The sequence below is a fragment of the Lepeophtheirus salmonis genome, chromosome 5 (genome assembly GCF_016086655.4).
Source record: "Lepeophtheirus salmonis chromosome 5, UVic_Lsal_1.4, whole genome shotgun sequence".
Classification (NCBI taxonomy): Eukaryota; Metazoa; Arthropoda; class Copepoda; order Siphonostomatoida; family Caligidae; genus Lepeophtheirus; species Lepeophtheirus salmonis.
The window spans coordinates 15,639,630-15,783,808 of NC_052135.2; the positions used below are offsets into that span (position 1 = coordinate 15,639,630).

Consider the following 144,179-nt stretch of genomic DNA (forward strand, 5'->3'; position numbering starts at 1 on the left):
ATAAAAATTGTTACAAAGGGCCAATTACTCGAAAAAACATAAATATTGATCATTATATATACGCAACATAGATACAGTGATATGGATCATCTTGTATTTTTTCAAATCAAATATGCTTTTAAAAATGTTTCTAATTAGACTTTTTGTGTAAGGGGTTTGAAAACCCCAGGTATTCTAATAGAAGAATACAAAAGGAGCGACAAACTACTTTCTGAGGGCTATGCCAACACATATATAGTGTTCTATAAAATATGACCTGGAAGGCATGGGAGATTTCTTGTTAGATGCAACCAGAAGAAGGTATTTTAATTTCTGAATTTCTGCCCATTTTTTGTACTATAATAGAGAAAATCCAATTTTAAATTAATGTTGAGAACATGTGCTCATGAATTACGAAATTTTGTACTTGTCCAAGTGACAAAAGAGTTATTTCCTTTCTTGAACTTTCATGCTTGATAAACCTGAAAACTTCGTACTCGAAAATGATCTATTATTAGAATACACTTCCCTACACTTTATCATTGTGAAAAATATACTGCAATTAATAAGTATTGGCTAATTATGATAAATAATTAAATTAAGCCCATAAAGTAGTACATAAATTGCCTTCAAGACCTTTGAAATAAACCAGAATGTACCTGACAATTTTAAGCCAAACAACATAACAAAAGAAAAAACTTGTTTTTCTTCTAATGAGTGTTCATTCTTTCCCTCAAGTCCTTTATTTTGTCTTTTTCCAAGTATACACTTCTTAAAAGAAAATAATTTATTGCTGAATGAAATACTTGATGTAAAATAAATAAGGGTGTCACTTGACACAAAATATCTTAAATTTTATATATTACGTGTATGCACCACTTTGATTTGGAAGAGGTCAAATATCACTTAAAGCTTTATTTATTTATTTTTTTTTTAATTTTAAATCATTTTTTGCTTTATTTATTTTTTTATTTTTTTGTACGTCTACTAATTTTAAATCATTTACTTATCAAAGCTTTTACTAGAAATGATAAAATTATATAGTTTATACATAAATTATCTTCAGTAGACGTATTTTCAATTAATACTATATGTAGCTGTTTGTAAAGACAAGGACAGGAAGCTTTAAAAAAAAAACATTTCCTAACTAAAGTTCAAAAAGATTAATTATAATGACATTATAATTGAAAATAGAATGGGTATTATCATTTTACCTACTTCTAAAGATATATTTGTATTTATTTTGGCATTGTAGTTTTGTTAAACTAGCTAATCACTTCCAATATAATTGGTTAAGTATATCAGTATGGAAATTTTCCAACACAAACAAAAAAAATCTAAAAATTATATACCGAGGAAGGTATAACTAAAATTTCTGTATAAATATCCTTCAAATGTATTATACATTGTTAGTTAATTGTAAAATGGTGGATATATTCTTCGAAATTAAATGTTTTTACGTTTAAAAAAAAGGATGGTTTGTTAAGAAATATCATCAGTGAATATAAAATATAATTGAAAGAATAGATTTAGCTATTAAAAAAAAATTGAAACCAATTAGTCCATTCCCAAGAATGGAAAAAAAATAAGTTTATAAAGATGAAAAAATTGTGTTTATCAATATTTATATTTAAAATAATAATTATTTTAATTTTATGGTAGAAAAATAACTATAATTTCTATTTTTACAAATTCCATAATTGTGATGTTGTAAAGAGACTCTTTATATCTGTGAGCGCTAAATGTTTGCATAGGAAGGAACCCTTCTTGAGGGATGATAATAATAAAATTTATGACAGAATATGAGTAAATTTACAAAAAATATTTTTTCAAAAAGTTCATTTGACTTCACTGTTCTCTGAAAAAAAAAATTACTTTTTAACAAGAATAACTAACTAGAAGATACATACAAAACCTTAATTATTTATACTTTTAAATAATTTTTTTAAAGCTAGGATATTTAGTAATTATGAAATAATACAATTATGATTTTATAAATATTTTCAAACTTTGAGTTGTCATCAAACTTATTGCAGATCAAACTTTTGTTTATCTAATAAAACAATGAAAGCTGTGACTGAAAGATGTGACAAAAATATCCTCAAAAATGTTCCCATAAATGTTCTTTAAACTCTCAAAATCGTTAAATATAAACATAAATTAATATGAAACAGCTTTCAAAAGTTTTGGACACGATTTCGGTTACAAAATCTTTTTTTTTATAAACGTGCAATTGTACAAAAAATATATTATCATTTAATTTTTATGGTGATGAATCAAAAATATTTGCTAACAGACTTCATAATCATTATTCAAAACATATTTATTTGATTCTCTGTGACCCATATATTCGTATGCTTCCTTTATAATTATGGCCCATCTTAGAATATGAATAATATAAGACAATTACTTGATCTATTTTTTTAAATATATTTGTGATGTACAGGGTGTCTGCAAAATGTCAGCTGGAGGTGCTGTAGCCCCAAAATTTAAGGAATTTTCACTTTTTTTCCAAAAAAATATTCAAATTTTTTTACCACAGACTAAATTTGTGTGAGCAGCTATGGATTTTTGAAATTTTCCTCCAACAAATTTAATATTAGAAATAGGTTTCCAAAAAAATTAAATTTTTGAGTACAGTAATAAATTTTCGATTTTTTTCAAAAAAATTAATTTTCTATAAATAGCTATGGATTTTCGAAATTTTTAAACAAAAAATTTAATTTTTTGAGTAAAGAGCAGCCGTTTTTGAAATTTTTTAACAAAAAGTTTAATATGTTAATTTTTTCCAAAAAAATCCCAGAAACCTAACTCCACCCATGATATAATCCTGCGGACGCCACTCACACTCTGATGTCCCCTCCTCATGAATTAAAGAATAATGACAATATGAGTGGGAAAAAAAACACCACTGTTTAGATCAATTTCAACAACTTTGCCAGGGCTTCATTTATTAAATCTATAAGGTTTAATTTTTATTTTACAAAAACTAACTTAATTTAATTGAACATGCTGACAATGTAAATGATGAATAAAATATTATATTTCAAAGGAAGGTAACAATCTTTAAAAAAATACAAAAGAAGTAAGAATGAAAATAAATTTATTCATATGAAGAGTAAAACATAATAAATTTATAGAAGAAAAAACTTTTCTTTATCCAATTTCAAATTAAATTACCAACTGATACTTTTTTTTAAATAACATTGTTTCGATGAATTTACAAATATATGTATATTATATTAGGATTTGGTTTTTTTCCTTACGAATATGTATTTGAATTTTTAATATCTCATCAGGTTGACTTTCTCACGAAATCCAATATCTTAGGAAAATTATTGTACACAAAGTTTCACAATAATATCTTTCTAAGATTGCTATTACCTTACACAAAAAAATGATCTTATGTGATATACAATTTTTTTAACACTATTTTACACTCTCTTTTGTGAATCTTAAACATTTCGGTATGTAAAAAAAAATAAAATTACATGATAACCATGACAATAAGAAGAACATTAGAAAGGAGGGCAGCTGTTTCATTAAATTACAGGGTGGGGACTCAAAAATTAGAAAATTGAAGAGACATTTTCACTTCTACATATTTCTATTTTTTGCTATTTCTATGGCAAACTTTTTAATTAAAAGTTGGTAATTCAACAATTTTCTACACTTTTTTTTACAAAAAATTTAAATATTTTTTAATAGCTGTGGATTTTTGAAGTTTTTTTGCAAAAAAAATTAACTCATCTGAACTATTGTATGTAGATTTTTGAAATTTTTTCCAAAAATTTCACTTCTCGTAAATAATTGTAAATTGCGAAAATTTTTAAATATTAAGTTGTATATTTGATTTTTTTTTTGAAAAAGTTTGGTTTTTGAGAACAACTGGCATTTTAAAACTTTATTTTCTAAAAATATAATATTTTAAATTTTTTTCAATTTTATTTTTGTGAAAATTTGTAGATTTAAGATATTTTTCTCTATAAAATTTAAGTGTTTGTGAATAGCAGTGGGTTTTTGAAAAAAATTTAAATTTTAAACTTTATATTTGAAATTTTTTAAAACATTTATTATTTGAAATCTTTCAAAAAAAAAATCGAAAACCCATTAATAAGTCATAATTAAATAACTTTCATTAAATAATTACTTTAATTAAATTCTTTATTTAATTTCATAACTATTCTGTAAGTTTAGTTAAGAATAAAAAAATAGTCCTTATTAAATAAAACAATAGGTAGGAAAAAGTGTGTGAATTCCATTTATAGAATATTCACTGATTAGATTAGTTTTTGGTATTGCTATTTAGCCTAGAGGATTTCTCCTTAGTTCATTTGTACTCATATATTTTTTACACAATACATTATTGATGTTTGTGGTCAATGTAATAAATTTTTGAAAATAATTAAATTTACCAATTCGGTATTATTGTTGAGTATAAACAAACTGTAGATTAATTATTGATATAATTATAATTATTTCCTTTAACATAAATATAAATGATGAAAGTGTTAATCTCATGTTTAAATTTTTTATTTATTGCAACATTTCAAATGTCATACAGAAGCTTCGATAATTTAATCTATTTAAACATGTTTAGATATTAAAATAAAATAAATTATCATTTGAGGAAGACATAATTTAATTCTTTTTTTTTCTGATCATGTTGTGAAAAAGCCATATGTTTATGTTAGGAGATGGGATTTCCCAGTCATATTAACAATAATTTAAGGGGGGGGAATTGTTATACTTTTATTAGAACTGTCAATTAAATACGTAAGGACACTTTGAATAGTTTTTTTATTGAACAATTTTCCAAAAAAATACAAAATTATTACTAAATATCAATAACATAAATATTTGAAAATTTATTTCAAATTACAACATTTCAGATTATAATCAAAATATCTGTTTAGAAACCCAGAGTAAGCATGTCCAATAGGATCCCTTCTAATATTTCATAAGTTTTTTTTTACTTATATTTCTTTCTATATGGGACTTAGTTATATTAACCTTGTTCCATTGATCTTTTTGTTGGCTTTGTCAAGACGGTTCATTCACATTGACTCTTATTTTATTTCAAACAAATGTTTACAGACTACTTACGAGTTGATCAAAAAGGAAATATACGAATGTATCAAAATTTATCCAAATATTTTGGCTGAAAAAATAATCTTAAAAGTATTGAAGAAACTTAAGTTAAAATATGGGGAGGCAATCCAAAGAGAATACTTGAGTGCAATAGATATATCCGTGGCATCTAGAGATGCTGATTTTTTTTTACGAATACCAAGGATGGATGGATGGTGATTTGTGTGGTTATTTAATACCATTCAATGGAAATATGGGAAGTCATTACTCGAATAGCTTATGATAAGATGTGTTGGCCTTTTTGGAGTGACTAAAGAAGATGAAATTAAAAAATCCAATCTAAGAAATGCTTATCGAAATTCGAAAGAGGTCATACGAGTAGACCAATTTATTTGTATCCCAAAGTATTACTATACATCCAGCCTTGTGAGCGATCAAGAATATAACGATCAAGGCCATTTGCGATCAGCGATCCGATCAATTTAAATGGCATAATCACATACAAATATTCAATTTCATTTAACCTATAAATGTATATGTACCCTTTTCACTTAAATAAACGATTTATACACCTTTTTCAAATGTATTTATTTACAATACTTTACTATTATACAAAAATAAAATATATATGTAAAAAAAATTGAAATATAATTTGCAGGAAAATAATAAAATATCTACATAAACTATTTCTAATGTAGCTCTTTGTTTGAGATTAACAGGATCTGCTTCTCATATTTGTCGTCTCTTTGTCTCTGTTTAGTCTTCCTTCCTCGGGTTCATCTGCTTGGCCACGGAGAACAAACATTATCTGCTGGCACTTATCCGTACGCAAATACCCTTTCCAGACCTTCAGAGTCATCAGCCACGTATTTTTCCACTCCCTGCTTGGCTGTATCCATCTATTTGGGATGTTTGGTGAAGAAATCACTCTCTTTTTGCACATCCCGAGACAATTGGCTGGTTGGCTGATCTTCAAATAAGGCGGTCCCCTCTTGAAGAAACGTTCTTGCATTTTATTATGTCTCCTCAGTAACAAAGGCTACATTGAATTGAAGGAAATATGCTGATATGTAATTTTGTACAAATAGATCGGATCGCAGTTTTGTATTATTTCTGTTACGATATAATGATATAAAGATCAGGACCGATTGCGATACTGCCATCAGCAATATAATATTGCCCTATTGCAATGGATCGCCGATCAGAAAAAAACTCTCATCAATAAGCCTGTATATATCTAACTAAATTTATACATACGCCTCACTCATTCATTCAAAAATAGTGATTGAAAGGATTTGGTATATTTTGAATGAACAAATGTATGAGGATATACCTAAAGCACTTTCAACTTGCCAAGACAGAGTGCTTAAAAGCCAAAAAAAAATCATCTCTTAAATTTCACATTCAGATAATAAAATAATTAATAAATGAATAATTTTTTATACAGATCAAAGACGGGTCTTATAAAAAAATTTATAAAATGCATGTTAAACTTTTGACATTTTTGCAGACAAAATATCTTAAATTCAGCTCTAAAACGTGCTGTCTAGTTAGGATTTATAATAAGAATTACACACCACTGCATCCAATATTCAGAGTAAAATAGTCACAATTATTCAAAAGGGAATTATACACTGCATCACCGAAAATGACTATTATAGCATTTGATATACTGGCCCGTCAAAAAGTTTTTGGAACATGACTTTAGTTGCGTTTTGAGAGATTTTTGTTCAATTTAAGTTGAGTTAACAAAAACACAAAAAAGAACAATTGATTCTTCATATTTTGAACACTTTATTTACCATGTCTATAGGATAATTATTAACGAAAATAGAACATAAACGGTAAAAAAGCTCGTTTAGTCTTCGCCAGATTTAGCAATTCTAAAATTGTAAAGACCCTTAATATCTGCAGAACTACCTTTTGGAGGGTCAAGGTTAAAATCAACATTTGCACAGACATCAGTGATCGTCATAGAAGCGGAAAGCCGATCAAAATTAATGCCTGATAGGGCAAAAAAAGCTTTTTTGATAAATAATCCAATATAACGATGACAGACTTGACAAAAACGGTGAGTGAACCGTCCCATAGTGTATAATGCCGTAAAAAGCTAGTGCCAAGTCTCCCAACATATTAAATGACCCTTTTTTACTCAACAATTACGATTTGATCGGTGCAAAAAAGGTTTACAATGATCTGAGGTATCACGTAAAGCAAATTTTGTTCCTCTCGGACGAGTAGACATTTACAGTGGATCCTAACGGATCGGATCCTATGTTTTAGAAAAGTCGACTACAACCTCTGTAAAGTGTCCACTACCAAACATCCGGCCTCAGTAATGATGCTCAGCATTGTTTCATCTGAAAGTCACAAAATGAAGCCAATTTGGTTCTCCATTGGATAAAGATTGATTAGAAAGGATTACTTGATGATTTTGCAAACAAAAGTCCTTCCCCAGTTTTGTCAGATCACAAAACAATCAAAGAAAGCCGATGATTGCATTCATCAGGATGGGACTCATGTACATATGGGAAAAATCGTGCATGATTGGAAGGTTATGTCCGAAGTACATCTGGCCACCACAAAGACCCGACTTGATTCCCCTTGAATGAAGCATCTGGTGGTAAATTTAAAACAAGACCTGTGGATAACGTCACAGCAGTATTGAGTCCCTAAAAGCAATTGGTTGAGAAGAGTGGCGATCATTGTCAAAGTGTGCAAAGCGTTTTGGGGTTGTGTAGAGCGTGTTATTGAGGATGAAGGTGCTCAAATTCATACTTAAAATTCTCTATTAAGTAATAAACAAGTTCCATTAAAAAAAAGATATATAATTTTATTTACAGCCGCTAAGTATAATTAATTGTTCAACGTTCATTATGTTCCAAAAATATTGTCAAGGCCCGATAATTCATACAAAATACATTCATAACACATTGCAGTTATCATATCTTCACTTTTAAAATATGGTAAAATGAAGAGTTTTACCAAACAAAAAAAAAAAATTGCAAAATCAAAATTTCCAACTATTGTTACACCAAAAAGTTATTAAATTCATTTTTCATGTTTTAACAGTTATTATGTTTCTAAAGGGGACGCTTTAAAAAATTACATTTTTTGATCTTTTCCCTTTTTCATATTAATATGTACATTAGGTGAGTTTAGTTTTCGTTTTCGTGTTAAAATTTTTATCCCTCTACATTAATGTCTTTTTTATGAGGCACAATAAAAAAAACTAACATTGGCAATGTTTGAGGCCTCTCTGGCCATTTTGGTTTGGAAAAATGGTATTTTTGGGTCAAAGTTGGCCATTTTAATGCCTCATGTACAGTTCCAAATATAATGCTATCTGTAACCATTAATATTTTTATATAGAATAATATTCGGTTTTTGAGTAGAAAATATTTTGCAACATGCTTTTAATAGTTTGAAGCAGAGCTGGGGAAACTTTTTTAGCGTTACCTCAAAAGAACTTGTAGTAAAGTTAATTTACCCCAAACTTGGTTAGGAGCGTCTGCAGATTATAATTTGAGGGAGGAGCTTGGTTTTGGGATTTTTTTTTAAAGATTCACTAATAAAAATTTTTTGAAATTCTTTTCAAAATCCATAATTATTAAAAAAAAAAAATTCAAAAATCCACAGCTATTCACAAATAATTAAATTTTTACACCTAATTTATAGTGAATTTTTTTTTAGCTGCATCCTTCAAGTGATCCCCTGCAGACACCCATGATCTATTTTAACCATATAAAATATTATTTTCCCCAATCTTAGATGGTTTGTAGCAAACAAAAAAGGGCTTAAGAGGCTTCAAACTTTGCCAAAGCTAGTTTTTTATTGTGCTTTGCAGAAAAGGAATTTGTGCATGGAAAGACAAATATTAGCTCGAAAACGTGACAATCTAAAGTACCTATAATTTATTATCTACGTATTTGCATACATATATATATATTTGCATTCCAGATGTCCACATTTTCTCCCTTTATGCAATCATAATATAAAAAATATGCACGATATATGTATATGGAGAGAAGTAGGCATAAATATTATCGCTTAAAAATTTGCAGTAAAAGGAATGTTTACCGATGTATATAACTATCCTTCTATTATTCATATACTAGTTATTTATGCACAGAAAAAGTTTTGTATACAAAACATATTAATACACATTATTTTGCCTGTTACATCATACGCTAATGACTTCAAATGACCGTGTGCCACATATGTTTTCTTAATGATACTCATAAATTTATATTCTCTTTTAATAAACTATATTGTAAACATAATATATGAACAATTTTTAATGTTATAAACATTCGAGGCACATATTAATGTTTCATTTGCTGTACCTACATATCCAAATATGATATAACTTATGACATTTATGTAAGGTCTTAAATGTTTGTCTTTAATAAATATACATTAGCCATCAATAAATTGTATAGAAAATTGAAACGTTTTCATTTTTCTTTTTTATTTTACTTTTTTTCATTTGTCGAATTTTTTTTCTTTTAATAAAAATATCAATATTTGTTCATCAAATGACCTAATTAGCTTACAAATCCTAAATGCAGAAGAATTACAACAAACGCTGAACATAATTCACCAGATTTTAGAGGATCAGTAAAAAAAGAATCCAGATATAAACATAAATTTGTGACATATTTTGATTTTGAATAATTAATGGTAGATAAAAGTGTTTTATAAAATATTTTTTTTACCACTCACAAATTGATAAATAAGCCAAGAAAAGATTACATTTTGAAAAATCTATTAAGTTCGATTAAACTAATACTTTACGCGTTGATCACAAATTATAAATATATATTCCTTGATCACAAATATATACATATATTAACTTTGAGCAATTTTTGCATGAAAAAAATTAAAATTAAATCATTATTGCTGCTGCATTTACAAATACTCTTTTAAAAATGAAAGGTCAATTTATATTTACACTTTAATTCATTTGTCTTCAAAACAAATTTAAAACTGAGTCTGCATTCTGTTTCACATAAACTCCATAAACAATAAACTTTTTTGACATTTTTTATAATATTACCATATAACAAATAAAAACTTCATATTTGAAGTTAACATAGAATTGTACAGTAATTAGGTTTATTTCATTTGTATTATTATTATTTGATTTATTTGTAGTTATTCATTATTACTACACCGTCCAAGTATTATAAACGTAAAATAATAAAGTTGACAATACATTTTATAAATAAAACATAACAAAAAAGAAAAAAGGTAGGCGATAGAGTGATATAATACCTCATCTAATAACCATGATCAAAAAACAAGATTTGATAAATTAGTGAAATAATCATCTAATCAAAGACTAAAAACAATAAAAAAATCATAAAACAGATTTTTTAAAAACTACATTCGTTAAGAGCAGCGTAGATAATATTTGTGTCGAGTTTAATATTTTCAAAATTGGACCTTGCAATCATGTTTTGTAATTTTTCAATAGATTTGGATCCAATTATGAACGGAACACATGATACTGACAACAATGGAATCCAACAACTTTAACCTGTCCAAACAGTGGAAAAGAATAACCGCGGTTGATTTGTGGCAGTTTTAAAGACTGTGACATTATGAAGGGTGTCGGCACGGTGAGGAACACGTGAAGACCATCAGGGAAATTTCCTGACTACAATCCCTGTGAATTCTACATGTAGACGCAGTTAAAGGGGACACTAACCGAACCTAGTGCAACACGTTGGCCGATTTAAAGCGCATCATCTTGATTTACAACAAGTTGGTCAGGGACCAGGTTGAGTGCGCCTGCAACAGGTTCAAGGCTAGGCTGGAGAACTTCATCGTCACTATGGGTCCCTACTTTGGATAGAATTTGATTCCAGAAGCCACACCTTTCAAAATGTTTTTGATTTAATAAATTAAAGATTATTTGCATTTTTTTGAAATATTTTTTAAATGTGTCAAAAATATCGCATCAGCTCTGTATGTATATATTTAATATACGTTTCACACACACACAAAAAAAAGAATGAACTAAAAATCGCTTGAGTTCAGCCTGACTTCCTTGGCGAAAGTATAAACATATGGAATTCCAAAGACTAGTTGATCTGTAATAGAAACTATGTTAAACATGTCGATATTTGGTTTTGGGAGGTAGATGGTATTATGAATAGAGAGTATCGTTGAAGACGTAGCCTTTATTAATAATCCAGGATGGGGAAGATAGGTTTGTCTTTTTGTTGGAGCGTAATAACGTGCTTAATAGCACGTCTATGATACAAAGTAAAGAGACCAAGTATAGATTGATTTTGCATTGATAGTTTTCGTTATCTCCCAATGAAGGAAAACGACTCAAATCTAGCTTGCACTATTTTTAAGGAGATAATAAGGTATTTTCTCGAAGGATTCCAAAACTTAGATCCGTACATTAAAATCGTGAGGAAATAAAGCTAATAAAGTTTTACCATGAACGAAGGGTCACGATTTTTAAAACTTCATTTAATAATACTCAAGTTTCGATTAGCCTTCCTTATAATGTAGTGTATATCCCTTTTAAATCTCAGATCACAAGGGATGTAAATTCCTATGTTTGAGTAAAATATCTGGGTGTTAAAGAAAACATCTATCTGTTGACGAAGTTTTGAATACAGATAACACATTAGAATATCAACAAGGTCTTTTGAATTTTACGATTAATTATTTATAGAAATAAAAAAGGGATTTTTTTCTAGTTTCAATCCTCAATGAGAGAGAGTTCGAAAATTGTCAAAAATTTGTTTTCTAAATTAAAAAATTACTCTTACTATTGCCGTGTCCTCCGTTAGATTACTTGTAACACCAAACTTTGAATAGTTTCAATTTTTTTCTTCATATATAACTTGGACGTTTTCCAATTAATTCATAATTAAATTATATATGAAATATCTGTTTGAATATTCTTTGTTTACAAACTTTAAAGGTTAACTTTTTTTTAAATTTATTTTTTCTTTTCTGACATTTAGGTTTTTGTCTATCATACAAAAAGCAAAAAAATACCTAAAATTAAGATTGTTTTTATGTTATTTTGTAATTTCAATTGATTAGCGGAATATGTTAACAGTCGAAAAAAACAATTTTAACATATATTAGAAAGTTATAGCCGTAATTCCAAAATATGTTAAAAGAGTTCAAAGATATTTGTTTGTTTTTTGCAGTCTTTTTTACTATACTTAAGTATATAAAAATAGATATATAGCACAATTTCAAAGCTGTTCTAATTGTTAACTTTCCTCAAGTTTTTGAAAGACACCGAGTGTCAGTAATGTGCAAAAACAAAATGAATTATTATAAACGAAAAAAGTATAAATCTATTTGTATCCTAAGATTGATAATCTGTCTTTTCAATTTTTGCAACATATTTTTCTAAGAATTAACATCTATGGTATAATAGTATGTTATATTAGAGTAAACCCAAATGACAAAAAGTCCGAAGTTATCACAGGATATTTTGATTTTTACATTTTATTCATTTAAACAAGATAGTAATCTTGCAATGTTCTAAAAAATGTCTTCTACGGAAGTATTTGAATAATAAAAATATGTAAAAATATATATATTTAATGTCTTTGTCCATTTTATGCCAAAAAGCCAACACTAATATATACAAACTCAACTCAATGAAAAATTAATAATATTACATCCTTTATCACATGTTGTGTACTAGTATTCTATAAAATTATATTTATAGGGTATTTTAACTTTAATAGCATGTATTATGGTTAGCAAAAAAATGTAAAAAATATACATTTAATTTGTTCTTTGCATGTCTTCTGCAAAATACCGGGCCGCGCAGAATTATTTACCAATTTTTGTTCAGAATATATCGCGGACAATAATGACATTTCGAATGACTTGAGAAACAATTTATTCAAACATTTTTAGAATAATAAAATAGTTTGTGATCAAATTTAATCAATGTAACCACCATTTGATTCAATGACACTGGTCAGGCGATGTCTGAAGCTGCCACAGACTTGCTGGATGTAATCGGCGTCCATGGAGGCTCAGGCCTTGTTGACAGCAACCTTTAAGGCATTTGTGTTCTTGTGTCGTTTTTTGCAGGCATTGGTCTCCACGTGCGCCTAGATAGAGAAGTCTAGTGGGTTCAGATCTGGGCTCTGAGGGGGCCAGTAGTCCTTGGGCCAAAAGTTCATGTTGTCCTTGAGCCACTCCTGAGCTTTCTTGGAAGCGTGGGCGGGTGCCCCATCTTGTTGAAACCCCCAAGGAGAGTTGCCGACTATGGATTTGATCCACGGAAGGACCTTGGACGCCAGAATCTTCACATAATCCTCTGTAGCCAGTGGGGAACCATACCGGCTTCATGGCCTTCCCATTGGACGCCACGAGACCCAACATAATCACTGAATCAGGGTGCTTTGTTGTTGCCACATAGCGGTGCTTATCTTGCACATCTCCAGAGCTCACAACACGGTCATTTTGCCTGTTGAAAACAGGATCGACCGTAAAAGTTTTCTCATCTGAAAAAATGATGATGCGTCCAGATGAGCTCTTGATATCATTCAAGATTTTCTTGGCACGCTCAAGTCTGACTTTTCGCTGACGTTCAGTTAGCAGAGGCATTCAGCACGCCTCAGGGACTTTCCTCCAGCCCTTTTCAATGCCCTTGAAACAGTTGATCTCGACGTTCCCATCTTTCTGGCCATGTCGGCAATGGACCTGTTGGGAGACATCTTGAACACTACCTTTACTTGCCTTGTTGAGACAGTGGGCCAGACCCAGGGGAATGCTTGAGATCACCCCCAGCCTCCAAGCACTTGGAAACGTCGTAAATTGTCTTCAACGAGGCCCCAACCTGTTCCTTAATGTTGCTATGAGGCACTCCCGCTCGGAGGAGGGCTACAATTTCAATCCTCTTTGTTTCCTGATTGGACATGGTCTCACGTGTGGAAGTTGTTACGCTCTCACAGGAAGGATTTTTGTTTATTTTAACAGTAAAAATACGAAAAAATCAGATTGATTGCCACAAAACCTCTTAAAAAGTATATTTACATCATTGGTAAATAATTTTGCACGGCCCGGTATATTAATTTAATATAAGGAAGGGTCTCATGGTAGTAGATATCAATTTAAATTACCAGTAAAAGAAGGTACGTTTAGTAAATCTTACAAGACAAATACTCTTTTTTTATGGTCCTTTAATTAACTAGATGGAGTTGCACTGATTAAGTATAAATAAAAATTATAATATTACAATTACTCCAACTAACCTAGGAATCTTAAGTGAAGTCCATATACATGAAGTATATTTCTTTCTCTAGGAATCATCGGGGGGGGGGCGAACCTACGCACATTGATTGAGTTGAAGAGCGGAAAAAATCCCCCGGGCGTTGTCCATAGCTACGTCGATTCCAATAGCTGTATAACTTGACATATATATACTTAATTGTCTTTCAACGTGTTAGGAAACCATGGCTTGATAATGTTAATCAAGGAATACTCCATACAAGGAACATATATTCTATTTTTTTTGGCAAACTACGTGGAATGATTTATTTATTTTTTTCTATTAACGGAATAGTATAAACTTATGAACAAGTCTGAAAGGAGATATTTTCCATGAAAACTATTTTAAAGGAGTTTTTCCCCCTTTCTCCATTTCTGTCTCTCGAGGGATTGAACATGATACGTAAGCTTATACATGTTGTCAACTTTAAATTTGATAGGGAATCAGCCTTTCTTTAAAAATGTGTTTCATATTGACTCTGCTGGTTGCTTTTTAATTAGAAAATTTGTCATGAGGTTTGTTAAATAAATAGTTTAAAAACCGTTATTTAAATGAAATTCTGCTAAATTAGCTTCTGTGTGAGTATATCATAGTTTTAATTAATCCTTTATTGTTGTAAGACGAAGATCCTTACGTTTTGAAGGTTATTGTATGAGTCGGACATTGATTGAATCAATTATGTAATTACTAATTTCTGACATCCTATAATGGAACTGAACGATCTCTTCGTATGTTTTATTTGGTTTCCCATTAAATAGTACATTTTTTGCAATATTAATGTAGGATTCTTTGCGGGGTTGAAAATAATCTTTGACCTTTGATATAAGGGGGCCCAATGGGAGTTGCAACCATGGAGTAAGTGTAATTTAATCGGAAAATCTTTAGCGTTGCATGTTGTGTTGTGTCTAATATAATACCTTTATACCTTTTTAATAATAATGACTCTTTTAGCTGATTTTTTGCCATGCCGATTGTGCAATGTGGTTTGATGAAATACAAAGATGAACCAATATATACTTTAGGAAGTCTAAGTTTTAATAAACATTATATGAAGAAAAGGATTAAGATCCAGTACATGAGTTAGTCCTGATAATTTCAATTTGATTTCATTAGAATATTCTACATTTATTTTATTTTCATTGAATTAAAAACCCATCTACAAGTTAATTATTAGATAAAAAGACGTAGTTTTTTTATTAAATGATGATGACCATGAAAAAGGAAAGCCATGAAATGGAATTTTCATGTACAGAGAAATATGTTTTTCATGCCATTAGATGATTAAAAAAAGGTACATACATATATGTATCTATGTTGTATATACAGTGTTGCTCCCAGGATACGAGCATTTGTCACACAGGTGTTACTATGTAATGTTTCTTTATTTACAATTTTGAAAATAGAAATATGTAAAAAAATATATTTCAAGTTCTGCAGAAAGAAAAATCTAGACTGTGGAACATAGTTTTGACAAATTTTTATTCTTATACAATGTCACAAAAGCTTTTACTAGAAAAGAACCGGTTTTAAACAAATGCATGCATAATTTATTATATATTGATGGGTTTTTGTCTGGAAATCCTAGACCGGTCTAAGACCATTATGATTTTTAGTGGATCGAACTAATTTGATTTAGTCAGAAGTTGGATCTGGTTTGGACATTGTCTAGATCGGTCACCAAAATATGAGCTTGACTTATTCCACATAAAATAAATTATTGATGACGTCATCTATATTTAAAAGATATGAAAATCGGTAGAATAGTGTCATAGGACGTTAAATTTGTGTCCTAAATCATATTTGTACACCTCATAAATCAGGATAGGGTAGAAAATCTATTCATGGATTCAGAGAACAAAAATATGAAATTTAAAAATGAATGAATATCAGTCTTGTCTACATATATTACGGTCTGACAAGATCCAAACGACAAATTGATTATGACATATCAAAAATAAAGTTTCTCCTTTGACTGAGACTCAAACCTCAATATTTACAAATGTTTGTATAGAAACAGATGTGTAATTGGAATAGTTATACAATACTTTTTTTTTACTTTTTGAGGATCATGGTATTACATGGATATACTCTATGTTGGTAGATCCCCTTATTTAATAATATGTATGCTTAAAAGATTAAGATAGAAAGTTCAAAAGCCACATTAATTTCTTTTTCTAATAAATAGTCTATAAATATTAATATAAGTGATTACACGATTTTTCTATCGAATTATTTATAACTGATGACTTAATCAATATTTTGGTAAATTCAATATAGTAGAAAACCATATATAATATGTATTATGACCAGCAACAATCATTAAAGACTACAGCAGTCGACTTTTAAACTATTATAGTTAGTAAAAATAAGACAAATGAGGTAAGTAAATTTAAATATTTTCAATCAAATGTAAAAATATAATAGAATGTAAATACCAGATAAATATATATGTCCCATAAAAATAATTAAGTAGAAATTGCTGGAGGGGAACCTCATTTCCGTGATGACAGTATAAAGGTATTCAGATACAAACTGTTCTATAGTAAAAACTATGTCTTTATAGGATTTTGACATGTAGATGTTGTTGAATATATTCTTTGGGAGTTTAGTTTGGTGGCAGAAGTAGAATTTAGTGTGTCACTTGGGAGGGAGAGATCTGCTTTTTGTTTTTTTGTTGTTTTTAAATTACGTATAACATAATAACATTTTCAATGACACGGATATGGTTAAAGTGATGATGACAAGTAGTTTGAGTTTGCATGGATAGTCGTACTTATCTCCCAATGAGGGAAACATCAACTAAACTGTGACATATACCTTCTCTTGAGAACTACATGCATACATATATATAACCTAGTACTATAAAATTACTTTATATTTTAAATATATTTTATTTATTACTCATGTGACTAAAAATGTATCTTGTTGAAAATATAATCTAATTTTAGACCTACTTGCTTAGCTACAATATATCATAACAATTTAAAAAATACAAATTTACCTATTAAACTTACTTTAATAAGAGAGAATCGTCTTTTCTGTGGTTTGATCAGTTTCATAATAAGACCAACTATGAACTCTGACTATGAAAATTTAAATAATGTATTCAAAAAGTCAAAAATTAAATATACGATCTTTAAGTGACATTTAATTTTGCAACATTTTTTTTAATAAAAGATTGTTTGTGAGATACATTTATAAATCAATGACCAATAGATAATACTTTATTTTTTTTTTTGACCAAAAGAGGTAATCAAAGGGTGTAACAGTTGACTTATAGTTAGTATTTATAAAATAAAAGAATTATAATTGTTAGTAAAAGTAATACATTAATGAAAAGAATATTAAAATTTTAAAAATAATGTCATAGTGGAAAGAAAAAACTAACATAATAAAATATTCCCAAATGCAAATATGAATAAATATGTCCCCAATTTTTTTAATAATTTTTTTTAATTGATAAAAATTGTTCCGGGGGATTTAATTTTTATATTAATGGTACATTATTTATGATGTCATGGTTATTAAAAGAAAGAAAGAGGCAAAAAAAACTACATTAACAAAGTATTTTCCTCCTCATTAAAGTAATATTCCTTTCAATAAAAGTTTTGAAGCCTAGAGGAAAGCCTCTGTCTTTACATCTAACAGTGTAATATTTGAGACACGCGTAATTAAAAAGTATATTTTAAAATGAGTTGTAGTAATCACATCCATGTATAATTTTTTACTCCAGGAGGGTACGGAATTTGAGGATCCTTGAGCAGTCGTAGAAGAGGTGCCTACTCGTTTCTTTTTCTTCTTTAGAAATAGAACAACTTTGCCCACCCTTTTTTGGATTCGATTTGTTAGTGAAGAGGCTCAAAGTCCCATCCTTTAGTGTAACCATTATTGTATTGAGTTTGAAAAAGGGGTTCACTTGACAGTCAACGGATTTTGGTCATTTACGTCATCCCTGGACCCGCCATACCCTAGGAGTTTTCTCTCAACTATTAATAGACTAATTTTACTTTGAATCCTACCCGACTTTTTTATCTTTTTATTTGGGATTGCCTACAGTCAGATCATTAGGAGAGTAAAGGCTTCTGAAGATAAGTTTGTCGTAATTTGAATTCTTTGAGTTTCAGAAAACTACCCTGATCTTTGTTCGACGTCTCGCCATTCTATTACACCACTTGATTTAAAAACGTAATCCACGTTATAACATCGTCAATTGAAATTAATAGGTTCGTTAGGGAATTATATCTTCTCCAAAGATATTATATCTAACTTTATAGGAAAATATTATAAGGATGATAAAGCAGGTGGTCCAGATGGAGTCTCGTGAAAAGTCTATTCGAATTTTAGCAATGAAGTCATAGGAAAGAAATAGGATGTATTTAACAAAGTTGTTATGAGGATTTTCTCATTCTGTTCGAACAAGGAAGTAATACTATTAGTGATTGAGATTGCCAATAATTTCGCTTCTTTTACGACTTCAACACTATGGAAATTTTATTCAATATATACACACTACAACAAACCCACTTTTTTTTTTTTCTTGATAAACCAAATTTATTTTTTGCATTAGTCATTACTTCCAGTATGGCGTCATTGAGTCCTTGATTTCGATTGGAGTACTTGCGAGAAAGATTGTTAAGTAATTTGCATAAATCTGAGCATTTATTCTTCCCATACCAGAACTCATTGCTTTTATTATTAGAATATCTTTTTTGTTAAGATCCAAAAAAATGAAAATAACCGTAATAAAAAATATTGTTGGAGTAAAAGAACTTTCTTGCATACATCTACGTTGAATTTTTTAATGTTATTTTTTGCCTGGGAAGTCAAGAGAACAGTATGTTTCTCAAAAGATTGTTGAGATTATGTGGACGAACTTGACGGGAAAATGGTTCAATGATATAAAATGGACCCGTATTAACCAAAAAAAGTTCGGTCAAGAACTCAGTGCTTTAGATTGGATAATATCTACGCCATCGAAATACATAGAAAAACTTAAAATTGAATTATTTCAAAAGTCCAAAATTTTGAAAAAAACTCATGCCAAGGTTGAAAGAGTATGCACTAAGGTGGGTGCATCATACACCTCCAAGTAAAAAATATTGACTTGACGGTATGATAAATTTGTTTAACCTATAATAAACACTCACTGTATGAAATATTTTTAAATTCGAATAAATTCTACGGGTTTCAAATTAAGCATGTTTAAATGAGAATATTATAGTATATGGTTATATTACTATGGCAAGCCACGCTAGATATTTTTTTTAAGAATTATGTGTTTAATATTATTATTGTTAACTTGTGCTTTCTCAAAAATATGTTGTTTTAATTTTAGTTAGAAAGAAATATACTAACCTAGAAATATGGCTTTATTGGCTTAAGAGAGGCTAGTTATGGAACTTACATCACTTCAGTTGGATTCAAAACTTATGGGTACCTAGGTGCATCAACCCCCCTATGTTCTTAAAAATATTTTTATTTCGTTATGGTGGTATAGCAAAAGTGTTTTTACCTCATAAAAAATAATTTTGTTAATTATTATTTACTGGTTCCACATAAATGCTAAAAAATGAGAATACTACAAGATTTATGTCCATAAAGTAAATAAATGATACAAAAGTAATTAAAACCATAAGTAATATATTTCCCGTTTGTTATTAGTAGAATTATTAATTTTTGATCTCCACAGCTACTAATTTTTATTCACTATTACATTAGTTTTATCTGTTTCTACTACTTGTAAAACATTCTGAAAATGCTCTTCTAATTTAGCAACACCAGTAAAGTTCGAGCTTAGTTTTAAGCCCCTTTCTGCAGAGTCATTAATGATGTTAATGGAATTGATCTTTGATTTGAAAAATATATAAGTCTACAAATTATACTATTTGACTTTTTGGTCAGGAAATTAGAATATTAGAGTCTAAGCCCAGCAGTGTAAAGATCAGCCAGGAGTCGCATGAAATTAAATATGCAAGTGTCGTAGACTGTGATATGTCAATTGGAAAACTTGGTTGCCCAAACCCTACACCAAAGCGATATGTATGTATGGCATGTCTGTCACAGAGTGCATATTTCATTACTATGAGCCTCTTAGCCAAATTGTATCGCTCACTTGATGGAGTTAAATTACTGATGAGGGCATGTAGTACCATTTCTGCGATTACATACCACAGATGACGAGATAGTGACGATTTGTCGCTCTCAGACACGGCTAGATTGATTATTATATATTGCCTGGATTTCTTGTAGAGACAAAAATCATTCTAAGGATTCTGTGGTACATATACTCCGCAATGAACTATAGATAAATATACAAAATTAACAAAGATATGTAACTTCTACCTGTTATATTCAGAATAAATAGTTTCCGTTGACAAAAATAATACATTAGGTTGTAAAATAACAATTATGATTGAAAACGGTCGTTTCAAACATCCAGCGATACTTGTGTAATGCAGAAGGAAGTTTGAAGCAAAAATCCTTGTAAAAATCAGTGCAAATCCATCTAACCAATTAAAGGAATAATTAAAAAAAAAATCTTTTAAACTGTGATTATTTTAATAAGAACTAATTCAAATTATCTCAATTAACTTACAAAACACTTATCATTGGCAAAATAGAATAGAAATTGTCCTTTGACAAAATAATGCTCTGTAAATTGAATATCGCCATAGTTAACTTAATAAAAAATAATTTTTGTATTAGATTTACTAAAATATTTATAGTGTTAAAGTGTTTCATTGTTATTTATTTAAATCTATATATATATAGAAAAAATAGTTTCTTACAAAACATCACTCATTCTTATCCTTTTTTGACACGTCACTCTAATGGAAAGACATTTAATTAGCGTATTTGAATTAATAACATGTCAAATATGATGTTTAATTTCTTAGCAAATTATTTTTAGTGACATATGTGTTTTACGAATATTACCATGAAATGTTCTATTTAAGATGATGGTATAAGTAATCCGTTAGAGATGTTCAGTGTTCGCAAGTCTTAATTATTTTACAAGCCCATGTCAAGTATCAAGTCTTTTAGCTCCAGTCCACGACATGTTGCAATTTTTTTTCATGTCGAGTCTGAAGTTTGAGTTTAATGAGACAATTTACGTGCGACTCATTCTGAGTATATAGCTTAGATTAAGTCACTTTCAATTTTAAAATTTTGTCATTAATGCTTAATCATATGATTTGAAATGAAAAATGATTTTTAGCTTGTTCTATGCATTGAATGTTATTCAAGTATGAATCTTTTAACTTTGAGTTTGAGTAAAATTGAAAGCATACTCATTTGTTTTCATAATTTATGGGATAATTAATTAAAATAAAATTAATGAATTTTTTACTAATTTGGATAAATTGGAAATACTTTATAATTACCTTAATTAGATGAATCTAAAAAAATTTGAGCTCCCCTGAAATGTAATCTTGTCTTTTACCATATATTTAAAAATAATATATATTAGAAAATTTAAAAAATCCTTTTTCCAGAAAAAAATATTTATAACTCTTTAACAATTAAGTAGAAGACTATCACTTGTATAGCATTGAAAGCACAAAAACTTTCCTTTTAATAAACTTTACTTAAAGCTTCAAACGTAAAACTTTTTATGTTGAACGAATTGAAAACATGTTTTTTTTTTCTTGTGAATATGTGTACAAAGGGAATTTTTTATGTATGTACTCAACTTTACTTATCAAAATATTTTTGTTACATGAATAGTGTCATTTTATAAGATTGTTTCTTTTTAAAAAAATATTATTCATGAAAAGAAAGGTCTATGTTTGACAAGGAAAAAATATTAAAAGTAGAAGATAACTAAAAATAAAAAGTCATAAACAATTAGTATTTTCATACTTCTATAATAAACTTCAAAAATATTTTGTCCTTTAAAAATTACAACAAAGATCATATTCATAGCCCTCATGATGGTCCTAGCAGCCACAGATAAGTTGTTGGTAATGTGATTAATCAATTTGGTAGGGTCATCCGTGATCTTCTTCCCAAGCTGGACAAGAACTTTGGATCCCTCCTTGAATTGTGCCCTACACTTCAAGCTTTCCTGGAGAGGTCTTCCCCATTATTCTTCATTTGGCCACCTTGAAACCAAGGCTCCTAGAGTACATGGCATTGTCCATAATCCTAACCACATCAACTCCAGCATCTAGGATATCTGAAATGCACTTCCTCTGGCTTTTTGTTCACTCATGATGACGAGATGACAAAGTATTAATCATAGTTTGTTTATGGACAATGGCTGAACCAGTGTAAGAAAATAATCTCTAAGCCTTCATAAATTAATGAGAAAAATTAACATTAATCAACAGTCACGTTTTACTGCCAATCCCTTTAAGAGAAATATAATTATGTTAAATGATATCAAAAAAATATAAAAGTAGATACTTATGTGCTTTTTATTGTTTTACAAAATAGATTTTACTATTTTTTGTTAAATTTAGTCTTTTTTAATACTTAAAGTTAGGTTGCTGAACTTTCAAAGTTTAAATTTTAAAGTGATGTGGTTGAAGTTTAAAAGTTTCATTAAAGTTCCTTTTGTCAAGTGATACATAAGAATATAATCTTTCTGTTTTAATTTTGAAGAAAAAAAATTGTAGGCCAACGAAATACTTGGGATACTGAAACGATCAGAATCATGTTTAATGTCGTCAAAAAAAAAGTCATATTCAAATGGCTATAGAGTTCAAAAAATGCCATTTGAAGACTAAAACTTTAGAAACATAACTTTTTTATTAAAATACAACACAGATCGAATTAACAGGTCACGCTAGTATGCACAGTTAAATAAAAATTTGGAGGAATTTGACCTTTTTTGTGGCCATTAAATTGTACTTTATAAGCATAAAATTTTATATAACTATTACTTTAAGCATAAAAAGGCTTTAATGATTTGACATTTGCGAGTTTTTTCTTATTACTTTGAAGATAGATTTAAAAAAAAGCATTCATGATGTAAAAAAGTAATTTTCGGAGTTGGGGTGTTGGGATGGATTTTCTTTTTCTTCTAGAGTGCTTATAAGATGTCTTTGCATCCAAAAAGTTGGGCTAAAATTGGATTTGATTATTACAGCCCCCATCTACTATAAGGAGATGATTCTTAAATAACAAAAAGTACAAACAGCATAAGATCTTGATTACAGTAGCTACAAACAAGTACAAAGAAAATGAGGGCAATTTATGAAGCAAACAAATGAAAGTTGATTTAACTCACTATTTTTTTTTTTTTTTGGCGTAAGCTTTTTGAAGAAGAAACGTAGGAGATGAGAGTTAGAGTAGACCTTAAATATAAATGTTTTCCTTAAACTTGACTTACCCTTCCATTTTGTTCCCTTTATAATAAAACTTCCCTGTTAAAAAAAAATGACTTTAACTAAAATTTGACATCACTATTTAATGCTTTAAACTATATAGAAAAATTACCCGATAAAAAAATTCGATATCAACTATGTATACATAAAGTTACAATACCCATTTGGTCTGTAAGCATTTAAAAAATTATTTATTTTAAAATTCTTAATCAACAAAACTGACTATTATTTTATGAACTTTTCTCAGTAGCAGGAAAATGTTACTTTATTATACGTTTCATTTGTTTTTAAAAATAAACATGTCAGCAAATGTTTTTAAATTTATAATTTTAGTGAAAATTTTATGTACTATATGTTACAATTTGTGGCACTATTAAAACCGATTAAAAGTTTTTACCACAATGATTATCTAAATTCTACTCAACCCTAAAATGTTTAATAAGTCGATACCTGATGATGATTGATATTATTGCAATGCCTATTGATGTACTTTATCATTTTTTAATCTTTATTTTGTTTTATTGATAATTTTAATAAAAGCCCAATGAAGAAGAAAAAACAATTGAGAAAGTGAGAGAATGAATATAAAACGTTGATTTTTTGAATACACAATAAGGGCCACCCTAATGAAGGTGCAGGCTATAATATAAATTTTTAGACATTCCCGAATAAATTTAAAATATAAAGAGAAAGTACTAACTGATGAGAAACAGCTTCATATGTAAATAAAAGCAAGTAATAACTAAAGTTTCTTAAGAGGAGAAAACAAGTAATCAGTTTTTAAAAGAAATGCCACAAAGTGAAGACAAGTGTTTACAAAATCAAATTTGGCCCATTTCAAAATATTTATCCGATTATGAGACTCTTGAAAAAATTGGAGAAGGTAAATACGGCAAAGTTTACAAAGTACTCGAGAAAAAAAGTACACTTCATCGTGCTGCAAAACATATTAATGCATCCAAGGCCTCACAAAAACTTCGTATACTTGAAGAGATTGAGGTTTTGAAAAAGTTGGATCATCCAAATTTGATACGATTAATTGGAGCCTATGAGGATTGTGGTAATTTTGTACAAGTGTTGGAGTATCTTCCTGGAGGAGAACTATTTGAACGGATTGTGGAGTCACCTAAGGAACTATGTGAAGGGGACATTTCAAATCTGGTTCGACAAATTTGTGAAGGTTATGGTCATACTGAAAAAGTTTATAATTGCATGAAACACGTGAGCTAACAAGATCAAAATGAGTAATTTTGTGATAAAACAATCTACATTAATTTAATAAAGATACTTGAAAATATAAAATAAAAGCATTTAAGAATAGTGATGTGCCGCGAGTTGAATTTTGATGCTCGAGTATTTTCGAATTAAAAAAAAAAACACTCAAGAAATTACAAAATACTGATTAATCGTCTCAATACTCATTACTCTCATTTGTATTAAACTTAAAAATTTTGCATAAATGATAATTTTGGGTTGATATAGACAAAAATTCATTGATTTAGGGGTACTAAAGTCCCTCCATCCCACCTGCTGCAGACGCCCCTAACACTACCTACCGCTTTTTGTACGCTAACAAATTCAAGAGACTAAAAATTATATTTTATATAGGATTATTGCAAATTCACCATAAAAAAATGTTTTTCCCTTTGTAATTATAAAGAATAAGACATAAATTCATAACCTGCTCGAATGAAGCAGCTTTCTTCCTCTTTTGGATGTAAAACATTTTGAGTCCGAATAAAAAATATATTTTGAGGATGAACATGGTTTAGTATTCTCAAGAAAGAAAAAAGGGAGTAATAAAATATATGACAAGTTACGAGTAAATTTAGACACACGAGCCGAGTTTTTGGTTTTCTTTTTTTACTTCAAAAAACTTTAGTTTTAATTTAGGAGTTTTGCTCATGATACATCACTATTTAAGAATAAAAAGTAAAAATATTATTAAAAAAACAAAACTATAGTATTTTGAATACCGTTTAAGGCATATTTAATAGTTAAAGGGTCTAAATATCTTGATGCAAGCCTAAAATATTGTGAAAAAAAGAAATACTTTAGTATCTGTGTTTGCAATTTTTCATCTTTATTTTTAGAAATTTATATTACATATTTTCAATTTTCTCTAAAATACTTTTATTATTTAAATTAAAACTTGTGCATAATTATTCATAGACATAAAAAAATAATTGTTTTTCTAATTTATCATACAATCAATATGGGTAACAAAGGCGTTGAAAAACTTTCTATTATTGTTTAACAAATAGCTCTGAGCAATTGTACACCTCCTAATATTTCTATAAAATGGTACATATAACATACATATTTTAATAAACTCAGCCCCATAAAATATAAATTACATTTTTGTATCTCACGTCTTTATAAAATTGTATTTGATATATTTACTTTTAATATGTACTTTTGATGAATGGTACCTTTATATCTAGTATTTTATTTCTAAAATAAAATTGTCTTGCCATTAGATATAACTATCATTAAATAAAAAGGATATCGGTTGTAAAATAGCATATTAATTTACGTTGAAAACATTTTGGTTGACATATCATGGCTTAAACAACTTATCCAAGGAATTATTGAATATTAAGTTTTTGTATCCCTTAGTATATAGATGTACAAATAAATTTTTGAAAGAAACAAATTATCGTCACAGTCTCAAAAAAATGTTTGTCAAATTTAAAAAGAAAGGCGAAATCTCTTTTTTAATTATACTCTCAGTAAATCCAATAAACACATAGATACCTCTTTGAAATTCAACAAAAATATTGTAAAATAATTTTTCAAAAATTTAAAAATCCAAGAAAGTATCAAAAGTCTTTTAATAGCCAAAAAAATAATGAATGAGTCAACTAACTATTTGTAACGAAAAACGAATAACTCATGAAACAATATTTACGAAAAGAAATATATTCTAACATTGTCACATTTTTTTCTCCAATTTATTATATAGGATGTCGGCATTTAGAAGAACATAGTGTGGTACACCTGGACCTCAAACCGGACAACATTGTTTGCACATCACTGAACGGATTCAATATAAAAATTGTGGACTTTGGATTAGCACGGATCATCGATGAAAATGGAAAAGGGATTCGTGTGATGGAAGGAACTCCGGAGTTTGCATCACCTGAAGTTATTAATTTTGAGCCTATCTCTCTTACTACGGACATGTGGTCCATTGGAGCAATGACCTTTGTTCTATTAACAGGCCTCTCACCTTTTCTAGGAGATAATAATCAGGTAAGTAGTACATACATTCTAATTCGTAAGCTATGAAGTCGATTTTCAAATTCCAAAAAATCTTATTAGCTTTCTTTCAAATGGGTAGAACCTTTCTAATCGATTCCTTTACAAAAACCTACATGTAAATTTATTTGCATAATGTTGTTAAGAAAACGTTTTTTTAAGGAATACAGTTTTTATATATTCATAAAAAATATTATTTAAAAGTAGCTTCATAATCAGTAGGAATATATTTTTTTAATTGTAACATGATATCTATTTACTTATGCATATATGTGGAGCTTCAACACAAAAACAATCTTGCACAAAAATTAAGAAAAATGAAACTCCTGCATTATTTTTTTTATTTCATATATACACACAAAACACAATATTTCAGATTTGCGTCAATTGTAAGCTTTATATTCAAATATATGGGATAATTTCAGATATCAAAGGATTGCCACTATGGTATAAAGCCTTTATTTAATGTACAAAAATTATATAGGCCCTGATAAGGTCATTCAAATAAAATCTATCAGTGTCTTATTATTTTATTGAGACAATCATTTTTTTTAAAGTTTAAGTGCAATTTACAGCGCTTCAGAAAGGTTTATAAAATAATTTGTTTAAAGAAATGGATGATAATTTGTCGAAGAATACAAATACAAACAACAACCAAATTTTAAAAAAAATATTTTAACTTGCCTTTGTGGAAACAGGCCAGAAAAATACTCTCAAAAAATTGGTTTTAAATAAACAAAAACCAACAACATTTAAAAAAAAACATAACAATAGTTTTAAAAAAGTTTAATTTAAAAAATTGTAATTGTTTTACGAAAAAAAAACTTTTTTTAAACTATTCATTTTTTTATTCACACAGTTTCTTGAAAACTTCAGGTATTGTTTTTTCACTGCCGAGTGTAAAAGTTACACTAACAGAAAATTATTCAAAGTTTATTATAATTGGAAAGCCATTCGTTACTTACCCCAAGAAACGACAATTTTCCTGCTCTTGAATATAACACACTATTAAAAATATGTATTACTAGCATTATAATGTGTTAGACTATCATTCTATAATTATAGTAGGAAGTTTAATCGTGCATAAGTTTTATTTATGTCAGACTTTTAATGTATTTCATATACACGCTAATTTTAAAACTCACATGCTCAACTTTAATTATAATACTTAGATACATAAATACATGGTTAGGACTCAAATATAAGAAAATTTTAAAAGCATTTTTCACTTCTCCAAATTTTTTAAAACTTTTGAAGCAAAAAATGGTAATTCACAATTTTCAACATTTTTTTTATATCTCCATTCTGAATGATGGCTTCAATACATGAACGAACAGAAGCACAGCTAGCCTTCATTAAGTCCAAGGACAAGTTGTTCCACTTCTCCTTGATCACGGCCTTTAGGGCATCAACATTCGGGTGAGAAGTTTTGCCTTCCAAGACACTCCAAACAGCGAAGTCCAGGGGGGTCATGTCAGGTGAGAACGTAAGCCAAAAGTATGCCTGTCAAAAGCCAGCCATATTCTCCCTACAGAAGTGCAGCACCTTCTTGAACATGTATGTCAGGGCGCCGTCTTGGTTGTATACACAGTTGTCTCCGAGGAATGTACTCTTCAAACATGGGAAGACCTGGTACATGAGGACCTTGCAGTAGAAGTCCGTGTTTACTTTCTCAATTTCCTCCTAGACCATGCCACAAAATCGGCATTCCTCTTCCTGTTATGGCCTCTGATTCCAGGCTTACTGGAGACCATGTCGGAGTTTCTTATCGCCTTCCTGGTGCTTTAGACGGGGACCAGGGAAACGTTGTGGAGATCGCACTCCCTCTGCCGTTTTGCTTGTTATTCAGACATTTTTGATCCAACAAAAACAAAACAAAGATCAAATTGTAGATTTTTGCCTGCTTTTTGGAATGACGCCAAGAAAAAATTGACATACTTTTAGAACTGAGGCAAGACGACCTTCAAGAGGATTCTAATTTTTTGAGTACTCACTTTGTGCATATCATAGAGCATACATTATTGAAAGGGATAATGTTTATTTTTGATAATAAAGTGGTTATATTTTCAAAAAGAACAAAACATAAAGTAGGGTAGGCCGGGGAAAATTTCCAACAGGCTAAATTTATCAAATATCAAAAAGCTTTTGAAAAAACTTGCATAACAAATGTATAATATAATGCAAATCATTATGATAAAAATCTATAACTCTACTTTTCTTTGAGATATCTACACAATACTTCTCGAAGGAAAAAACATTTAAGAATATGTCAGTGAAATCTTAGATAATATTTGGACATTTGTATGAACTAGTTACTCAAAACTTGTGATGAAAAGATTAAAAAAAACAAAAAATCCCCGATTCTGATACCAATACGATTTTTGTCAAAATTCCTGACACTGATTTTTATATATTTTAAATAATAGATAAAAATTTAATTTTTTTATCAACGATATTCACAGGACGGTGGCTTCGTTTTTGAAACTTCTTTGAAAAAAATCCAAAAACAAAAAAAAGGATAAAAATTCCAAAATCCACAGTTGCTCACAAAAAATAAAAATTTTTGGAAAAATTTCAAATATTCAAATTTTTGGTTTTTTTTTAAAAATCCTAAGGTGTTCTCAAAAAAAAGCTTCAAGAAATTAAATTTTTGGGACCAACTCTTACTGAGTGTTTATCTGATAAAGAAATTAGAACAATTATCTTAGAAGAATCAATACTTCAATTTCTGTACCTGCTAAAACATTTTTAGTCTATCGAAAGGTCAGTCAAAATGAAAAGTGCAGTATCTTATTCTAGACATTATCACGTACTCGTCAAGCAACTAAGCCGTAAGATGATAAATTGTTTTACTTATAAGTGCAATTACTATGAAAATTATAATGATATGGCGTTCTAAATCTTATACCATTAATCTAACAATAGTAGCATTCGAATCTGTTTTACATGTAGCTTTATTAGTCAAATAAATCATGGCAAATCATTAGCTAACTAATTATGAGTATAAAATCACAGGTTCTACATAGCTTGCATTTATTAGATTCATGGAACATGGGTTAGTTGATTTAGCTCATAATGAATTGAAACAGTTAATAAAATAAGTGTGTTGTATAATTTGTGTATACAAGTTCAACAGGTATTTAAAAAAGATTAAAGAAAAGTCTAGATAATTTGAGACAGTTGTCAGTTAAATTAGTAAGAAAAGTATTGATGATAATATATATTAAATTAGAAAAATAAAAAAATCTTGAAGGTATATTGCAATCAGTGATTAAGAGAGTAGTAGAACATGCTCAAAGTGAGCATCATTCTCCACAAAAAAAATTTGTGATAATTTTTACATTTTTTGAGTGTACATCTTTTTGTTTTTATTGTTTTTAATTTTTTGTCATTAAGGTACAGTCTATTTTAGTTGATTAAAGGATGTTTCCTCGAGAGAAATTCTTCTTCTAATATACAGGGTGTCCACGATCAATTGGAACTACTTTAAATTTCATCCAGATCCATAATGTGGATATTCGGGTTAAATCATACTAATATAAAAGGTTGCCTGAACAATACACTATAACTTCCACCACAATTGCTTTGACAACAAACAATAGTCATCATGGAACAAGCAAGGAGAGACGACATCCTCGAATTGGCTCGTGCGGGACACAAGCCCTCTGCTATCTACAAGCTTGTTAACTACCCCAAGACCACGGTGTATCGGGTCTTCAATGCCTGGGAGGTTGAGGGGAAGGTCTGCTGCAAGGCCCACAACATGAGAAGTTACCAAATCCGCACTCCCCGCTTTCTTGAAGGCCTCCAGAAGTCCAAGGCTTCGCCGGGGACTTCCTTGTCCAGGTTGGCCAAGAACCGTGGAGTGAGCAAGCAGCTGGTCTCCAAGGCTGTGAATGAGGACCTCGGGTACAGGTCATACCGAATGGCCAAACAACACATCCTCACGGCCTCCATGAAGACCACCAGGCTCACCAACGGTAAGCGTCTCCTCTATGACCTGAATAGCCATGGAGGAAGAATCATCATCTTCTCCGACGAGAAGAACTGGACTGTCGACAGAAGCTACAACGTCTAGAATGACAGGTGGCATGCCAAGGAGAGAGAAGAGGTCCCTGCAGTCTTCACCACAAAGTTTCCGGCCTCCGTGATGACCCATGGTGTCATCTGCAGCACCGGTGAGATAATGCCTCCTTTCTTCTTCAATCCCAAGGATAGGGTTAACGCGATAAGGTACTCCGAAGTCATGGAGGAGTTCGTCATCCCCCTGATGAAGGATACGGCCGCTGGGAGGGAGTTCATATTCCAACAAGACTCAGCGCCCACACACATTGCCATGAGGACCACTAACCTCTTCAACTCCCACGACATAACTTTCTGGGATCGCAATACCTGGCCCTCCAACTCACCCGACCTCAATCTGTGTGATTACTACTGGTAGGGGAAGTTGGAGAGGGAGGTGTGCAAGGTCAGTCACAAGAGCATCGCGGCCCTGAAGGGCTCTATTACGAGGAAGTGGAATGCTGTCGATTCCGCAGTAGTCATCAGGGCATGCAAATCCTTTAGGGGCAGGATGGAGAAGATGGAGGCTGCGGAGGGAGGACATGTTGAATAAATTTATTGCTTAATATCATGTCTAACTTTTTCATATTAACAAATACACTCCAAATTCCATATTTATCAAGCAGGTTGAATTTTAAGATAGTTCCAATTTATAGTGGACACCCTGTATATACATAAGTATACGTCTACACGCACGACAGATGCGGTAACCTGCCTCTACAAAAAAAATATGAATAAATGATATAATTTTAAAAAAAAAATGTATAATATATTTTGTGTTACTTTTATATGATAATTTTTATAGATTATTTTAAGTAAAATAACATAATCAATATTTTATTTCCTAAATTATAGCTTACTTTCGCCAAGATACAGCCTATTTATCTGAATCCAATAATATATAACTACAATATATGAGAATTGAATAAAATTCTATTATTTTCAAATTATCCTGTACTTGCTTTTATAGAACATTTTGAAAATATTCATCCAAATAGGATTTCTAACAGATTTATCTCAATTTGTGATTACGTAAATTCTACATTTTTAATGTAGAAATAAAAAATTAAATCATATTTATTTAGTTGATTGTTGTTTCTATTAATGTAGATACTAATATACTTTTTTCAATCTACTTATATTTAATAGAATATTAAATTGCTAAACAGAATAATTTTGCATTAGGTTAAGTGCAAAAATGATATAATTTTTCATTTTTTGTATATTGCAATTAGATAAAAAGCTTTTTATAAAGTAACAAAACATATATAATAATTCTTCTTTGTTGAGAAAACTTCTATCAAATGTTTTTGACAGGTAAATTGTCAGCCATGTCTGAATTGAGTAAAATCAGAAATATTTATTATTGATATGCATAAAGAAGGAAAATAACTTTTTAAAGAAAAATAGCACTATGGGGATTTATTTATATATTTAACAATATGCAAACTAATTTTTAAATACTTTTTAGGTAATTACATTAAATACAGACCTTCCCACAAGAGGTTGCATGTCTTTTTCATATAAAAAATATGTTTACATTAATACATGACAATGAAATTAACGTCATGTATATTTAAATTTACATTTTTTAAACGTTTTTGCAAAAAAATTAAAGATCAAAGGTAGCTAATAAGTTCTTGTAAGCGTTTAAATTGAAAAAAATGAGATTAATATTCCCTTAGGATTAATTTAAATTTACCTTTTTTTATATCGTTAAATACTTTTTTGCATAATCAATGGGTAAAAATACCTATAGAAAAATATATAGTAAAAAATAAAGTTGGAAAAACGTAGAAGTAATGAGTAGAAATGTGCATAATGGCTAAATGGAGGTAAAATTTAATGTTTTTCAAAAGTATGTGTCGGTTAAAGCAAAATTTAATACTCTTATTAATTACTCATCTCTATTTTAAAATTATAACATTTCAGCAAACAATGAGTAATTTATAGTGATATCTGTTTGCAGATATGTCGTTTCTCAAAATTAACATATTTTTTATGACATTATTTTTAGGCGGGGTTTGAAAGCTCACCTCAGTATACCCAATATTTACATTTCTAATAATGAGATAGATTTATATATTGAAGTGTAAATTTTGGAGATCACTAACAGTTAGATTTTTGATATTTTGAATTCAATTTATTGATTTATTTTTTTCTATTCGTAGATTTTCTTATACGTGAGTTGTTGAACAGTCGGGTTACATTGTTGTTATCCCAGCTTTGAAAATTGTGTTATGTCTACAATATTCATAATATCTATTATTTATAACTATTTTTTATAGGGAAAAAGTAGATTGATTTGATTTTAAAAGTTAATAAAGGTTAAAGTTAATAAAACCTATTTACTTATTTTCCCTCTAGAGTCTAGTTACAACAATATTTATTCAACAGTTAAAATAGTTTTATTCATTATAAATTAATTTACGCTTTAATAAGTTTCATTGTGAATAATATAGGAATGAATGATTTTGTTAAAAAATGCATGATTTATAAACAATTAAATTCAATCTAAAAAAATACACCACCATATATCACCTTAATAAATTGTTTATGATTTAAGAAGTGACAAATAAGGCAAATATAATAGTTTGTTTTTATCTTTCAAATGTTTAGTACAAATATTTAATTATCCATGAATGCCAAAAAAAATTATAATCTTATAAAAAAAACATGTTATATTTTGAGGGAGTGTTTACTATTATAACGTACATAATATTTGGAGATTAACACGAAAACAATCTAGAAAAAAATGATGGAAACAAGCTTTTATAAGAATGTTTTTAAATTCCTTGCAAAGTCCAAGAGATGGCACTACTGACGGGTATCGAGTTTATGTCTAGTTAGTAGCATCTTTTGGAAGAACATACACCAACTTTAAGCCAGATCGGTCTAATAATTTCTGCTTGGCATTCGTTTGAATAGAGGAAGTGGAGTGATTTTCAAAAAATGTACTTAAAAGAATTTCGTGTGTTGTTTAAACATTACTCTATGAAAGGAAAAACGGCTCAGGAGAATAAAAAGAGGTTTCATAATTTTTATAAGAACTCTGCACATTCAATTAGAACAGTTTATAAGTGGGTTCAAAATTATCAGAGTGGTCATATCAGCAGAAGTGACACTGAACATTCTGGATCCCCTGTCGAGGTCACTACTCCAAAAATCATTCATAAAATCCATGGTATGAGAGAAAAGCTAAGATGTGTGAGATTGTTAGTGCTGTAGACATCTCGAGTTGAACCCTATTTCCATTAATTTTGCGACCACAACTGGTGAGGCGTGAGCTGGTGCATTGTCGTGATGGAAAATGAGTTTTGTTGGCCAATCCTGGGAGTTTTTCTTGCAGCTCGGTTTTCAAACAGTCCAATAACGATGAATAATATGTATCTGCAATAGTTTTACCCTTTTTCAGATAGTCGATGAGGATCAATCCTTTTGAATCGACAAGACAGTCGTCATTATCTTTCGAGTCGATTCCTCGATTCAAACGATTGTCAAACAGTAAGAAATAGACCCATGTTGCTAAAAGTTGGTGTGTGTTCTTCCAACAGATGCTACTAATTAAGCATAACCTCGATATGCACCCGTATTGTCATCTCTCGGACTTTGCAAGGACTTTTCAAACGACCCTCGATCTGTCGATATGTCGATCTATTTCAGTAGTTAATTGTTTTATCTTAAATTTCTGGGATGAGTTGAAATAGTCAAGAATGTTGCCTATGGTGTAAACCCTACATTAGAGCAAAGATACATATTTGGGTATGATATGTAATTTCAAATAAAATGTAACCACATCTATTTTTTTATAATGACGATTGAATTTTTTTATATATAAGTACAATTTGCAAGGCCTTCAAAAGCTTAACACAAAGAGTTAGTTGATATAAATTAATATTAAATTTGTCAAAGAATACTAATATAACAAAGAGTTTATAATTTGTTGACGGGCCACATATATGGATAGAAACTCACGTATTACGTTATCACAGAAAATAAGACAACAAAGAGAGAAAATTTAAATTTAAAATGGTAGTCAGGAACTACTGAAATTCATTTATTAAGTTAGAATTTTTGTATCTTGTAAAAGCTAGGGGTAAATCAAAATTGTATGAACGGGAATCGCTAACTTTCATTTTTCAACTCTCAGAACTCTGAGTGAGTTGCATTCAAATTCAATATACAGGGCGAGGACTCAAAAATTTGAAAATTTGAAAAGCCGTTTCCACTTAAACATATTTTTATATTGTGCTATTTTTATGGCAAACTTTTGAATCAAAAGTTGGTAATTTAACAATTTTCTACACTTTTTATTAAATATGACCCCTTCCATTCTGAATGATGGCTACAATACGGGGACAAACAGAAGTACTGTTGGGCTTAATGAAGTCCGAGGACAAGTTGCTCCACTGTTCCGTGATCACTGCCTTCAGGGCATCGACATTCAGGGAGAAGTCTTGTTCGTCTAGCTTTCCAAGACACACCAAACAGTTAAATTCAGGGGGTTTAAGTCGAGTAAGGAAGAAGGCCAGAATTCTACAGACCAGAAGGCCGCCATGTTATCCCTGAATAAATGATACACCATCATGAAAGTGTGTGTCGGGTTGCCGTCTTGGATAATTTTCTAGTTGTGTCTGTGGAACGTGTGTTCTTCAACCCAATATGTAGTACCCAAGGACCTTGTTGGTGACGTCCAATTTTATCGTTGGCTTTTAAGAAGTAGAGCTACATCATGCTGCCGTTGGACGCCACGATACCGAGGACAATGACCCGAGCTGGATATTGGTCGTGAATATTCCCTCGACATAAACTATTGATTCAGCAAGGAAACAATAATTTCTCCTCTCAGAACAGCGTCCTCTTTGAAGATCTTCTTGTCAAAGATCAACATGTCCGCGAAGGAGATCGTACACCAGCTGCCGTTTTGCTTGTTGCTCGAACATGTTTGATAGTATAAAAAGAAACAAACATTAAATTGTAGCTTTTTGTCAGTTCTTTTAAACGCCGACAAGAACTAAATTGTCAGACTTTCATAAATGAGGCAAGATGGGCTCTTCGACTTATTTGTATATATTTCTAACCCTTTCCAGCCTCTAGAATATTAATAATTTCTCACAGTTAGTCATATATTTTTCTTAAATATATTTAATTTTGAAACCTGTTCACACAACCTTACATTGCTTATTTATTAAATATTCTATAAGAAAGTTAAAAGTTAAACTGAAAAAATAAATCAAAATGGAACTATTTTTTTACAGTAAATCTTTTGAAGTAGTGATACAAGTTTTACTGGAATTTGTATGATTAGACACTTTTTGCAGGAGCCGTATTCAAGATAACTTCATAAATAATCGCAACTGACACTTGTACAGTGTCAGGGAGTGCTCACTTGAATCTTAGGTGTCAAGATTTTTTAACAAAACAATTCGATGAATATTTGCGTTCAAATGACCTACAACTGACTAAAATCGGTTCTTTCCCAAAGTCAAAGTATAGCCAATTTGATTAGCCCCAGCACAACAGCAGGACTAGAAAAACTGGACTTTGAAATTATTAAGAAACTCCAGGAACAAGCGCTACCTCACGTACGAGAGAGATGAGATTCTGCCGGTCAACCACATTAAGTTCCCAGCCTCAGCGATGACGCTGGGAATCGTGGCATCAGACGGGAAGAGGATGCCCCAGTATTGGTTCCCAAAAGGCCTGAAAATTGGGACCAAGGAGTGCCAGTACGTCTTCAAGGAAGTGGTTTTGCCATGGGTTAAGTCAAACTACCCTGACGGAAACTATGGGTTCCGGCAGGACTCTGCTCCCGTATTATAAGTCTCCTCTTTTTTTACATTCACGGCCATATGATGAGCTTCGGCCACATGTTTGAAATTATTGAACTGGTCCAGTTAATATGTTCGAGTTAAGGTAGAGTAATATAAACTTTCCTATTCGATAGGAGCCTTCTAAAAGCGCCCCTCAGCCCTCCACCTGTGTCATTTTCACAAAATATGTCTCCCAAGCGTTTGTCTTTTCTTTATCAGCCCATTGAATCATATTTAAAAAAGAAAATATAAATATATATATAAACATTAATTTCTTTGCAAGAACTATAGGAACAGAAAGCGAAAATATCATTTGTAGCTTTCAACGTTCATCGTTCAAAAACATCAATTTGTTCGGCGTTCCGTTCACAAGTCAGGTTATTTCATTTCAAAATTTGCCCCTGAATAAAAAATTCACTCCAAAAGTGTGATTTCTATAAATGGCTTTAAAGACCAAACCAATTAAGATTAAAAATTTAAAGGATAATTTTCGTGTTCTATGGCTTATTAACAATAGTAAATGTAAGTTTTAGTCGGCAGGCGTTCCAAAAGCGGAATTTGGTGCATAGTGTCAGCGTTAGCAGGCTGGTGAGAATAAACAATAATGTGAATAACTGATACTGGAAGGGCCAGGAGGAATCTTTCTATGGGTTTTAATAAGACACGTTTTTTTACTTCAAGAGTCATGCAACTACTTCAGACTTTTTTTAAGTGAATTCATTTGAAAAGTTATTTTGGAACATTCCTTTTTTTTTTCTTGCTATTTTTGTTTATTTTAAAGTGTGCGTAAAATACTTGTTTAAAATATTAAGAAGATCAGAAAAAGAAAGGCATTATTAATTAAATATATTAAAGAAGCTGTGTGTATTTAATAGGTTATTTTTTAAGAGGCTATGGTTTTTTCTCTAATTTAAAATTTGTCACATTTATTACCCTGCTTTTCAACTTTTGAATCCAAAAACAAAACAAAATCAAACCACCATTAATAAGTTTGTAGTCCATATGGATAATCTTTATATTTTTCTAACAAATGTATTCGACCAGATGCTTTGAAAAAAGACTTATATGAAATATCTTTTTTTTATACACTCTGTTACAGATGATCGTTAAGTTCAAGAAATGAGAAAAAGTGTTAGAAAATAAAAGCAATACTTAATCATCCATTACTTTTTGGGGGTTTTGTGAGCTCCAGTTTTTATTTATAAAAAGTGTAAATTTTGTTATTCACACAGTGATTGTGCTCCTCCTTTAAGGGAAATTCCTGATTTATCATCATTATTCTATAAATAGTTTTTTATAAGAGTTGTATCAAATATTCTAGGAGTTATTATCGATTGGACTCAGTATTGTGTTTCTCTTTGTTCCATTACACTTCTGGAACAAGCTTATGTCATAGATTACTCTTTGTGATGCATTATTTAGGGCAAGAATTTTAAACTCATAGGTGTTTAGATGATCTTAAAATTGCATTGGTCTGGCTTAGAATAAAATCCCTGTGAAAATTGTCAGATAAAGTACAAGTGGTTAACTTCTCCAAAAATTTCAAAATATGGTCATCATAGTGATTTACTGAACTTGTACAAAAAATGTAATAAAAACGCGTATATTAAATCTTAAAACTTGCTCTTTAGTTTGGAAAAATCAATTAAGTGCAACTTTTTGAGTTATCGCGGTGTTACCTTACTCATACAAAAATCTAAAGTGTATTTTGTTGTCAGCTGTCGATGTTTCTAAAAATTAGAGTTAATTAAAATATTTATGTAATTTACATAATGCATAATGAGCATAATGCAAAGAATAGACAACTAACATCGACTTAATTTTAGGAAAAACAATTGTATGTGGTTTTCTCATAATTACCTCACATACACTAAATAATATATTAATGTAACTTTAAATTAGCAACGAGCGTGTGTAGGTAGAACACAGACAGTGAGCGCTCTAAAGACTAAAGTTCTCAAGATAACATTCCATTATATTAAAAAAACCTGCAAACAGTGATTATTATTATTATGGTTTCATTCTTGAAGAGAGAACCTCTAAGTATTCAGCAGTTACGTATGAGTGTGCCCATGAAAAATCCATGAATTTTTTCTTCTATATTGTTAAAGCAAAGTTTGTCTTTTGCCCAAGATCTAACTACTCCTGGCAACGTCACTAGTTACTTAATGAAATAAAAACTTATATAATATTGGGATCATCCTTCGTGACTCTTTTACAAATTGTCTGTTTAAAGCCATATTGGAATTTTTATTTATTGTATAAATAGTTCATCAAATGATGAACAAAAGTCAATTTATAAAACTTATTAATCAACCACAATATAGTTTTACACTTACTGAGTATATATTGAAAAAGTATAAACGAATTAAGCACAACACAAAACTTTATATCATACCTTATAGCAGGGAACTTTTTTTTTCTTTTTTCTCGTAGCGTGTCACTTTGAAATGATAAATATTTTGAAGGATGTAAGCTTTAATAGTTTAGACAATCTAGGGTTGCATCATCAATTAATATGGCATATTGATTGATAATTATATAGTTATATTCAATAAAAGGAATTCACATGTCGAAATTTATTTGGTGATAAGTTCATAAATTCTTTTGCTATTATTGTTATTATTACACAGGGCAAATTAACACCATCAGTTACACATAAAAATATAATTAATAAAAAACTAAATATGAAAGAAGAGAAAATTATCTTGATTAATATTTATTAATAATTAATTTGATTTAATGTTAGGTTATAAAGTATTGTGATAAAATAGAGACTGAGATTAACCGATTCCTCTTGTCATTATTGATGCAGTTTAGTGAAGAAAATCAATCAATCTATGCATAACTGAGGACTTATGAGCGATGAGACGGCAACAACGAGATATATACGGAGAGGTTAAGTTGCTAGCCTCAGCTTCATTTCTAACACAAGCGAGACACACTAATTTTAGTTTAATTTAATAAAATAATCGATATCCTACAATTTATTACATTCTTGGGTTAATTTTTCCACAGCATGACAACAATTTCCTATTGATTTTGTACCAGTGTGTTAGACAAAAATATTTACCAATTTGACACTAGTGGTAGGCGTGTCATAGTTTTTTCATTACTCCCTTATGCAAACAAACTAAGAAAAAAGGGAATTTTATTTGAAGAAAAGATGCTAAATTCAATTTTTGACATTTAAGTGACAATATAAATGTATATTTAAAATAGTTTTCTATATGAAATAATAAAAATATTAAAGTAGGAGGTATACGTATTGTACAGGGTTAGTTGCAATAATATATACTCATGTGAAAATGATATTTTATGAATGAAAATGATTTTTTTGGATTGATTATAGTAACAGAAATGGTTTGAAATTCTAAAAATAGTCCATAGTTACAACGCTTTCCTAAGCCTAGCAAGCATTTCATTCTCATAGATCATGCTATATGCAAATATATAACAATGTAATATAAATTATTAGCTAGCATGATTGCACAGTGTTTTTGTGGCCATATATCACCTTTACACGAGAGTTGTTTGAAAAGTCCGTGTAAAGTCCGAGAGATGGCACTACTAGTACGTATCGAGGCTATGTTTAGTGAGTAACATCTCTGTGAGGAACCCACACCAAATTTCAGTCAGATTGGTCTATTTCTTTCTGTTTGGCATATATTTAAAGTTAATACAACACTAGTGTTTTTATTTGAAGCTCAAAAATTAATTAAAATTTTGTATAAATGTGAACGAGTAATGATTTCTTGCTCGAATTTTAAGATCACTGCAAAAAAAATAAATCCCATTATCATATACCTACAAAATGAAGTCTTGTTATATTACCCTAATTAATCGTTCTAGAATTAATTATCAATACAATTGTATAGGAGTTAAACTACATTCAAACCAACAAATTGAAGACATATTTAGAAATGCCATTATGTTCTTGTTTAGGTATTTAAAAATAGACAAAAATTAATTAAGTACGACATATTTTTCATACATCAGCTATTATCTAGTACATTTATTTCGTTTTATATGTAACTAATTCATTTACAGTTCTATTGTGGTTTTTATTGCAAAGATTTTCCCTACCAATTTATCAACCATTTTCTTTGTACATAATGGTATCATTTAATGACATGCTATAATGAAGGAATATAAATATACTGCTACAAGCCTATAAATTCTACAAAGAGCTCATTTAAGTAAGGTATATATTAAGACATTTATAAATTTTTGTTTTCTAAGTCTTCATATATAGACGGGGGGGAGGTGGAATATGTCAACACAAAGTAATCAATCAAATCACTTGTTCTCTGATTGATTTCGTGGGTATCTATTTTGATATTTTTTTTTTCAGATGTCTTTGAATAAGTTGATGAGTGAAATATAAAAAAAAATATTGTTAGTAACAAAGAACGAAAAAAAATTAACAATCGAAACCAAAATCTTTCTTATAAGTATACCAAACCTCATAAATAAGGACTATGTTACAAATATAAACAATAAAAATCATAATTGAGTGCAGTAATTTTTTGACGATTTAAATTTCAACAAACAAAAGTTATTTGAGTAAAATCATCAACATTGGTTCATAATATAGTTTAATTGTTCAATATATTATTTTTCTCATTTCATGTAGGAGATCTACAGCATTATTACTTGCATTTTTTACTGTACTTACTGTCGGATAGGCCTTTAAAAAAAATTGCAATCAAATTAGTCTGATCCTGATAAATTTTGTAAGTTGTAAGACCGATCCTTATCCGTCTTTTATGATAACTACAATAGATAAAATGATGTCGTTATTGACTATGTCATTTATTCTGTGGAAATTTTATCATAAACTATTTTAAAGAGACGAGATAACTAAAAGGGGAATAAAAAAACCTTATTAGGAATGCTTAAAACCAATACAACACTAAGGGTTCATCTAATATGTAATTACTAGCTTTGAGACTTTGTCCAAAACAAAATTTTTCTTTGGTTAGATCAAAAGTGATTTTTCTAAACCGCTTTGTTCCGATATTTTAATCCAACCCATAGACATACCGGAAGGGACGTAAGGGACTTCACGTGACCTCACATGACATCCCTGGCATCGGTCTTACTTTCAAAAGAAAAAAAAGTAGGGGAAAGAGAAGAAAGAAAACAAGAAAAAAACCGAGGGAAATAAAAATAGAGAGAGAGATAATTCATTACCGGATGATTAAAAACTTGTTTCTTAATCACCCTATATATGTATTGTCGGGATTCAATTGTAGTTGGGCTTCAAATATGCTGCGACGTCACTAATGTAAGTACGTCTATGGTACAAACTATGATCTCAAACTGAAGACCGAAATTTAATCGTTTTTCAAGTAGTGTACCAATTTTTTGGTCTCAATATATACCCCCATTTTTTTTCGTTATAAATCTATTGACCATTTTGCTTTCTTATCCTGATTTATGAGTTTTACAAATATGAATCATACAACGCATTTAATATTATAAGACGTTGTTGTTCCTATGTTCACTATTTCAAACAAACATGACATCATCCATAATTTGATCTAGAATTTTAAATGAGACCTTTTTGTAAGACAGATCAAGACCAAATTTTTCTTTGAGACCGATCTAGACCGAACTTCTTTAAAGAATCGAATTAGTTCGTTACTCCCAAGATCATAGTAGTATCGGACCAAAAACTAACACTAGTTCATAACAGGGATAATTCAGTTCTTTGCTTCGTTGAAAATAACCATTTTATCAGATCTAAACCTAATCAAAGTTTCTTTTTTCTTCAAAGCCTTATTTGGACAATACATTGTCAATAAGAGAGAAATTTATGATTGCTCAAAATCATTTCTTTATCTACACAAGTTGAGGAAAATGATATTTTTAAAAAACTCTCGCAATTTAGTTAAACAGCCTCAAAGGACTGTTTCATTGACAGTTCTTTTAAATTAGCTTAAAATTGACTTCTTTGGGTCTGGAGTTATAACTTAAATTATGAAATATACATATCATGAGATCCATTGAAACTACTGATATAATATATTTCAATGATTTTTTGCAAGTATAGGAATTAGTCATAAAGTGTTTTACTCCATTTTTCTGTTGGGATGAGCAGAAAAGGACTCCTTGCAGAGTTCATATAAATTTTATAATATTTAATTTTCAAACTCATTTTTGAAAGATTTTTTATTTATCATTTTGTTATAAATCAATAATTTATAAGAATAATCATTCGTTCAACAAATTTCAAAGAATTTTCCCTAATCTAATTTTTCCCCCATTTGTTTCTTACCAAATAAAGAATTGGTGTGCTCGCACACTAAAATACCTCTAACTTTTTTATCTGACAAAAACGAATTAACAATGCAAACGTTGTAGACATGTGCATCAAGATAATTAAAAAAATTGAGAATTGAATTTGGAATTATAGAATATAGATTTATTTTTAATCCAAGTAGTAAGAATATAAAAATGAATAAAACTCATGAAATATTCAATTGAATTATCAAAAGTTTTCCTGAAGGGAAAATAATATTTATATATGTACATTGAAGTATTCTTAGGTACATTAATTATGGAGGAGCTTCAGGTTAATATTGAAATAGGTAATAAATAATATAATTGAGCTTTAGAAATGCCTAAATAGCTATAAGATATAATTTATAATCCTCTTCCTGTACACTTCATTTGACTTTGACTAAGATTAAAATTTAAAAAAAAAATAATGACATTAATATTGTCTACAACACCAAAAAATTCTTGTAAGTCACTGGGATGTCAAGAACTGCATGGCATGCAATAAAGGTGATCGTTGGAATAAGTAAGTTAAAGTTATTATTGTAGACTAAACCCATAAATAATGTGTTACTGCTGGCCAAGAATCGGCGCTCTGAAGATCCTAGGACAAAGTCAATGGAGAGGGAACCCAAGACAATTGGGTCAAGGAGGGGTGCCTAGACAGATGCTAAAAGATCACCAACTTTTTCAAGAGAAAGTTTGATCCAAAGCTTGAAAATAAATTCACTATTGTATTTGTCTTCAACCCACACAATGACTGCTTTATCATCCTTAGAAGCCAGAAGATATCCCTGCTTTTATCAAATACAAGTTAAGGATCAATAAACTGATGAAGTTATGGTGGTTTTTGACGTTATTTCCAACAATATCAAGTTTTTAATCAGTTTCTTCTATTCTTACATGATGCACAACTCGGTCAATTTTTTTTTTCATATTAAACAAAAATATAAACAATACAGTACAAACTGTTTCACATAGTACACCTAAAATTTTATCAAAATTTATTTGAATAGTATAGCCTACTGTTGTAGTAAAGATAAATACGTACAAAAAAATTAACAATCCCATTAATTATTAGTGTAGCCATATATTTTGACAATACCCATATCACGTTCTTACATTTGTTTTATCTCACTACCCTTTTTCAAAAGAAACAGGGGGGAAGGGGCCCAAAATCATTTTCTAGTATGCCCATTTTTCCTAATTATTGATCATTAAATGTTGCAATTTTTTATAGTTTAGCTGATTAGAAATGAAAAAAAAGGATAAGAGGAAAAACATCCAAAAAAGAAAAGTTATTGCTGACGACAAAATATATACTAAATTTGTATTTCTTCGATCTTAAAACTTATTTAATCAAAAAAATTCTTTTTTAGATCAAATAAAATACAATATCTCACAATCATGTATCTTACTCACAACAAATATCAAATTATAGGTACATATATCTGGTCTATTTTTTTTAAAGTGTTTTTTAGCAAGAATGCTAATGAAAATTCTTTAAAAATTTACCCATAGTGACGACAAAGGGTTTCCTCCAATAGGCTGTTTGTCATAGAAAGGCATTACTATATTTGAATCTCCTGTCCGCAGCACTGAACATCAGCCATGGCAAAGGGTAGAAACAGAGAGTTAGTAATACCTTGAGATACGAATGCTACAACAAATGATTTTTTATAAAGATAAATTTAAAACTTAATTCAATTTATACCGTAAGTGAACAGAGAAAAACTGGCCTTTCACCGAGTGTGAGTGCACCCTTGGTATATACGGTGTTAGAAAAGTCCCTGTCAACCATAACAAGCGGTTCGTCCTTAGGTGAGCCCAATTTTGATAGTAGTGTAACATTAACTATGTTGAATGATACCCTGGTACCAAATAAAGAAACGGAACGCGGAACAGGAGGCGGAGGAGCACGAGGGCGTTCAAACACCCTTGGGGGTCGCCCATCACGCAAAACACCAAGTGAGCTGGATGAGCAGATAAGAAGAAAAAAATACAAAAAATTAATCGAAATAAATAAATCAAATAATTGAAAGAGAAAGATTAAGAAAGATTTTTAGTTTCCAAATCTGTTTTTAATTATTTTTTACCTATACCTATAAAATATGATATCCCTTATAACATTTTTTTTTAAATATTAGTATTACCCTCCCACGTGTACCAAATTCCCGCAAAAGATCAATAATTTAAATAATAAAGCAAATCTATAAAAAACAGAGTTTTCTCAAGTTATTTAAAAAAACATTAAGATTCCAAAGTTATTAAAAGGATGGGATAACATACCCCTATATCAACGTAAATATAAAATTTGTCCGGTTTAAAAGTCCATTGATTCAATATATCTTGGGATTGTTTTGTTTAGACCTGCAGGAGAAGGAGTCCTTTTTGTTCTATAAGCGTAAATAATCGTGAGTGTTTTTGCAACTATTGCTTCGACTTTAAAATCATTTTCTCCACTCAATTTAATAAGTAATGAGGCAGTCTGGCGCCTTTAAAGTTATGTTAAATTTATAGGCAATTATATTCTCCACCATCAACTCGATCATAGAAGTAAATTAAGTGGAAATAAGATTCTACCGCTTCTTTACAGAAAAAAAAACATTAACATTCCGTTTTATTTTACTTGCTGGTAAACATTGAGAATGTCGCCAGCCTGTACCGAAACCACTTCTGTAACCATGTTGTAAAGGGGTTTGAGTGTATTATTCTGGTATTGATTGCTTCTTTTTCCTTGTTAAGTTTCTTCCAGCGTTTTGCCACCAACAAGCTTTCTTATGATTTTATTTTTGTTTCGATCATGATTTTTTCCCCCTTCCCACTGATCAAATTCCAATGGAAATGGGGATTGGCTGGGCTTGTTGTAAGAAATCAGCAGCGCGAGTCATGGAAGTGACCCTTGCGTGAAGAATCGAGTTTGCAATATTTCCTGAAAAAAATTCAACTCGCCTGTTGAAGTTGGGGCATGTTCTTTATAGTATTGATTAACAGTTCTAAGGCGTAGGTTAAAGTCGAGTGGTTCATTAGGACCTAAGGCAATGAGAGTACCAACGACTGAGCTTTCCTAAGCAACTGTCATTCTATACCAGTAATTACACAAGGTCTTTATCATTTTAGAAACTTCATTCGGTCCAGGAAATATTATGTCTGAGAATTTGTATCTATTTGATTTTTTGAACACGTATTTGATTATTTTTGCCCAAAAGTCAAAATTTCATAAGTTTTTTTAGCCAACTAAGGGTTACATTTTTGCAAAATACTTCTGTGTCGACTGAAATCAGTCCCCAGCCATTGAGTTAGGTAATAAGGCCGTTGTTGGAGATAAACTGTCATTTGTATCTCCAGACAAGGTATTTCTTGGAACAGTCTATTATCTTGTATGTATGTATTGTTTTTTTTTATGTTTTTTTGGAAAGATTTATTACACATAAACAGAGCAGTATAAAATGAATGGGCTTCTTGCGCAATTCGTTCTGGATCTGTGGTTATTTTTCCTGAAGTAAAACGAATGCCTTTAATTTTTATATTTATTTGTTTAAAGCTCTCCAGTTGTTTAATTTGAATTTTTCCTTTAATGTTGTACTCTACATCGAGGCAATTGAAGGAAGATACTTCTAACTTGACACCTTCCTTAGAAAATGAGATAGGATCGAAACAATAAAGTGATCCATTCAAAATAGGATCACTTAAAAAATACAAAATGGAGAGAAAAACTGAGAAACTTAGATTTTGCATTCAAAGATAAATTCCTTTTTTGGCTTGACTTCATTTAAAAAAAAATGAGTTTTCCCCTGTGTTAGTAATCAAAAACCTTTGTATTCATCTTGAATATTCATTTATGAATGTTTGTTTAAGAAAGGAGTTATTTATGGAACTAAGTGTTCTTCGCATCTCTGCATTTGAAGTCCTGATGTTATAAATCTTAATTAAAAAGGACAATAAGATTGATAAATAGTTAGAAAATGATGACTGGAATGACATACGTCAGACTGTGCAACAGTCAAGTTTCAATATTATCGTCTTTTTTCTTTTCTATTTTTTTGCTTCAAAATATTTGTTTTGTTAAAATAAAAGTTTTTCACAATTTGAAGAACAATGGCAAGAAAAACAGATTTTTCAAAGAAAAATATACTTCATACCATTTAAGAAAAAATAATTCAAAACATTTCAGCATAAAAATGTATGGATATGGATTTGGCTAGGGTGTTGAAAGTAATTTGAAACACAAAGTCTTTCTTTCCAACCCCTTGTTTTAACGGGGTTTTTGTTTCAACAAGGAGCTCAACTTTATAGAAATTTGCTCTCTTATGTGTTCATTTTGAGTTGTATTAAAAGCTAATTTACTAAAGAATAGGATTTTATTAGGCAATAAAGATCTTTTACCCATTTGGGATTATGACTTGTAAAAAAATATTAATCCAATAATAGCGTTAAGCTATATATTCCTGAATAACTAAAAGCACATTCGATCTTATAATTGGGTTTAATCATATAACATTTGAGGAATTATGCTACCATCTCTTTGTTTAGGTATACATACATACAACATTTTTTACTGAAAATATTTATGATGAAAGTAAGGAAAAAGCATGTCTCTGGGATACGCAAACGTTATTTAATTGTCTATAATAATCTTTTCTGTAATATAATTATTTGCCTTTATCCAGCATTATCTTCAAATGAATTCAGTTATAATGAAGTGAAAACTTCTCAGTGTATAGTCTTAATCTCTTTATTGGTGTCTAGCTTCTTGTATCTCTTAGAATGGGCCTCCCGAACTTGGTCAACTTTTTTTTGGGAAAATGGAAAAACTTAATAAAGATCTTTTAAAATGCTGACATCGCACAATGTTTATGGACCACACTTTTCTAACCCATAACAATAATAATGGTCAGTTATACGTTAGATGCACAAGAATTGAAAATACAAAGGGTTTATATTTATAACTTAACGTAAAACGGAAGTACTAAAAATATTATTTGAAAATAGATCCTTTATTATTTTTCTTTGCAATTTGAAATAAATTTTTCAAGTTATTTATTAAAATTTTTAAATCCATGCTTAAATTTAATCTTCGACATAATTATTTATAAATTGGCTGTAATACCAGGTTGAGTTATTGATGCATCAACAAACAGAAAAACTTTGATTTAAATATAAAGATAATTTCCCAAGAATCAGTTTTACTCTTCCTTTTTCATGAGCACACTCACGGGTAATTACTCAATACTTTTGTGTTCTCTCCTCAAGAATGAAATAATAATAACACCTTGACAATTAATTTTTTTAATAGAATGTGATGAGCCAGGTAGTACATTATCAATTCTTTAGAGTGCTGACTGGATGAGCTTTAGCCTAACACACTCTTTGCTAAGCCTCAGTCAGATTCATTATATTGTATTATGTACTTCCTTCTTCTTTTTTTTAATATGAGTATTAGGTACACACGCTCTTTGTTAAGTATGAGTCCTCATCCCATATTTTTTCTTGAGATCCAAGTTCTAAGATACACTTAAAAATGATTTTTGGAAAGCATATATGTACAAATATATATCAATGGATACAAATTAGCTTTTTTAAAATAGATATATTCGTCTGTGAACGTTTGGGTGTACGTGACTATTTTATTAGAAAAATAAAAGAGTTGCAACAAAGGGCAATTAAGCCTGAGGGCGTCATATTCAAAAGGAACAGTTTAGGGGGGAGTGTATAACGTATATCAATATTGTTCAAGCAAAGTTTGTGTTTCTTTTGGTCTTTTGGTCGGCAATTAAAAACTCCGAGTACATCTGCTAGTTGAATATAATATTAACAAATAAAAAATCAATTTCCGTTCGTAAAAAAGAATCGTCTTTATGTTTTTAACATTTTTAAGCCTCCGTTAGTGAAAATCCTGTTTTTTATCAAGTTAATGAACTTGGATTAAACATTTACCCAAATATTAAGCAAATTTTATTTCTTGATAGACAGTCGACATAGACTCAAAATTATCCTAATTAATCATAACAACATCTAATTTGAACTTCGTTAAAAACTTTTACTAATTACTTTTATCGAACTTTTGTACTTACAGCTGAAGTTCTTAACTTTGATGAAATTGAATGTGATCTATGGGATAACATCTGATATTACATTTGTAGCAACGCATATACCATAAATTCAAAAAAGGTCAATTGAAAAAGCAAAATAACGACTTGAAAGTAAAAAAATTAATCAAACTCACCAAACATTGATTAAAAATTGTAAATTGTGTCTAAAAAATATATTTATACAACAAAAACGTTGCATTTATTATAAAAGATGTTTCAAGAGCATATTAAAAATTTTCAGCATTAAAATCTATTTTAAACAGATTAAAAATAATTTTATCAAATTATAGGTACAGAAAATCCCAGTTCACTAACGAAGCGTTTATAAAAATGTTCATATCATCATATTTGATATTATTGCATATATGTTATATTCTAATAAAGCATGAATGTAAGGCCTGTTACAGCTATCGTCGGTCTTTCTTATTTAGAACTACATACTAAAACCGTCTCTAATATTATTTTTATGTTTTTGTTTTTTTGTATTCTATTTTTGAATGCATTGGATCTTCATTATTCGTTCAATATGTGAAATGATATTACATGTCAATATCATGATTTTTTTTTTATTTTTTTTTATTTTTTGCATGCATACATAATGTGAGAATCAATTTCTTTTATTATCATGAAGACAGGCAAAAAAATATTACATCATTTGCATATTCTTACTACATAGATAAATGATTATTATAGTCAATTTAAAGTGATTCGAACAATAAATCAATCATAGCATACTATAGCTGATGATTGCAAGTAACTTTTATCAAAGAATTAATATATAAAAGATAAAATCCATGCAACGAATATTTTCATAATATGATTAAAGTCTACTTAAGAATATCTTCACAGCTTATTTATGAGTAAGTTTTCATAAGGGAACATTATACACAAACCATATGGTAACTTAGAAGGAATCCTTCCAAACATTTAGTCTGTCCTCGTTGAGGAGGAGGAAAGTTTTTTTTTTAAATTGTAGATTTATGTCGGTATTAATATCGTTATAGGAAAACTTTAAACGAATTTTTTCAAAAAGAAAAAGTCATTTAATGAAATATGGAACAAATTTTAACAATAGGTCATAAGAAGGCTTAGCTTTATCTAATAGAATTTTAGTTTATGAATAAAATATAATATTATTTTTCAAAATAAAAAAAGTCTTTAAATGAAATATAGGATATATCAATATTTCTTAGGGGTGACACAAAAGAGGAGGGAGGTCAAGAGAAAAGTCTATATCAGCGTAAGAATTATGTGGAAAAATACCACGTGGTTTGTGAATTAACCGTTAGAAAGAATGTTCTATAAACCATTTTTAGCACTTCGTTAAAGAACTGGGATTCTAATTCAAATTGCTTCAAATCTGTTTATAATAAATTTTATCGCTTAAAATTTTTTAAGGTTTGATAAATTTGTTTACTTTTAAGTTGTTCTTTTGTTTTTCTTATTTCATTTTTTTTCAATTTATAGTATATGCCTTGTTACTAATGTTATATCCACTGTTACTCTCTATATCACGCTCAACCACATCAAAATTAATGAATACATTTCTAGTCACTAAAACTAGTTAAAAGTAATAAATATTTTATGGAAGTTTTTTTTCAAAAGTGAAATTATAATGTTTTGAATATAATAGTCACAAATTATATATCTTGTTGATGCCCCGATCCTGTTGTTCAGATTAATTTAAAAAAATGCCCTTGTCTTTAACTCGAGCATGTATTTTTATATGACCAAAACAAAAATTGAAATTTCCAATGCTTTTGGAAATTTTTGAGTGTAAATTGGGTGAAATAGTTAAGAAAATATTACAAATCTAAATAGAATAATTTTGAGCCTATGTTAACTGTGTATTATGTTGTAAAATTTACTTTAAAAATAGCTTGTAACCCCATTTATCTACGTAAAAAAAGATATTCACTATAGGAGAGTTACTATTGGCTATACTTTAAAAAAGATTGTGTAGATGCGGCCTTCTCTTCTAAAATATTTGAATACTGGCATTTAAAGCTTTATTTGAATTGCGAAAATGTAATTTAATATTTTGAATGATTGAATATCGTAAAAAATTATGCTCATGGTAAATGCGCTCTGGAGAATTTATTCTCATAAACTTAATGTGCGTAGGTTCGATACTCGGTCTCTCCTAGAAAAGAAACCATACATTATGTATATAGAGTTCAAAAACAATTCCAAAGACCGATGGGATAATTTTAATACTATAATCAATCTAACCAAATAAAGGAACATTAAAAAATGCATCATTATAAATAAAAACCATCAAAATATTATGTTTTAAAAAAGTGAAAAAATTATATATGAAAAAAAAATCAACTCAACAATAAGTTGTGCTTTTCTTTAAGAAAACTGGATTTGACTATGCTAATTTGCAAAAGTATATCGTAATTTTTTTTAATCAGATTTTTAAAAGGTTTGATGCACTTTTAAAAAAATATACACTGGCAAGAAAAAGTTTGGAAAAAAATAATTTTCGTCATTTTTATCAATGTTTATGACTTTATCAATATTTATTACTTTAACTAGATAAAAAATATTATGAAAAAAATAGATCCATATAAATTTTTTATTATTATTTGTCTGTAATAATCCAACTGTTTTGGCCAGGCTTCATTTCATGTAATGTTTCTCTCTGGCAAGTATGAGAGATTGGTAGTTAATTCCTTCAGAATAGTTATCATTCTATCCTGAAGATGAAAGCCATTACTTCTGGACAGAGATTAATTGAAAAGAAGTTTTTTTTCAACAAGACAAAGACCCAAAGCATATATTCAAGCTCTGCAAAAACTTATTGGAAAAGAAAGAAGCCTCTCATATCTTAACTATAATACAATTGCTAGCTCAATCTCCTGGTTTGGACCCAATTAGGCTATTGTGGGAACACATTGACAAAAAAGTTCGGGAAAAGTTCCCCACAAGTAAGTGGAACATTTTGAAGAATGCCTGGAATCCTATCATACCTGTTTATCTTGAAAACTAACAGTAATAATGGAAAAAGTCTGCAAATTAGTTATAGTGGCAATGGAAGGATTTTTTGATGAACCCAAAACTTTAACAAAAATACTTTGATTTTTACAAATAAATGTTTATACCCATATTGACCCTTAACTTTTTTTCATTTTAATAGCCTAATTACTCTGGTACCTGATCATAAAGTCATAGGAAGTCAGAAAAATAAGTGAAATTCCATTTTTTTCCAAACTTGTTCTTACAGTGTATATGTATGTTTTTAAATTTGAAGTTTAGAAAAAAAAAAATTAAAACTTTTTTTTTAAATGACCTTTACAAAATGGCAATCATAATATTTATTTTTATGACCTTCTTCAATAAATGAAATTTCTAAGAGAATACCTTTTTTTGAATATTTAATTTTTATATCAGCCAAATTTGCATAATTTGTGAATTCAACTTTTTGGAATTTTTAAAAATACACATTAAAATTTAAATTAAAAATCTTTTGAAAAATAATTATTTTTAACGAGGACCACAATGACGTTTTTAATCATTTTGACGAAAAATCGATTTTATAAGAGAAGATTAGGAACAAGAGAAAAAAAAATCAGTGTGCTATTCATAAAAAGTCATATTTCTATAACTTAATGTACTTACTCCTTTGCACTATAAATAAGCATATCCTAGGAAACTTTGCATCTAGTCAGACTCTGAAGCAGAAATTGGAGCGTTGCGGTCGATAGAGACAAAGAGTTCCCTGTCCGAGATACGAAAACCTATTTGAGGTCGTTAGATAGTAAGGTCCTTGTCTTCCTCTGCTGTGTAAGATGTCACAATAATGTTACTGGGACTGAGGTGGTTGATATGCTAGCCAAAGCTGGAGCTCTGGATCGACCTCTTAACTGAATAGTTGGAATCCTTCTGTCATCTCTTAGGGAGTAGGTATCTACCCATTACATAGGCAAATGGCAGATACTTTGGTCAAACCTTGACTTTAGCCGCCAAAACCGTGCGATGCTCCCAAGAGTTAGACTTGGAGGTGGAAGCATTTCTTTGATTTTTGAAAAGAAAACTGAACTCCTTGGTTCAGTTTATCACTGGACATTGCCCCCTACGCCAAAACTATCACCTCATGTACCATGAAGTTGTCGTGGGTGTGGTTTAAGAGATGAAGAAACACTTTGTCTAGTTTATGAATGTTCTAAATTTATGATTGAGTGGACAAAGCTTTAAGACAATATTGGACCTTTTCGATGACAATCCGTCTCCAGCCTGTCCAGTTTTTTTAATGGATTCTGATATTGGGGATGGCTGAACAATGAACTATCCCTTAAACACTTTGAGGACGGACTGCAGTAGGATATCTAATCCGACAAACGATTGCAAGGGCACCAAAAGTTGAATTTATTTTTACATGTACCCGTACTGATTGTATGTCATCTGAATTATTAAAAAAAACAGAAAATATATTAGGTTTCATCGAATCTTAAATAGAGAAAAATAATTAGAGGCCATCAAAAATTACAGGTTTTAAGAAAACTGTATGGCCGAATTCCTTAAAATAATAAGGATGATTAATAAAAATCATTTTAAACATAAAAAATAGGGCTATCAATTTCAAAAATGACTTCTAATTTTTATTTTCCATAATTACTTTTTTCTTTTGAATACTTATATAACCACCATATGACATAATCTAAAATGTCTATCAATCTATTTATTGCATGTTAAAAGAAATCAAATTTACATTAGAAAAGAGATCTTTTATATTTATTTAGTTTTCCATTAATAGGAAACATCGCCCTATAATTTGATATATATCACTATGCAACAAAATTCAGTTCTTGGAACACCCGTCGGCTAGACTCCGGACTTATTATTGTTATTTATGCCGTAAAACATTAAAATGACCATTAAAACCCAAGTCGAATTGATGACTTAATCTGTAATAAATACTATTCAAATATATTAAATAATTTGTTGCTGTTATGTAGACTTGTGATAGTTCGATTTTGATGATTTTTTTAATGATTGAATTTTTATGTAATACATTATATTTATAATATGTTAAAAACTTACGTTAAAATTCGATATAATAAAAAAATTATAAGCAATTGTCGATAACTCGATTGGTAGACTAGTAATATCTTGATAAATTTGCAATGACAAAAACCTCTTATATTAATTGATATTTAGGATACATATATAAGAGCGAATGGATGTTTCACATAAGTGTCCGAAAATTGGTAGATCCGCAGGATTATACTTTGGAGGGGTCTAGGTTTTTCGATTTTTTTTTTAAATCCAAAAATTAAGTATTGTTTGGATGAACATCTCAAAATATTAATTTTTTTCAAAAAAGTTTCATATATATAATTTTTCTAGTAAAAAACAAAAATTCATAAGTTTTTTGGGGGGTGGATACAACCCCTTTAAACCACCTCCTGCGAATACTCCTTAGTTATGTACCACTTATAAAATATTTTGCCAAAATATATAATAACCCCTTGAAGTGCCTCCATGTACCCCAAGGGGTACAAATACCTCCATTTGAGAACCACTGGTCTAGATTATTATTTACTTGTTAGAATTAGTCAAATAAGTGACTTAATTATATTAAACCTCTGAAAAATTTCATACAAACTTATTTTGATTATTTATAAAAATTTCTATAAGAAAAAAACAATCAATATCTAACGGTAAATCATATTAAGTATTAAAGTGAATTCTTTATCTTAAATTAAAGTAAAGGGCTTTTGATTAGGGAGGCTTCAATTTTTTTTTTTTTTTTTTGTCGGTTGAAAAAACAACAACATATTTCCATTCTTTATTTGACATCTAGAAACTTCATTCATTAGCATACATTTCATTATGGAGCAATATACACTTGATCACCGATTGCAAATTATCCAAATTTATTTTTGAAATAACCGTTCCATGCTGATGCTAATTTTCATCTCAAAATCATGTTCAGTGATTAAGCTTATTTTTGGCTTAATGACTTTGTTAATAAGCAAAATATACCTTATTGGTCAGGCAACAATCACCAAGTGCTTCATGAGACATCATTGCATCCCGAAAAAATTACTGTCTAGAGTGGACTTAATGTTGGAGTGATCATTGGGCCATATTGACGATAATCACCACGTTACTGTATATGGTAATCGCTATCGTACCGTGATAACTGATTTTTTTGTCTCAATTGTAAGGAATGGACTTGACAAATATGTGGTTTCAACAAGACGGTGCCAACTGTAACACAGAAAATGTTACAATCGATTTATTGGTAAGAACGTTATTTCGAGAAATGGAGCAGTTGCTATTTAACACCTTTAGATTAAAAAATTGGGGTTCACGTTAAGTTTACACTCAGAGTAAATATCAAACTCAAAATTGCTATAATATTGGTCAATTTATTAGAAAAAGTAGTGTATAATTATGTTCAGCGATTGGACTTCTGTAAATATGCTTGTGGTGGTCAAGCTAGGAATATCGATTTTTTATACATAAATGTGTATGTTTATAATTTCTAATGAAAAAATAAACTTAGGAAAATCTTTAACCGTTTATGTTTTATTTATAACAAAAAGTTGAAGTACTCTTAATGAAAAACCCTTATTTTATAAAACGTTTGGAAAAAATATGCAAATATATTAGCTTCCAAATAAGATCCTTCATTTTACTTGAGTTTAGTATGATTTTATACATTATGTAGGAATTAAGTTCTGTATAACTTAAAAAATAAATTATCCTTCGAATGCTGGAATGTGTTATATCATTTTTTATTTCCTTTAATTTTCATTTATGTATTTAATTACATCAGAAGATGAGTCTGAATCGAAATTATACTCTAAAAACCGGGTTTAAAAAGAAGATTAAACCTATTGGTGTTGATTTAAAAAAATAGGGATTTTTAAGGCATTGAATTTTAAATGAGGAGCATCATAAAAAAGCTCAAAGCCTTACATTTGATAACTTTATATCATCAAGTATTATTTATCCGATATAAGAGGGATAATAGCCAGGAAAATATCAAATGATCCTTTCTTATGAAATAAAATAGTAAGGGAAAAAAACCATTTTTTCTGTTTCACCCAGTTTTTATGTTGACACGTCACATTTGTATATTAATTCAAGATAGAAACTGAAAAAATAAAAATAGTCAAAATATCAAGATTATAAGATAATTTTATGATTATGATATAATATTAAGTAAATAAAAATAAGACAATTATCAAGAGACAATGTTTTTTTTTTTATAATACATTTATTTTCATTCATCAAGATAATATTATTTTTTGACTTTCCTTATTCCTCATCTATTAATTTACTGTGACAAAATATCTTTTTCTTTATTATTTACAAAGGAATGTAGGTATTTGTTTGGTATATAAGTCTCTATTGGTTTGATACATAAAATTAATAATATTTATAGCCTTCTGTAATAGAAAGAGTTGTAAACAGGGGTGTCCACCGGGGTTGGCTTGAGGGAATGTAGCCGTCCCCAAATTAAGATTTTTTTGCTTGTTACTAGATTTGTTTTTCCTATTTTGGGCAGAGGAAAAAATATAATATATCAAATTTTATGGGAATACCTGTGGATTTGGAATTTCTTGTCAATAACTGTGGATTTTTATAATTTTTTATAAACCGCTTTGCATTTTTGAATTTTTTTTCAAAAAATTTAGTTGTTTGTAAATGGCTGTTAATTTTTGAAATTTTTATGAATAGTTTTGGCTTTTTTAAAAAAGAAAAAATATCAAATTGTACATTTAAAATTTTTTCCCGAAAAATTTAATATTTGAAATTTAATTTGTTATACAAATTTTAATATTTGAATTAAATTTTTTTTTAATTTTTATGAATATCTAGACTTTTGAAATAAAAAAAAATCTAAAAAGCCCTCCTCAAAATATAAGCTTACGAACGCCCCTGTTCAAGCAATGTTTAGGATTGTAAATCCTATGTATTTTTAGAGAGCAAGTTTTTGTTGTTGTTGAAACTAAATAGTTTTTTTTTATTTAATAAAGCTGTTATAATTGTTTTTTCATTTTTGAGAAAAAATGTCCAAGTATAAAGTATAACCACAAGGGTAGTATACCCATGAATGATGGAAAATAACGTTGAGGATTTGTGGGGGAGTTATAAGCAGTGATGTAATTTGTTTGTAAAATTTAACTGGCCTGTTTATGTTTTTGGCATTGTTAATCTGAAGAATGAATTTTCTTTTCCTTAGGAGTTGAAAATTATTATTTAAATCCTGAGTAGTGAATTACCTTTTCTAAATAGCTTCAATCATATTCAGGCCTTGAGTGAACATTCGTGATTACTTACAAAAGAAAAGGAGTAACCTTGAGGATTTGTTGGGGAGATATAATTGTATGTCCTTGGTGGAATCAGAGTTGAATTTGGACTTCTCCCAATACTCCCTTACCACAGCTGATTGTAGCTGATCTCCTTCAAAACATTCTTCAAATTGTCAGGGTTACCATGTTGATTTTCGGTTTCTTTTTTTTTCTTACCCATTATACACAAGATTTTCATGATAAGTTATAAGATTAATTTCCTCTTGGACTAAGAGTAGAATTTAGGACCGAAGACGAAGTAATTTTGGCATATGTTCTCGTAAGATACAAAATGCAATTTATGCTTATTTCTTGCATCGTATAGCTTCTTGTAGATAATCTAATAAAACGTCGTTACAGCTACGCTCCTCTCCCCCAAAATATTTTTTCAAATTATTGGGGTAAAATTTTACTTTTCTTACCCACCGAAAATGTTTACAATTTTCAATCCGTTTTTTGCTGTTATTAGTTTTGATAATAAAAAACAAACCGGTAAGTATTATACAATGTTAGGGTCACAACCAGGGCTGAAAGTATTTCTACATTATCTTAATTTTATTTTGTATTCTCAAGAAAAAAAAAAAGAGGTAAAAGAATAAAATCAGTTCGCTGTGAGTAAATTCTTATCGATTTTTGACCATTTTTTAGTATACAAAAAACAGTTCACAGTTAAACATTAGTTAATTTGTTTCCAAGAATTTTTCAGAAGTTTAGTAACTTTCTTGAGCTACCTGATGATACAAATTCTTCAACATATTCATATTTGTAAAAAAATCACATATACTTTTGGCAATCAATGACTCCTAACATAATCACTATTCTTAGTGCAAGTACTAATATTGGCGTATGGTTGCAAATAAGAAAGCTCTCAGATTCAATGATAAATCTTAGCAAGACTCTTGATCATTTTTTTTGACACGGAGCAAAGTTTTTTGAAAAATAATCATTAATCATTGAGGGTTACATTTATTTTCTATTTGTGGAATAATAAAGTTAGATATAGTACAATTAAATTGTTTAAATTACGAATATATATATTGAGGTTTATTCTATAGACAGGATTGCCCAGAGTTATTTTTTAATCTATGAAATGAAGTTTTTCAATTCCTTTGTTACACATACTTATTGTATAGGCAATTTGAAATTTTTTATTTGTTTTATAATTATGCCGTAGTTTCAATTTAATTCTGTATTCAAAAATTATAATTATTTTAAAGAAAAATACAAAAATATGTTTTATAAAATTCTAAAAACGTATTAAAAACTGCAAACACAGATATTAAAGTACTTTTTTAACAATATTTATAGTCATTTTTACTAAAAATTATTTAGCATCCAACGTAAAACCATGGATAACTTAAGTAAGCTATAGTATAACTGACCATAAGTATAACTGTAAGGTTATATTACTCTCTATACTAACAGTCTCGTGACTAGTGACCCTTGAGAAACAGAGGTTACACAATTCAAATATGTATAAAGTCTCGAATATGTAACGAAATCAGCCATCAAAGACTACGAAAAAAAGTGAATGGGGGATAAAACGACTAATAGTGTATTTTATTATACTATAATTTTGGTATAAATGATTATAAAACTCCATAAAAGAAACTGATTGATAATTATTATTTACGTTAATAATATGATATAAATACTCTTATATACACATAGTAATTGGGCTCAATTGTTAGCCCAAAAATATAAAACAAATCCGAAAACAGATATTTTGATTTTTTGTTATTTATACAGATTGAGATCCTTGGAAGGGATTATATTAAATCATATTCTACAATAAAAAAAAAATGGAATTTCTGAGACATTGTATCAATACTTGATAAAATAAGTACATAAATGAAAAAAAAGAAAGACACTAAAAACCTGATTTACATCGTACGTTTTCTTAATTATGTTTAATTATGGATTTAATTCTATTCTCTAAATGTAAAAATTATCGTACAAGGAACTCGAATTTGAGAATTTATTGTATTTTATAAAATTAAAATGTCGTTTACGATTATTTAAAAGGAATTTAATACTATTTAAGCCATGTACAACATTAAAGAATACACCCTCATTATTTGAATTAAGTATCTACAGTGTTTTATGCAGAAATAGGTTATTCACAAATCTCCATAAAATCTGTTTGTATTTATTGATTTAAAATTATAACCATTTATTTAAACGAATTACAGGCATTTTTTAAAGAATTTAACCAACTGTTTGATCCATAAGTCATTAAAGAATCAATTATGTAATATAAATTTAAGTTTCACTGTGTATGGTTTTATTTATTCTACGCAGATTATATTATGTAATTGGTTTACAAATGCAATAATAAAAAGTGCGTAATGGTATTCTTTTTTTTTCCAGTCAAGAGAGATGTGTTATAGAAGCCTGCAACATTGAATCCCCTTGTAGAGTTTATAAATACTTTCAAACAATCTAAAATCCTGGAGGTTGCATGAATAGGGAAAAGTTTTTTTGTTTTTTTTTTCAATTGTATTTGTCGTTCTCTTCTATAGGAAGATTTTGATATACTGCTTACTAAACTCATTCCTCCTCTTGCGGTGCATTTGATGTTGGGTACGGTTAATGAAATTGTTGATTTTACTAAATCTTGCTTCGAGTAAAACTAATACACCTGTATGGTCTCCAAATTGCTATATAATTAGGGTTGGATACCGAGTAGTATGGAAATAAACTTATTTAAGAAACTGCAGGAGGATTTATTCTGTAATCTTTTTCTCAGGCTCGTCTAGTAAAGAGAATTATATTTCTTAACTTCAAAAAAAAGTATATATAATGAAAAAGGTAATAAAAGTGACTCCAAAATTGCACTCAATCTTCAATATTGTAGAAATATTTTGCAAAAAAAGAAGTTGTGAGCTAGGTCCAAATTCAAAACGAACAAAATAGTGGACTTGCTTCCTATTGAAAGCAATGCTAGAGTAATTTCAAGGTATAAGAATGAATAAAAAAATGAATTAATCCATTAATTCATCTTTAAAAATATAGAATACATATAATAATACCGTAATATTGCGTTTATAAACCAATTAGAGGATATAATCTGCGTAGAATAAATAGACTTTGAAACTTATATATAACTTCTAAAACATTGTTTCTTTATTGACTTATGAAAAATAAGTTGGTTTTATTTGAACATGTCTGTACTTTCTAGGGATAATGTGTAATAATTTTTTTAATTAAATCTGGAACACTGAAACTATGTAAATCTAAATGATACAAACATAATTTATGACTGACTTTTTATAACCTATTTCTGCTTAAGAATCACTGTAATATCAAATTGTTAAAACTGGAGTGCATTTCGTTTTATGTATGTATACATCGTATTATCTCCTCAAAAAATAATTAAATTATATGATGGGATCCTCATATATTCTGTATATAATTATCAACGGTGCAACCGTTTCAATAACTATAAACTTACCAATTTAACTACTACATTGTAACATTCGTGACAAATTAAAATCGTGATAGGCTTATTCATGGTTATAAGTAGGACCACCTCCTTAAAATTAAAAAAAAATAAGATTATATTTTTGTATTTTATCAAAATTATGAACTTTTTCATGACAGTGTAGTTTAATTTTACCTTCCTATATATGGATAAGTGTTTGTAGTTTGTTTGATGGCTTTAAGCCTAAGACTTTACCGTATTAATTCATGGTTGGCGTTTTACTTTTTATCAAACCTACGAGTAATGTATTTTCTTTTTTAAAGAAAAGGTCGTTAGTACATAATTATAGGATAAGAACTCAAATAATCAAACTTAAACCCTTATCACTGATAAAAAGACACTTTCAATGTTCACGTCTTTAATTTTATCTCTTTTTATTTCTAGGAGACCTACAATAATATTGTGGAGTGTCGATATACATTTGACGAACCCGAATTTGATCTTATATCAGAATCAGCAAAGAACTTTATATCTTCTCTATTAATCATTGATCAAAAACTTCGTCTCCGTGCTTCACATGCACTCGCACATCCTTGGTTATTGAACTCGTATGACTTTTCTACTTCACAACCTCCTCCAGCAGAGGGCCGAAGAAAGCGTTTGAAAAGCATGGTTTCAAGGTTTCGATGGCAAAAGGCTGGACGGATTGCTATTGCTTGTGTGCGATTTAGGAGGGGTTCCTCAACTACTGAAGAAGGAAATTCTTTAAGTGTTTCCTCATAAAGGAGTATACATCTTATACGTCGATCTATAATAACTTATATTTCAATTTAACTATGTATACTTATATAATATTTATATCCAAAAAATAAAAGACAATTCATAAATTTGTCCAGCCTAAACTGTATCTTTTAAAAGAAAAGAAATCAATAGTAACAAAGTTTTTAAGTCTTGATTAAAAATATTGAGCAGAAATATATGTAATTTATTAATAAGAAGTTGGTATGTTTAACAGTAGGATTCATATCGTTTGTTACGAGAGCGTTCAAATAGGAGCAATGAAAGAGGAAAACGTGGCACAAGGAATATGGAGAAAAAACCTTTCTTTAATCATAAGGATCCCCAACTTGACTATTCGCTAACATTAAAATGTCTTTTTTCTCCTTTGGAAATCTTAATTCTCTCCCAGCAACTCGAGCATCCTCCAATTCTCTTTCTGCTAAGTTTAATTCCCGAGATATAATTCCAGGGATCTCTTGCTCACGAGCAATCCAGTCCAAGGCCATTTGAGATCTCATATCATCATCTAAAGCTCGGTGAGAATAGTGTTCAACAACTTCTTGACGAGAACATTGTCGTTCTCTCATTGCTTTTAAGGAGCCATTCCAGTGTAATAATTGAAATACGGTCATCAACTCTTGAAACTCAAGCATCGTTTTCCCTTTATTTGCTTCTAACATGAACCGGAAAGCTCCCACACCAGAGTCGTCTGTGATACGATTCAATCCTCCACTTCCCTATAAGCAAAAATTCATTGAATCATTTTGATAAAAAAATATGGAGTCACTTACCCCATAGGCAGAGCAAGCATCGTTTACAGCCTTAGCAATGAATTCATCTGTGATTTTGCGATCTGGTTGCTCATTAAATACAGAGTTCATGAGGGCTATTCGTGCAGCACTTCGTCTAGCCTCAGCCTTTGTAGGACAGTTCTAATAAATATATTCCAAGAAATCATTGATTAAAAAAGGTTTAACTACTTATTAAAATAACTTATGTCTTACCCCATAACTAGCGAAGCAGGAGCCTCCTGGAAGAGTTACATAGCAGATATAGGGTGGAGTTGTACTAGGAACAGATTCATAAATAACTAAAGCACCATTTTTCAAATCAGCTCCTCGTGATTGCTTCATTTGCCAAAATTCCTGAAGCTCTTCGACCACATTCACTATTTAAAAAAAATATATTATCATTAAAAACATTACTCAAGACATACGTGCAACTTTTAAAACTTTTTTTTTTATTCCACTTCAAAAAAAAACCTTTTATAGTTTGAAAGATCATTTCAGCTATTTTATCTCATTTTCATGTTAGTTACAAACCTAATTTAAAAATAGTATAATCCCTGTTGGGACAATCAAATAATGGTTAAAATAAAAGGACCATTAAAAAATACTGTTATCAATTTTATTTTTATCCAAATGTATAGGAAAATCAAATGTGGATAATCCAATTTTCTGAACATTCCGCTTATTACATCTCCATATATTTAGTTGGTATAATATAGGTAGGTCCAATCAGATAAGTCAACCAAAGACATTTTATAGCTTTTAATATAACCTTGATTGATTTTTAGTAAGGAATTTAAATTTAATTCTTTACATATGCAAAGTATGAGTAGTACATAACTGGTGGTTGAATAAGACCTAATGATAATTATTAAATATCATTCAAATCTTTAAATTAAAAAAAATGGAGATGGTGAAAAAAAAAATATTTTCAAGGCCTACATACATTATCATGATCTATGAACTTTGATTATTCTTTGTAAATAGAGTGTACAATGTCCTCTCCGCCCAAAAGACTGGCTCAAAATGTTAAACAGTATGAGTGCATTTTTTGGAAAATGCTATGAATTTATAATGTCTAAAATATGTCTTTGTTTATTTATTTTAGAATGATTCATCGTTGACCTTCTATATAGAGACTTTAATCATTAAAAAAAGTAATTGTTAGAGTAAAGCTATATTCATAAATAGAAAAATAGGAAATCACTTTGTCAAAAACATGTTGTTTTTCTATATAAAAAAGATGAAGGTCATAACAGGGATTTAGCAATAAAAATGCTCCCTCGAAATGGTAAGAAAACGGTACTATTATCTCAAATAAAAACACACAACCTCTATTTTTAAGAGTTTTATATTAATAATTTATCTTTAAAGTCTACTTAAACCTAATTAGAAACAACATAATTCATTCATAATTAACATCCGTAATATGTATAACCACAAAACCACGTGAAATGTGTTTTGCATTAAAATGTTTAAGCTATCGAGTACGCAGCAAATACATGTGGTCAGGCTATGTATAACTATAATTGACATCCCATAAACATATAAAAATATATCTAGTGCATAATCATAATTGGAGATCTATATGTTGCATCATCACCGTCATTAATCAATCAACAGTTTGATATAATCTGAAATCTATGCATGAATATTGATTAATGATATTTTGCCCATTTACTATTAAAATAATCTAAAGGGATTGAGTAGGCACTCAATAGTTAGTGTGATCAGCGTGAGTAAATCTCTGTGGATTGACTATTTGAAAGACTTACTTCTTTGTCTACTTGTAGTATATCCAGCAATCTCTTGATAGATATGCTCCGGGCTCCATGGCCCATTATTCATGATCATTTCCTTCCTTCCTTGGTCAGTATCTCAATAATAATCCACTTAAACCAATCACAATAAATGAAATTAACTACCAACACTTCAAACTCACTGAAATGACTAAAAGAAATTTCTTTATGACTGAGTTCCCTTAGGTGGGTTCTTTAATATGTACATATAATAATAATCAATACACCCAGGTTGAAGAAACATAGCAGCAATAAATGGTTTTGTTCTCTTCCTTTCAGGTGAACCAGTGGATGATGTCGATGTGCTAGTGCTGAGAGGAGGTAGGGAATGGGCGGGCTGTAATATGTAAAATATAGTAGAAGCTTCCCCTCCCCCTCTCTTCTTCCTTTCCTTCATGATCAACTTGGGTCAGAAGACTCTACTCAAACATACACACAATAACTCCCCTCCAAGATATTTATCATCCTCATATTCTCTAGTCTCAACTTGCATGATGAAAAGTGTTTTTCTCACGCACAAATATATTATATATATATATGTAAACGAGGAATCCGTAATTATACTGTCTGTTTTTTGTTATTTTATCGAGGATGTTTGGATTAAATCCTGTCAAATATCTTCATATTAAAACATTATGAAAGGTTCTTAGCGTATAGGTTAACTCAATGACCGATGAGTCCATGGGATGTCAGGAGCGTCCGCAGGTGATAGGCTGAGGAGGCTGTCGCCCCCTCCTCCCCAAAAAATAATGATTTTTTTTTTGGGTCGTTTCATTTTAAAAATTTTTTTTCCCAAATAAATAATTTCATGTAAATGCTGTGGATTTTTGAATTTTTTTTTTTTCCTAAAATTTAATTTTCAATTTTTTCCCCCAAAAACAGCTTTTGTCAACAGCTGTGGATTTTTGAAATTCCTTTTGAAGAAATATAATATTTAAAATTAAATTTTGGAATTTTTTTGAGAACATTTGTGGATTTTTGATTTTTTTTTCCAAAAACTTAAAAATTTTGAATATCTTTTTTCCCAAGAACCATTCCCCCCCCCCCTTCCCCCACCAATAGAAAAAAAAATATAGGTATTTAATCCTGTGGACGCCCATGGATGTAAAGCATGAACGAGTTTTACCAATATCAAGGTTAAGTCACTCAAAAAGTTGTACTACAAATCTATATGAAAAATAGAAGTTGATTATCATGTGCATTCATCCAGGGATGTCATTAGGCCACTGCAAATACTGCAGTTACAGTGGACCCGCTCTTCAAATAGGCCCAACACTTGATTAGAAAAATATATTTCAAATATGAGGAATTAATTTTCTGAAAAAACACATATTTAAAAAAAAGAAATATCCAATGACATTAAATGACATATGAATACAATTTATTAAAAAAGACCTTTTAAAAACTTAATCGCTTCTAAGAACAGAAGTTCGATAAATATTATAAACAATCTTATTAAAAAGAGCACTCGAAACAAAAAGAAATCGCTATTTAATGTTCTATAAAAGTGGAAAAAAAATTGTAGCTCGCAAAATCGGTTTCACATAGAACCCGAAACAGCTAAGAACGGGTCTGACCACGACTAAAATCCAGCTGTAATAATGATAAATTTACAAGGGGTATGATTCTACAAACTGAATAAGTGTTTGCCGTTTTCCTTTCAACGAATCTCTCCCACTCCAAATAATGAAAGTAGACATCATTAGTTAACTCCTATCTCGAACAGTTCCTGACTAAATAAGTAATATAAGATCTGATATTTCAATGCCTCAATCTACGATCTCTTTACATATTATTTAAGTATGTTGGATGTATCGTTTATAAAAGATGGCAAGGGATCAAAAGATATGACAAATCTTGCATTATGCATTTATCTACACACATAAAACATCAGGGCTGCATGCAATTGTCAAAATGCAGCAACATAATCCTAATACATGCTATGGATCTCAATTCTTTTTAAAAATAAAGCAGCCTTGAATATACTAATATGAATACCTCTTATTCAAAGAGAACGAATGTTCAATAAACATTTTGATTACACATAATTAAATATGAACTTTTAAGCAGTTAGAAATGCGCTAACATTTCAAGGATAATTCGCTTATCAAGGGTGCTTTTTATCAACTCTTGCTATGAGAGTTTTTAAAATGTTTGTAGCAGGAGCGACAACTCCTTTTTTTGTAGCCTCTAATCATAATCATCTTGAAATAGTTACAACAATGGTATTTAAAATTGCTTACATAAATAATACAAATTATAAAGATTAAAGAACTAAAACTTTTTAAGATATTGAATAAAAACACAAAAATATGTGGAATTACATAGATAAAATATTTTTTTAGGTTGTAAAAATGAATGACATTTACATATTAATTATGTAAGTATAAGTTATATGTATCTTATGTAGATTGTAAACGTACATTTAATTACTTATAACTTAAATAATAAACATTAGACTGTATAACGCAATTATTATATTCTTGAGTCCTGTATATAGGTATGTTACAAAAAATTTCAAATTAATTTTTTTTCCTCTTTTAAACCTATTTTATCGAATAGATAATTGTAAAAAAGAGATTTTGCTAAAAATATCATGTCACTAGCTTCAATATTAAGGAAGTTATGCCCCATTTATCTTCGATATCTATCTTTGTTTATTTATAACCTACATCAAAATCTGTGATCTAATAAAATATGATATTTCAATAAAACAACACAACTTTCTGAAACATCAAGGAATTGAATGAATTTTTCAGGAATTAGAGAATACAGTATTGTGCAAAAGATGAGGCTTCTAAATACATGTAATTGAATTGTATAATATGAAATTTGAGTAAATATCTTCCTATGCTCTCCATTGAATAAATGATAATTATTGAAAAAAAAAGAGAAGATAAAAATTAAGACAAAGAACTTACATATTGTGTAGTAATAAAGATTGAAAATCCTAATATCGGATAAAAGCTTAGGTACATTGTATCAAAAGATTGGTTGGAAACCTTACAAAATACTAGATAAATAAATGTTTTAACGTCCATTATATCTTTTACTTGATCAATTACACTTTATTTGTGATTTTGAAAATTATCGTGAGATGACTTATTTTCCATCAAATAGTGCGATTTAACGAAAAATCTGATAGAAATATTTTTCAACTGGCTGAAAGGTTAAAAATTCATTTACATTAAATATAAATGACATGAAATTGATTTATCCCAAATAAGTTATAAAAATCCAGCGTTTATATAGGAATCCTCAAAACACTTCTAAACATTTGCACACACCTTCTGCAAGTTTTTTTTCTCTCTGTAAATCGGAATTTTGTAACATACCAAGGTATGTTTAAACCATAACGCGTGTACGACTGATCTTTGACATCCACCACGCTTTAAATATTGACGTCATAGTAGATGAGTGGTTGCGTATTTTGTCAAAATCTTTTTTTCTAGCCCAGCAGTCGGTACGATACATTAAATTGAAAATTCTAGCAATAATGACGTCATAGACTATGAGTGGGTGTGTGTTTTGTCAAAATCTTTCTGTCAGTACAATACATCAGAATGAATATTGTAGCAAGCCCGATTACATGATGGTCTAACCTTGTATTTCTAGTAACCTTGGTAACATACCTACTTTATGCATCATCTGCTAATTTATCTCACCGTGAACTAATATACATTAGACATCACGTCGAAGACGTAGTTATCTGTATTGCATAACGCAAACTTTCCTTAAAAAAGGGCAAAATCATCTAGTAGTTAGGCGGGTCGCCCACAGGATGACCTTTACTTATAAAATAAATCCTAATTTTTTCTTTTCTTAGTAACCTTTTATTTTAGAAAATAAATCCTTAAATTGATTGAAGGGGGATGGCTACAGCCCTCCCTCCCCTGCGGACGCCCCTGTTTAGCAAAATGATTAATTTATTTCTTAAGTACTCACAGACTATCATAGTTATATTATTTCGCCACAATTTTTAAATAAGATACATTTATAATGGATTAGTAAAAAAAAATTTGAACGGAACTATACATTGTTATTTCTATATGATATCCAAAATTTATTTATAGATATTATAAGGTCTACATATATATACGACTAAAGGCTCAAGGGAAAGAGCGCACAGACCAAATTGGGACAGATAAAAAATCAACAATAACGACATAAATATAAGGAGATTAAATAAGCTTCTCATCTACGGATCAAGGGAGTACTAAAAATTATAAAATATCATGCGCATCTGCAGGATTATATATGGCCGGGAGGGCTTGGTTTATTGAATTTTTTCGAAAAAATTTTAAAATTTTAATTTTTCCTCTGCTGCATAATTAAGTTGAATTATCTAGAAAATAAATAAAATTTATTACCTCTATATTGCTATAAAATAAACGCCCCAGTGTACATGGAGAGTGAACGAATTCTAGGAATATACAATATGAACGAACAATAAGTTTTTTTTTTTTTTACATAGGAAAACTATATGAAATAATTATTCAAAGATTGTTATCATTTAAATTTTCAATGTTAGGTTCTAAAATGGTCCTTTCCATTTCTAAACAAATATTTGAATCTTCATCATCACATTTCTAGTACACTTCATCTTCCTAAAATATAAAACTGTATGCATAGTGTGGAAATCAGAAGTAAAGTCAATATTATTCTTCCTAATCTTTGCTAATCTTATCATATTCAAATAAGTGATTGAATAAATTAAAAATTTAAAGTAATAACTTGAAACGGATTTCAATGTACAAAAATAAATACAAAAGGACCTTCTGGATATCATCATATATGTACTAAATATTTCCATTCTATAAAGATAAATATACCAGACAAATTGGTACAATGTATGCGTCAAGATTGTCTAACTCAAAAATACCTTAATCTTAACGATGAAATATTAAAACATCCATAAACATAGTATTTTGATATCTATAAAATGTATGAAAAGAAAGTCTTGATAGATGTTCAAGAAAACAACTCATTAATTTAGTTTTTACATCCCTGACATGGTAAAAAAAATGTTGATTATATTACTTGAGCAACTCTTGAGCCTTTGGTTGAATTCCAATTAGCACGTATGATGGCATTGATCCACAACTTATTTCTATTAATGTCTATTGGAAAGGTAAACATTTTTATGAACGAGAAGACTAGAGAATTTTATCTGTAGCTAATCTATTTATATAATACACTACACTACACATTTGACATTACCATTATGAAAATATATTGCAATTATTGGTTGTTTATAACAAATACTTAAACTGAGCCAACAGAATAGTAAATAAACCCCATCCAAGACCTTTCAAATAAATCGTATGACAGATTACAATTTTAAGCCAATCAGCAACGAGAAGGAAAAAATAATGCTTTTTTTGCAGAGTGTCCACTCTTTCCCTTGAATGCTTCATATACGACGAGGGATCAACAAGAATTTGTATTAATTTACTTTTGGGTCATTCCACGTCAAGTGTACACACTTTTTTGCAATTTACTGCATAATCATCTCCGATTTTGATGATTTTTGGTGAGCTTGCTTTTCTATATAAAATAAGGGACCCACCTAAGCCGTTCTAGGCCCGCTCAAAATTGGCCTAATGGGTTGGACCAGTGTTGTTTAGAAGGCCATAATTCCGCTTGCAGTTGCTCGATTTAAACAAAAATACGTCAATAGATAACACAAACCTTAACTTATATTTAATCATAATCTTATTTTAATCAAAAATAAAAGTTTGGGGCTCGGGTGCAGCCTTCAAAATGGCGCCACTACCAAGCAGTAAACCTGAGTTTGTTTTAATTTTCGTAGAACATGTATCAGTAAATGTTTTCAAACATATTTAAAATTCAGAGAGGGATCTTAATGGGATCACTTCCAACAAGAGCATTATTTAGAGGATTTAGAGCTGTTTTTATAGCATATTGGGATTATTGTTCTATATTTAAACTCGTATTATATATAAATCTTTCTTCTGTGTTAAGAAATTGATTTGGGCCTTTGCAATAATTTACAGTGCAAGAAAACTATGTGGGAATTTAAAGTACATTGAGTACATAATTTCTGCCTTATGAATACTAACTTATTGACTCTATCAATATCATAGTGTTATTTTTATTGATATTTTATAAAGTATATAAATTTTCAATTATATTATACTTAAATAAGAATCCCATTTTATTTTGTTAATCAACAGAAAATATGGACATTATATATAATACGAGTTTAAATAAAGAACAATAATCACAATATACTATTAAAGTTTAAAAGTTTATATAGGATATCTTTTTTTTTTTTTTTTTGGGTTGGGGGGGGGGCTGGGTTTTTTAATTTTTTCCAAATAAGAATCTAAAAATTAAATTTATTTGGAAACAAGATATGAAAAATAATTTTTTTTTAAAAACAAGCTCAAAAATCCAGAGCTGTTCAGAAAAAAAAATTTAAATTTAAAAATTAACTTTATTGGACAAAAATTTCAAAAATCCATAGCTAGTCATAGAAAATTACGTATTGGAAAAAAAGTTTAGAGATACAATAAAGATCACATCGTGTACTATGATCCTCTAAAAACTTTTATTTCCCACAACAAAGAGCATGTAAAATACCTAGTTTTTGAACTTTTGACATTAATATCTCTCTTTTTACCTTGTATATACATATTGTAGACATATATATATATATATATATATATGTATCTAAAGACACATAATATTATTTTTTGTTCAAAACTTAATGATGGGGTTTTATAACTATAGTTGAATACATACATAGATACTCATAAACCACTCATGTCACTATGAAAATAAATTATTCAAAGAAGAAAACGAATATGTTTATAAGTAGATACATTTCCTAATTGAGTAAAAAAATTTAAGAGACATGATTATAGTTGTAATAAATATGATCTGCCGCCATATAAAAAAGATTGGAAAGAAAATGAGAATTAGGGTGATATAAATCTTCTGAATTTTGTAGCGGGCCCGATTTTTTCAAAATTTATATCATGAAAAATGAGTTTTCTTTTCCTTAGCGGTTGTCATTTTTATTTAATTTCTGAGTAGTGAACTTCCTTTTCTAAATAAATTCAATATGCAAAACCGTATTGAACCTTCCTGTGTGTCCATAAAAGATGAAAAGTAACTCTGAGGATTTGTTGCAGAGTTATAATTGTAAGCCAATGTTGGACCTAGAGTATGATTAGGGATCGAAATCGGAGTAATTCTTGCGAATGCCATTATTTATTTCCTTCTACCCCTCCTCCTTTGTCACAGTTGATTAAGGATGATCTCCTTTAAAACATTCCTCCTTTATCAGGGTTACCATGTTGTTTTTGTTTCTTTTTTTTAACATGACTATTATACACAGGATTTTCATCACTGATGTGATAAATAGAGATGAGACTTGTATTTTCGAGCGCGAGGAGAAGGCAGGAGCAAGACGTGTGGTATTATACTAAATTAAGACCCTTCTTTATATAACATGACTCTTATTTTTTTTTTTGGGGGGGGGATTATGCATTTGTAATCAATTTATAATAAAGTTAGAAGAGAATACTTCTTTTTAAAGGAGATGTTAACTCCTCAACGATTTATAAAAAAATAAACATAAAGGAACAAGAATCATACCCATCAACCATTTTTCCTTTTCTAATTGCTAAACTTAGTTTGTTCTTTATATAGAATCCCTTCTTTTGTAATAACCTTGACATTTTGAGAAACGTTTCAGAGGAAATAAATAAATACAAATCCCATTCTGTATCTAATAAAGACATAGACAAGAATTTACTCCTCCAATGTTTGGACTTATAACTCACCCAAAAATAATCATATTACTCTTTGGCATTCATGAACACACACCTTATACTTTGATCGTCCCTATTCAAGAATGATGGAAAATAAAATACATTTTTTCTGTTGTATCTACAAAAAGTTATATTTTTTAGATCTGTAGATTTCATAAACACAAAATTGCAAAAATTACAGATTTAGGAATATCAAAAATTGTCTTTAGAATAAATTAGATTTACTCCTTAAGGTTGGATAGGAAAGGTTATGTATGAGGTATAACTTTTTTTTAAAGTTCCAAATATTAAATGTTTAAATGTGTACAATTATCAGGGGCGTTTGCAGAGTTATATATATTGTAGCGTTCAGCTATACAAGTAGATTCCACGTTCTTTCCGAGAGTATCTCTTAATGTATTATTTTGTATAAACTGTTTCACGTTTACTCGAGAATACAATTTATGTTTTAGTAATTATAAGAAGCGTGTATTATTCTTGAGAAACTACACTGGTGACCACGACATGCTGAAGTTGAATGAAGTACCTCAGGCTGTAGGCGAGTTCAAAGTCTGCCCGTTCTGGCCGACCAAACCTACAGCTTGGTTCCGTGGCATCGAAGCCCAGTTTCAATTATACCAAGTAAAGGAAGAATTGGAGAAGTATCATTATTTATTGTGTGTCGTCGATGACAAAGTCCTGGACCCTCTTGATGATGAGAGCAAAGACACATTAAATGCAGCCCCTTACTCAAATCTGAAAGAAAGAGTCTTGGATGAGCACAAAGTAGCCAACCAGGATAAAATTGAAACGCTCTTCCAGCTCATCGAAGCGCCGCATATACACTCTATTGATGAAATTGTGAGCCTGGCAAGGTATTACCTCTCAACTGTTCCTGATATCCGTGAGGCTATAATAAAACAAATACTTGTGAGGAGTCTCCCCGAAAGCAGAAGAGCTGGTATATCGGTCCAGTTCTCGGATCTTAGCTTGACAGATTTAATTAGGAACGTCAAACAATTATGGCTGAAGGCCAAGGCTTGATTCATTCTATCAAGAACTTAAGGTCCAATGACCCAATGAAGGAGAAAAAAGAATACTTCTATCACAGGAAATGGGGGAAAGACAATAAACTGTGAAGCTCCTGAAATCTGTCCAAAGCTCATCACTCCAAAAAACTAAGGAATCGTCGGGTCCTTATCCCGACGTTAAACATAAATTCACCTTCCATGGACTCACCTTCTAGAAATGTTCTTTTATTTATTTATAGTAATGGGGTGAAGTTCCTAGACGATACCCGCGATCCCAGTGGTCAATTGTTCCGAGGGGCCTCTTCTCTGGGAATCCAGTATCCTCCAAGCTCGTTGCCGCGAATGGAACTCCTGTTATAACTGATGGTTCTACGAAATTATTTGTCGAAGTTGACACCGTGGGCAAGGTCCGGTAGGAGTTTGTCGTGGGGTATTTTGAGTATGGTATCGTTGGTGCCGATTTCTTGAGCCATTTTAAACTGTTTGTAAACATGGAAAAAGGTTTACTGCAACAGAACGAACTTACTTCTTAAGTGATAGAAAAAAGGTGCGACCTTGCCAGTAAAATGCTAGCTCGATATCCACTCCTTAGTCTGAGGAAGAAATCATCACTCTTCATTTAGCCAAGAGACTTTACCTGAAGAGAAAAAGTTGCGATTAGCCAAGAAAGCCTTCATAATGAGTGCCCTAATCAGAGGACCTCTTGATCACTATTTTATTTTAAACAGAAGAGGAATCCCTTCAAAACAGTGAATTAATCGCTTAAAAGCAGCTAATGTTTCTATATAGTTTAGTACTTTTTTTTTTTCATCTACAATTTTATAATCGTTATTTTACCCGTGGTTCGTAATTTCAACCTGGGAGGGGATTAGTGCTGCGTTCAGCTATACAAGTTGATTCCACGTTCTTCCCGAGAGTATCTCTTAATATATTATTTTGTATAAACTGTTTCAGTCGTTCACGTTTACTTGATAATACAACTAAGGTTTTAGTGATTATAAGAAGCGTGTATTATTCTGGAGAAACTACATATATATATATATTATATTTTTTTCGGGGGGAGCATTTGCTGTTCTTTTTTTTGTATCAAAAAATCCAAACATTAATATGTTTCGGAAAAAAATTACAATAATTAAATTATTCTATATTTTGGAAAGAAATTAAAAAAAATTACAACTATTTAATAAAAATGAAATTATTTGGGGAAAAATTTCAAAAATAAAATTTTGGGAAAAAAAAAATTCAAAAATTTACATTTATTAGTCAAAAAAATTTTTTTAGAAAGAAAATTAAATTTAAATTTAAAAAAATGAAAACTTCTAAAATCCACACCTGTTCACAATTTTTTTTTAAAACCTCCAGTTATTCAATAAAAATTATTTTTTTTGGAAAAAGTTGCGAAAAAAAAATCTTAACATTGAATTTTTTTGGAAAAAAATTCAAAAATTCACAGTTTGACCTCTTAAATGAAATTAAAATATCTATAGTTATTCACAATTATAAAAAATTTGTAGAAAAAAATTTCAAAAATTCAATTTTAAATTTTTGGAAAATAAAAATTCAAAAATCTACAGCTATACACAAAATATTAAGTTTTTTGGAAAAAATTTCAAATATTAAATTTTGTAGAAAAAAGCAAAAAATCATTAATTTTGGTAGGGCTCCAGCCCACGCCCTGTAGATCCCCATGTTAATAGTTATAACGTATATTGTTTTGAGAGTGTACATAAATTGTAATTTACTATAGAGATTCGGGGAGCATGAAAAAGTGAGGTTGTCCTAAAAGGGAAACAAGAGGTAAAAAGTTCTAATTTCAAAGAATGATTTTCAAAAGAAACTGCTTACATTTAGAAAAGTTTTATTTTAGGTTTTTTTGAACATATATTTTTAACTTTAAATACATGCATATATTATAATGACAAAACTTTTTTAAAGTCACATTTTTTCCAAAAGAGTTTAAAATATTGTTACTTTTTAGAATGAGATGTTTTTTATTGTTCCATCAAATTGAAAACATTGCCTTTGGTGTTTGAGAAAAAAAAGTTAGATGATATTCAAACTCGATTCCTTCTTTGAAGTTTAACTAAAGGACATTGAAGTTTTACTGAGTGAATCTTCCTTACCATTTTCGGTTGTTCAAACAAAACATATAAAAACTTGTTTTTGTAATATCTCTAATATGCATTAGTATTTGCGAAAATATAGACGGTAAATTGAAATTAAGTCCGTAATTTCTATCAAAATATGTAATATCAAATATTCCATTGATAGAATTGGGGGTTTTTTCTTTGTTTGAATAAAATATTTTTTTAGATACTTGAATATTTTATTTGTGTACATATGATTACCATTCAAATTAAATGTGCACAAAAAATAAATCTATAGAGAGGTTACGTGATATACATTAAAATTATCTTGCGTACTTTACATTCTAAAGTAATATTGTATTATCAATTAATATTTGCATACGGTAATTAACCTTAAATTATTTTACAGCAGGACATTTCGTCTTAAAATCATTTCGCCTCTAGAATATTTTTCCTTAGTATATAAATAAATGTGTCTGATACTTTTTATTGTATATTTTTGGTTGAAAGTGTTTTAATCAAAATATGAATATTACTATAAAAAGCCTTAACGATGATTTTTTGTTAGAAATAAGGATGAACTTATGCACCACAATTTAATGCATACTATCGAATTTTCACATACGTAATGAAGTATTACCAGTCAAATAATGGGTATTATAATATAATGCACGCATTTTTTCTTCTCGAATTACCCCACCTCCCCTTTAGGGATTAAATTCAAACTTAACTTACCATAGGCGGAGTTTGAAATGTATACTAGGGGGTCAAGAGTTTGAAATTGGATGCCAATTTTTATTTTGTTTACATATTACCTACGAATATATATTATACATGTTCATATAGTAAAGCAATATATCCCTGGGCCCTCCAGCATACTCCGCCGATTAATTAACATTTACATATTTAAAAGATACCAAAAAAAAAATCAATTTATGGCTTTAAAATGAGATTAACTTAACTGTTGCATAGTTTCCAACATGATTTCAATGAAAAAAAGAAATATTTAAATCAAATTAAAGCAATAGATGCTCGGGGAGAAAGAAAAGTATATTTTTTTTGTGGATTGTAACACATAAATTTCTTTTGTCCCTCACTCCTGTTATGACAAGTACATAGAAAAAAAAACAACTTTTTCCTTAATTCTAAAATGATCAACTTTCAAACTCATTATGTCATGTGTAAACATAAATTAAGACGTGCTCCATAATTAAGAAACCAGTCTGGAAGGAACAATTAAATAACTTGTGGTTAATTATTAATAATACGTATTGTAACGTCCAACATAAGAACTTTCTTTCTATACATTAAAAAGTCAATATACTGATTTTGGTGATAAATCATTAATCAATTCTTCGATATATATGGTTCTTTACTATTATGATGTTTTTCATATTATATGTAAACAAAACTTTCCCTTAGATTATGTGGGGTGACCATATATATAAAGGTTATAATTTACGGGGCTGGCAAAAGACTGTTTCATTGTCTTCAACTGTTAACTTCATAATGCTTTAGGGATACATTTGATATCTGATTCGAACTCGGGGATTAAAGAGTTGTTATTAAATATATACATATACAAATGAACTCATAGAGGTCACAATATTTAATTTTACCCACGCTAGAAAAACAATTCATTTACGTACTCACAAAATTATCAGAGGTGTATAAAATACATCTTATAAAGTGGGAGCTGTTTTTTTAGGTGGTAATCTTAATAGGCTTATATATTTTCCAAAACTGTTATAATTATTCTTTAATTCTTGAAGAGAGAACAATTTAATACTAGTCAGTAATCACAAAAAAAAATGAATTTGTGTTTTTGTACAAGAAAATTTAATATATTTAATTTTTTTCGGAAAATTTAATATTTGAAATTATTTCGGAAAATTTAATATTTGAAATTTTTTTTCAAAAAATTTATATTTCAAATTTAATTTAATTTTTCAAATTTTCTTTCGAAACAATATAATTTTCTCTAAATAACTAAGAATATTTTTAAAATAGCTATAGATTTTTGAAATTTCTTTCCAAAAAAATTAATTGTAACGTGAAGCAAGTTAGAACAATGTAGTTAAAATATTCGTGAAAAATGTACTTATTTTCGACAATACTTAATAAAATAAAAATCCTATATCTCGATTCAACTTGATAACTTTAAAAAAACATCTTGAAAAAAAAGATTTTTTTTCGATATTTTATAGATTGTCGAATTAAAACGCGTACATGAAGGACCTTTTTTCGGACGATTAAAAGTTATTCTTATATTAAGATGAATAAAGCCAAAAATAAAAAAATATCATACAATACCAAATTACAAACCTTTGTCATTTTGGTACAGTCTAATATACTCGTATTGCAGAAATCTCTCATCTCAATCACATTAATATCAATTCCATTTATAACGTGGAGTTTGTGATTTATGGTCAATATAGATAAATATTTAATCTGAATACCTCCAGATTTCCCTGATCTGAGATTATTCATTGTAAGTTTCTTTTGTCACTAAAGAAATTAGTGTAGGATAATTCAAAATTCTTAAAGATATTATTGTTTCTCGATATTTTATCTCCAATGTATATTTAAAGTATTCTGCCTCTACATACAAACAGTTATTGGAAGTGTTAAGTGATTATGTGTTTGAAAAAAATATAGTGCACTTACTTTCTGTATACTTTTATTGGAATTTTTCTTAATGTCGTTGCAATTCCCATACGATATGAGTCAGGAATTCTATTCCAAATAACTTAATTGCTGGACATCATATAGGAATATTCCTCTTGCAAAGATCTAGGATCTACTCACAAATAAATAAATTACAGATAATTAAGAAATGTTTACCGTACGATCTAATAAATATAATTTTTACTGAAGACAATAATTTAAGGACTCAAGGGAAAGAGCGGACAAACAAAAAATCTACAACAACAAAAATATAAGGGAAAGAAATAAGTTTTATATCTACAGCTTTTGCACCGACTGATATAACATAGTAGTTATTCTTTCATGATTCATGATTAAAAATTGTTATTTTTTATAAAGTAGTTGTAAACCTTATTTTTTATTAAAGAATTCAATCAATAGTTTATTTTTTTTGAAATAGATAAAAAGTTAAAAAAGAACCGAATTTACTTTTTAAATATTAAGTACCTATGTAATTTTTTACTATAAACTTAAATTATATTATTAGGAAATAATACATTTAAATAATATATTATAATTTAATGTAGCCAATGATTATTAGATGTGTTGCACAATTTCATGCATACTTGACCTTTTACTGGCCTGAACATTGTTCCTAATTCTTCCTTTCTCTGTTCCTCTCTTTCCAGAAAATTTTGCATGCACCTATACACGAATTAGGCAATATTTTCGGATAATTTTTGTCTAATATTTTGACAATCGGGTAGGGATATATTTGTTGTTTCATTTTCTATTAGATCTTGCAGAATCTTAGTTATATTTCTTAAATAATTAAATTTTGAGTTTTAATAAGGTTGCAAAATTACTTTTTAGCTGTAATGTATGTATTTTCGAAGATTTCCTTGATACAAAGGTATAGAGATTTACCGCTATAATATTTTATATAGAGGAGTTTTAAATATTGGTCAATATTACTAGTGTCCAAAATAACAAAACTAAGTCTGTACAAACAGACTGAGATGTCTTAATTTAGTATTTTCTTGGAGCTGAGGAGTTAATTCTTTGAAGAAAAAATGCATTGTCCGCTTCGTCTGATTTCTTTCTTTATTCTTTTAGACCATCAAAGAAATTGTTTACATATACGCCATCATCATATTGATAATCGAATGCTCCCTTTTCCTTCATAGACTGAAGCAATTATTCTAAGATAAATTTGAGCCTCTAATAATGTTGGAGCTCTTGTACCGAATATGTCTGAATAAATTGGCCACGGCATTTTGAGTAAATCTTCCAGTTAATATGAATGAAAATCCTTCATCAATTCGATTAATGTCTTCCAGAAAATTAAACATTTAATGGCCATAAGCCTGGAGACTTTTTAATCAATGTTGATTTATTATTACAATACACTGCAAAACCATTATGAAAATATATTTCAATTAATAAATATTGGCTAATTATGATCAATAATAAGATTAAGGGGACAAGTACATAAATTGTCTTCAATACCCTTAAAGTAGACATTATGGCAGCTGACAATTTTAAGCTAATCAGCAAAGAGAAGGAAAACCCCTGCCCTTCTTCTATTATTAGTCAACTCTTTACCTCAAGTGCTTTAGTTAAAATGTAACAAAATAATATTACAATTCTTTTAGTATTGATGGGACAAATTATAATAATATTAGTAGAGCTATAAAATTATTTGAAATTTTAATTTCCTATTAATATGTTATCCATTATTTTATTTTATTATATGATTTATTGATTTAGGTTTATTTTGGACATTACAGTGATTGTTGTCATACGAGTACAGGTTTCAAAATTGTTCATATTATTAGTGGTTGAAATATTATTTGTGTGTATTACAAACTGTTCAACCAATATGAAGGAATGAATGCTTTAAAAAAATTATTTATTGAGTATTATTTTAATGTTTACTAAAATATTTAGGTATCTCTAGAGAGAATAGTTAGAATCACAATGCAAAAAAAGATAATTTGAGGCATCGTATTCGGTTCTGTTAGCAAGATCATTACATTGAACTCCATATATATTATATACAATATAAGTGACAGATGATGATTGTAAGTTTATGTTTTTTAAATGATCATTTCATTTTTAATAGCTTACACCCACTTATTCTTAATATTTTATTGATTTCTACGCTATACTGAAGGTTTTTTTTATTGCAAAAGTATACCCCATATTAAGACAATGATGAACATCCCATATCTAAAGAAAATACATATATTGAAAAATACTCATAAATGACTTAGACTCAGTCGTTTAAAATTACGAGGTAACTATTAGTAGTCTACTGTAATAATAAATCTAGTTTATTATCCAATAAAAATCTGTAATGAAATATAACAATGCTCCGGAAAGTATGGGTAATTTGTTGTGCAGATAGTTGTAAATTGTACTCATTGCAAAATGCTTTTATCAATGTTACAATCCAGTATTATATTTTCAAATGTAAATACGTTATGAAAATGAAATAAAATCTTAATATAGAAACCCTTGCCTGATGGAATCTGCACTAAACAGAGAAATACCCATTTCAAAAACATATTTCTAAAATATATATGTTTTTACTTGTAAATGGATTGGTGTCCATTACTAAAAGAAACTTTATCATCCGATCATATGTCCGCTCAAGAAATCCAGAGTGGGCTCCCACTCCATTTAAAAAATGAGCGTTGCTCATTTTTTCCCTCGTATAACTGTATATGAATTTGACAACCATCCATTATTTGTAATAGCTTATAATAATCCAAATTATTGGTTTAATTAAAATAGGTCTGTTAGTAAATGTTTAAAGGTCTTTTGGTGTACCTTGGGCACAAAAGTTTCGGAACTACTCTCTTAGGGTTAGGGTTGTGTTGGTTTTTATTTAGACCAAGGACCACAGTTCATTCCAGTCCGGTCCCGTCCATTCTTGTAGGTCCCATCGATCCCTCCTGACGTCAATGAGGCGTATTTTCCTTTTTTTTTAATTATTCCGCTATATAATAGAATAAATTATTTAACAAAGTAATAAAATAATATAATTGTATTATAATGAAAACAAATCATATTTTTCGCAAGGTAAGTGCAATATCTTAATATATATTTCATATATCTTATATGGATTAATATTACATCGATATGTTTATGAAAATTTCCAAGGAACGACAGTCCTAAAGACTGTAATGACCGGCCGTAAGACTAGAATCAACTGCACCAAATAAATAATTACCGACCCACACTACTTAGGGTACATGTATTTACGAAGATTTGTGCACTATCTCTCAGTTAAGCCTAATAATTAGCTTGTGCTTGAGCAAAGGTTTCTAAACTTTTTGAACTTATGCTAGCGTGAGATTTTGAGCTGTTATATTAATTTACAGCATAGAAATATAAGAAAATTTAATTTCAGTTAGGAAAATTCGTTTAAAAAAATAAATATTTTGGTATCTCCAGAGCTTCTTCAGAAAAAAATTCTAGCTTATGTTGAGACATAACATCAACCGACTATTCTTACAATCTTTAAAATTATTCTTTATCTTTCAAATTTTTTGATGTTATTTCATTGGACGTAGAAACAGAAAGAGTGATACAAACTTATATTAATAAGTAAAAATTCGAGCGATTTTATCGCTCTTCTAAAATTATGAGTGTGCTAGTGTATTCGCTCGTTATTTAAAACAATGGGTGTACTCTTGCTCAAGAATTTTGAGCTGCGACGAAAGATGTAAAATGGAGGATTATATTCAGTCTACAGATACATGGTACAAATATTTGGTATAGAGGGGGTCTCAGCTAAAATTGTATTAGTGTAGGGGGGCCTTGGGATAGTAAATTTTGGGAAACACTGGCTTAAGAAATATCATAGTTATCATATAATAGGACCCGACAAGCTTCTGATGCCTGGAACCACTTCGTTCATAAAAAGCCTAAGATACAACTATATCAACTATAAAAAAAAACTCAGAGAATTAACTTATTGATTAAAGCTAATTTATTATCTATATATATTCAAAATAGGAACATAAGTACAAGAACCGAAACTGATATTAGCAACTCCTTTTTGGGGTTTCGGTTAATTTTCATGTCTGTACATAGACATGCTTACACACACACATACAAATATAGTCCCATTTAATGCATAAATGCAAATATCACAAAAACAGGGGCATCCACAGGACTGTATTTGGAGGGGAGGGGGAGATCGGAAAATAATTTCAAAAGTTTAATTTCAAATATTGAATTTTTGGACAGAGCTCAAAAATCCAGAGGCATTCACAAAAAATTAAATTTTCCCAAAATTTCTAATATCCATAGCTATTTACAGAAAATTAAATTAAATTTTTTTTTGGGAAACATTGAACTAAATTTGTAAAATATAAAATTTTCTAGTAAAAAGCAAAAACTCCTTTTTTTGGGGGAGGGGGGGGTACAACCCCTCCAGCTCACCTCCTGCAGATCCCCTAATGTAGTATATATTATAAATAGGGACATAATCGCAATTGGTATCATTGTGTTTTATTCTGTATGAAATCCAAACAGAAGTATGGAAAATTGTTTCCGTCTAGACAATACTATTTTTTTGTCTTCATTTAAGAAAAATAATCTAGGCAGAGACCAAATCAAACTTTAGTTGTAATCAAATGAAGTTCATTCGCAAACATAGTTTCCTTGATAAGGATTCTTTACAATGATGTGCTGGACCCTAACTACAAAATAGTAGTCATCAAATACAACATTAAAGGATTTTTAACGGGAAAACTATAAAATAAAGCTTCCAAACATTTTTCTCAAAATATATTTTGTATTAATGATATCAAGAAAAATGTTTGGAAGCTTTTTTTTATGATGATATCAAGAAAAATGTAGATTATGCATTGATAAAACGGAATGAATGAGGATAGGATCATTTTTACAAGTATTTGTCTAACGTTCCAAAGATGGTACTGAAATTTGCCAGAATACTGAAAAAGTATTTCAAAGACTTTTGTATTTAACCAGGAATCAGGATGAGTGTTATTTACTTATATTTATTTGTAAACAAAGCTACAAAGAGTGGACCTATCTTATGGCAACAAAAATATCATTTAATAAAAAATAACAATTACGTATGTTTTTCACGTAAAGGGCGCTATCAAGATTCTTCTGAGCATCCACTCTTTATAAACAACATGCTACAGACTGTTGCACCACCTTGCAGATAAATATATTCTTTTAGTTTGCTCATACCTTATTCTAGAACTAATAGTTATTGATTCTTGAATTGAATTATAGTCTAAATAATCTTTCAATTCTATTATAAATATTTTGAAAGACTAAATCAAATTTTATTTCAATCTAACAATTGGAATATAATATAAATAAACTATAAAACAATCTGTTGACAAATATTTAAATATTCTAACCATAATTTGAATGTTTTGGGAAACTTTTTTTTTTTTTTTTTGAAATGTGACGCGGCTACAACTGTTTCTACATATCAACACTCAATATATTTTATCTCTATGGTTTTTACCCTGATAGCTGATGTTCATTGCTACAAACTGAAGATCTTAATCTAGTTTTGTTAAACTATGCCAAACTCCCAATCGAAATTCTATTGTCGTTTTTATGGATTTCTTTCTCTATGATGCTGTAAATACAAATAGTAGTAGAACAGAAGGGATAATTAAATTCTACCTTTCAAACATAGTTTATTCAATATTTTAATACATTTAATTTATAAATGGATGAATTAAGAGATTATCTGCGATTGGAAAGCCATACATTTAAATTGATTTAATTAAGAACCTAACTCTCGTTATAGAATGCAATTATTTTAGCAGTCTTTTTTCTAGTCTACAACAACTTATTTAATTTAGGTAACATTCACAAACCACGTAGACACTAAGGGGAGGGGGTTGATTAAAGACTAAAACATATATACCTTTGTTGAAGTAAGGGGGGTTCAACATAAAACAACATAGACCTGAACTAATATGGCATGAATGTCATCATAGGGAACAGTCGACAAAAAAGTTTAAAAAAAGTAGAAACGAGAAAAAAAACATTTTAGAATTAGAAAGAAATATTTAATTTCTAAAAATAATAATGCTATTTGATATAATCTTTAAAAAATTTCAAAAGAAAGCACATAAAATAAACGTAATTTTCTATAAAAATCGTAACTTTTTTTGAGAGGATTTTACAAAGATATATAGCACTCAAGAAGTTGGCAAAGAAACGAATCACGTAAGTCACGTGGGGGAGATAGGGGCTAAATTTATGTGGGGGGCACGTGGTTTATGGATGACCCCTTTAGTCTTTTGTAATAAAATTTATCAAAAAAAGATATCTGTTCTGCATCATGTTTGTTTTGTTTTTAAAAGATAAATTTATCTTTGAGAGTTGTTTCCATTATTTTTAAATAGTCAAACAATTCATTTTCATTCAGTTATAAATTCCTTATAGAAATTATCAGAAAGAAAAGTATACATGTGATACCTTTCTTGTGATTACTTTGATCATTGGACATATTTTTAAGATCTTGGTTGATTATCTAATGACTTAATTGAAGTAAAAAGTTGGTTTTATTTAAAGAATGTATATATTTCCTCGTGATAAAGGTTGGTATTTTTTTTAAAACTCAGAACCCTGCAGTTTTGTAAATTCAATAACTAAAAACAGATGTAATGGAGATTTTTCGAACCTATTTCTGCTGAAAAAGCACCGTTCAACAATTCCAAATACCACCATGATTTCAAACTATTCTTTTTTATTCAACTTCTGTCACATTTTTTGAGAAACACTTGATTGTTGGGAGAGGGCCTGCATATAACAGTTTTAGAACCACTTTCATATAGCATCTAACTTATTAAAAACCATTTTAATTATCTCTGATATTGCAATAAAGTACTTATAACCTATACTATAAAAAGGAGATATCTACCCCATCACCAATGTTAACATTAGATTTATCGCACAGAAAATATTATAGAAACCTTAAGGTCCATAATCTTTTAATTAGTAGGAATATATTTTTTGAGTTTTCTCTGAGATAAACCTGCTCAAAGTATTTCGATTTTGGTAAATATTTTAAACGCATGAGTTGAACAAAAAGGCTCTTACGTAAATGCAACATTGTTACACAAAAAAAAAAGAAAAATTGGATATAACGACCATTTTTGACGAAATTAATTGGAAAATTGCAACATTATTCAATAATATAAACTTCAATCATGTTGATTCATATAAATAATATTATATAATTGAGATAATAGACTCTATTTTAATCAATTAATTAATATATATTTTTGAGAAACTTAAAATATATTCTACATAAAACAGTATTAAATTGATTATATTCACTAATGAGCTATTTGCTGTATATTTTATATCATACCTCTAAAATTTGTAAATGTAAGATGATAGAATTGAGTATTTCTTGAAGATAGAGAATGTTGATATATTAAAATCATTTTTGACCATACTTCAATAAATGACAATTTGTAAGAAACAGAATGGGCTTTTAAGTAGAGGATTTACTTTACTGCTCTTATTGATATGAGCAGATAGAGGGGAGAGATAAATAAAGATGGAAGGCTTATAATAAATAAATGTTGTTGCGACTAAAAGGACAAAAAGAAAGCTTTTGAAACTCTAAAAATATCTCAAGTCTTAATCCGTTTTTGGAACAAGAAAATTAAGTCTGTTTGGCCAAATATTTAATGGTATAAATTAGTGTTGTGTTTTGTTAAAAAATCATAGACTGGTCCAAGACAATTATCATTTTTAGTAGATTAAACTTATTTGGTCATCTAAAAAAGTTTTTTTTCTAGATCGGTCTCAAAGAAAATAAGGTATAGATTGGTCCTAAAGAAAAATTCCAACTGGATGGGCCTTAATTTTTTTTTTGGTCTGGATAGGTCTAGTTTAAAGTTATGTTTAGACCAATTCTATAAATTAACTGTTGATGAGATCATGTTTGTTTCAAAGTTGGGAAAATGGACCTACAATAACATCATATGAAGTTAAATGTGTTCCAATAATCATATTTGAAATCTAGATAGGAAATAGTATTTGTCTATAGATTGAGAACGAAAAAATTGGTCCACTTAAGATCAAACCGAAAAAAAAACGGTCTTGGATCGAGACTCAACACTAGTATAAATATAAAGAAAAACCAAACATTTAATATTACTTTTATTTCAATTTATAAAGTTTTTTTTTCGTACATTTGAATAATTTATTTCTTTGTTACAAGGGAATTTGAAAAATAAATTAATATTGATTTTACAAATTAGATTTTGGATCGATTTTGTTATTTATTTTGTAATTATTTTTTATTGATTTATTAGTGGAAAAATTAGTTGACTGACTTATTAAAGGACTTTATACTATCATTGACATTTTTTAAATGATTGTAAAGTAAGAATAAAATAATTTAATTTATTTTAATGTAAAACCAGTAAGATTTTAATCAAACTTATATACAAAAAATGTTCTCTGTTTGAATAATTTATTTTTGAAAAATAGTTTATGAAATTTAATCATGGGAAATTGTGTCAATTTCCTATCATAGAATATCTGAAAAAAAATAATTTAAAAATAAAGTAGAAAACACATAAAAATAATGATATGCATATCTTTGGAAAAAAATGAAAAGGTAATATATAATTAAACGCCTTCAATATTGAGATAAAATAAGGTTTAAAAGTAACGAATATATATTTTAAAAGTTGAGCATGACATTCAAAAGACTATTGAATATATTTTGCATATGGATTCCACTTAAAATCGATATCTGTGGTTTCCAACCTATGGGTCACGACCACAACCAGGATCGCGACACCAATACCATGGGGTCTCTAATCGATTTTGACCCGAACGTGAATATTCTATAAAACAAGTTAAAAAATGAAGACAGTTATATAAATTCACAATATGAAAATAAATGTAACAGTTCGTTAAGTCACTCAACATAACGTCTGATACGGTATTGAACATGTTTTGTTTTAGTTGCCCCACCACTGTCGCTCTTCCCATCAGTGTTTTTGTCGTACTTGCAGTGACACGTTGTTAGCTTTATTTGAGTGATTCTTAACCCTGTAAAAATGAGGGTAAGAAAGAGAAAACACAGCGATGATGTCTTAAAGTGGGGATTCACTGACATAGTTAATATAGGTGTGGAAAGACCACAGTGTGTAGTATGTTTGGAAGTTTTTCCCATGAGTCTATGAAACCAGCTAAACTTGAAAGACAACTCCAAACTAAGCACCTTGCTTAAAAAGATAAAAGTATTGATTTTATTCAAACAAAAGTTGATGTCGTCAAAAGTCGCCGCCTTGATAGCACTGGATTATTTCAAAACAAAAGTTTAGTCACCATTTAAGCTTCATATACGGTTACATTAAGAATAGCACAAGCTAAAAAACCACACACAATAGCTGAGAATCTTATTTTTTCATGCACCAAAGATATTGCACGTCTTATGATCGGTCCTGAATCAGTAAATAAATTATTGCTTCTATCTGTGTCAAACAATACGGTAAAACGAAGGATAAAATATGTCCGAGGATAGTTTATACCAAATTATTCAAGAATTAAAAGAAACTCGTACTGTATACAGTTTGATGAAACTACTGATGTGACAAACTTTGCACAACTTCTTGTGTATGTTCGTTATTATAAAAATAAAAATAATAAGGAAGATTTCTTGTTTTGTAAGCTTCTGCAAACGTCAACTAATGCTGCTGATATTTTTGATTTAATTGATGATTTCTTCAAAGAACATTCAATCGAATGGGTGAAATTGTGCGGTGTTTGTACAGACTGGGCACTTGCAATGCTCGGTTGTAAGCCTGGCTTCCAATCGTTAGTTAAAAAGGTGAGTCCAGAAGTAATTGGGACTCACAGCATGATTCATCGACAAGTTGTAGCTACCGAGATCTTACCTGAATCATTCAAAGAAGTGCTTAACCGAGTGATTAAAGCCGTAAATGTCGTTAAATCAAGACCACTTACAACACAGGTCTTCATAATTTTATGTGAAGATTTGGGTTGAGCCCATAGAGCACTATTGTTTCACACAGACGTAAGGTGGTTCTCGAAAGGAAAGGCGTTGAATATATTTTTTGAATTAGGAGGAGAGCTGCAAATATTTCTTGATTCTCAAAATGTAAGCAAATATGAATCATTGTTACAGATGAATTTACGTTGTGCAAATTGGCATACATGGTCGAAACTTTTGCAATATTTAATAGTATTAATACAGGATTACAGGGTAAAGATAATACGATAATATCTTTGTCTGAAAATATATCGTCTTTCAAAATGAAATTGGAACTCTGGATCAACAAAATTAATCCAAAAAAATTATACATGTTCCCAACACTTGTCGAACTTGTCGAAGAAATGGCAAATGAAATTGACATCGAAGACTTCTATGGGTTGATATAAGAACATTTGAAAAATCTTACTGTTCAAATAAGAAAATATTCTCCTGATGAATGTTCCAAATCTTTCCCCCTTGCAGTCAACCCTTTTAATGTAGTGTATATGATATCAATGAAGTAGCAGAAGAAGATTTTATCGACTTAAAAAACAAGTATGGAGCTAAATCATGGTTTGGTCAACTGCAATTACAAGAATTATGGGGAAAAAATTTCAAAAAATTCCCAGTAATATCAAATATCGCAAAAAGGAATTTATTGCCGTTCCAAGAACTTACTTATGTGAAACAACACTCTCCAAACTTTTCATCCTTAAAAATAAGTACCAAAATAAATTAGATGTGGAAGACGACTTGAGGTGTGTCATATCGACGATGGAGCCCAGGATAGAATTTCTAGCTAAAAAACTACAATCCCAGCCGTCTCATTTAGATCATTTATAAACATACTTTACATAACGGTGTGAAATTTATTTTTTCGAATAATTTGAAATTGATTTGCCATTAATTTATGTTTTTAGGAGCTTTGAATTTTTTTATGAATACATTTTAACTTAATCAAATATTTACTGAATGTACAGTTACTTCACTAATAAATCCCAATACATGACAGTTTGTTATAGAAAAAATAAATGTTTATCAGATATTTTAAGGATTGGAGTCGCTTCCTGATTGCTTGTTCTAAAATAGGTCGCTATATTTGAAAGGTTGGGAACCACTAATCTATATAAATAAAGCAAGGATTGTCTGTCAAAAACTATATTTTATTGTGCACTTAATATCTTATAACGGCATGATAACTTTGTCAATGAAATAACTATGCAGGAACGAAAGTGTGTATCTAAAGCTCAGCGTGTCATATTAAAAAGAAAAGAAAATGGGAGTACATATCTATGTACGAGTATATTAATCAGTCAAAGTTTGTTTGTCTGTCCGTTGTCAACGGTTAGTAACTCCGAGCAATGCCAGTTATTTAATTAAAATGCAAACTCTAAAGTTTGAAAAATCTACATTTATTTTTATATAAACGTTCAATATTAGGACTAAAAATTTAGACAAAAATCCAACGAACACAAAAAACTCCAATTTACAAAACTATATCCACTATTTATGGCAGTCAATATATTTCTAAAATTTTTATTCCATTTGCAGATCAACTTCTCCAATCTTAGTTATGAATTATTTATATATATTATAAATTGGCATAGATTTCATTGTTTTGTAAAAAGTTAATCTTGCCACAAAAGGTAAAATAACATTGTTTATATTCATCACCAGCAGAAATATGCGAACTTGTTGTTCTGTGGTTTGTTTTGAGGCGATATAAGGTCTTCAATTCAAATTTTTACAGAAGTTTAAGTTGCTTGAAATCTTCACAGCATTAAAATCCTTTGAAACAATTCATGATTTTTTTTTCAACATAATATATTTTGGCGTCTAACAGCCTCCCTGGTGTTATTTGGATTTACAAAGGAGAGTTATTAGATTTATAATTATCCACTTTGTCATTATTAAATTAATAAAATTCTTGGTTGATTTGTTAAAAAATAATATATACTGAGACATGTAAGATGTTATTTATTTCCATCTTCCTCTTGTCATGACTGCTTGTAGCTAATCTGATGAAATGTCATGACAGTTAATCTTCTCTCCTTCAAAACATTCTTCAAACTGTCAGGGTTATTATGTTTATCTTAGCTTCTTTTTTAATAAGTACTAAAGTTCCAACTATTTTCATCACTAGCTATAACTCTACTAAAGTGCCTCAAATTTGTATTTGTTTACTTAAATTAATTTGAGTATATCTCATTCGTTAAAAATCCGCTACATGCAATAAACTACAAAATAAGTGGAAAAGATGAAGCCACTTTGCATATCTACTGATAATTTAATAGTTTGTAAAAATATGAATATATATTATACATAAACTGTTATTCAAAATTGAAATTATGTTTGTATAACTTAATAAAAGATGCTTAAAAATGTGGAAGAGTTGATACTACCCTTGAATTAAATTCCAACTCATAGTATAGTTTGAAATTGAAAGATTATAAATACAAACAAACTCAAAAAGTATTTCATTTTTTTTTTTTTTTTTTTTTTTTTTTGTAAAGCTCACAATTCGAGTTGAGTAAAATTAAACTTAGAGGAGACAACACTACTTTTAAATGGGTCAAACATGTTCCAATATTGTAGAAAAATAAGGGTTAAATATATAATTTGAATTAAAAAAGTTTTTAAAAAGAACTTAGAGTAAAAACAGGACATTCCCTTTTGAGATAAAAAAGATTTATTGTGCAAAAATTTTAATAATATATTATTAAGTAAATTGCATTTTGTTTCTTAAGAAACCCTAGTTGATTTTGTTTTATTAAACAAATCAACTATTACTATCAAATACAGAAATTAAAACTTAGCAGAGTGTAAAATTGAAAATAATATAAATTATTTTAGATGAATGCATAAAAATTGTTTTATGCGTTTGAACAGTAATAAATCAAAATTGATTAAAATAACAAGCTAATTAAAAACATGTGTAATCAAATATATAAACTATTTTTTCTGAAAATTGAATGTGGATTACATTTGTATCCTTCGATGAATCCCCAAATGATTTGTATCATCCCCTTGCAGGTGCCGTAAGTTTCAGTTATTGTAGCCAAAATTAAAATTATTTTAAATTGATGCAAATATAAGTCACTTTAATTAAATAAAGGTAGTTAACTAAAGCTAATAAATTGAGCCTTTCAATTTTTCTTAATTTTTGTTCAAGATTTTTTTGATGTAGACAAACCACATATGCATTTTATATTATAATTAAAATGTATGTCAAGCGTGAATTTATTGAAGAGGGTACTGAAATGAAACTCCTTATAATAATAAAATCTGACTGCTTTGACCCAAACTTCTTAATTGTTCTGTGTTGTGTATGAACATAAAAATGATGTTACATATATTAAGGTTTTGTTTTTCGGAGCCCTGTCTTACAGAGATTTATATCGAAAGTCCTGCATTCAAATATTTCAATACATATATTAACCATAAGGCTGTGCCCGGTTCAGATTCAGCAGTTCCATTGGTCCCGGTTCTTCCATTTTAACGGTTTCGCTCTCAGTTCGGTTCAGCTTTAATGGTCTCAGTTCTTTTTAATACAGACTCAGGTTGGGTAATATACACTTAAAACAAGGGGCGTTGCTAGAAAATTCGACCCAAGAAATGATGATAGATATAAAAAGAGCCGAAGCTACCTTATATGCAGAGTGCGAAATGTGTCAATTTAAATTGGGGCATCGGAAATTAAGTTAGCAGCTTTAGACAATGATTTTCAAAGTGGGGGTCCTAATATGAGGCTAGGGGAGGGGGGCAGTGAGATGGAGAATTGAGGATTACTTTCAGTGTACACATATATAGAAAAAATGTTTCGTATAAAGGGGACCTCAGCTAAAAATTAATAAGTGTAGGGGGATTTGGGAAACTCTGGTATAAAAAGTATTATTTTTATCATATCCGACAAGCTTAGTAGCAGACCTGGATTTTTTGGAGGAAAGGTTGTGTGGTAAAATAAAAGTAACAAAAATATTTAATTTACTTAAAATTATGTAGATGGAAAATTAAAAGGTATAAGTATACCAAAAAATACAGCCAACGAAAATAATCGCAAGATCCGAAAAAGATAAGCAATATATTGTGGGCTCAGTTCCGATCTCGGTTCAGGTTCCAACAGTTTAAGAACTGGAACCACTTGAAACACTAGGTCCTCTATACCGATAATGGCACAAGCTTGATTACCTGTTTTTGAAGCAGATGGGTCATTCCATGTCAAATCAACGAGGGCATGTCACCTTACCCCTTCAGATTTGGATGATTTTTGGCACACAAGCTTAAATTGCATATGTAAATTAAGTGTGCCACTCTTAATTATATGAAACTTTGGCATTATGTTTTATATAAATATGAGTATAACAGTGCCAAAAATCGTGTTGGCTTTTTATCATAGCTACAAGGGTGGGATCTCGATGTTAGGTTATTTTTCTCCGGAAATTTGGTCATTTGTACTTACGTTTTTATATCTTAATGCGTACTCAAACAAAATATACGATTAATTGTCTTTATTAAAGTGTTATACTAAATGGTTTTATTAATAACATTAGTTAAATAATTTACTTTATTTTGTGGTAAGGAGTTTTTGTGTTTTTGAATTTGTAAAAGACATATTGAATTATGCAAACAATATAATTTATCTATTCTTTTCTAGGTATTTCAGATTTAAATCCCCATTACTTTTTGTAAAAAAACAATCCCAATCTAGAATAAAAATCTTCCGTTACAATAATCCATATTTCCTTTCTAGCCACAAATTCTAATAGAACATGATTGAAGGTTTCTAGTTTAAAAATACTCTGATGTGAATTAATTTTTTGTTAAAGAGACTGAGATAGCCATAAAATATTAAAACCATTATATGTATATATATATATTTTTTTTTTTCGAATCAAGTTTTTTTGCAAAAATATGAAAAATATTTTTATATTATTTAATACTATAATTTGTTTTTTAAAGCTCGTGCATTAATATATTATTATTAATAAATATCTAATATACATAACTACTTTTTCGCCTTTTATTCATTCTAAGCATACTAATATATTATTAAATTACAAAAGAATTAAAAAGTTATGTTATAAATGTAAAAACTATAATATATTTTATGCTCATTTAGTAAAAGAATGGGGATGTAGTTTGAATTTGGTTGTGACCACTCAAAAGGTGGAATAAAATCTCTTTTTAACTAATAAAATCCTTAGATATGTATACATATAATTACACGAACAATTTTAAAGTCAATTTAATACAATATTGAATTTATAGATACATTAACTAACCAGATGGTGACTTAAGGAGAAGGGGAAATGCTTAAAACATAACCTGAATAATAGTATGACTTTAGCTTTAGAATCCAACACTTATTAACTTCCTTTCTAATTTAACGTAATTGTTAAGCTACCCAACATCAGAAATATTTGTTTGCTCATATCAGTTATTACATATGATAACAGAAGAGTTAATGAACAAATGAAGTACTTTACTCTTATATTTTGTACCTTTGTATTCATAGTCAATAAAATAATATTGAATATTGTAGGCAGACTGCACATAGATTAAAATGACTAAAGGACTTCTTTTTGTTGAATATTTTTTGTATTTTCCTCTTGTGTTCAGATATAAAAATACTTTTTAGGATTAACTAAGTATTCAGCGTATCACTGACCAGGATTTAAAAAAAACAACATTTTTTTAATATGGTGCACTAAAGGTCCCCCACACTTAATATTTTTAAGATCAAGTAGTCAGTCATTTCTAAGATATTAAGTGCACAATCAAAAATGAGTGATAAATAGACGGACAGACAAAATTTGTTTTATTTATGAAAGCATTCCGAAAATGAAACTTAGCCTCTATCACTTGGCTCAGGTTGCCAAAATATAATCAACGGACATGTTGGCCCATTGCCTTGAGCTCCTGCACATTTCTCTTTGATGTGTTCCCAACCTTCCTCTCTAAGACGCCCCACACACTGAAGTTGAGGAGATTGAGATCAGGAATGGAAGAGGGACAGAAGGTCTTGTCCAAGAAGTCAGCAAAGTACTCCTTGCAGAAGTACAGGGTGGTCAAGTCCGTGTGGCTGGGAGGACCTTCTTGAGCTCATAAATGTTTAGTTGTTTTCAGAATAATTAGTTATCAGCCAGATAAATATTTTCCACCTCAGGACCTTATAGTAGGCCTCAGTTCCAACTTTATCATTGGGCTTGAAGAAAAAGGGATCAATTTTCTTCCCTTCAGAGGCCACGACTCCCAAGCAATTTGTTTAGGCTGGATGTGCTTATCCTGAAGGTACCCTGGACTTCCTCAGGTGATGTTGCTATAAATCTGTCATTTCTGTGGTTCAAACCCTGGTCAACTGTGAAGATCTTCTTGTCTGAGAAGATCTTCATGGTCGACAGATGACTCTTCAAGTAATTAAGCATTTTTGTTTTGCATCTCTCAAGCCTTAAGGGGTTAATCCTGTCGGTGAGGAAATTTATTGGAGTCCTGATAAAGCTCTTAAGGCCGAGGTTATCTTCCTTAATATTGGACTCCAGGGACTTGAGAAATGTTTCATCACCCTTCAACCCATGTCTTCCTCTTCCTGGCTTCCTGTTGACTCCTTTCCCATTCTCGTTGGCAACCTTGGTGTTATGGATTGTCATCACGGTCATGCCGAGAATATCTGAAATTCTTTTTGGATCAACATCTGCGTCGAGAAGATCCAAAACCCTTAGCCATTTTAATTCCTGTTCACTCATTTTTCGTCCGATTTTGATTAAATTAATGCAATAGACAAGAAAAATAACAAGTAAATCGGAACTTTGCTTGATATGTCACCTGGAACCTTAATTTGCGCAAAAAAAAATAATGACACAGAAAATTTCACTGTCACACTATGAACTTCATGATCATCTCTGTAAGAATGCAATTGAATGCATTATATACAAACCTTAACCTTTTATGAACCAGTTTTTTTGGGAGTGTAAAATATCTTTTGAGTTTTTTGTCGACAATTGTACTTCACGCTATATTATTACACGCAATTATATTCTTTAATGTAGTATAGTATCTATTGAGAAAAGTTGAAAATTTAAATAAAAATTAAACTATAAATATGAGTTATATGAACGAAATTGTTGGTTTACATCTGAAAGGCCACTGGTTCCTATATTGTTAAAATGCATATTTTTTTAACTTTTGCAAAATTATAATTCATATTATCACATATGGTATAAACAAATTTGCATAACAAGTTTTTGGATGTTAGTATATGAAAAGGTCATCACGGAGTTAAAACCCCAATCCATAATTTTATATCCAGCAAAAAGATTATTTCATTTTATCTGAGGTAAAATTATTATTTATTTTCCGAAATATTTTAAAGCGTTATATCTTAATTGATGTGTATGAATGGGCTGGGTTATGCATATCTTTAAAATTTGTAATAAAAAATTCAAAAAAGACCAATCTTTCACATTTTAGAAATGTTAAATACAATTTATATAATTATTTTCCTATTTTTCATTATGGTAAGCATGAAAGGAAGATTGAGAAGTATAATCTATAGTTCTATGACTATACTTCCATTTTATTAATCAATAACCACTTATCATCAAATCATAATAGAATAAGATATTAAGATGATGTATCAAAACTGGTTCTCCAGCGATTAATTTCTTTTTTTTCTGTAGGTAAAATTTAAAAAAGTATTCAGAACTCTATTTATTTGTAAACAATTGTTTTTAGACGGGTATCTATCATATATTTATCACAATTTAGTTAAAACTTCGAGTTGTATTATAAATGATGTAGAACTGACCACACGAATTAGTTTATATTTTATATAACGTCATTATAAGTCTCAAAAAATGAAATGCCTACAATTACGTCGATTGTGATAGATACTTATATGACAAATAATAGGGTAAAAAGTGATATTGCCCAATATATAATACTTTTTTATAAGGCTTTTCTTACAAATTACGTAATCTTTTAGTGAAAACATAATTGTGCAACTTTTTATTGTTATTGTTTTTAAAAATGAGGCCCTTGTTTCAGAGCGTGTGCTTATCACTTATCAGTAATTTAGGCGAATTTGTGCACTATTTTTTATGCAATTGAGGCTATACATATAGCTAAAAATTATTCGCTGCTAGTTAGAAAAACCGGTTCAACTCCAGTCTACTTGCTTTAAAAGCATTTACTCAAACCCCTTCAGTAATTTTCAGTGTTATTTTCTTCCATATGACTACAAAGAAAACTAAGTATTTTGTATATAAAGTAAGATCCATGATTTTAGAGTTTTTTATGGTTTTAGAGCACTTTAATAAATGCATATTTGATGATGATTGTTGCTGTAATACTATGTCATCATTCATTATACTCCAATTTATACAGAAAAATGTTTAATTATTTTTGCGAATTGTAATAATTATGTTTTCATTAATTGATTTTATTATCGTTATCATTTCGTTACCAGAACCGTTGTAACAAAAATAATGACAAATTTACAATAAACAAATAAATTACAATAAGAAAAAAATGTTTAAGCAAGAGAAAGAATGGATCAATCAATCAATTAATGATTGAAATTCATACATCAATCGTTTCGATAAAATGTGTTTGACCTCTTTTGTACCTTAATAAATGTTTATCCTAATGTCTAAGACTGTATTAATATTTTGTCTATACTGTTTCTGATTTAATAACTCTCCAGAAAAATAATTAAAAGTTTTATCTTTTAAAATTGTAGTAACATGTATGACAATTATGAATCATCAACTTATATGTTTATTATTTTTTCGGCAAAGTGTTCAAGAACCATATTTTATATCTTTGGATAAATATTTTTAAAATATCTAAATATATTTTACCAGAATAAATGATACAAAATATTACTCTACAATAGGTCGGAGCTTATTTTTAAATGTTCGAAATATGAGGTCCTTAGGGTCCCAATATGTTCATTTTTTTCTATAAATAACATTGAATAACTTTGAACTTTTTCAACCCTTCGTTATTAAACTGGAATTTTCTACATCCTTATTTTAAAATAATTGCTTTAAATCTGTTTAAAATAGATTTTAATGCCTGGTTACATCATTAATATGCTCCTGAAACATCTTTTAGAATAAATGCAACTTTTTATTGTTGCACAAATCTAAAAATAATATTGAATAACCTTTAACTTTTTTAACCATGCTTTAGCGTTTTTATTAGGATTTTCTGCACCGCTATTTCGATGAAATTGTATTAAATTTGTATAAATAGATTTTAATACTGGCTACAACATTAATATGCTCCTGAAGTATATTTTAGAATAGATGCAACTTTTTATTGTTACAAAAATGTATTTTCTTGTAAATATTCTTAATTTTTGCAATTTTTAATCAAGGTTTGGTACATTTGACTCGTTTGCTCATTTCTTTTGCTTAATTTCTTCCTGTTTTTTCAATTTAGGGTAACATTTTACAAATGTAATATCAGCTGTTATTCCATATATCACACTCAATTTCATCAAAGCAAATGAGAACATTTTTAGTATCAAAAGTTTTTAAAAGTAATTTATATTCCATAAAATTTTTTGTCGCAAATAAAATTATAATATTTCAACTATCATAATTAGAAATTATATCTTGTTGAAGCCCAAATCTAATATTGTTATGATAAATTAGCTTAATTTTGAGTTCAGGTCAACTTTTTATAATAAAATTAAATTTGCTAAATATTTCGGTAAAGGTTTAACCCGAGTTCATTAACCTCCGTTAGTGAAAATCCATTTTTACCACGTATAGTGAACTGGGTCATTTCCTAGCCCCAAAAAGAAAATGTATTTAATTTCATAATAAACAGTTGAATGATAATAGTAATTACATCATTTAAATTTTGGATAATTATTTTAACTATTTCAACCATTTTGAACACATAAGTATCAATTAAAATGCTAAAAATACGGTTATCAGTACAAGTCATCTCGAAAAAATATATCTTCATTTTAAAATACCCTTAAGAATGTGAGTTTGGAATTGTAACAAGATATATCGTGTTATTCTTATAGTAAAAATATTTTACTATTATTTTTGATAAGTTTTTATTTTAAATATTCATTTTTTATGATAATTTTGGCAATCAAATTAGCAACAATCAATTTTGATGAGATGCATGTCTTATATAAAGTTAAATCTACATATAATACTTTGTAGCAACTGTAGTACGCCATCGTCTTCATATTGAAATAAACAGAAATCCAACGTTAGTAGCAAGAGAACGGGATAATAACATACTGCGTTGGTTGAATGTTTATAGTCGTTTTTCAAGTTATATCTTGTATGTAAATTAAAATAAGTAATTACTGGAATTCGTGTCGGAAGGACATATAGTGAGATCCCGCTTATAATATCCTCTCTGTGAACATTGTAAAAAACTTTGTATGATTCTACCATAAGTATATGACTTTGACATAAATAGCCAATAGGAAGGGCCACAGTGACGCTCACAGCGAGAACCTGGTCGATACCATTCAATACCTCATCGATGAAGACCCTTTACATTCCCTTAGGAAGGAGTCTCTTACAGTCACTCCTGTGAACGAATTAGTGAACGAGGGCATTAGCTACAACTGACAAGTAGTTTTTGTATTCTAGCTCAACTCTTTGTTTTGATAATAGATCTCTGCATCTTCATCTGTTAAATTTTATGGCCGTAAAAATCTCAATTTATATTAAGTAAAGATAGTTTTATATTTTTCAGAGTGTAATCATTATGTTTAAAAATCATCTATAGAGACTTTGTTATCAAGATTTTTTTTTCTTCTTGTCATAGTTGCATAATCATTTATACGTTTACTTGACGTATCTTCCAATTTATTTAATCATTTATAATAACTGTACTAAGTATTAATTGCATTTAATTTTGGAGACAAGTGAAATATAAATTTTTTTATTGTAATTATTTATATGAATAAATAAAAAGATGACTACTTTTTTTGCATTTATTTGTTGAAATAAGCTCATTTATTGAAATTTTTTTATTAATTTTAGATATAAAGAAAAATCTTATTAATTATTATAAATCATTTATTTCGATAGAATCTTGATTACAGTTAGAACACATAAAAATACAACTACTATGTTCTTTACAAATGTATTTGTTACATATATTGCATGTAAATTTTGTTTTTCTATCTTTTGCTCTGAGGACAAATGGAACGTCTTTTTCTTTATGTTTCCTTTTGTATCGATGATGAATTACAATGAAATTAATGAATATCAGATTGAGTAATAAGAGTACTTTTGATTCATTCATTGTAAAAGTACGTTTGATTCCTTCATTGTAAGAGTCCATTAGATTCCTTCATTGTAATAGTCAGTTCTATTAATTAATAATAAGAGTACTTTAGATCCAATTGTATTATTCAACAGGCCCTAATTTATGATATATACTTCGATGATAAATTTCAGTGATTGCTTATCAAAATTCCAATTAAAAGTTGAAAACATTTTACTGAAGTAAACTTGACTAATTCTATCAAAAAATATAAGTATTTTTAAAATTAAACGAAGTCCTATAATATGAAGTTACTATATTTATGTTACAATACACATATTTGATTTCTTCAACATTTGGCGAGAGTTATTTTCATTATACACATTACATTATATTGAAAATACTTAAGAAACTGCCATTCGATTTTATGCAGGAAAAAGATTATGCATTTCCACATAATTCATAATATTATAAAATCGATAATATCCCCAATCAAATTTAAAATACGTAGTTAAAACGCTATGTTCTTATTCATCCATACTGTAATAAGTATATATCACTCACATATCCTGTCGCGAACTTTTGGTCTTACTGGACATCTTTAATGTTTTTACAACTTAATATTTCTTGTTTTAGGGGTATTGAAGTTAAATTTAAAGCAATAACAATATTTTTATAACATCACGAGTTTGTTTTTATTTTACTATTCATCAGAACAAAATTGTAATTAACAAAACTAGACATATAATAAACAATGATATGAAAATATAAAAAGTTACATAAAAATCAGGAAATGGAATGATATCAAAATATCGTTTTTAATTATATCATAAAATTGACATTCGAATAGATAGAAACAAATAAAGATTGATAGAGAATGTGTAAAATGTAATAATATCTAAGGAAGCCCATTTCTTGCCAAATAAAGAGTCGAAGTTAAATAATTTCTGAATCATATTTTGAAATTCCATTAATTTCGCTATTTATCAATTAAGATGGATAGAAAATTAGTATATTTCAGAAATACTAGCATCTTAGATTAATTAAAACGAAGTTAAATAATTATAATTTTAACACTGAGTCTAGTAAACGTATGAAGCTTGAAGTTTGCATCCTCAAGGTTAAGACAATATGACACGCTTAAATCCATAAATATTTAATGGCAAATTCTCTTCATTTAGATAAGAACCACATAATGTTCACAGAAGTAATGAGGTTACATGTAAACACATAACTCACTAAAATTTCAAAACTCGAGTTCCCATATTATGGACTTATTCCCGTTAATAGAAGCTGTTGGGTACTTTTCTTATAAATGGAATCACTACAATAACAGGTGTTTTCAATTTACAAGATATTATCATAAACGACAAGGGTTGTCGCATAGACAGAGTGAAGAAGGGAACCATACAAAGTGAGAATATTAGTACAGTATTTGTACAGAAAATCCCAGTTAAATAACCCAGGGTTAACTATGTCAAAAAAAAAAAATTGGATCTTTAATAATGAAGAATTAAAATGTATTTAAAGACAGCTCAATAGCGTAAAAGTTTGAAATCTCAAAATTTTCTGGAAAAAAACTTGTTTTTGTTTTAATTTCATCTATTTAATACACATTACAGCTTTTTGTGTAAAATAAAAAAAACAGATAAACAAAACTTTCATCAACAATAATTAATAAATCTTTATAAGAATGTATTATCTATGTTTCCAAAAGAACGATAAGTATAATTACATGAACTGTATCTTTCCGCTACAATCATATGATATTTAAGGAAATATTCCGGATTACATTAAATATTCTTAATATATCTCTGCTGTATTTTGAATTTTGATTTAAAAGAAAAACACATTTTTCCCTAAAAAAAACGTAAAACTTCAAAACTTTAGGATTGTTGAACTACCTCTAAATATTTTTCCAAAAAGTATTTTTTTCAATATATAAACTAAGAGGAACATTTGGCGACCCTAAGTTTCTCATATTTAAAAAACATTTAAAATATGACCTCCACACTACCGTACATTCTACATCAGTTTTTAATATTTCCAATTAAACATATATTTATATACAAGTATATATACAAATATTAAATGAAATATATTCATATTTAATTTCAACCAATAAACGAAGATAATTTCAAATTTTGTTCCTTAGAGAAAAAAACTTGTATTTGTACACACATATATATTCACTTAAATCTTCGAAAGCAATTTTTGAAAAGAGGGAGATGGAGAGAAAAGGAAAGAAACTTATTTGAATACTTATAAAAACTTCCTTTGAATGGAATTATTTTATTTATTGAAGTTATCTCATTCTTTTTAGATGATGGCAATACTCCTACCTCGTCCTCAAATTAATTTACTTGATGAATAACAAACCATGGAATGATTTTGAGTAAATATGTATTCACATATACTATCCGTTATTTTTTCAACGAATGAACGGGAAAAAAATGAACGATGAGTGAAAAAAAATATAGTCACTATTTGACTATTTTTTCCGAAGATTACTACAACTTTTTTTCTGAATTAAAAAGGTTGACAAGTCACTACACTCCCCAACCCCAAAGTCTAGTATTAATGTCTCTAACAATAATCTTTAAAAAAAATAAAGTAGAACCCATCTGTCTAGAGAGGTTTAACAATATATATTGAACCCGACAAATAAAAATTTAAGCCCGAACAGGCTCGAGTGGTAAGGGTCCAACTATCATAGCAGAAAAATTAAGCACAATCCAAAAGTTGGGTTATGTTAGGTTTCACCTTTTTTTTCTTCGGCCCAATTATGCATTTAACCGTTATTTAATGATTTCTTGAAATCATTAAATAACGGTTAAATCCACTGAATTGAACAGCACCCTTAGCATTTGCCTAGATTTTCTATGGCGCGGATCGGCCTTGCTATTAGATAAGGTTACTCTTAAAAAAATGTATTTTCAGTTGTATTTTAAAGGAGGAAGACTATTCAAAATAAATTAGAGGTTGTCTTGAATAAAAATGCTTCCTATAGTTGCTTTTTGAGGCTGCATAAAAAACTGCCTGGTGGCTATTTTAACGCTGATCAAATAAACTTTTTGAACCAATTGGACAGCATTTATACCAATTAAGAGCATCATTTTTACCAATATAACAGAACCTTTCACATTTCTGGAACCTTGGTATTGCCTGTTTTACTAATAGTAAGCTGCGCCCTTGTGGCTCATTTTCATGTATTGGAAAACAAAAGGACTTATAAATATTAAATAAATAATTCAAAAATGAACGGCAAACGGAAAGTTTTTGGTAAATAAACGTTTCAACAGAAAAAGGGTGAACGGGTACACGCCTGCCCATAATGAATACGAGTTGAATTGTATTTAACACTTTAAAAGTGTCAAAAAGTGGTTTTTCACGCATTTTTATTATAAATATTCATCTTAAAAGTTATTCTTAACAATAAGTTTTATTTTTAAAATTTTGAACCAAAAACTCATAACATACACCGAATATTGTTGACTGTGTTTATTATGAAAGAATAATCAAACAAAATTACACTAAATATAAATGTTGCACCTCTGTACGTTTATAAAATGTATGACGTGCATAAACTTCCATGGATGTCGAAATTCATGGCATAGGAAATAAATTAACTATTTTTAATGCTATGCTTATAAATAAATTGGACCTTGAAAGAGTGCGAGGAAAAAGCAGGAGTAATACTTATAATATTACTAAATAAAGACCCTTCTTAGTATCAACTTTCTATTATATAATTTAGGGAGGGGACTAAATGAATTACTCTTAAAAAGAACCGAACCTTCTACATTTAAAAAAACATTAATGCAGAAAAAATATTTTAATTGTATTTAAATTCAAAGATAATTATTTTATCAATCATTTTTAAAATAATTTACACCAAAGATAGGCAAGAATACTTACTTCAAAAAGAGAAGTTAAAACTACGACAACCTATTAAATTATGAAAAAAAAAAGAAGAAAAAAAAGCCAGACAAGTACAACCTTTCCCTTTATAACCACATAATTTTATTCTTTACTTACAAATTAACAGTCCACTGAACTCATGAAAAAATATTTTTGTTTCAATTTTATGGATGATTTATGCTTATAATATAATGTGTAAGCAGTTTTTGAATAATATCGCGTTTTTGTAATAATCAAAAGTAAATTAATGTTGCTTTATATGGATTCAATGGTAGTTCCTATACAAGACTTTCATAACTAAACGTAAAAAAAAGCCACGACTATATTTAGAATAGGACAGAGTTTATTTTTATCTCTATTAAAAACTAATGAACATTGGGAATGGATATGAATTATTCTTCTTGCTTTCTTTTCATTGTTGAATGTAGTAGGTATGAGAACCAAAAGGAATAGTCTCATCAAATTCCACTCTTGCAATTTCTTTCATGTTTCGTGCTGAAATGAAAACCATGTAGCTTTTGTTTTGATCCCTTGCGTTTGAGACACAAGAAATAAGAACTCCGTCATCTTCTGAAGTCCCTGCAGGATTTGGAATGAAAACAACCTCACTTGGATGTGAATACTTATCGTCAGCTCTCCATGAGGTCGTGTCTCCTGTTTCTACATTAATTTTAGTGATAGCATTAGCATAGTAGCAGTCAGGGTCCAAACTGTGCATCCAGCCAACGACATAGGTGAAATTGTATTTTCTAAACATAAAGTTAGGGTTAAGCTTTGGATGTTCCATTCCCTTACGATCTGTGAGAATAGATCCATGGAGTGTAATGGTATTGTGGGCTCGAATAGCTGTTGCATCTCGCCACTTTCCTCCATTCAAATCAATATGGTCTTCTTGATAGTCTAACGGTAAAACAAATCTCAATATCTTTGATTTATGAGCCACTCCTGTGAAAGAGGAAGAGGTTCGAAGGGTCTCAATGTACATGTCATTCAATATTTCAGGATCGTCATATGCAATGATATCAACAATCACGTGCTCTCCACTCTCGTAGCAATTGATGAAGTTGAGGAAATAAAAAGGTGCATCCGTCATGTACTTGATTTCCATATTACGCCCAGTGGATTTATCAATAACATAAAATCGATTGTTCTCCGAAGGCATCCATTCCAAACATTCCTTAAAGGACTTTCCTTGACTCCTACAATTTGTCAACTTGATCATATTACTGACCCATGGCTGCTCACAAAATACTAAGTAGTTATCAGTCATACCAAAACTGTGAACATAGGCTAGATGATGAGGAAAACGGGTGGGGAGTGTGGCAACAAATTTAACATCGTTAGGATAGTTTTCTTGATTGATGCTTCCATTTTCGTCGGGTCTTGGAAATTTAATGAAATGATATTTTAACCCGGCCACAAATGAGGCAGCCACGTTGTACAGATCTCCATTGTGGTCTCTTAGAGGTCTACCCGTCTTAATATTAACCAAATTAGACATATCAACCAGATCTTGTGTTTCTAATGTATCCGGATCGACAATGCGATCAAATGCAGTCTCAGTGGAGGCCATGGTCAAGTTACCATACTGATAAAAGTTACAAGCACAATTATCAGTTGCATCTTTAGGAGTAAAATTATCAGTACTGGGGGATCTGTGGAGTAAAAAGGTCCCACTTGGTGGCTTAATAGAGCCTTTTCGACCTGGATGTGGCTGTTTGCACCCTTCAGAAAGACCAGGAGTGCCAAATTCGGCTCTGACTGCTTTACCATGATCCATATTATCGCTATAGGCATCAGAGTTGAGAAACTTTTTTGTGTATAAAATATCCTTTCCATGGTCTTTGATCTTGAATGAACTCATGATAGAAAGTCCATCGAACCAATGATTGACGGTCATATTTTTGTAGTCATATATCCCACAGGGACCATTATAAAGAACGGTGCCTTGGATCCATCCTGGAAGATCTGAGCCCGTCAAAGTTCCTGCTTTTTCTTTGCATGTAGTTGCGTTTATAAAAAGATTTTTGTTGAACTCCATTGCTTGTTTCTTGAGTAGCTGCTGCTTCCTTTCAGATATGAAGAAGAAATAATGTCTATGTAAAAATAACTTTTCTTTTTATACCGGAAATAACGAAGAAGCTTTCCAAAACAAGATTCTATTAAAGATATAAGTCTTCCTTGTGATTACCAAAGTAATAAAAAATAAGACCCTTTCCTCCTGAGACTGAATTCATAAAAATATAATCCCTTACTTTATATAAAAAAAATGTAATGCACTTATTGTATAAGTCGTGACATGGAATCTGTGTCCATTCATATATTTAATACATAAACTAACTTTATTAGAATTAAATAAATGAACACTAATGTCCAAAATGATATTTTTTTCTTTTCATGTACTATCAATGTCATTTTTAGCGTTTTCTTTGAATAGATAAATATTAATATTTACACATGTTTAAATAATTCATATCAAATTAATTAAATTAAAAAGTTATTATTTCATTATTTAGTTGAAAAAGCTAATTTCTTGGAAATCAACTTAGAAAGTGAAAAAGAAAAAAAAGTAAATATTTTCTACAAATAAAGTTAATTAAACTTAACAAAATGTTAAGATAATAATAAGATGATAATATATAAATATTATGAATACAGCATCTTCATAACAATCATATCAGCAAAAAACATTCAGTGGGAAGGTACAAAAAATATTTTAGATTTTATTTATAAGACTGGCTAGTCGATGGGAAAATCAGTTTTTGACATATTATTTAGCTTGTAAGAGTGATATTGAGACGACATTTCTTTTGAAAAGTTCCGATCAATATGTATATTTTGCCACAAATTTAACATAATAATGAATTACATTTTAGCTCCTTTTTGTCAGAATGAGTTGACACCAGATCCGGAGAACAACTTTAACAGAGTAGTGGTTATTAATAAAAAAATATGTTTGTTAACATAATTGATATTAGATTTAATTTATCCCGAAATATAAGAGGACATTCACAAACTGCATAAACCTGAATAATATATCATAGGGACAGAATGTTATAAGAAAAAGTATAGGCAGCAAGTAATTTGTTGGGTAGACATAGCAGATTTAGTTTTAGTCGCATTTGTTTGGGAAATTTAATAAATAAAAAGTAAAAATTGTAGGAAATTTAGTGTCTTTTTCCATTGATTTCTTATTTATTAGCAGAAACTTGAGGTAATAAATGATTATATTTCGTTACTTTCCCGTATTTGGGGTAAAAATGACGTCATCTGTTATGCTATTAAATTTTCAGTGAGAAATAAAAGTCGTTTCTAACTAATCCTGAAAAAAAGAGTGACCTTTTCTGAAGAAGTCGTTTTTTCCAACTTTCATCATTCATAGAGGGGGCCACATACACCCACAGATATGATCCCGAGTGCGCTGTGAGACGCAGTTCGATAAACACTGTATTAGATTTCAAATTGTGCATATATGCTATATTTGGATGGATTTATTTACTATTAACTTCAACACTTAGCGCTTAAAAAAGCTTTGAGTATTGAAAATACCGACCTTCTATATATATGGAATCTAAGCCTAATTGTCATATTTTTTCCGGATACTTTTGCCGTTGAATAATGGTACCTTGAGTGCCAGGGTTTTAAGTTAATCCTTAAAACTTCCCCCGATCTTTTTTATTATTTATATATGTAGTTAATTGATTATAGATCTTGGAAGCAAAATTTTGTGTTTGATAAATATACACAACTATATCAGTCATCAAAATTTGAAAAAGAGTCTCACGTTTAGACCCATAAAAATCCTAGTAACATGGCTTTACATACAGATTTTATTTTTACACAGGAAAATTAAAAGATTGAAAAAAATATATGTGGGTTGGTAATAATGTCTATATTAACCTTATGGAGGATTTATTAGACCAATGACAAACTCTGCACATAATTTTTTTATATAATAAATGAATCAGCAAAATAATTATTTGGTTAGTACTGTCTGTGCAATTAAAAAGTATTTTTCTAAGGATGTTACCAATTTACACATTTAAAAAAAAATTGTTTGTATGATTAAACATTGTGTTAAAGTGTTGAAGTGGAAAGTCACTCGTGACATAAGCATGTTATCAGCAAAGCACGAGTTTTATCTTGTAGAACCTCCATTAATGTAATTATGAGTATTCTTTACAAAACAGTTTGAAGTAGTATTGGGAAAGAAATACATAGAGACGACAAAGGGATTTCGATTGGCAGTTCAGTATGGCAAGATATTGGAGACTAAAATCTTCAGTTTGCTACAATGAATGTCAGCTATGGTAATGAATTAACACAAAGATACAGTAATACCTTGAGATACAAGTGCCACAACATAAGAATTTTATTATGATACAGAGTTTACAGCGGAAAGCAAAAAACACTTCATTTTTTTCGGGATCAATTTTTTTAGCTTACGAACTCTGGTCCACAATAAATTCAACTTTAGTGTCAAGGACTAAATATAATTTTATCTCATGGTAAAATGGTTAGTTATAACTTTAACGTCAGCTGAAAAAAAGAATTTATTGGTTAACTTTTTATTACAACATCAGCGACAATCAAAATTGAATAAGATTTATCTTGATGAAATTGCCAATTCTTAATGTAAGAAAAAAAAAATGTAACGTCATATTTCATTCCTTTTGTCTGAATTTATACATTTCTTCCGCATAAAGCAGGGATTATCAATGCTTTAATATTGTACAAAGAGCAGACTAAAAAATAAATGAAGATTACAAAAATGTGCTGAAAGTTACAAAGGAAAATAAAGTTAGGAGACACTGTAAAGGATATTATGAAAAAACTTTGTTAAAAGAAAGGATCCCATTTTACAAGAAAACATAATAAAAAAAACAGAAACCACATATTGCTCTAATTGTGATGACAATCCCTTTCCCTGTTTTGCTTGTTTTAATGAGAAATGTGAAAACATAAAAAATATATAAATAAATATTTATATATAATCAAAATGATTTTTATATATATATTTGTACATTTGTGGTGCATCAACACATAAACAATTTAGGAAAAAATCCAAAAATGGAGAAAGTCCCAATTAATGTTTTTACTTTATCAATAAATAAAGGCCAATATTTCATGGACATTTTTCGGTCAACTATTGACCTTATATTCAAATTTGAAGGATGAGTTCAGATATATAAGAATTTTAGCTATAGTTTGGTGGAACCTTTGTTTGGTTTAAAAACTTATATTACCCCCCGATGCCTTTACAAATAAAAACAGTCAATTTATCGTTTATATATTGTGACGTTCAATTTTGACTTTAAATTCTTGATTCCTAAAGAAAAGCTCAAGTAGTTTTTCGATATTTACCTGTACATATATCGTGCGTGTACAAGTTTATATAATGATGTACATCCGGTGTGGCTTTTAGCTGGCCCGTTAATTTCTAATTGGTAATATAAAAAAGGAATTTTCTTTTCCTTAGTAGTTGTTATTATTATTTAATTAAAAAGGAGTAGTTAACATCATTTCCTAGATAGATTTGATTATATTCAAAACCTGATTGTACATTCTTATGTGCCCAAAAAGACGGAATGAAACCTTGAGGATTTGTTACGGAGTTATAATTGCAAGTCCTTGTTGGACTCAAAGTAGAATGGGACATCCACGTAGGAGTAGTTCTAGCAAATATCCTTGTTTATTTCTTTTTGCCTTCCTTCCTAGTAGGGCTCTCACAATATTTGTATTGTAATATGATACAACATTTAGGTATTGAATGATACTATTAAGATATATCAATTCTTCACACGCCCGCAATTCTGTACAAATATTGAAAGAGATTGAAGAATTATTCAATAATCTGGCCCAACAATTTCTTAGTGTAAGAATTTTATTATTGTCTATTGATATATCGCATATGATTATATCTGATAGTAGATTATTATTGAATAAATATATGATACTGTTATAATTATTAGCTGCGGAAGTATTGATTCAAATTATTGCGATTAAAGGGGAGGAAAGGGAAGTGTTGGAACTGTGTGTGAAGACATTTTATTTATGAGGATTTGCAAGGATCTTTCTATAAGAGCATTCGGATATATGGATCTGCATCCACTCATCCTTCGCCTTCCTAGTTATTCATATTTTACCATTGGGATATCTGTGCCAGCTAGAACACGCCTTCTCCTCTCAGATCTTCTTTTCAACATCAGGTTACACTCAATCAAGGGATCTCATCTTCTTGAATGCAAGGATCGTTCATAATGCAGATGCTCCTCAGCATCAAAGTATCTTATAGTTACTTCTCACCTCGTGAACCATCGCCTTTATGCTTAAGAATACATCAATTACTTCATATCTTCTATGAACTCATTATGTAGTTCTATGGGAGTTGCATAAAGCTGAATAATAATCAGATCAAAGGCCCAATAAGGAGCGAAGATAGTTCTCATCCTCCATCCACATCTCCTTCATTGAAATTATTGAGTCCATCCCTCCTTAAGTCAACTCTGCTTCATCTCCAACTCTAAGATAAATATTTTATTCATAATAGTCCTTTAATGTCCTTGATGGATATAACTCATGCGGCATGGATCACTAGTCTCTATCACACTCCTTTCAATTTCATTTATATATTGGTGCTGTAGTGTCTGCTTGAACAATTATACATTCTAAATACTCAATGTATCACTCCTGCTTTAATGATACTTTTTTGATGAGTTTTTCTTTGATGGAAAACAAGGGATAAGCTATCTGAGACTCTCTTTCTAGATATATTTGTCTGTAAATCATATTCTGCTCTACTATTATGTGCATAAATAGTTCTTGGGATATGATAAGTGATTATGTGATTTAAAAAAATTGACTTCTTAACTTCTGTACACCTCTACAGGAATATCTGAATGTCATTGCAATTCTAAAACTTGTGTCGGGGATCATCTTCTCAATGACTAATTTGATTATCACCATATTATAATATTACAATAATAAAGATGTAGTATGTCCATACAAATTAATTAATTACAGATGATAAATAAATGTTTTCCATAAGAGTTTATTAATATAAGTTGTTTTATTGAAGAAAATAGTAAAAATGTAACAAAAACAAAAATAATATATTTTTTTCAGTATTGAATAGACAAATAATAAATAAATTTTAACATTACATTCTTTATTTATAAAATCATCATTATATTATATTTTCATCATTTAATTTATTCGACTATATTATATAAATATAAATATATAAAAAAGACAATAAATAAATACGGTCATTTTTGCTGTGAAAGGTGCAGAATCTTTCAATATGTGAGACACTTATTAGGTTTTTATTGAGTTCGATTTCTTATTAATCCAAGTTCAATCATTATACTATTTTGTCCAAGACTAGTTTGCATTTTACAGATTCCGAGCAGTTATTTACCGAGCTAATGAAAACCCGATATGTATGAAAAACATATCCATTATATGGTTAATTCTGTTTCATTTACTTAAGAGTAGACTTTGCATACATTATACATTTGTAAACTCAACGTATAAGAAAATTTAATAATCCTCGAGGTATTGGATTCTAAAAATATTAGAAACAGCTATAGTAATGCTAAATTATATTATATATAAAACCTAATAAATTTGAAAAGAAAGAACTAAATTATTATATTATTAAGTAATTAAGTAATATCTTCATTGAGAATAGAATAGAAAATAAAAAAGGTGAAAATCCAATTCTGCTTCGAAAGATGCAGAATCTTTCAAAGTATGAGACACTTCTAAGGTTTTTATTGAGTCCAATTTATCATGCTTAGGATTCCAATCCTTAAACTATTCTTTACGATGTGAGCTTATATTTTCCCCATTCCGAGTAACCATACACTGAGCTAATGAAAAATGATAAACCGATGTATTATAAGAACATATTCACTCTGATGAAAAGCAGTACAAAGGGTAAAATGTAAGAGTGATTTAATATTATTTATACTTAATATATAATAGATATATTGCTAATGATGGGATGCGTAACTTTTTCCCTTTTCTTGTTCGTCTGCATTCCTAGAGATGTAGTAAAATTTCTAGAGATGAATAGTTTGTCTCATATTGGAGAACTCTCATTACATGAAAAAGATTCTTCATTTTTAATCCTTTCAGCCTTCATCACGGACATAACGTTATCCAGTACACATGAAAGAGTACTATCATACATGATATATGAAGTGATTTACATATGTCTCTCTAGTAATATCAGCAAAAGTAGAATATCAACAATCATTTTGCATTTTTTTACTTTGTCATTTTGTTAGAAATACAAATATTGTATCATCGTAAATTGCAGTAACGCCGATTTAAATAACACATTTAAAGTTGGAAATATGTTGCAGTGCGCAATTTGTGAAGTCATTGCATGAGCAATGATTATAAATATCATTATTGATTGTTACTGTTATTATTTTATCAACTTAACAGGGAACATTCTCTATTATTTTATGAAAAAACATAACTCACTCAACTATTTTTAGATAAAAGGCTGAAATATATATGAGTCAAAATCTCCTTCAAAGGAGAACTCAATCAATATCAATAAATAATAGAACATAATAATAATATGAATGCCATATTATTGTTAATCGTTGTCATTTTATATTGTATAAAAATAATTTTCTACTGAATCTAACATTCTAGAAATTCTATATTGCAATAATATGTGCAAAATGTACTTAAAAAGTCAATGTTTTTATTTTTATTATCTCACCTTATTAATCGGTCCCTTGGCTCTTAAACTTTTCATTAAAATTGGAGTAAAGGTCTACACATTTAGATTTTTAGTCACAAATAAAAAGTAAAATAAATTTTAATTTTACAACTACCAAGAAGATAAGATACAAAAATATTATCTTTAAGGCAGCCTATTATAGGGGTGTATAAAAACATATTACGATGTCCTTTTTTTCCCCATTTTCTGATTAAAAAAGACAATATCTTCCATTTGTTTAGAATACATTTTTGAAATTATGAATCACATTTGTAATTTTGAGATTTTTTTTTATGTCAATTGACATCCCAATTTATTCAAAGTAAGTATTGCATTTTTTTATACCTTCAAAAAATATTCCATTTTTACTCTGTGAACTGATTTTTTTAAAGTTTAAATTTGGGAAACAACTCATAATTATAAATTAATAGACAGGGATGACTTAAGTCTGGATTGTCAATTCTTCTCCTTTATGAATCTGGATACTTAATTTCATAATAATACCATTTGGTTGCTTATGTTTCTTTGAAGATATTAAAATTTTAAAATGAAGACGTTACGTTAAAATGCTCTACATATATAAAGAAATTTTAACAAACACAATTCATTCCATTGGTTATAGAGCAAAAAAAAATAAATGCTTTGCGTCTATGCTTATGTCATATTTGCTTGAAAAATCATATATATAAAATAGGGCTGCATGATTTTTTTTTTTAAATTTAGGAAGCTTGATTTTATGCAACACCAATAAGATGAATTTGATTACATTTAACTACATTTACGACGATTAACTGAACAATCTTAACGCTTTAAGACCCGTAGTTTTTGCTTTTAAAATATTGAAAATAAACCCTAAACAAATTTTCAGTGGTACTCTTTCTTATTCATGAGCAAACCAACACATAGTTACTTAATTCTTAGACTATCTTTCCGCCCAGAATAAAATAATAATGATTACAGCTTGAGAAAATATATAACATTGATCAGGTTGCCACCACAACAACAAAGAACATGGATTGTAAAAAATGATTAGGATTTACAACTTTACGAGTAAATATATGTCCTTTCCCCTCCCCCCATTTTTTTAATATGTTTTTTTTAAAACTGAGCTTAATCTAAACACACTCTTTACTAAAATGAGATCTCCCCCGACAAAAGAACAGGCAGATAGACATACTTTGCTTCATTAATTTTAATTTAATTTTAAAGTTTTCAATTGTATTTTGAAGCATGACACAGCGTTTCCTGGATAACAAGAAAATATCCTATGTATTTTTTGTCAGCTGTCGATTCCCTCCTCTAGCTTGATACGTCATGACTATTCCATAGTATTTTCTTTTTGATAAATAAACAAAGTAATAAGTTGTTCCAAAACTATATGTAAAAGGGTCGTAAATGTAATGACATAGTGCCTCTTAAGTAGATTTTTTTTTTTGGTATTTTTTAAAGTTATTCCTTATTAGTTAATGATATAATATAATATAATTGTGTACATAAGATAATAATCAGTCGTCATCATTATTCAATCTTTCTAAACAAAACAGTTTACAAATGCAATAATAAGATATGCATACATATATGTACTATAGATGTATAAAAATGAAGTGATTTATTGTATTTAGCAACACCAGCGGAAAAAAAATCAAATTTTTTGTCGGTGTATTCTACCTCAAAATTACTCCAGCAAAGCTTCCAATAATAAGCTATTTCTTACATTTGTTTTTCTTGAATTTAAAATAAGCTTACATACTTCCTTATTACATTTCGACATTAAAAAAAAAGAGCAATTTTGGAGTATTTGTTAAATCCCAATTAAAAAAAAAAAAAAATTATATATTTCCCTAAAACATGTACCTCATGTATCTTCACTAATTCACACACCCTTGATCAAAAAGGGCTAAGTATAGGACATATTTGTTTCACTTGAGGATAATAAATTTATGATATTTATCTATAAAAATATCACCCCTAACAATAATGCGAGTCAAAAGCACTAGTAAATTTTTTTATACAAATCATTGTTCAGAGTGATATTTTTACCCCTATATATATATCTGTCGCCTCTTTCCTTTGAGTATCTTTAGATATACCCATTAAGAAGAAACATATTTACATAAAATTATTTTGGCCTCGTAAAAAATAACAAGAAAATCAAGCTTCAATATTTCCTTTCAGAAATACAGAGTTAGATTCAAAGTTTTTTGAAGGAGCTTCTATTAATTTTCTTGTACCAAATTTTTGTATTTAATAATGTCATTCGTATATAAGAATCAAAACTTGTGCAATAAACGCTTCACAGTTACAGATAACTGCACTTATGGCTTTTTCCTAAAGTGAACTCTGTCTTTTCATTAGTCAGAGTACCGAATAGCACAAACTCTACAATGTGAAATAAGTAATATAAAATTGTTGGCAATATTTGTGAACAAAAATATGTTTGATAGCATAGTATATTCGCCTACATTCTTGCAATATACTAAAAAACTAATCATGCTAGACAATATCTGAAACTTGGAGATGAATGATGCCTTTAAAAGAACGAATAACACTTTTTTTCCTTCTTAGAGAATGATCTAAGGTTTTTATGTTGTCCTTTGGGATAAGAGATTCATGAGTTGATTTCAAGCTTCATTAGTAAATTTCAGATACCAAGGAGTATGAGGACTATGACTCTTTGCTGATTTCTGTAGAAGGTAGTAGAATATTCCCGTATTAAGAATGTATTTGTAGTCTATGTCATGTAAGATAAAAACGTTTTCGTTAATGGCAATCGTTTCCAGCTCTTTTGGTTACTGTTTAGGTTCCTAAAGAATGGCTTCTTGTCGCACAATGGAAGTATCTATCCGAATCGAGATAAATAAAAATTTATAATACTAGAGAAAGTTCCCGGGATTGCACGGAGTTATTAGGCATCAACAAATAGACAGAAATACGGAGTTTGCTTTAAGGATATAGTTATGTTCTTTTACTATCTTTTATTTTTTAATATAATACGTTTAGTTTTAGCTAAATTGCTACGTTGTTATTTCTAAGATGTAAAACTCACAAAGTTCTAATGTACTAGCACACACTGAAAAATGAGTTTTCTTTTGACAAACAGACATACAAACTTTGGTTTATTTATATAAAATATATACCTATATATCGAACATTTGAAAAATATTTAAAGATATACAAAAAATGATAAAAATTGCGAACAAGTATTTTATAATACTTGATTAAAACAATATTTATAATACTTCCAATAAGATATATAAACCCTATATTTGATTATCAACTAATTCGTATCCAACGTATAACTGACCAAATTTATTTTTTGAAATAAGACGCACTGTGCTTTACCTAAACACTTTTGTTGCTAAATTATTTTTGTGAAATCAAGTAGGCTTGCTTTTCTTAGATATTAAGTACACACTAAAAATGAATGATTGGCAAATAAACAGACAGCCAAACTTTATTTATTAACTTTACCTAAGGATATCTTCACTATCTTAAGTATTGTCGAATTTTTCTTTTTCGTTTTAGAAGTCGAGGTTTTTATTGGAAATAAAAGCTCATGGAGTGTATAACTTGGAAAAAAAACTTAATTATTTTAATAGTACTATACAAACATGTTTATGTAAGCTTTAAAATTTATATCGATAGTAAGTACATTGGTTTGATTTTTAGTTAACACGTTTGCTACGGATCACGTATATATTCAATAAGCTTGCAGTACAAAAAACCACGGATACAATATGTCTTAATATCGCTCGGACATTTATGAAAGCAACAATAGCTTATTTATTCTTTAATCTAATTACAAAAACCAAAAATTTGAAACACTTTTTCTTGGTTCAAAAGTTTTAATAATTTAAACAGATTTTCATGAAACTTTGACAGCTATCTTTGGAAGGTTGATACTAGGTATTATGTAATTTAAAAAAATAGTTGCGTCTCTGTGTGAATCTTGGGACTTTTCAATCCATGTGATACTCCATGATTACTATACTTGAAAGAACAAATTAGTCGCAATCCGAGTTTATGCATATGAAATGCATTTACAAGTACATGAAATATTACCTTGAGCCTTCAAAAAATACATTTCAAGCAGAAAAGTTATAATTAGGTATGTTTTGCAAATAAAAGTTTTCTTTTCAAAAACTTTCTATTAATATCTTAATGAAATGTACATGAGATGGTTTACTTAATTTTATTTCTCTTCTAAGTAGATATTTTAGAAGGGAACTTTAGTTAGTTAAGCCTTAATTCAACGGTGAGCAAATATGTATTTATAATGTATACCTTTTGTTGCTACAAACACGTATGTTCTAACATGTTCAGCACAAAATACATACAAAGGAAATAATAAAATAAAACCAGAAAAACAAAAAGAAATATGTTGTTATAGGCAGAAAGGAATTATTTCCAGACCTATGTTCTTTAATTTTTTCCAATGCATGTGTGTAAGCTATTTTTGTCACTTTTAAATCTTCACAAAGATATTACACTTTTTTTTTGTACCTAATTCCCAGATTATATCTCTTTGTACAATCGTAGGTAATAAATAGTCCTAACAATCAGCATGAAAAAAAGTAATTGTCTAAGTGGTTATACTTACAGACTAAACCAACCTCGCAATATTTTCTCCAAAGGCAGAAAAGACCCGAAATTGGCAGTTAACTCTTCCTTTTAAACTCTCCAATTATTATAAGTTAGCAAGGTTAGAAATGCTTCACAACTAAAAAAAAGCTAATACCAATTCAATTAATAAATGTTCAGAACACTGATATGAGGGAAATAAACATACAAATCGACAGCTGACAACACAATACATATTAAATCGAATTCATAAATAATAATCTTGTACACATTATCTGCATGTTATTTAATTTTGGAGAGATAAAACAAGTCAACAAAATTAAATTCTCATAATTTTTTTAGTTGTATTTGACAAGTTGAATACAAATCTGTAATGATTTTTTCCCTTACAATCTGATTTTTGATAGTTTTCTATATGATTGATATTTCCTTTTTTTATAGGTGTTAGCCTACTTTTGACTACGATAAATTATCTATAATTTAGATAAAAGTTGTATAATTATTTATAAGAAATAATGGTATGTTCAAATTTATTCGTATACTTTATATGCAAACATTCAATTCTGATAAAATGCAGTTTAAAGGTCAAAAAGCCACAAATTTAAGGGCTTTGTTTGAAAAGAAATATTTTTTTTGATTTGATCGGAATATTTATTATTTGTTATATTATCAAAGTACTGTACTTTATGTATTTCAAATAACGATAATCACTTTTTTTTTTCATAAATATTATTTTTACAAAAACAAGAAATGATCTTACGTTCCCTAATAAAGTTTTATCTGACATTACCTTCTACGAGCGGAAATTGATGCTATGTACATCAAAAACCGATTTTTTAAATAATCTAATTTGTGGTTATTGCTAACAAATATATATTTGTCATTCGTTCTATAGAGTTATTTGGTATCTTTTAATACGAAAGACGAATATATATTCATCAATTTAATTCTAACAAATATTCAGAATGTCTCAATAGCGCTTGGACTTTTTTATTACGTAAACAAAAAAGTTCATATATTTCTAATACTAATTTTCCATAACTTTTTATTTATAATAACTAGGTTAAGCTCTATATTAAGAATTATTATTTTATCACCAAATTCTACCCTCTAAATAATACGAACATCCACTCTTTTCCTAAACCTTTAGCACAGTCACTTGCGGTTTACTTTACTGAACATTTTAAAGATAACTTGAGTTCTAAAAATAAGAAAAGCAAAATTTTTTACTGGTATTGAATCTTTTAGGATTGGGTTTTAAAATATGTTCAAATCATTTATCCCTAGATAAAAATAAACTTTTAATTTTTTAAATAGCGAAAAATACCAAAAAACCCTCCTGAGGCTAATATAGAAGGTCAATCGTGGAGTCAGGGGATCAAAATATACTAACTTTAAAATATTACGTCTTTCGATATTTTTTCAGTTGAACAGTGATAATAAAAAATATAAGAGGGCCTATATTTGATTTTAAATATGATAAACTATTAGTAAAATGAACATATGGAAAAGTTCATAAAAATGATATTTTTTTATTACAAGTGTTTTTGTATCCGAAAATATGCACTTATAATTACTAACACTTGTATTTTTGTTATATAAACACATAAATAAATGATATGAAAAAAAAGAGTTATACAATGATGACATAAATGTGTGCTTTTAAATCTTACAAAAATTAAAAATAGTTTGTTCGTATGCTTGTGGTTCTTCAAACAATATGAAATATCTTCAAACAATATAAATATCTTTATATGTATTAATATTCAGTATGATGTAATTTTTATATCACAAGAATGAAAAAAAAAACCCTAATCATTTACCGGACAAAAAAATAAACATATTAAGTTATTTGATAAAACAAGGTGATTTAAAACATAAATATTTGATGAAGCTACATGGAATTTATTGAATGACGAGATCAAATTATTTTTTTGAACGACTATGCACAAATATTTTACGTGTGTTTGTTTAATGATGGTTAATATAGGGAATGCACTTTAATAAATTGAGCTCATCCATTTATAGATTAGAATTAGTACAAATATTATTTAGATATATTCGTATACATTCCTCAAAATCTTTTAAAATGTATTATTAATCTTTAACAAATATTGCAAAGGATAAAAAGCATGTATCTTTTATAAAACTAACATTCGAAATTATATAGTCATTTCAACTCCAATCGCCCACCAAAGAGAAATTTTTACGTCCAAATATCAACAAACAAATAATTCCATTGATATTTTTAGATAGATCATTTTCAAGATATGGGTTGTAGACAAAACTATAATGCACAGTTAATTATTAATTTCCATATCTCACTTACTAATCCATGGGTAAAAAAATTGTGGTCTATGGGCAATTACTTATTTGTGTTAATCCCAAAAAAAAATTAATAAGTGTTCCAAAAGTGATTCCGGTGAAGTTCCTACATTTTAATGTATTTTTAAATATTGACAAATTATAAAATAAAGTTTGGTTGTAGGTTTATCTACTGATGATTCATTTTTAGTGTGTGCTTCATATCTTAGAACAGCGTGACATCTTGATTTAACAAAAACACTTTAGCAACAAAAGTGTTTAGGAAAAGCTCAGTGCGTCCTAATTTAAAAAAAATAAAAATAGCTTCAGTTATATGTTGGATACTAAAAAGTTGATGGTAAAAAATAGGTTTTATATATTTTCATGCAAGTACTATAAATATTGTTTTAAATATGTATTATGGTATCTTTGTTTGCAATTTTTAGTGATTTTTTAGAATTATATATTTTAAATTTTTGAATATTCGATATATTAATATTTTTATATAAATAAACCAAAGTTTGTATGTCTGTTTGTCACAAGACACCTCATTTTTCAGTGTGTGGTAGTACTTTAGAACTTTGTGACTATTAGATCTTAGAAATAACTACGTAGCAACAAGGGTATGTAGCTAAAACTAAATGCGTCATAATAAAAAAGAAAAGACAAGAGGAGTACATAACTATATCATTAAACCAAAGTCTGTATTTTTGTCTATTTATCGATTCATAATAACTCTGTGCAATCCCGGGAACTTTCGCTAGTACGATATATTTTAATTTATTTAACTTTTTTTTAAATGGAATGCGATATTTTAAAAGTTAAAACTTATTTTTTGTGCTCTTCTCATATTAAATTTTCCTATACCTAAAATAGTCCTACAATCTAACCAAAACAAATCCTTATCATTGGAAGAGTAAATGAGTATTCATTTATTTTTAATTTCTTACTTTTTCATACCAATCAATGTGGAAAAGACTTCCCACAAAAATGTTTTAGGAAGCTGAATGGGAAAAAATCAACTTTCTATATTTAACTTTATAAAGATAAACTCTCAAATCTGCAAGAGGTGTCATGCATGATGGAGATTTAATTTCCAAAATAAGAATAGACTTATACAATTCAAAATTCTTTGCCCAAATGGTTAATGTTGTCATACTCCACTATCTATATTCAAACGTCTCTAAAATGAAGAAGAAAGGCAATTGCATACCATATTTGATAAGAGATACGTCTTTGCCTTGAAAATACCTCGTTTTCAATTAGGAAGAGGCCTAGTTCCCTTGAATAGTCTACCAAAAAACATAGAATATTTTTTTTAGCCTTACATCCAACCCCCAGTTAAAATGAAAGAGATTCACCACTAAGTGTATGAAATGCTGATATTTGAGCATATTATTTCCCAATGCAGTAGCAAAGAACTTCATGCTCTGGACAGGTGTGTAAATAATTATATGAAGTAAATCACATGTCCTTTATTCTAATTGCAAAATAGATGCCATCCGTCAAAATGCGAACGAGAAGCCATTTTTTAAAGCCTAATATGCAGAGAGTTATTAGTAAAAAGTATAATGGTCTTTACTTGATTAAAAAAGTTGAGAAATCATTTGTAAAATGAACATATGAAAAATTAATAAAAATAATAATTTTGTATTACAAGTGTTGTTGTATCTGGAATTATGCAGTCATAACTACTAAAACTTGTATCTTTGTTATATAAACACAGAAATAAATGATACCATAAAAACAAAGTTATACAATGATTACATAAATATTTGTTTTTAAATCTAACCAAAACTATTAATAGTTTGTTTGTATGTTGGGGGCTCTTCAAACAATGTAAATATCTATATAAGTATTAATAAGTAGTATGATGTAGTTTTGATCTAGTGAAAAAAAAAAAAAAAAAGTTTAATCATTTACCTAACAAAATTTGTTTTTTAATTATTTTTTTAACTATTAAGCAAAAATATTATACGTTTTTTAATGATGGTTAATAATGGGGATGTAGTTTAATCCATTGGTACAAAAATTTGTATATATTTAAAATGTATTTGTAATCTTTTTGCTAATACTGGGGAAGTGAAACCGCAGGTATATTTTATAAAATTAAGAGTCGGAATTGTATTGTCATTTCAATTTTAATTGGCTCTAAAAGAGACAATTTTACATATGAATATGTTAAGCTTATTTCTAACAAACAATAATTTTATTTATATTTTTGAGGCAGGCGATCAGTATTTTCGAAATATGAATTGTTAACTTTTTTGTTTTTTTAGACAAAACTTGGATCCAAACTAAATTATTAATTTAATATTTCACCAAATAAAAAAAAGGGTGAGCAACCTTTGGCCTTTGGCCAAATACTTTTTTGTGGCCAGCCCAAAAAATTTATATGTCTTTCAAATGTATTTCTGGTCAATTTTCTACATTAATATAGTTTTAAATAAAGACTAATTAATACAACAAAGTTTGTCTGTTTATTAATCTGCAGATGACTCATTAATATTTTAGAACTGCGAGCCTATTTTTATTTACTCGTCTAATCAATCAAATATTACAATATTTATTCTTATAATAAAAAGACATTTTTTTTATAAGAACTAGTAACAAATAGTAAAAAAGTCCAGCTTCTAAAGCCCTTCACACCAAAATAATTAAAATATACAACTCAAAACGACCGTAATATTTTAAATTCTCTATATAAAAAATCATAGAGGACAGATATTATTAAGACTTTGCCTCTCGTTCGGTTGAAATATATTTTGCATAAAATGACGGCTCTACTATCAGTAGACGAGAGTCTCTCAAAAGAAGAGGAGAGGTGGTTGAACATTTTATTTGATAGAGAATACGTCATTGCCTTGATAAGATAACGGTCTCAGATTGGAGGAGGCCTTGTACAACTCTCGAACATTCCACCAATAATATATCAAACTATTTTTTGGGGCATCCCGCAGTTGGAATGCAAGAGATTCATCAGCGTAAAAAATGTTGATGCTTGTACATATTATTTTACCGATGCAGTAGCAAAACACTAGGAGGCTGTATAAAAAATTATATGAAAAATCACTTGTCTTAGATCTATAAATTTAATCTGTTAAAATGCAAACAAGAAGCAATTCTTTAGGAATATAGAAAACCAACCGAGAGTGCTTGAAACCATTGTGATTAACAAGGACGTTTTTAACTTTCATGATATGGTCTACAAATTTATTCTTAATACTTGAATATGATAATACTCTCTGCTGAGATCACCAAAGTGTCATCTTCCTCTTTGATATCTGAAACTTCCTTCTGATATTTTAAAGTCTACTGATGCATTTCATATCACTAAGGACTATATAAATAACTTAGATCTTTCTTGAGAATAGGAAAGTAGGATTATGCATTTTTTGAAAAACATCAATGATGGCAAGAAGTTCACCTCCCAATGTCAGGTATCAACTAGGATTGTTAGTTTTTATTTTTATTGCAAAGACTGTTTTAACCCAAAGGATTTTTGAACCACAAGAATCATTGTGGGATTACGCCGCCCAATTATTTAAATATTTTCCATCGATCTTTCTTCGGTATAAAAAGATTATTAAGCTAATTACACATCGATATAAGAAAAAAAGAAGGAAACTTAAGTCTATTTTTAAATTGTTGTTCTAATATTTTTATGTATCATTTCGTTTTAAATATTATTTAATCAAGTCCAAGTAAGTCAGTTCATATTTTAGAAATATTATAGTACTTGTAACATTGATAAAGAGGTCATTAAAGGGAAATGAATTTAAAACTATTATCTTTATTTATAAGAGTTGGAAAACAAATTTTCTTAATTTTATCTATTTAATCATTTGCATTACATAACCATTATATGGAATAAAGCGTTGCTGAAGATAAAAAATATTTAGAAATGATTATAGTTAAATGAATTGTAGCCTTCCGGCTATCCATTTTTTGTTAGCGAGTCATAGTCAAACGATTTGACTAATATAGGCATACCAAAACTTTTAAGTACGTATATGCTTTACTTAAGTAAACTAAAAAGTTCAAATTTTGATAATTTTGACCCTTTTTCTTACCTATATTTCAGAAAAATTATTTTATAACCAAATTTTATATCATAAATCGAGAACTATGTGAATTTAAAACTTTGCAAAGAAATTTGGTATGAGTCACTTTTAATAATCTTCGAATTCATTTAATGCTGAGTGAAAAAAGAATTGACGTATGCGTATTGACACGGTAGACATTGGGAAAATAGCTTTTATGGCCATATCTGCCATGTTAAGATCTGGCTGCTCTTTAAAGGCTTTGACTACATCTTCAGTAGTCATGTTTATAGAAGACTACTATTGGGGTCTTCTCCAAGATTCTTACCTTTATTAAAGGGTTCATTGACACGGTAGATGGTTATTTTTGAGCCATATTTGAAAGTAATAGCTGCTTTTGAGGAAATTCCGGTGGTAAGCAAAGTTGCCTCTTTTGTTCTTGTGACATAATAATAAACTCTTATGGTTTTAATTTAATATAAATAAAGAGGAGACTCCAAACCAAGGTGGCTATATATTAGGTGTGTTGATAAGAAACTTACAACACAGTCTGGTCTAAGTTAGCCGACAACTTTTTGATAGCCTCACAACTGAGTCAAGTTCAGTGTTACTAACTAGTTTTACTTTTTAACTCATATTAATCAAAGAATTTTGTTTTGTTCTATTGGTACTAGGCGTATTTCTGTTGTGGCAACATACACAAATCCATCAGATGTCCACTATTTTTTTATATTTATTAGAAAATTTATGTTTTGAACTATTTTTGATTAGCAACAACTTTTAATTTATTTATTTTTAAATAGTTTTATCACCATAATAGTAGGATGGTAGAAATATAAACTTAAACTATTGTCTGATGAGAAAATAAAATTATTAATTGTTAATTCAATTTTTTTATCGATCCTCCTCCTAAATTGGCTCCTTTGTGACGTTGTCAAAATAGCAAGTAAACAAAATCAAAGAAATCTCTTATCGGCACACCTTATTATAATAGTTACCTTGCTCCAGACTCTCTATAAAAGGGAAAAATAATCAAAATTGTTTAGTTTACAGCCATTCAGTATCCAATAATTTGTTTTATTTCAAACAACAGTTTTTTCTCGTTTATAAAATTATATTCAATATAGGCATTTATTAATTTTTAAAACCATTTGACAAAAAATTTTAAATAAATTTAATTAAAATATTACTAACCCCAAGACAGCGCATGCAGATTTTGTGTTTTAATGAAAATTGTCGATGAAAACGACTTATATTTTTTAATATTGGATTCAAGCTAATATATCATCACAAGTCTATGGAAATTTAATGTCTATGATTTGTATATATACAATTAATAAGGTTATAATATAATTAAGAAAAAATGAGGTAACCTTGGTAATGTGTGCCTATGTTATTTTTAACATAATAAGCAAATCTGTAACTTTTTCATAACTACTGCCGTCATATACTCTCTACTACACGCTGAATAATAAATGTTTATGATTATAAATAAAATAAATTTATAATAAGACTATAATGATTCAGAACACGCAGTTATAATTCCATTTATTTTCATCTAATTATCCCTTTATATAATGATATCCTTTTTATATATGATATCAGTACATGCTCAAGTTAATGAAAAATATCAAATTATGAACTAATATACATTTACATATATAATATACATATCTTTTTAATTTGTTATGTTCTTTTCCCTCAATTTATTAATTATATAATATGTATAGCATTGTTATATGAAATATTCATGAAGAAAATTAGTATTTTGACCTCCTAAAATTATGTATATGTACAAACAAAAAGTATTGGACTTACTAATGTACACTGTTACTTTAAAAGTACCTAGTGTCTGTAAATCCTTGTATTTTTAGCAAATGGCTTTCACATGCTCATAAAATGAGGGCAATGCCTTAATTCTAAAAATTATGTATAAAATATTGATGACGATCAATTTGATTTGTTAGTTGAGCTATTAGGACCTGTCTCCTCGTTAGAATTCATTTTTTATTGTTAACAAATATGTAATTTGAAAATTCTCCTCGAAATAGCAGGTTTTGCCAGGACCTTTAAACTAATAATTATAAGTTTATCTCAAGTCTTGTGTACGACCGGCTCGCTTTTCCTCCTTTTTTTTTTTTTTTTTTTTGCCTTCTTTCATCATTTTACATTATGCAGTAACTAATTAATTATCTTTCTTCTCTATACATAAATTATTCTAACTATCACTTTGAAAGAAGTCGCAAATCGTACTTAAATTTTGGAAAAATGTCATTCAAAATTAAAATTACAATGATTTGATGGATGATATTTGACCAAATCCCTAAAATTTGGATATACATCCTATAGTTGACCTTAACAGGTATCTCTAATATTGTTATAATTATGGAGTAACCCTACAATTATTTGAATGCTCAACGCTAGTATTTAGCTACCTAACTAAAGGTCCCATTTCCCAAACATTTGAAAAGTAGTTTATTGGTATTCTTTTGCTAGTGTAAAAGTGTAATAGAATGTCAAACGTTCATAAAAACATGTAGTACAATTAAGAGTTAATAAATGGCGAAATATTGTAGGTATATAGATTTAAACATGCTAGCACGTAGTCCGCATTATTTTGCTCTCAATTTGTAGTATATACTCACAACTGTTAGCTGAAAAGTAAAACCAATTGGAAATATTTCATTTTAATGAATTTTGCACAAAATAGTTTTTGTGTTGAAACATCACAATTATTAATTTCTCTAGCTGAAAAAAGCTGTTGAATAGTTTCAATTTAATTTGAAAATAAAAAAAAGTAACTCTGTCAGGGGATTTATATATTTATAAAAAGGTACATCAAGTTTTATAGTTTATATAGCTTTTTTTTCCTATTTTTTTATATCCTTGGTTTTTTACAGAATAAAAATTATTTTTGACATAATATGAAAACCCAATCAAACGTAGACTCTTTCCCATTTAATATGTAATGTAGCATATGTTATAAGTGCACTTTTCTTTTATTTTTTTCATTAACAGCTATCTAATATGCAATTCTTTAGTAAGAGTAATAAAAATACATCCTGTTTGGTGTATGATATCGGGCTGTCAATACTGATTTAATATATAATTTTTCTTACACAATGTCATTATTGAAGTAATATGAATTAACATATTTTCCTATAAAATCTAGAAAGTATACAAAATAATATACTAACAATATCATTATTACATGTATGTTTTTAGATTAGGCATGACACAATAGACATTCCATAATGGCAATTAAGAATTAATATACAGCAGGACTTACTTATATATAATGACATCCGGATAAGGGGACAAAATTTAAAAACTCCAATTTTTGTATAACAAATATTGCTCCGGATATAATCAAATCAGACAAAGGCATATTCACCATATTCAATGGTTAAATCATTTCGATCTTAACCATCCGTTAGTGAACTAAGTAAACAGGAACACCAAAAATAAGAACTTTTCAAATTACAAAATAAACTGCTCAAGAATTATAATAGTTATGTCATTTAAATTTCCCGTTATTTATTTAACTATTTCTTCCAGCTTGCACTTTTAAATATAAATTAATAACCTAAAAATACTTGTATGAATATAAAACAGAATAAAAACTTCTTTCTACTTTAAAATATCTTAAGAAACTGAGTTTGGAATTTCAATAAAATATAATGTGCTATTCTAACTGTAAATATATTAAATTTTTGATTTCTTATTAAAATACTTTTAACGAATTTGGGGAATCAGATTATCCAATGGTTTTTGATGAGGTTACGTGTATTATATAAAATAAGGGCCATAATATTTTAATTTAATTATCATTTTACGCCTCATTCCTCACATTGAAGAAAAGCAAAATTTTAAAAATAAAAAGGAACGATTTTTGAGGAAACAGTTAATCATTTTCATTAAACCTCCATTAAAAATTACTAAATATACGAATAAATCATAAAAAAGTCATTATAAAGATATATAAAGAATGGCATGTGATCTGATTTCATAGCATGCTGAAAAGTATTGGAGATAAAATGACTTGACTCATATATTTTGCATTTATTTATTTCTATATTTTAAAGTCTAAAATTGTGGAACATTCATTTTGTTCACTGGCATGAAATGTCACAAAAAATGTATTGACTATATTACATCCTTGAACTCGACAAAAATACCATACCATACTAAGGGAAAGTAACAAAGGGTGAATCTTTGAATAAAAATAATAATACAAATTGAAAACATATTATTGTCATTTTGCAAAAAAACAAAAGTTTTTTTTTGAGTGATTGAAATAAAATTGTTTTTATCTGATTATATCTTCAATAAAATGCTATACAATTTGTTTGTCGTCCATTTAATTGATAAATTAATTTCCTTGCACTTTTAGATCTATCTAAAATGTACATTTGGTCAATAACATCTATGAAGATGAAAGTGCAGTTCCTTCTTTTTTCTTTTCTACAAAATCAGGCGTAAACTACACCATTATCTATAGTTATTTCCTGTTTATTATAATTTTTGATTAAGTGAGTTAATAAGTCAGTAGTAATCTTTATTATGTTTTGCAAAGTAGGAAAATAAACCCAATGAAGATCAAGGAATAATTTGAATTCATTATAATATATTTCACTGAGTACTTATGATCAAAATCAAGATTATACGTCAGAAAACAAGGAAGCCCTTCTCCATGTGTCAATACATTTCATTCTTGCATCAAATGGCCCAAGGGAACCAATTTCTGGGTCGCCACTCGAAAGTAGGATTGACCATCTTAAATTATAGACGTTGCCCTTTTCTCAGTCTGGCTTCATAACAATCCCAATTATAATATAAGTACAGTATATTATAATATATATACTATATATAACCGTGAAATCAATTGCATATAGAAGTTCCACAGACAAAGTTGGAGGTAGAAATTAAAAAAATTAGTAACTGCCAAATGGGACCAGGAATAGCAGATTGATCCAAGTTGCCGTCAAACGAAACCGTTCTTTACAAGTCCTAATCATGGATGGTAATTGAAATCACATACTAGAACATTTCTTAATAAATTTGTGTTCTTTGTTTCGGGCCACATTCCAATGCAAATGCATCTTAGAAATGGGATTAGTCGATGTGGACTCATGCAGACTATGTAAAGAAGGATCAGAGTCTCTTATCCATTTCCTGACAGAATGCTACGCTCTTGCCAGGGCAAGAAGAAGCCAGTGGGAAAAGTGTGAGGACGTTCGTCGGAGTAAAAGGGATGTACAAAGTTTCATCAAAATTATCTCGGAAACTAAAAACTTTGCGGACTTTTTTCAAGACGATGGCTGCTGGTTGCCTCCACGATAAAAAAATGTTTTATTTATTTGTTTTATTTTTTAACCAAGTATTATTTTCCTTTATTTTTGTTTACTTTATTATATTTTGTTTTTATGGATGGTCGACATTTTTATTGTGAGTGTGTTTAATTAATGTGCCTTTTTTATTGTTTACGAAGTGATTAAAATGTCGAACGGAAATATATCCTACCTCAAGGCTATATGAATCAAGGATTGCTGTATTAAATTGCAATTTCTGTGACCCATGGAGGGTTTCGTGTGCTTATGCTCCTTGGGAAATAACAATGAAAAAAAAACAATGTGAATTTTTTCAAATTTTCTATTAGACACCTGATAATCTCAGGAAGAGTAATACCACATTTTGTCTAATCATACAAAACTCAGGTAAATGAATAATCTAATTGGAAGCTACTATTTATTTTCAATTGCATTATAGAATACCTGAACTAAAGAATAAACCATATATTACAACAAAAAAGAATTGTTTTCAGAAAAAGTATGATTTTTTTAGTTTAACTTTTCGAAAATAGTTGAAATGATGTGAGGTGGGACAGTTAACGAATATTAGTACATGAAACTGTTTGAATTTAGAAGTATGAAATAAAAAATGATAAATATATAGGGTTTAGTTATAATAAACTAAAGCACTTATTTATTTATTCTACCTCTCCTTTTTGAAAATATAGGCAGGAGTTTGTATACTTGCTATTCAGGTTTGCTGCCCTTTATTTTATAATGGGCATGACTTTTTTCAAAAATTGATTTTATGCAGTAGTATTGAATTAACTTTTACAAATTACAGACGGGAACAATTACGGTTTATATTTTGTAAAATATTTTGAAGACAATAATCGATTATTATTTTATCGATTATTAATCGGTTATTATCGTTCAGTGACATTTTTATCCTTTAAACAATCCCCAAGTTAAAATTAGACAATGAAAACTTATGTAAAAGTGTTTTCTATTATAAAAACGTGTTTTCATTGAGTCTGTATCTTGCTCTAAACTCAATATATTTCCATTTTAAGGCTGAAAAATTATGAAAAACGACACTCTTCTTTAGACTCTTATAACTTATTCATATAAAGAATTCACCCTTTTTTTATTATGATAAAGTAAATATTCCCTTGATGGGGGACAATATATGTAGATAAGAGAAAATGATTTCCTTTTAATGTAACTCTGTATCTCTTATACAATATCTGTGACACTTGACTCTTAATCCCTTCAGCACGGATATTTTTCAATTGGAAAGAAAAAACATCGTCTCTCATCCTGTGGTTTTTGATATATGTTTCCAAATGGTAAAATAATTGTAATAGTTTTGTAAATGTACCAATTCATGGAAAAGTCCAATCTTTTACAATTTATGTCATGAAATATTCCTTAACATTAGACTTTTCTCCTATAGATTCCCGTTTGTTGTTTATTGGTCTCATATATTGTGTTTTAGTAGATTCAATGACAAATAATCTCCGAATCTGTCGATTTCCTAGTCTCTTATGAAATTAAAAAAAACTATCCCTGGTTCCAATCTCCCTTCCATGTACTTTTATTTTTTTAAGATAAGGCATATTATACAAAATGGGCTGTTTACGTAATCAAATCAATTCAATCATCGTTTAAATCATCCTTTTTGATGAATTTGTAATAATTGGTTACACTTTTCAGTTTTGTTTGCGGATCGTCAAGGTATGAACCCCTCCATGACAAAGAATTTCCTTTGTACATGCTGAGGACATTGAGAAGGAAACCTATATACATTTTATTTGATGGAGATATTTAAAACTATGTTTTTGAGTTTTTAAAGTTTAAAATTAAAAAAAATAAAGACAAGAATTATGCAATATTGGTGGATGAAATCAAAATCATCAAAAAAGAAAGCCTATACTCAACGACAAGACTGTCTAATGGGTCAAGTAAATCTTCTAGAGCACACAGGCGAATATGCAATCCATAATATAGTAATAAGGATTGATTGAATTGTAAATATATGGAACAAGTAATTGCATACTTTTTATGTCCAGATTCAGTCAATGGTTCTGAACTGCAAGGAATTACAAAGGATGTTGCTATAATAGATTCCAAAATTTGTCTATGTGTAAGATCAATTACCAAAGATTTAAGCTCATCTTACTAGACAATGTTCCGTTTGTAGGTAGTAAATTTTGGTAATTAAATTGTGAACTTTGTCCCTCATCCCACAAATCCGAAAGAAAATATATTATTTCTACATAATGTTAATCATCTTCGAACAATATTTATGCATCTTTATTAAACAGTAGTAAAATTATTTTGCCATGATTTTTTTGGGAAGGAAAATATCTTATTAAGCCATATTTTATTCATAAAATGTTTCAAAAACTTGTAGATTTCGAAAAAGTTAAAGAAGGGAAAATGGTTTCCAAGCTTTCGAAAAGTGTCATAAACCCCAGCCACTTTAAAAAAGAATATTGCTGATGTACTTTTTGCTATTCAATAAGTGCAAGTTGAGATATTCGACTATCAAGCAGTCAGATGGGTCAATCTTATACATGGCAGAAATGATTGATCTGATTCGTTCTTTGGTTAAACTCATGACTTCTCGATCACTCATTATGGCTTTAAGTCATAAAAATCTTGACAAATATAATGAAGCTATTCATATTTTAAAGATGATAATGGAAGTTGTCCATTAATGTAATGTATGAAAAAATATTATCGAAAAATGTAGATCATGGCAAATTGGTATCATTTTGCCATTAACTTCCATCCTTCAGTAGCTCAAAAAGCTACTTGATGAAGAATTTTCCATTATTTTAACTGGCAAACTGACACAAATGCTGTAGAAAAATTTGTTCAGCCTCATTCGGTACAAAAACCCAATTCCAACATCATTAGATACTCGAAAAAGTCTTAGAGTAATTGTTTTACGACAGTTCATGAAGGAAAAAGGATTTCTATTTTTTATATGATGATGTAACATCATCAATTTCTTATGTAGATGAATTAAAAGAAGGGGGAAATATTAGACGAAGCAGATACTGCAGCTTTTCTACAAAAACTAACTAATCAGCTACTTGAAGATACTGTCTTGTCTGAAAAACACGCTGATACTTTATATCATATTGATAACTATATATGTATTAAATCAAGTTAAGATAAATCAGACTGTCTTAAGTTTTCTTATTATGAACACCAGTGATAATGGGCCATATTTATTATAGCGTAGAAGCTAATTCAAAACTATGTTCAAACTCAAAATTTTAATGATTTAAGAAATGTAACTTCCCCTTCAAGATCTTTTTAAAAAGTGCCACAGTATTAGGCTGGAAAGAAAGTCATTTCGTATTTTTCGCTTTATTTCAATGTTTTATAAAAAGTGTTACAATCATCCAATTTAAGTCAAGTATGCCCTTTTCTGTTTGAGAAAGTGTTGCACATGAGAATCCAACTTCACAATACCCTTCTCGTAGAAACCCTTGTCCTTATTTGAAAAAACTCGGACAACCAATTTTTTGGTATATCTATTAAGGCCAAATTAGCCCCCAAGAGGGCGTTGCCCATAGAAAGGAATAGATGGTAATCACTTGGTGTCAGGTCTGGACTGTAGGGTGGATGCATAAAAATTTCCCATCCGAGCTTGTGGAGCTTCTGGCTCGTTATCAAAGATGCGTTGTCTTGATGAAGCAGGATTCCTTTCCTATTCGAGTTTCTTTTTATATTCCACCTTTTGTTAAATTGTTCCAAACGGTTTCATTATTAGCTCCTAGGTGATTTTACGACTGCTAACAAGATTTAATCGACATTTTCAACAACAAGCCAGCCACTAATCCACTACACCAGAGCTAAAACATAAGAAACACTGTTTTGCAACACGAACGGAAAGAGTTTTGGGCCCGTATACATTGCAAATTTTCTTGTTTGCTTTTGACGCCTTTTTCCCTTTCAAGTAATAAAAATATAAAATATGTCGAATTCTTCCTTTGAAGCCTCCATGTTCGACGTACGATAATTCACGACTTAACCGGCCAATATTGTTCAAAATAATTTGTAATATACACAAACACTTTTACAACACCTTATCGTATGATCCAATGTGACCAATAAGGAACAATATATACTTAGTAACAAAAGGGGCGGGAAATACAAAATTAATTCTTCCCTAAACTATTATTAAGACAAAAATTATTCGAAAGTATTACTAAGTTCGTGTTAAAATGCACGTAAAACATTCTTAAAAGGCACGAATAGGAGGTGAAGGAATGAAGAAAAAATCAAATCTCATGAGTCCTTTACACTAATGTTCGTGTGTTCACTGAGTAATTTTAAGGTATAAATTTTTTTTTGTTATTCATAAAATAATTGCCTTAGCATAGTTGAAGAGAATTTGCAAAAATACATGAAGATTTGTTATGGCAATTTCACAATGTCTACTTGACATAGAGAAAAGTAAAGATAGTGAATATGACAATCATGACGAAAAAAAGCAATGTTCAAAAACCCTCCAATCTACAAAAAACTGCCAACAAAACCTTAATTAATTTAAGACTGAAGCTGGGAGAGAAAACTGGGATTTCGGACTAATTTCATATTCTATACCACCTAGACCTAATTCTGGGGGGATCATGTATTCAGGGCCGGTCAAGGATTTTCTTTTGAGGGATTTTTGAAAAAAAAATATCCGATGGAAATCTCAGGAAAATCTTGGTTTATAGAGTGAAATTGAAAAATTCGATCCAGATCTGAAAATATTTAATTTCAGTCAACGGTCTGACATCGCGGGTTCTCCCTAAATATTGATCGAAATATATCTTGAAATAATTGCCTAAAATAGAACAAGAAAAAAAATAGATATTCCATCAAATCTAAACTATATATGAGCTGATTTCAAAATATTTTTGAAAGCATTTGTTTTGTATTGACGTGATTGGTTCGTTAATTATTTATTTGATCGAAAATGCTGACCCGTGAAAGAAAAATTTATTAGAGTAAAACATTTAATTTATACTGTACGTATTCATCCATGTGATTCCAATTTATTAATATTCAGATGTCCTTTTACGATAAGAGAAATACATTTTGGTAATGAATAAATCTTATAATCGATTTTTTACATAAGGTAACGACCAATGTGTCGCCCTCTTTTTATGAAGTCCAAAAGTAATAACAAACGTATTTATTTATTCATCGAAGTGTGAGTACTTTGTGTATCAAACATTCCCTAGCTACAAAAATTGTGCAACAATTTATTTTCATTCTCTCCTTTTTCTGATTGCATCAAATAACAAATTTGAGAATATTGAAATTTCTAAAAACGTTCTACGATACTAATACGATGCAAACATAATATATTTTCCCCGATCAATCGTTTTTCCAATTTTAACCCGATATATTACCAGATTTTAATTTCAACACGCATGTTAACTGTTGAACTTGATATAATTCAAGTTTAGTAGATTAAAATCAGAGCACTAATAGGTAACATAGGAGATCAATAGTTGTAGGCACTCTATAAATTTTCACTTTAGTTGGTAAATACCCATTTTTAGACAGTTTTTCTTTCTTATCTTATGTGGTATTAAAATAATTTATGTGTGAGTCTGATTCCCGTTCGTCCTGCTCACAAAATCAATCTTAAAAACTTCAAAAACGGAGACAAATACAGTCTTCCGCCATGAAATAAAAGTTGTTTAGAAGTTACGATAGCGCTATCTTTCATTTTGATCCGCCCAAATTCCTGGGGTCTGGAGGGCAAGTTTGTTTTTTCAATAAAAAATTGATTTTTTTTCATAAAACAAGATCAATTCCCCATGTCTCAATTTTTTTATAGTATATGGGTTATCTTTTTGAAAATGCACCAAAAAAATTAAAAATCCTAAATAACGAATTATTGTACAAACGGAAAAAGGGAGAACGTATATTAAATACAAATGAAAAAAGATAATTAAATAAATGAAGGAAGAAGCCCCTTATGGTTTATGAAGGAACATGTAAGGAATAAGTTGGCAATGGTAATGACAATAAATAAATCACAAGGTCAAACATTAGAAAGAATTACTTTGAATGAATCAAAATCAGTATTTTCATATGGTCAATTACATACTGCATTTTCAAAAGTGTAAAAAGGGGGTGCAGGTCTTATTATATTTACATCAAATGGACAGAAAATATCAAAAGAAGTTGTTTAACAATAGAATATAAATATAAATTATATACATATAACAAGATATATTTTAGATAATAATTTTCATATATAAAAATATCACGTGCACACAATCCCAGCTAGTAGCTCTTGACCAGCACTCTTCATGGCGCATGTCGGTTTAGGAACTATGGTGAAAATAGCGCCATTTTCTCGATCTTTATCATTACAATCTCCATCAACCAAATCATCAATTATATATTCAAAACTATTTTTCGTGGACTACCTTAAAATGGACCTCCCAACCTTCGTCACAACTAAGGAAAAAGTCGAGTGTATTAAGAAATCACTTGGAGGATGCACCTCAGTTATCTCTAAACGTAGTGAACATTTAAAAACGGCTATTAATTGATGCAGGGAATTACCTTCATCAGGAAAATTTGAAATTGTCGAACAAGCTGTTCATCGATTAAAGGAGCTTGTAATAAAGCTTAAGAACGTTAAGACACACTAGGAGAGATCTGCCCAAACGAAATTGACTCTTTAGAGGATAAACCACTCTCAATGGCATCGAAGACCAATTGTTTAATGAGTGAAACAGATAAAGTAAAAAAAAAAAAAACAGATAAAGAAACATTAACATCAGCTGCTTCAATTAACTCATCCAATAGATCCCTTACTGTGGATGTTTCCAGCTTGTCATCAAATCAAGACGATATTTTCTCCCGCTCTCGGAAAGTTGCAGAGGAAATCAAGCGACCCATCCTTCATATTGACGCAAAATGACAGACTATATGTCATAGAAGGAATATTTCCGCCACTACTTTCACGCTACACATCTCGTTTTTGAAGATATTCAAAGATCCTTATTGCTCAGATTTATGGGTCCTGATCTATCCTCTTGTATTAAAACTCAATTTGAAAAAGAAACACCAGTTTACAACACTAAAAGATGTTCTCAGAGTGCAATGAATATATTAGATGAACATTTATAATCTAGTTATCCTATTTTTAATCGTAGATGTGTTTATTATGAATTTCCTCCAGGGATGAAAGCCTCAACCTGGGAGGTTGAATTAAATGCGATCGCTTTCAATTGCCAATTTGAAAACTTTGGGATTGAGAAGTTTTTCTTTTTCGTTAGTTTCAAGAATATCCTGACAAAGATTTACTCAAAAAAATTGAGTCACCTATAACAAGGAAAATATATCTCTCTCTTAATAAAAGATTGTGAAGCCTCATAAAATCAACTTTCGGTTGGGAAGTTGACTTTTTCTATTAGGCAACCGACCAAAATTTTCCAACAAAGTTTTAGCAAATTAAGAACGTACACGACGTAGTTTCTTCGTCTCAAACAACTCATTCAAGTCTAACAAATTATCAAACATCAAAAAATTACACACAAGGATTTACTATTGTTGTGAATCAACAGATTACTTTGCCAATACATGTCCCAAAAGAGACTTAATCAAGTGTGATATTTGTCACAGAGGTAGGAATCTATTAATATATTGTCGTCAGCAATATTATTAGTCTCTTTTGGGACATGTATTAGCATAGTGCTTTGTTTATTCACAACAAGAACTTTTTGCACTTGTTTTTGCACATTAAAAATGTGAATTCTTTCTACGGGGATTCACAGTATTAAACCCAAGTGCAAAGTTACTCAGTTCCATGTCGCCCTCGGCACACTATTTGTACGACTATATTTAAATGTAAGGGTCAAAAATATTTAGCTGTAGTAGATAATTAAAGTATTTACCCATTTGTTGAACAAATAGTAAACATTAAAATGTCAACTATAATATCAAAACTTCAAAATTTATTCTTCATGTTCGGATATACTAATTACAACATCTCTGATAATTGTTCACAATTTTGCTCAAAATCTAAATATTTTTGCAGTGATCACAAAGTTTTACACATCACATCTTCACCTTACAATCCACAATCTAACTCAATTACCGAGTCTGCTGTCAACATTATTAAAAATCTACTTAAGAAATCAAAATCTAAGAACTGTTTTAACGAAATCTATTATGTATTTGTGATCCATGGTCACTATAACCAATAAAGCATCCGCTCTTAAAGTATTTCTTGGTAGAGAATTACGAACCTTATTGCCAACCTTAGAAACTGCATCTAAAGAAACAACCTTCAATCGTACTAACCCGTCTTAACTGCAATTAAAAGTGGGAGATTTTGTTATCATTCAAAATTTGAAAACAAACTATGGGATGAAAAAGGAAAAATAGTGGAAGTATGTGAATCTTAACCATAATATAAAGTCCTGGTTGAATTTGATTTTAGGAATAAAACAATTCTAGAAATCTAAGTGGAACAGTCAAAGTACCTGGGTCGACTAATAATAGCAATCAATAAATTACATACCCTAGGATACAGCACAAATACATCCAAAATCGTAAGAAATCCTTATTATTTGCTACAAAAAAGAACACATACAATATATATAGTTTTTCTTAGTACGTGCATGTGTTTATGATTGTATTTTCTGTAATGTTCGTTGTTTCATTATCAATTAATCGGTGTATTGTAAAAAATTCGACAGTTTACATAAAATTACAAGGATACTCATGTTTTATAAATGTATTTATATTGTTAATTATTTTGTAAATATTTTCGTCATCAACCAATATTCTATTAAATAAAAACTATTAATCTAAATAGTTGGGTCTCTGAATGTGGGGCATAAGGTGATACTATCACGTGTGCGCACTATCCCAGCTAGTAGCTCTTGACCATTCACTATATATTTGTACATCATACAAGAGAGTAATCTAACATCTTTTACTTGTCCGAAATAGGTACACTGGAAACAAACTATGTGTATATAAATAAAATCTTTTATGCTTTTCATTTAGCTATCTTTAAGATACAATGTGCGACCTAGTTCTTTGATTAATATTTTAAATAGTCCCTGTGAAATGAAAACATTGCTATCCTCTTTTTTCCTTAACCCATATGTTTATAAATTACAAATGTTTCTGTTAACGCCAACTATTCTTCAATATTTACCATACAAATTTCTTTCCCAGACTGATAAGTTTTATATACATATATGAAATATTGAACATAGACCATTGTTCGGTAAAGTAAAATATACTTAAATTCCAATTTGTTTTGTAATAAGATAGTCAAAAAATATATATATAATAACACCTCAATAGTAGTTGCATTTGTTGTTCTGATGGTGATAAATGATGCATTGCCATAAACTGTATGCGTCTTTTGATCTATTATGTTTTGCAATAGTGCATTCATATAATTGAGGAAAATATTATTTATCATTAAATCCATGATTGCTACTTGTGTTGAGACTTTGTTAAAGAACAATATGTTTTTTACAATTGGGTCCTTACTGATTTTTCTTGACCGATTTGGACCAAAATCTCAGACTGTAGACCAAAATGTTATCGTTTACGAACTATGACCAATTTTTCGGTCTTAGTTTATTGAGTCCAATTTTTTCTGGTCTCAATATATTGACCTATTTTTCTAGTTCCAACCAGTGACTTTCTGAACTGTATCATTTATGCAACCAGTTTAACTTCATTTATTGTGTGTGCCGATGCAAACAACTTAAAAAACTACATGACATCATCAATAATTTATAGAAACATATTTTAAATCAGACCAACCCATATCAATTTTCTTGTAAGACCCGTCCAGAAGTAAGATTATGAAAGGATCGAATTATTATGTCCACCAAAAATCATAACAGTTTCAGACCTTTTTAGGATTTTCGGACAGAAAACCAACACTAATTGATAGCATCAATACCTTCACAAGCCCATTTTTGAAAGGACACAAGCACCCCAAAAATTTCCTGAAGCCCCTACAATTTTGTATCATATACATACATGTAAAACCAATTTTTGTAAATTATTATATTACGATGTTTATATTTTTTGGGGCTAAGCCTCCCCCTCCACAAATGATAAAAGCTAGCAATGCCCTTGGCTATAATCAATACAAAATTTAATACAAATGATTAAATGTGCAAGGAGTTAATCTTACTGATGAAATTTGTGAAAGACAAATTAAATAATTAGGGAGACTAAAAAAAAAAAAGTTTGAAAAGTATTTAAATTTTGTTACATTTGCTCTTTTAAATTATTGATAAAAAGTAATAAACTAAAAACACTTTTTCAAGTAATACCATCCTTCTTTGAAATAGGACATCTAGGAGGCATAAACACTTCTCATATTTATAAAAAAAAGTTTGTCTACAGAGGACTCAATTTTTAGTATATGCTTAATATCTTAGAACACTATGGCTACTTTATCAAAAAAAAATTACAATGGTTGTGTAGCTAAAACTCAGTGCGTCATTTAATAATAATATAAATGATAAGTTATTCATTAGACGCTCAAAAGTTGATAGGACAAAGGGGTTTAAATGTCTTAACGTAACACAGAAGTACTAAAAATATATTTTTTTAAAGAAGTCTTTCATTATTTGTGTTGTGACTTTTATTATTTCTTTATAATTATAAATTAAATATTCTTTGAATTTTCTGTTAATTAATCATAATTTAAATTTAAACTTGGCCATAATTATTCATAGATATATATATATATATTTCAAATGGAATACAAGATGAAAGACGTTGATATACTTTGAGTTCAACGTAGTTTAACAAATAACTCCGAGCAATACTAGGTACTCCAATTACTACTTCTATAAAGAGGTTCAGTATTTTTTTTTTTTCATTTTTAAGGTATTGCCCTCGTTACTTTGTATGTGTATAGTTGAACATCTATTTCTTTCTTTCATAAACTGAAACTTAAAAAAATATATAAATTTGGATGAACATATGAAGAAATTATGAAAAAAATAACATTTTCAAAATTTGCTTTTTATTTCCTCTTTCTTTAATTTGAACATCTAAAGCATTTTTGTCTCACAAGACCTTGATCAAAAGGAGCTAAAATAAATAATAATCGATGATAACTCTTAGAATACTCGAGGAAAAAAGTAAAAGAAAACAAAAAAATTTGATATTATAGGATAACTATAATACAAAGATGATACAAAGTTTTTCAACGTCTTGATTCGCAAATGCATTTTAAAGTTAATTTGAACAAGCTTTACTTTTTCATTTCTATTAGTTATTATGCCTAAATTTTAATTACAGCGTTTATTTAATTTTTATAATTATTTGTTGTAAAATTCAACAAACATTTAATATAAAGTTCTAAAAAAATATTAAAATTTTTAAATACTTCTAAAGAAGAACTTTTGCAACAATGTTGTAGTAAATCCGTCTAGCAATTTTTTATTTTTACTATAAACTCTTCAGCATACAACACAAGATTTTTTTATTTATTTCTGTATAATATGACACGATAGGATTTAGCTAAACACACTCATTAGTACGTTGTTATTTCCTTGGCCAAGTGGTCATGCAGTTCTAAGATTATTAGCGCACAAACAAAAATGATTCTTCTACAGACAGACAGACAAAATTTCCTTTATTAGGAGATATGAAGATAAATCAGGAACTTCCTTCGAAGCAAATAATGTATTAGAATAAGATTAACCAAACGCTGTTTTTTTTTTAAAACTAGGATATACAAACACCCCAAGAAAGTAATTGAGGATAATATGAAATAATCTTTCTATTTATGTTAGATAATTTATCCATGTTATTTAATAGTTAATATATAACTATATTTATCAACAACTGTCTGACCAACATGAGGTCATTTTTGGTTAATAATGCAATTTTTTATGTTAGTTAAGACTCCATATTTTGGTTATAGTTACAGCTTAGTTGTATTGATGTTGCAATATAATAACAAAATCAAAACTCTAGTAATGTGTATCTATAAAATTACTAATACTCAATCGATTTTTTCCTTTACGAACATTACAAATGGATGTTGTACATTTTGATCAAATCCAACAATTGTAAGAGTGCCAACATAAAATGTTTTTTAGTACATTATCGTCGTAAAATTACTAGTCCTATCCTTCTCTTAAAAACTTCTCACTTTTAATAAGTGCTTTTTGTTCAAATTCAGTAAAAAAATCGCCATAAAATAAATACCACATGTATGTCATAAAAATTGCTGTCTTCAGCTAAAAATAAAATTAAACAAAAAACTGTAATTGAAATATTTGAGTATACGTATGTTATACAGCACTTAACGAACAAAATAAATATATTTAATATAGAAATTTACCCATATACAGAGTGCACGGGGAAACAATGGCGGTTCAATAACTTAAATATTGAACTTTAAACAACTTTCGGATAAATCAATTTAATGCAATGAAACTTTGCAAAATTTTACACATACTAAAGGACTTTCAAAATTAAAAAAAAGATTATTATTTATTAGGAAATAAAATTGCCTCATTTATAGATGCAATATGGTGTTGTAAACTCTGAGACGCATTGACAATTGTTTCAGTTCAATATCAGTTCCACTTCCTCTTGATGTATGCCCTACACGAGTCGAGGTTGATTTGGAAGTATCATTATCAAATTTTTAAGAACACCTCTCTAAAAATAGTCTATTTGAGTTAAATTTTTTACCATGAGCAGAAGGTTATACTCTGCACTTTCCCTTAATAACAGCCTCGGAGTTTCTATATTTATATCACATGAGCGTTTTATAATTGAAATTGGTGTGTAATTTTCTTTTGAGGAATTTATATTTCAAGTAGAGCATGATGAAGCTTTAATTGTATGTCTTCTTGCAGAGCAAGTTTTGAATGAATTTTCTTTAAAGCATTACCAACTACAACTTTCTAGACAAAACTTTTATTTCATTTTTGATGTCTATCTTATTTGGCATACAAGCGTAGACACACTTCTTGCTACCCGCAATCTTTGATTTTCCATCCTGTAATATGTTTGAATTTTTCCTGAAAGTTTCTGGAATTTAGAACCTTCAACTTTCTTTACATAGAAATACGATTCAATTGTCATGTGATCTTTATTTAAAACTGGAATCTTATGTAAAAACGATATAGTCAAATTATTTTTAATGCTTTATCTAGCTTAAAGTCGGTTTTACAAAATTTTATCGAAAGTCATTTCCCGAATGTAATTTACCTGAACAGATATTTCACCGATACAAATATTTTCACTATTTTGATAGGATTTTCGTTGCAACACTAAATAGTTGCAAATGGCGAATGTTGCTAGTCAGCTAAAAAAATAGTTGTCATCAATCCATATAAAATTAGAAAGAAATAGGGTTTGTCCTTTTTATGTATTATATTTATTATTTATGGAAAAAGTGAAATCACTTGGGCTTACAATTGACTCTTAAAGCTTTCACTTCCAAACGTCAAGATATTTTTATGATTTAGAAATAATCTATTAAAATAGCTGTTGTCGTATAAAGTGTATAACTCTTGACTATGAACATTTAATACTTATGTCTGGTATAATATTCTTCTAACTTTCAATCATAGACTTTAATAGATTTTTGGTAGAGCAACGGGGAAAGTAGAAAGTGGACCCTCCCCAATTGCCATTAGGGTTGTTAGTAGGGTCTTTAAGAAAAAAATCAAGTTTTTTATTGAAAAATGGCACAGAAACATTAGAAAAGGAAGGTTTATTTACCCTTTCATCTGATAGGCTCATTTTACTCTGTCCTATCATTTGATTGACTTACAAAATTCAAAAGTGGATAGAAAATGAAATAAAGATATGTTTGAGGGAGAGGTGGGAAAAAGTTTTTACTAGTCCGAGTCTAGTCTCAAGTCTTTACTCACTAGTACAGGTCCTCAAATATTTTGATCATGTCCAATTTAATTCCTCAAATATTTTTATCATGCCCAATTTAAGTCCTCAAAAAATAAAATATACTTTAGAAGAGTATCTAATATCCAGTGAAAAATTTGAAATGACATTTGAGTCCAATTTGTGTTGAGAATCTAAGTTTTCGAGTACAAGTCAAGTCTTGAGTCTTTTTTGTGTGATCAATTTGAGTCGCAAGTCTTTAAAATATAGATTCGAGTCCTTGTCATTAGATCTGCTTTGAGGTGTACCATATTTAAAAAATGTCTCAAGATTTTTAAGACTGAACAATTAAATTTAGAAAAATGTAACTCTGGTTTTCCCTTTGTTGAAGAGGCTCGAGAGAAGCCTTGGAGAAACTAGAGATTTTCTTCTGTTATTTCAGAGGGTGCTCTTTTTCTGTAGATGGTGTAAATTTAATATTCCAAGATAGAAAGTAAACTAATATACTAATTTGAGGTCTAGTTATGTGTATATAAAATTGAACTAGTTTCTATTTTTATTGATATTTAAATAAGAAAATGAGTATATTCTAAAAAAAGAAGAGGCTAGGATTTTTAGTTAAACTTTGCCCTTTTACCAATAATCCACCATGAATTAACTTTATATGTACTTGTACAACCTCTAAAACTTCGATATATACTCAATATATATTAAATAGATAAATCAACACACTATAGAGTGTTTTGTTTAACCCATAGTTGAATTTCGGTCATATAAACCTACATTCAATCGAAATTTAAATTATACATGACGTGTGTCAGTTTTTAGTTTCCACTATCTATTAACTTTAAAAATAAATGGGCATTTAAAGTGATAAGGGTTAACCAAAGTTAGCATTAAACATAGTGACATTTTGATTGTTTAAAATAAGATTTATTACGCTTTCTGTAGCTACTAGGATAATCAAACTTTCTCAAACTAAAGGAAGAGAAAGCCCATTGAAAATATAATATAGCGATGAGTTTTTAGCAATAAGAAATGAATTTCATATATTCATAACAATTGAATTATATCTAAAAGTATTTTTGATAACATATGATTGAGATAAATGGTTGATATTCCCGAATCTAAATAATAAAAACTGTTATTTAGCTAAATGATTTTCAGATTACTTTTCAGATAAGGACTCAATTGAAGTCTACGTGTATTATTTAATCAAATCCGCTTGATAAATTTTAAATTAAAAAAAAAAAATTACGAAATTGTAAAAACTTGATTTATTCTTCTTGGATTCGTGGCGTTACAAAATAGATTGTAGCTTGCAGCCTATGATCCACAAATGGTTAATAGCTTTTCATATTGACGTCATACTAGATGAGTGATTGCGTGTTTTGTCAAAATCTGTTTTTCTTGCCCAGTAGTTTGTACGATACATTAAATTGAAAATTCTAGCAATAGTAACGTCATAGACTATAAGTGGTTTTGTGTTTCATCAAAATCTACCTGTCTTGCCCAGCAGTCGATAGAATACAACAGATTGAAAATTCTAGCAAGTCCAACTATATGTTGGTCTAACCATGTATTTCTATTAACCTTGCCTGTAACGAAGGGTTCTCTACTTTTTCAACAAATACTCTTTGTACATCGTTAGAACAATATCCCCCCATGTGAAGTTTTTTTTTTAATCTTTCTTTTTATATTAGATATGGAGTATCAGCCATTAAATAATAAAGACAACTGCTAAGGAATACCATATTCCTTCTTTATACTACCAATAACAAATTAACGGGTCAGCTGAAAAAAAAACTGGATTTACATCATTGGGGATATCTATAGATTTTTATAAGACATGTCAGTATATAAAAATACTAATTTGAAAGGGTAACTTTCACAGGCAGAAGAATATTTTAGAGGAAATCAACTTTTATTTGATTATCTTCAAACAGCTATAAGAGGCTGGAACTATACAGAAATCTCACTTTGTTTCCAGAAAGGATATAGGCAGGAATTAATTTGTTTTCAATCCTCAATTCTACCAGTAGAAGTCCAGGAACTTAACCTTACAGCTCCCCAACAAATCCTCAGCGTTATTCTCAATCATATATGTTAGTAATCTGCAAGTTATTATTCCTCTTATTAAGCAATTATTTCTTGATATTTTGAAAATTCAAACGCATGAGCGAGCAAGTCTTTTTTATAGTGATCTCTATCAGCAACAGAAATGTCGTCAATCAAAGTTGCCCTTTATATGGTATTCTGTTTGATTTATATTTATGAGGA

The 144,179-nt window shown here is 29.1% G+C and overlaps 3 protein-coding genes and 1 long non-coding RNA gene across 4 annotated transcripts; 1 reads left to right on the top strand and 3 right to left on the bottom strand.

The window, feature by feature from the left end:
* Window positions 1–10,171: 10,171 nt before the first annotated feature.
* LOC121118723 (uncharacterized) lies at window positions 10,172–11,953 on the bottom strand. The gene is made up of 2 exons (XR_005864548.2): window positions 11,865–11,953; window positions 10,172–10,952 (listed from the first exon to the last, which is right to left on the bottom strand). It is a non-coding gene; the product is annotated as an uncharacterized lncRNA (long non-coding RNA).
* Window positions 11,954–24,359: 12,406 nt separating this feature from the next.
* Window positions 24,360–61,812, top strand: LOC121117885 (myosin light chain kinase family member 4). Its single transcript, XM_040712404.2, has 3 exons — window positions 24,360–24,856; window positions 26,642–26,931; window positions 61,370–61,812. Exons 1-3 carry the CDS (start codon window positions 24,466–24,468, stop codon window positions 61,706–61,708), a joined length of 1,020 nt encoding a protein of 339 aa, XP_040568338.1. The 5' UTR covers window positions 24,360–24,465; the 3' UTR covers window positions 61,709–61,812.
* On the bottom strand, window positions 61,729–64,545 carry LOC121117887 (protein limb expression 1 homolog). The gene is made up of 4 exons (XM_040712405.2): window positions 64,269–64,545; window positions 62,710–62,873; window positions 62,497–62,637; window positions 61,729–62,442 (listed from the first exon to the last, which is right to left on the bottom strand). Exons 1-4 carry the CDS (start codon window positions 64,345–64,347, stop codon window positions 62,032–62,034), a joined length of 795 nt encoding a protein of 264 aa, XP_040568339.1. The 5' UTR covers window positions 64,348–64,545; the 3' UTR covers window positions 61,729–62,031.
* A 38,824-nt stretch (window positions 64,546–103,369) lies between these two features.
* Window positions 103,370–105,132, bottom strand: LOC121118435 (beta,beta-carotene 15,15'-dioxygenase-like). Its single transcript, XM_040713023.2, has one exon. The coding sequence runs from the start codon at window positions 105,083–105,085 to the stop codon at window positions 103,457–103,459; it is 1,629 nt and encodes a 542-aa protein (XP_040568957.1). The 5' UTR covers window positions 105,086–105,132; the 3' UTR covers window positions 103,370–103,456.
* Between the last annotated feature and the right edge of the window lie 39,047 nt (window positions 105,133–144,179).

Coding starts and splice junctions, on each gene's coding strand:
- LOC121117885 (XM_040712404.2), top strand. CDS start 24,466: ATGCCACAAAGTGAAGACAAGTGTTTACAAAATCAAATTTGGCCCATT. Junction 24,857..26,641: donor GGTTCGACAAATTTGTGAAG/GTTATGGTCATA, acceptor TTTATTATATAG/GATGTCGGCATTTAGAAGAA. Junction 26,932..61,369: donor TTCTAGGAGATAATAATCAG/GTAAGTAGTACA, acceptor TTTTATTTCTAG/GAGACCTACAATAATATTGT.
- LOC121117887 (XM_040712405.2), bottom strand. CDS start 64,347: ATGATCATGAATAATGGGCCATGGAGCCCGGAGCATATCTATCAAGAG. Junction 62,874..64,268: donor TACTACAAGTAGACAAAGAA/GTAAGTCTTTCA, acceptor TTTTTTAAATAG/TGAATGTGGTCGAAGAGCTT. Junction 62,638..62,709: donor CCTGCTTCGCTAGTTATGGG/GTAAGACATAAG, acceptor TATATTTATTAG/AACTGTCCTACAAAGGCTGA.
- LOC121118435 (XM_040713023.2), bottom strand. CDS start 105,085: ATGGAGTTCAACAAAAATCTTTTTATAAACGCAACTACATGCAAAGAA.